This window comes from Ixodes scapularis, unplaced genomic scaffold, assembly GCF_016920785.2.
Source record: "Ixodes scapularis isolate PalLabHiFi unplaced genomic scaffold, ASM1692078v2 PGA_scaffold6__148_contigs__length_123643588, whole genome shotgun sequence".
In the NCBI taxonomy this organism is placed as follows: Eukaryota; Metazoa; Arthropoda; class Arachnida; order Ixodida; family Ixodidae; genus Ixodes; species Ixodes scapularis.
In genome coordinates, this window is record NW_024609881.1 from 110,560,579 (window position 1) to 110,703,238 (window position 142,660).

The 142,660-nt window shown below is 46.5% G+C and overlaps 7 protein-coding genes across 9 annotated transcripts; 2 read left to right on the plus strand and 5 right to left on the minus strand.

Annotated features, from left to right (window-relative positions):
* Window positions 1–9,902: 9,902 nt before the first annotated feature.
* LOC115318286 lies at window positions 9,903–11,194 on the minus strand. The gene is made up of 3 exons (XM_040216856.3): window positions 10,738–11,194; window positions 10,324–10,460; window positions 9,903–10,213 (listed from the first exon to the last, which is right to left on the minus strand). Exons 1-3 carry the CDS (start codon window positions 10,928–10,930, stop codon window positions 9,935–9,937), a joined length of 609 nt encoding a protein of 202 aa, XP_040072790.1. The 5' UTR covers window positions 10,931–11,194; the 3' UTR covers window positions 9,903–9,934.
* Window positions 11,195–11,802: 608 nt separating this feature from the next.
* On the minus strand, window positions 11,803–24,651 carry LOC8031778 (mitochondrial import receptor subunit TOM22 homolog). The gene is made up of 3 exons (XM_029981207.4): window positions 24,046–24,651; window positions 21,719–21,958; window positions 11,803–14,048 (listed from the first exon to the last, which is right to left on the minus strand). The coding sequence occupies exons 1-3, from the start codon at window positions 24,211–24,213 to the stop codon at window positions 13,953–13,955; spliced, it is 504 nt and encodes a 167-aa protein (XP_029837067.1). The 5' UTR covers window positions 24,214–24,651; the 3' UTR covers window positions 11,803–13,952.
* A 142-nt stretch (window positions 24,652–24,793) lies between these two features.
* Window positions 24,794–25,257, plus strand: LOC8031779 (partner of xrn-2 protein 1). The gene has a single exon (XM_002407159.5). It carries the CDS (start codon window positions 24,794–24,796, stop codon window positions 25,217–25,219), a length of 426 nt encoding a protein of 141 aa, XP_002407203.1. The 3' UTR covers window positions 25,220–25,257.
* A 667-nt stretch (window positions 25,258–25,924) lies between these two features.
* LOC8050694 lies at window positions 25,925–69,457 on the minus strand. Its single transcript, XM_029981206.4, has 4 exons — window positions 68,783–69,457; window positions 50,525–50,562; window positions 32,243–32,470; window positions 25,925–29,325 (listed from the first exon to the last, which is right to left on the minus strand). Exons 1-4 carry the CDS (start codon window positions 69,086–69,088, stop codon window positions 29,292–29,294), a joined length of 606 nt encoding a protein of 201 aa, XP_029837066.1. The 5' UTR covers window positions 69,089–69,457; the 3' UTR covers window positions 25,925–29,291.
* A 15,161-nt stretch (window positions 69,458–84,618) lies between these two features.
* On the minus strand, window positions 84,619–90,226 carry LOC8037019 (centromere protein X). Its single transcript, XM_029981205.2, has 6 exons — window positions 90,069–90,226; window positions 89,876–89,927; window positions 89,663–89,716; window positions 89,440–89,471; window positions 89,323–89,379; window positions 84,619–84,765 (listed from the first exon to the last, which is right to left on the minus strand). Exons 1-6 carry the CDS (start codon window positions 90,195–90,197, stop codon window positions 84,748–84,750), a joined length of 342 nt encoding a protein of 113 aa, XP_029837065.2. The 5' UTR covers window positions 90,198–90,226; the 3' UTR covers window positions 84,619–84,747.
* Window positions 90,227–90,450: 224 nt separating this feature from the next.
* On the plus strand, window positions 90,451–119,985 carry LOC8037020 (PRKCA-binding protein). 3 transcript variants are annotated; one of them, XM_029981202.4, is made up of 14 exons: window positions 90,514–90,630; window positions 91,947–92,067; window positions 94,839–94,950; window positions 96,262–96,390; window positions 100,113–100,179; window positions 100,853–100,942; window positions 102,255–102,371; window positions 104,385–104,518; window positions 107,836–107,928; window positions 108,873–108,973; window positions 109,062–109,156; window positions 111,588–111,733; window positions 113,617–113,787; window positions 117,716–119,985. In XM_029981202.4, exons 2-13 carry the CDS (start codon window positions 91,976–91,978, stop codon window positions 113,776–113,778), a joined length of 1,338 nt encoding a protein of 445 aa, XP_029837062.1. In that variant the 5' UTR covers window positions 90,514–90,630; window positions 91,947–91,975; the 3' UTR covers window positions 113,779–113,787; window positions 117,716–119,985. The 3 variants fall into 3 exon arrangements, with proteins under 3 accessions (XP_029837064.1, XP_029837062.1, XP_029837063.1); XM_029981203.4 differs by lacking the exon at window positions 90,514–90,630 and adding an exon at window positions 90,939–91,002; XM_029981204.4 differs by lacking the exon at window positions 91,947–92,067 and having other exon boundaries at window positions 90,451–90,630.
* A 10,876-nt stretch (window positions 119,986–130,861) lies between these two features.
* Window positions 130,862–142,282, minus strand: LOC8037273 (protein argonaute-2-like). Its single transcript, XM_042286049.1, has 3 exons — window positions 142,252–142,282; window positions 131,774–134,337; window positions 130,862–131,173 (listed from the first exon to the last, which is right to left on the minus strand). Exons 1-3 carry the CDS (start codon window positions 142,280–142,282, stop codon window positions 130,862–130,864), a joined length of 2,907 nt encoding a protein of 968 aa, XP_042141983.1.
* Between the last annotated feature and the right edge of the window lie 378 nt (window positions 142,283–142,660).

Consider the following 142,660-nt stretch of genomic DNA (forward strand, 5'->3'; position numbering starts at 1 on the left):
ACCGGTGCGACTGGAAGTCGCTTGGCACGCAAGCGGCAGTTCATTTTTGTAAACAGCAAAAGAGTCTATACCAAATAATGGAAAAAAAAAGTAAATGCACTGTACCAAAAGTTTTTTTTTTTATGAAAGACTTTGTACGCTGCCGTGGCTGTGGAAGCTTATGCAACCGCAATCTTTATCAAAGAACGCATGCGGGGAGCGCTACGTGCTTATCGTCCTTCGCGCGCGCCTTATCATCTTTCATGTGGTTTTGACACTTGGGTTGTGGTTTGCTTATTGAAACAAGTGTCAAAACGACGTGATAGATGATGAGACGCGCTCCAACGATGATAAGGCGCGCGCGATGGTTTTCTGTCGACTATTTTGTCGACGGACACGAAAACACCCAACCAACGAGTCATATTGTCACAAATAGAAAAGAGCTCGACAAATGTAAACTGAAAATAAAGGTTTAATCAGCGCACTTGTGCCAAACAAAATAAAGAACGAGCGTCGAGACCGCAGAAAAGAGGGCGGCGATTTGGCGGCGTAAAGGGCCGCCCACACTAGCGAGAAAACGCGCGTGGCACGCCGATCGCGGCAAGTAACAAAATGTCGCCGAAGCACAGTCAGCGCCACGAGCGCGTGCAGAGACACGCCCTTTATCTTCCCGCTTAACCGATTTATCGGCGCGCCGGGCGCGTTTTCTCGCTAGTGTGGGCGGCCCTTAACAGCAAGCGAGAGCAAGGCTGACCCAACAAGGTTCCGCGCAGCTCCTTATCTAGTGTGCGTGACTATCTCGAAAATTTGGCACAGAAGCTTCGAGCGTCGCGCGCTCGGGGCGAGAATGAAGAGTCACTTTCGAGATTAAGAAACTAGGATGAAATGATAAAAGTTACGCCCCGAGTAAAAATAAATGCGAATAATTTTGTGACCGGCGCTGCTTGCTCAGCCCTGCGCGCGGCAATATACAGCTTCGCTGTAAAACACTCTTGGCAGAAAGCGCGTCTTCATAGTGACAAACGCTTGCGTCGTTCTTCGACGCTGCACCAAGCAAGAATAATTTGTCTCTGGAATACATGGCTTGCACTAAGCGCGAACCTTCCGCAGCGTGCATTTTGCATCACCGGACTTGATCTTCTCAGCAAGCACAACTCGTGACGACCACCAGCATATAGTGCGATGACATCACACGCAAGCCATGCTAAACAGTTCCGTTTTTAGGTGAGATGCGATGTTCATCACACTAGCAAAAGTTACTGTCCGAATTGTGAAGTTGTGCAGTATATATAGCAGTCTCGCGATTATATATGGCATCTTAATAAAATATTAGAGCGCATGACTTATAATTTATAAAGTACCGTTGTAAAGTGAAGGCCCAATATAAGTACTTGTAAAACCGAACATAACATTAGCCTCCCGAGACGGTATTTTGCGAAGTTTTGAGTTCGTACAATCTAATGCCCAGATATGATTGATGTTAGAAATATAAGAATCTTCATCTCTCCTTCACGCTATTTATGCATGTGTAATTAAAAATATAATTCCACCTCTATGCATTTTTGTTTTGTTTAATGAGGCATTGTGTATCGGGTTCCTTCGAAGAATACGACTAATTATATCTCCCTTGATGCACATTTCTTTTATTTGCCTTCGGATCTATCATGTGCTCACAAAGTCCTTTTTGGCATACCCTGCGACCCGGTGTTTCACATTGCCAAACAGCAAACAAAAAGCACGTTTCCGCAAATCGGCTCAAAAACTGACGTATTTTCAAGTATCGTCCTCCCGTGTCAGTGTCAAGCAGCATTCTGAACTTCATAAAGTCAAATGTATCGATGATAATAAAATATATTCAGCTACTGACTGAAGATTTGACAACATAAATGAAGGGCCCATCACGATAAAGAAATACGTCATAAGTAATTGCTCCCCAAATTATCTAATCGATGCCCTGCAAATCTTTTCCGGCGTGTTTATCCTCGACGGGTACGTGTACAAGTGATTTGGGAGAGCAATAAACAAACTTTGATTTTGAAGCCGATTTAAATAATTATATGTTCCTGACATATATATATAGCTTTTTAAACCTATAGAGCAGTCGATTATTGCCTCTTTTGTGTTATGAATAGCACTCTTGTGTCTGTGGGCTGGACAAAACAGTACACAGGGGCGCGTGGTGGCACTATGACGACTACGCAAGCAAACCGTCAGAAAGTGACCAGTTAAGTAGCTGCCATGTCGAAATACTGATTTGTTTAAAATACTACTCTGCTTAACAAACAAAAAATCATCCATTAGCAAGGGTGATGCTTGTTTGCAAATCTAACTGACCGGCATCTTGTCAAGAACAAACCTCAATAGCCAGGCTATGTCAGTTTATCCCGTATAAGAATATGTTTACTCTGGCACGCACTAGTTTAGGCCAGATTCGATCTGAGTACGAAGACGCATATAGATTAGAGTGGACAAAAATTATTTTGATTACTCCTACGATTCTTCGCCTGTATCGCGGGGCTCAGAGTAAACAATGTTGGTTAGAAAAGCAAGCGTTGTGATCCCGCTCAGTATTTCTATAAAAGGTAGACTGAAAGAGCTTGTCCTAAAACTTTCGTGACATTTTGGAAATATCGCTTTTAGCTCAGTTGCGTCGTCATCAGATATATTGCGAAACGTATTTCGTAAACTATATTTCGCGATATATGTGACGACCAAGGTTAATTGATTGCTTAGTTAAGAGCACAACTACGATTCAACTTTTAATACTGCGACGCGAAGTTGTACCAAGCACGGGTATTTTAGGCGACCTACCACACTTCGTGACAACCTTTCGATTCGGGTCAAATATATGAAACTGAGGTAAACAAATGGATGTTGAGTCGTCTAAACACGACGTTTTGTCTGTTAATTTAGATTTTCTTTTAGTGTTGCGTCGAAATTAAATAAGGTAGTTTCTTATTCCTGGTACCTGAAAATAAAAATGAATTGTACGACCGATAAAAAAAAATATTTAGTAGAATTACTCGTTTCATAGAGGAAATAGCGTGTATTGCAAAACAAGGCGGAAAATATATTCTCAATTAGTTATTTTTACTCCCCGGAGCTCAACCGAAAGCCGTGAACCCAAGCTCGAACCGAACCGATAAAAATTTCGGTTCGACGATCTGGTTGCAGCTCTGCGTCCACCGCGACCTCTCTGTCTTCTATAGCCGTTCTGCTCACATGCAACCAAAACACAACGGAAGGCATGCTGGAGACGGAGCTTCTCTTCTAGATGTCATGTTTCAGCAGGAAGTAGGCCGCAGATATTCCGGCCTATTCGTAAACCAAAATCTGCATTTGTTTTTCGGTGTTTATTTGTATTCTTTTGAACATCCGTGTATTTTAGTGATCTGCAGCAGATGTATGTTAAAAAACGGTGATAATTGGTGAAACAATGCCATGAAAACGTAGAGCTTAAAACGTCTAAGAAGACTTCGACAACAACAAAAAAAAAAAAAATACAATCTTAGCTCGAGCACATTTTTTTTAGAAATCGGTGTTTTTCGGTTTAAATTAACCATTGCATTTGTGACAATGAATGCTTTGTGGTGTTTTCTAGATTTTAACCTGTTTGCAATTTTGACACCAACGTTGACGGGCAGAAGCTCCCCGATGCAAGGGACACGATTGCCGCTAGAGGCGCCCTGGTCGGGGCCTGAATTAGATGTGCAGTTGCAGTCGCTTGAGCGAATAAAAAACACTAAATTAATATTACTGATAGCGCCTTTGTTCCATTTGAGCGCTAATGGCTGGCACGTCAACTATCGCATGACACCCAGGGTATGAATCCTGTGAGTGCCGTCCTGATCATATGCGAGATCTCATTGAGTGTCTAAGCAAAGATAAGTTTCGTCTCGGAGTTTAAACATCATGATCTGTCTGTTCGGGGGCATATCAGCGCAAAGTAAGGCGGTGTCAATGAGGTCATTATACGAGATAGGAAGACAACAGGAAGTGGTCATTGTCCGTTGGCCCCCTGCCATCAGCAAACGGATGATTGCCAGAATCTTATCAGAAACAATACCGAAACGCGTCGACGTGATCAGGTTTATCTAATGGCAATGGATTCCGAGTCCATTTGAGTAGCAGACTCGCTGCGATGGAGCCGCAGCCCTCCATCGCAGCATAGAAAGGCTGCGATAGAAATGGCAAAACGGAAAACAAAAAGAGAACTCGAACCACCAGCCTTTCGTAGCACTGGATGCATCATCAGCACCTCTTAATCGAATACTTTACATGTAGAATAATACACTTTATTCCGCGAGAATGCAACAGTGGCGGATCCAAGGGGGGGGGGCGACCCCCAAACAAAGTCGACCCCCCCCCCCCCCCGGTGCACAAGAAAGAATGGGAGAATAGCATTCTTATACATTTTTCGCCCCCCCCCCCCCCCCCCCCCCAAAAAAAAAAAAATGGAGTTCTGGATCCGCCCCTGGAATGCAACGGCCCGGGCTCGGACAGGCCATGCGTAGTTACAACGGCTCGACGCGCCGCGCGCTCGGGGTTTTCCCGAGTGCGGCTTGGCTGCCGCCATCTATCGTCGCAAGCACTCGAATGCCAGTCATGACAGCCGTCTTTGCTGTCTCAGCGAATGATTATATTTTAATCTATTCATTTATTTATGTACCCTAATGCCCTCAGGGGCATTACATTAGGGAGAACCGTACAGTAATTTTAAAAACAAAACAGCAACAAAAAAAAATACAATACATGCATAAAAAAAATACATTCGCGAAGTTTTGATCTTGCATCAGTCAGCTTTTGCGTAGTTAAAGGGACCATGAAATGACCTTTTTACTTTTTCCAGATAACTTTTACATTAAACCGTCAATGTTCACTGAATGCCAAACAGGCATCCGTTTTCGTCTCGGTTTATTAACTTCTACACAAAAAATTATTGAAATATCGACTTTTTCATTCTCTCCAACTGACCGCAAAACAAGCCGTGACGTAGGCCGTTTCCGGAACCCGAAGTTCTCTCGGCAGTAGGAGAATGGGAGTGTTAGCGGCAACGAGTTGGGTGCGCCGGTAGGTTTTACTGCGCTGATGTCACCGACGTATTTCCTGAGTCGGCGCCTCTCATCGCCGCATCGCAGCTGAGCGAAATTCAATGAGATATGTTGCGCTACAGCGACAGCATGGGACTAGTCCCATACGCCGGTATGCCTGTTGGGAAGTGCAGCGAGTCTTCCGGTGAAGACTCCACCCTGTCATTGTTGGCAGAAGGGCCGGCCCGTGTCAGTCGTTTGCAAAGCGACGTAGATGGCGTTTTTCGCGGCCTCGGAGATGCAGGAGCGAGCCGACGTTAAAAAAGATACGTTTGAACTACGAGTGTCAGCAAGAGCCACGTAAATACCTGTTTACACTCGGAGCGGACGCGCGCGCTTGATGGAAGTGCTGTATTCGCGCTGTTTGTAAGCGCTTCGGGACCGTTCTTTTACGATTGCAACTCGATACTGACGCGACACTCGGCAAAGAAAGGTTGGACCGGGGTTGTACGTATACCTCCCACGAACTGTTATAGCTCGACAGTGACGTGCAGTCTGTCAGAATAAAAATGGCATACCAATAACAAAGTGTACATACCGTGTTACGAAGGTAATCCATACGGCGTTTATTTCAGCTCTATATCACACAAAACAAGATAGAATCGACGAGAGTCCCTTTTCGACGAGTGTTCGTCAACACTGCCTCGGAAAACAAGGGGAAGAGATTGACCTCACCTCTTAATCTAGAATTGAGGTCAGTGATCAAACTATAATACGAAAAGGGTCCACAAGGGTCGCGCGGGCATATTCCATTTAGCACGCCAGCCGGTCATAGGCAGACGGTCTTGCGACGAAGCAACGCAGCGCCGAGTCGGAATGCCTGCTAGGCCTATATTCTGAGCAGCTCGCTTCGTCGGAGTCGGTGGATCCAGCGTTCTTGTTCGTCATGGTCTGTTTTAAGTACTGTTTTCTTGCTGCTTGAAGTCGGCACGCGCGGGAAGAACACGTAGAAAAATAAACGTTCAGTCAGTCAGAGTTTTGAGAGGAAGGAAAACAAAGAAAATAAATGTTCGTCGGTCGCCGTCACCCAAGTAACTGTCGGCCCTGCCCTACTGCGCACGCGCAGTAGTTGCTTCGTTTACCACACGATAGATGGCGCTTGGCTCTCAGCATTATCAAATTTGGCAATTTTCGCCACACATCTCTAATTATGCTACAAAATGTGGATCTGAATATTATTTAACAAAACTTTTAGGAAACATTCGCCGGCTATTTATTGTTTACGATCGCGGTGCTGGTGAGGTAGGCTCTTACCCAATAGGCGACCTGGATTTGGCTGACGTGCTCCATTTCCGCGGATGCATCGTAGTGAACAGGCGAATGAAGGAAGGCGCAAAAGAGTCCAGTTTTCTTTTAAAAGTTCTATAGCAAATATTTTTTTTTGGCTCCCTATTTTTGTGTTTTTGTGTTTCTTTTCACACCTTTTACGACGTGCGGTGGATGAAACTCGATTTTAAAATCATTTCATGGTCCCTTTAAAAGGGATGGATGCGCGCAGTATCCGAGTTTTTCCATTTAAATTGGAAAGGGGGACTGCCGCCATTTATCGCCGTGGACAGCCTTCGAGACAGCGAAGACAGCCGTTTTTGCTGTCTTGACGAATCCGGTATCTCGGTACGCCGGCGGCAGCCCTCTCCCTCGGTGCCGCACCCCTGGCCGAACACGCATGCGTTCTCTCGGTTGCGTGCTGTCTGCACCGCTAGGGGAGGATTTGGTGCTAGAAGCGCTCTGTATATAAGGTCAATATCTATAATGCAAATAAACAGAGTGGAATGTATTCTCTCTAGTTAAGTATTTGACTTAATAATGTAATATCATTATGGAGGGAAAGAATATTATGTATTTAGTCTTTCATAGAGCGCTGGACGAATACCGTGTTTTAACACCAGTCGCGTCCATGTGCGATAGCGGAAGAACTTTGTGACCAGATCACGTGGCCGTCGTTTCCTAAAATTAGCGGGACGCAAGCCCGCTGAATTTAACATATAGCGTCACTGGATTTTTGTTTTTTCCTGTGGTCATTTACACGCAGTTTACATGTGGTAAAGCCAAGCTGAAAGGTAATAACCTAGCCTCCTCTATAGACCGACACGCTGTTTACAAACAAGCCCGCGTTTGCCTGCACCAGGTGTGGGCACTGCGCATGCGCAGAAACCGAATTCGAGTGAACTGGAGCTTCTGCGCATGCGCAGTGCCGTCGATAGCGCCACCGCGGCTGCGTGACGTCAGGGACGCGTGTTGGTCTATACTGACAAAGCCTGGCAGATCGTCACGTGACGCGGCCGCCGAAAGTGAAAAGGTAAAGCGGCGGACAAGTCATGTAACGTGCACCCCGCTGCGGCGAGACGCCGAAACACACTTTTCAAAAGCGATGGAATGCCCGCTCGTGCTTCTCGCGTTCCTCGGGCTACCGCTTCTTTTCTCGTCGGGTTTGAAAACCATGTTTCGGGTCCTGGCCGCTGCAAAAGCTGTGCGCTGAATACCAGACTCCCTGAGAAATGCTGTGCCACCAGATCCTCGCGCTCCAAATCTGCGACCGGGCACTCTATGACTCCATCATCGAACTGCCAGGCTTTGTGAGTACAGAGGAGGCTATGGTAATAACCTAAACCCTGAGACAAGGAGCCCACAGCTCGCTCTGTCATTCTCAGTTCGTTTCCGTTTTCGCTGGTTTGTAAATTGCCTTCAATAAGTATTGAATACACCGAAAGTGTGGCTAAATGTAAAAAGCTGCATTTAGTTACCTAACGGAGCTGTGTCTGCTTTTCGATTGCAGGTCACCGCTATTGTGTGCGGAGGCTTCCACTTGGCCCACGGTATTTACGCCACACTCAGGGCATGAGGGCATGGCACCGACTCGCTATTCTCCACCCGAAATTAATCAACAATTTATTACTCCTGCTATAATTGTACAGCAATCCAGGCCTCATAAAACCTCGGTATTAATGTTCCGTTTTTAATCATTCCTGACTTCACTACCGAACCACGCTGGTTATCATGATAGCTAAGGCCCCACATAAGACTGGAAAGAAAACACTGGGAGAATACTATGCATTAAAATGTGATCTCCAAAACAATAGTGAAAAGCAAAAGCTAATAGCTTTGGTTGAACACAAGGTGATGGCTCAAACAAGCTCGTGTCACAGCTTGGTTTTCGCTTCCCACACAGGAGCAATTGCACAGTCAAGACATATTACAGAAGTACAAGCTCGAAAATTATGAAGTAACAAAATTTAACTGAGAGGCGAAGAAACTGTTACACATCTTATTTCAAAAATAGCAAGAAGCATTTTTTTTGTTCCTATTAAAATTTAGATTGATTTGGAAAAACTATACTCCGTTTCACCTTATGTTGTACCGCAGCGAAGGCTAGAAGCGCGAGCTCATAGCGTTGGCAGCTGTCCTTGGTGCACGAGAGCCTGTGCCGCCGAGGTGTGCCCTAGAGCAAGGAGCTCGCGCTTGTAGCCTTTCCTGCGGTACAACACAAGGTGAAACAGAGTATAGACCGACACGCTGTTTACAAACAAGCCCGCGTTTGCCCACACCAGGTGTAGGCACTGCGCATGCGCAGAAACCGAATTCGAGTGAACTGAAGCTTCTGCGCATGCGCAGTGCCGTCGACAGCGCCACCGCAGCTGCACTTTGAAAAATGGAAGAAAAGCACGATATGGGTGTGGGGGGGGGGGGGGGGGGGGGGGACAAAGTGTCTAGGCTATTCCAACTTTCTAAGGAAAGCCAATATGTAACCCTATATTACAAAAAGAATAAATGAAAACAAGCGTTGATTCCACTGAAAAGTACAGCTGCAACGGAAAAAGAGTAGCACAAGTGACCGATGACCAAAGCGGCAAAATGGCGACACCCGGCGCCATCGTTCCCGAGCGCGCCAATAGCGACAGTGCCAGTCACATTCAAAGTTTCAACGTGGAGTTGGCCGGCAGAAATTTGAGGGATAAGATAGCTTTCGAAATGTGGGCGTTAGGACGGCCTGCTTTCTGTTAGCCACCCCCGCGCTGAGACATGGAACGTGACTGGCACTCTCGCTATCGGCGCGCGGGAACAATAGCGCCGCGTGTCGCCATTTTGCCGCTCCGGTTGTCGGTCACTTGTGCCACTCTTTTTCCGTTGCAGCTGTACATTGTCATTAGCTGCTCTGTCTTGACCACAACAATCAAACTGAGAGAAATCTGCAATCGCCACATTTTAGCAGCTCTCCTAATTTCCGGTACACTCACCGTCGAATTCAGAAACCTCACTCGAACTACACTCAAACTGAAGGGGTTGTAGCACGATTCCCCCGGTGGCAGTTCCCCCTTCCCAAATGCCCCGTGCCATTTCCCCCGTGTGTCAAAATCCCCGTTGTCAAATTCCCCGTCTTGCCTCCCCCGAGCGCCAGCACCCCCGTATCCAATTCCCCCATTTTGTAACTTTTGTGTGCCTCTCTATCCAGTGGCAATCAGTTGATCGAACGACGTTTCATCGACATATCGTTTCATCAAAAGTTTGTTACACCGACAGCTCGGATTAGCTTCCTTTTGTAATAAGTCGCCTGTGTCTGTCGCCGCGAGGCGGCGTGACGGGTGGTCCGCCTGGATTAACATGGGTCCCTGTGACGCACGTGCGGCGAAGCTAGTTTTTTCACGAAACATGGTGTCGATGAAACGAGTGTCGACGAAACGATACGGACGCCCGTTGATCACCTCCGATGTTCTTTGAAACCAACGCACACTGTTATTCCGTGATCCTGTGTCAGTTCAGTGCTTGACAATATTGCAAATTAGGGGAGATTTATTAACATGTTAATGTATACAGTTTTGTTGAAGCAATGTCCACTACTTAGATACCGCAATATCGCTGCACCTGCCTCAGGAACCCTTGAACGTTGAGCCATCGATGAACACTTCAACCATTTCCGAAAAATGAAAAAGCAGCTCCTGCGTGCAAAAGCAAAGAACACGGCCTGCACTTATGCTGACGTCGAACAGCAGGAAGTCTCGCTTGTCGAGTGTCTCCGTATGTAGTCTTCCAAGGTTAATCTCGGCCATGTCCCTTGGTAGGCTCGGTTGCTGCTTTCTCTTCTCCCTGTACATGGTGCTCCTCACGCTCTCAAAAGTCGGCAGCTCAGCCATCACCGTGTCGTCAACCTAGAACAAACTGGTCCCGTCACAAACAAGGTTCAATCGCGGACACCATGAACACGTATACGCGTGTAATAAAACATAGTATGTAAAGACGAGACAATGTTTTTGCTTACTTGACCCACGAGGCTCAAGATCTCTCTGCTGTACACTTGCGGTGCTGGCAAATGCGGCTCCGGCCTAACCTTTTGCTTCAATGCATTCTTTAGTCGCGCTTCCCGAAGTTGGCTGCTATCAGGTGGGTGGTTGTGCTCTGAAACACATCGACGTGATGATAATGAAAGGCCGCAGCAGATTTTAGCCTCATTCATTCAGTGCCCTTCAAGCTGAACAGCAATCCGAGAGTTTGCGAAAGTAAAAAAAGAAATGTATCTTGTTAACGTAGCAGCTTGGGCGAGTTGGTTGCACATGATTACACACACCACAGCGCACTATAGCAAACAACACTCACACCTTCATGTGTAAGCTGTGAGTGTTTTTTTGCTATAGTGCGCTGCGGTGTGTGTAAAAGAAGAAAGTCATTAGCTCACCTTGTGTTGTCTTGACGACTTTTCCGTGCTTGCTGAGAACTGCTGCTTTGCAGTTATTTGTCCAGTATTTAGCACATCTCCAGGCAGTTTTCTCATCTTGGTCCTTCCGCTGAAAGCAATACTTAAATCCGTCTAGTATTAAAGCCTCCTTCCCTTTTTCCGTTTTTGAAAATTCGACCTCCATCTCCTGCATCTCAACCTCGTCTGGGAAGCATCCAATGTTTAAAGTTCCTTAAATAGAACTCACCTGGTCGCGTTCGAGGTTTCTTTGTTCTTGTTGACCTTCGGTATGCACTTTTTCTTTCGTCCCGTAACGAGAATTGGGGGCAGAGGACGGGGGGAACTGATAAGGGGTGGGGGGCACGGGGTTTTTGGAACCCGGGGGAAATGAGGTCGGGGAAGATAACGCGGGGAATTTGGTGCGGGGATATCGACACGGGGGAATCGGGATTGGGTTATTTCGTGCACCACCCACTGAAGGGCCCCTCCACTTCCTCGAGGAACGCTGGCCAATCGCGACGGCGGACCCGTCCTCGCGATTGGCCAGCGCCGGCCCTCGCGCCTTCCTCGAGGAAGTGGAGGGGCCCTTCAGTTTGAGTGTAGTTTGAGTGAGGTTTCTGAATTCGGCGGTCAGACGTGCCGCACCTGACCAGACTTTATACATAGGAGTAGACTACCCACTGCCTGACACGTGTGCTGAACATTTTCAATACAAATCGATTTACGCCAAACTCTTTCCAACATCAATTTCCATTGTCTACTGTGCTAAAGCAACTACACCAAACTTTTATTGTGTGAAAAAAAAAAAAATACAGCCGCATTAACACAACAGTTTGCCTGAAGATTCTTGCAAAGACTCAAAACGACAGCAAGATCTTTCCACTACCCTTCCTTCAGCACAGTCAATTTTAATTGTGTCTTGGCACTCCATGAGCTTTGAGCATGTGGCACTGAGACCATACAGAAGGGCAGCAGGATGGTGCTGAAGACTGCACAGTTCAAGACTAGCCTGTCATTGCGAAGTTGTCTTGGACTACCGAGCCTATGACAAATTCAAGGTTGAACTGCAGAGGTGATGAAAGATCCGTGACCGCTTTTATTTCCGATATCCATGGAGGAAAAGCATGATGTGTGCGAACAACATGCCACAGCTCTTTTCTATTAATCTATCGTAAGTGCCCTCTCACCACCGTCCCCTGCAACATTCAGCTACAACTTCGAACACTCCAACTGCATTTTGAAGCATATACTATGTACATAGGAAAATTTGCACGATTCCTTAGAGCCTCTCCTACAGTTCTGCTTTAAGTTCCAGAATTGTCTTCAATGTCCGTGCAACATGTCAGTTCGTCCCAATACGGCCTTGAATTCCCTTGCTGCACAGGCATAGACACTGCACTAGTAACACTAGCTATCTTCTTCACACTTTTCGATGACCACCGTAAAGTCCCGAAAGGACCTCCACCCAAAATGGAGATCAATGGTGAAAAATATGGGGCAGGCAATGTTTGGGGTGCACCAGCAACATATCAAAAATTGGTGACAGCACAGGAAGGGGGGGCACAGTAAAATATGTGAAACCGGAACCGATACCAAAGATTGCGGACACGGCAAATTAGTGTTCCATGGTGAGAAAAGTATGCTGGAATTCGCTACCAACTCCCTTATCAAGGGAATGAATGCCGCAGAACGCGGACAAAGCACATTCGCACTTCACAGCGCAAGAACCCGCTACAAACTCTGGTGTCCCGGGAACCGGTACAGCTTACGCAGAACGCAGACAAAGCCGCAGGAACACGCTACGAACTCGCAAGTCACGAGAACATGCACTGCAGATTGCAGCCGCAGCAGATTCATGCATCACGGTGCAATAAACATTACAGAACCCACGGCGAACACGCTCGCCACACGTACTGGCACCGCAAATAGTGCGGTTCATGCGATTCTGGTTGGACATCGCAAGATCGATATTCAGCAGGAGATATTTCGAGATATGCACGTTATGGATATTTAGCCCCCCAAAAAATGGGATGGGCAATCTCTAGGGTGTGGGCATTCATGCGGACTTTACCAGTGCCGGCACACCCGACTCAATCAGTGCAGGTTGGTACGAGGCATGGTATTACATGCATAACTTGGTATATTTTGATCTCATTCCTACCCATCCTTCCTTCATAAGCAGAACAAAAAGTCTTAAAAACAAAAAAACCTTCCTGGAAATGAAAACATCTATTAAATGAAGTGCAGTATTCTTGAAAGGGTACTGTGATGGCCAGGTCAGAGGTTCAACAGGTTGCTATAACATTCATATTTTAAAGACCACTAAGGAATTGTAGAACAATGTCATACAACTAAACAAAACAACATATTTAACTACAGGCCTTACCCATCCATAAAATTGCACACATTCACCTAAGAGATGCACCGAGAATACACGGCGGGCCGATAAAACAAAAGCCAACAAAATCAAATAGAACAATTAACAGCCCATTAAAGCAACCAAATTTTTTTATCGAGTCTGCACAGAGAAGAATCTGCAGTAGAGCGAAGGCTGTCATAACTATGGCTATGTTCTTCATCTATGAAGTACAGGATTACAGGCTGGTAAGTTTCCAAGGTCCAACCAGGCAATCTTGAGCAGAATAAGTCTCTTACAAAGGTGACTCTGTACTCAGCTTGGTATGCGTAAACCGACAAGTCAGAACCGTCCTCACAAATAAAGGAAGCTGCCGAGATTGAAGGAAAAAAAGCTTGATTTCATTCATTTGTGCTTTACAGCAAAACTTACACGAGTGACAGCGAAATTACATCAGCCCATGTATACTACTGTAAATCATGCTTGCATTCCAAAAACAATCATGAAAAACAATTTGTGCCAACAGGTCCAGGTTCAACTTCTTCACAAACCTGTTTACCCTTATCTTGCCATTTCATTCCCGCAACGTATAAAGAATTCGAAAAGTAGTAAGTCGAATTCGCAAAAGTAGTGTACCGTAAAAATGTGTTCGTGCAAAGAGGACACATTAGAAGAAAATTCCCTTTTATTTCCCCCTAAATATACTTGATGACTACAGAACATCACAAAACGTAATCGACACGAGCGGTGGAGAAAGGCACCTCGGGACACGTAAAACGCAAACGTTGCAGTGCTACAAATACGACCGGAACCAGGGACCAGATGAGAAGGTATCGCCGCCACCGAGAACGGCCAATAACTACCGCGAGGGCTGCGGTTGTGGACCACCAAGCATGTTGAGCCCTGGCATCGCGCCGGCTCCCCCAGAAACAGCAGCACTGGGGCCCAACAAAATCTGAAAAGAAAAAAATAAACCACAGTATTCCTTTAGCAGAAGTGACACCATAATAGCTCAAGAATGTGAACAGGAGCTTGTTGCAAGGAAGAATTTGTTGTGGGACAGTAGAAACACGCTTGGATATGATGACTGCAATAGGCGATGAAAAATGCACCGACAAAACCTCTCGAGAAAGAAGAGCGAGGCGTGATAAAATTAAAGCAATCTTCCACGGCCGGGACGGACACCCAGCAGTGGAAGACTGTCTGCCACCTCTCGAAGCAGAAGGGTACACGTCCTAGTGCATACAGTGTTCTTTCTAAGAAACACTGATTTACCCATACTTCTTTATAGAGAGTGGCTTTTATTTAGGCTTTACAGACGGTTTCTAAAAGCACCTGCTAAAGCTGCACATAAAGCGCGGCTCACACACTTGCAACCCAGTAGGACCAAGAGATAAGACTGGATTTTGAGCCGCTCGCGACGGTGTAGGACCACCTCCGCCGTCGCAAGTCTTAAAAACCAGTTTTGTCTCTCTCGGTCCTACTCAGTTGCAAGCGTGTGAACGGCACTTAATGCAGTCTGTGTATGTCGGTTATACGGCCAGGGGGGCAGGATAGAGACCTTTCCAGTGGTAGTCTTGAACGAAGCGATTTACAGCGCACGTCCATGGTTTTGAGAGAGCATGTCAGTGTGGTCCTACTGCGCCAGGCTGTGTTTTTTTGTTAGTGGGCTGTGGCGGGTTTACTACGGTTGATAGAATGCCATTTCGTCGAAGCACGTCTTAGAGAATGGGCACATTTTATCGAAGCACAGTTTAGAGAAAGCAGAGCCTCAGTTTAGAGAAATGCCGTTTATCGAAAAGGGGACGCTATTTAAGAAAGGGTTTTCTACTTTTCGCGTGTATCACTGGTGCGCGTGTTAACCCCAGCCCACCGCTGCGCTCCCGCCGCTGCACGGCGGCAGTCTGCGGCGGCTCGTTACAAAAATATTAACTCGACTGACTTATCCGCACACGCCGCTTCGCGGCGGCCGAATTCGCTAAAAGGAGGCTCATCGCCATTTTCTCTAAAGTGGGTTCCTCTATAAAGGCACTAGATAAACTGGGGTCGGTAAAACGGCGTTCGCTAAAATGAGCTTCTCTAAACCACATGACTCCGGGCTGTGGCAGCCTGTGTAGGTGCAATTACGGACCCTGGGGCCGCTAAATTGCTGCATTTTATTGGTTTTTTTTTTGTTTTATGGCGAATAGAATTTCTCGAGGTTTTTGAGAAAGAACGGTGCTATTTCTGGACACAAAAACAGACCAATGAAAGCTATTTTTGATGAGTCCGTGCGCGACCAAAAAAAATCAAATTCAACCAAAACGCCTCTTTCATTTTACGCAGATTTTTTTACAATACCATACACTGCGCTGCGTATATCGACAAAGGCCTTGATTGTAAAAGATATATAACCCAAGAGATAACCAAAAGGCCCGGGTACTCACAGCTTGCAACATAATATTAAACAGCTCTCCTCAATCGAACACCACATTGTATGCATCGTACGGTACCCCGTGATCCGAACAGGGTTTATTCGAGAAAGATCTCAAAGAATGCCCAGCACATTCAATCTTCAGAATCAACGATAGTCACCTGATGACAATCGGATGAATTCCCGACTTGTTTTAAAGCACGTTGTGAGGAGAACTTGTTCTTTTACACAGCAGTGAAGCAAAGGAACGAACGAGTCTGTTCCGGCTCCATACAAGACCTAATCGGCTATTTTTCGAGAAGACCACAAAGGCTTTTTGGAGATTATCTCAATGGAGATAATCCTCGTTGCGGACCACTCAATGCTTGCTTTTTTCATCCGTTTCCCGCAAAAGATACGAGCCCTGGTATTCTCTGGTTCTTGCAGAGGAAGGTAACACAAAAACGGCAAGCATCCAGAATAGCCAAATCAAGTAAAATCTTTCAAAACCTGCAAACTTCGAATATAGGTGGATTGTCGCACGGGCCGGGTTTCCACAGCACAGGTGGATGGCACAAATTTCTGTCAGATAGAGGTCGCAACAATCACAAAATGGTGGCTGATGTCAGATGAAGATGTCAGATGTTCTGTTGCAACAGACCATTGCACTACATGAGGCACAAAACTGGTTTCGGACACGTATCCAGTCGTGTAGCTGGCACACGCTTGGCCTAAAACCATCTGGAATGAGGTGAAGCTTATCAAGGGTTTCACACGGGTAAGCGCTTCAGTCACACAGATAGCTTCGGTAACCACTAAAACACAAACTAATTGAGGAAGAGCTGTGTGGCAAGGAACACACTACTGTCTGCCGATGACTTACGAAAGCCGCAGTGCCCGATGCAACATTGTACATTCTTATAACCACCGGTGGCGGCATGCGCGACCAAAAGTGTCACTGTGGTCGACCTTTCACGATTGGCTGAACGCTCACTGTGGCGTTTAGGGTACAATTCATTCCGCTATCGTTACTGGCAAAAAAAGAAATGTCCGACCGACCACACAGGTGATGTTGGTTTAAAGATCCAATTGCCACAAGCTCCCACCGTGCTTTATAATCGAACTGTTGTGTCTACAAGCAGATCCTGGCTGCTAGTAGACGACGACGAAAAGAGAGTGGATCACGAGATGGAGCAGTTGGTTTTTCCGTCCTGTCTTACATAGGCACTCGTATTAAAAACACAACAATTGGCACAGTCGACAAAGCCTCAACTCCAGCATGAAAGTCGATCCACCACCACCTTTCCTACCGTCCCCAGGCAAGCCTTCGATTCCATGGAACGAATGGTACAACATTTTCAAGACGTACATGATCGCTTCCGGTGGGTCGACGGTGGCAGACGCCAGAAGAACGACCATCCTACTAAGCTCACTTGGAGTTGCGGGTCAATGGACCTATTGCAAGCTACCTGACCTTCCAGATATGTTCGCAACGAACCGCGCTACATCACCAAGTACCTCAACTGCTACTTCGGAATCGGGCACTCCTGCAACGCCCGCTACCACAGCCTACGAAACAGCGATCAGGAAGTTGCAAAATTCTTCCTGCCGGCCATCAACAAAATGGCCGAGAGATTTGTTTTTCGGTCCCGTGCTCAGATGCCCGGCCAGACAGCGCAAGAGCATGTTACGGTCCTCCATGGCCTTGCCACCAATTGCCAATTCGGAGTAATGACAGATGAGATGATCTGTGATCAGCTCGTTGAAAAAACGGTCCATTCTGAAGTTAGGAACCGCCTCCTACTAGAGTCCGAGCTTTCCCTGGAATCTGCTATTGCCATCGCCTCTCAAGTTGAGCAAGCGATGAAGAAGGCCAAGCTCTTCACAAAAGAGGGATCCAGTTTACAAGTGGCAAAAATAAAAGCCCAAAATCCAAGTGCACGTCCCAGCAAGTCATCCGGCACTTGTTACAGACGTGGGTCGCCGCACCACATGGCGGATCATCCTAAGTGCCCGGCAAAGAACGAAGCTTGCCGAAAATGCAACGAGGAGGGACACTTCGCCTCCATTTGCAAACAGGGAGTTTCACAAGCAAAATCCCCTGTACGAAGCGTGGAACACGTGCAGGACCAAGTCCAGGTGCTAACTACCAGCTTTGACAAACAATCGGTCACGTGCGACATACATCCGGCCCATGTTCTTACCAAACTTTTAGTCGACAAGGGTTCATCCGTTTCAATCCTGCCGGAAGACGTCTACCGAAGACACTTCCACTCTTACAAGTTGGAATGTTCAAGTACAACACATCTGGACTACTCCGGAAAAGACATTCCCGTTCTGGGGAAATTTGACGCACCCGTGCAGTTCGCGCAAAGACTCGGCATCTGCACGTTTTACGTCGTACGAACAGGCGTGGCTGTCACGAGCCTAAACGCCTTACGTGCGTTGGACATCCAACTAAACTTTGCTCCTCCCACTGGTGGACAGGTGGCAACAGTCTCTGCGAGAAACCTTCCAGAGATCACACAAGACTTCCCCCATCTGTTCTCCGAGGGATTAGGTCATGCGAAAGGATTCATACATAAGGTAAAGACAAAAGATTCCGTCGCTCCTTTCCAACAAAAGCTACGAAGACTACCTTCCGCAGTGCGCGAGAGTGTGTCCGAGAAACTGGCGAGGCTGAAACGCTCCGGGGTTATCGAGCGCATCGATGCTTCGGAGTGGGTGTCTCCCATCGTGGTGGCCCACAAGAAGAATTGGGAGATCCGGCTCTGTGTAGACTTACGCAAGCCGAACACTGCAATAGTTTTGGCCTAACGGCATTTGTGACGCATGAGGGTCTCTTCAGGTTCACCAGAGTATGTTTCGGGCTAGCATCCGGCGCCCCCGCCTTTCAAAAGATGATGGATTGCATACTCCCAAGGTACTCCAGGTACCATCGTCTACCTGTATGATGTACTGATTTTCGGACGCACAAGAGATGATGCCCGCCTGAGGCAAGTTCTTTCACGCCTTCAAGATGCAGGCTTGAAACTAAACCAGCAGAAATGTTTTTTTGCAGTCCAGCAGCCTCAATTCCTAGGACATGAGCTGATACCGCAGGGAATCAAGCCATGCCAAGATAATATTGATGCTATCATGCAGGCTTCACCTCCCACAGACATAACATCACTACGATCGTTACTTGGCCTGCTCACCTATTACCTCAAGTTTGCACCGAACTTTGTGACCATAGTGGAGCCTCTGCATGCGCTCCTGCGGTAGGATGTTCCCTTTCAATGGAAAAAGGTAAGAAAAGAGGCATTCACTGCTGTCAAGGATCTGATATGAAACAGCATTCCACTGACTGTTTTCGACGTGGCGCTGCCCACCGTCGTCACAACGAATGCATCTAATTACGGATTAGGTGCGGTTCTACAGCAAGTACATCCGGGAGGAATCCGAACGGTGTCGTTCGCATCGCGAACATTTTCAAGCTCCAAGCAACTACTCTGCAGGGGAGAAAGAGGCATTGGCGTGCCTTTGGGCCTGCGAGAAATGGCACGTTTTTTTCTTCGGGCGCCATTTCACGTTTAAGACGGATCATCAGGCTCTCGTTACTTTGCTTTCTACACAATGAACCAGTCGACAACTAATGAGGATAGCCAGATGGGCTATGCGACTCCTCAGGTATGACTACAAGGTACATTACCAGAAAAGGAATGAGAATGTTGTAGTAGACGCACCGTCACGCCTGCCTACTCCGAATCCTTCAGATGGCAGCGAGTTTAGTGACAACGAGGAAGAATTCACTTGCCTGGTATGCAATTTATGCACTATCGATTAAGACGAAATCAAGAAAGAAACCAGGCAAGACCCTGATTTGGTTCGAGTAATTCAGTGTATCTGCACCGGATGGGGTCATGAGGAACAACGTGATAAAGTACTATATACATACTACAAGTTGCGAGAAGAGCTTTCCTCCGTGGATGGCTTACGTGGTGAAGTGTTGGTACCACCCATTTCGCTACGGCGTTGAATCATCGATCTAGCTCACGAGTCACACCCTGGAATTATGCGGACGAAGCAGCATCTACGCCAGCGCTTCTGGTGGCCCAGAATGGACGTCGAAGTCGACACCTACATTCGAGACTGCCACACCTGTCAGTCGAACGACAAGACAGCTGTGATGGCAGCGGCACCTCTACAACCAGTTCCCTTCCCATCAGGTGCACGGAAACAACTAGGAATAGACATTGTCGGACCTTTTTACAAACTTCCATCGCAATACAGATTCGCAGTCACACTAATGGATTACTTCAGTAAGTGGCCAGAGGTAGCTTTTTGTAACCAAGTTACGGCTGAAGCTGTATGGGAATTCCTCATTAGAATCTTCAGCCGGCAAGGGTATCCAGAGGTAATTGTGTCTGACCATGGCCCACAGTTTCAATCCCGCATATTCCAGGAGTTCCTAAGTCCAGAAGGATTTCCAATCATCGGTCTGCGATATACCATCTACGAGCCAATGGTCAGGTTGAGCGCTTCAACCGAGAGCTTAAGCAGTACATCCAAACTATCCTACAGGAACAAAGCAATATTCGCACAGGCCTTGGAGTTTCTGGGTGTCCACAGAAGCATACCACATGCAGCAATGAAGCTCTCCCCCGCTGTGCTCATCCACGGACGTAAAATGCGGGCCCATATGGGCATTGTGGGCTTCCCATGTTTTGACAAGCCCATTCACATCGAGATGCAGCAACTCCGCCAACACATTGCTGATTACCAGAAACACAGCAAGCAATACACAGATGATAGGTGGAGGGCCAAACCATTTACAGCGGGTGTAGGAGATTATGTGCAAGTAAAGATTCCTACACACCGACCAAAGGAAACACCATTCTTTGGTCCCCCTGAAAGAATTCATGAAGCAGTGGGACCAAGCACCTTCGTCACGTCAGAAGAGGATGCTGGAATTCGTCGAGGTTGTCTCGAACACGCATTCCAGCAAGACACGAAGTGCAGGTGGACTAGGCAAATCCAGAAGCTGGAGCAGATACACAGCAGACACTTCCAGCTCCACGAAAGCCCACAAGGAATAAGAAACCTCCAGACAGGTTCTTCCCCTGTTGAACTCTGCTTTGAGGGGGGATTGGGTTGTGTCTGCAAGCAGATCCTGGCTGCTAGTAGACAAGGACGAAGAGGAAGAAGGGGCCGGGATACGAAGGGAGCACAAGATGGAGCAGTTGGTTTTTCCATCCTGTTTTACATAGGCGCTCATATTAAAAACACAACACAAACCATCAGGAAGCTCGCACTAGGGGAGGTACAACTGAAGGACCTCTATTGCCATTCTCACGTTGTGTCACTATGAATCTTTATCAATCACCCTTGTCTCCAGCTATGTAGTTGACAAATATGGTGCGCGGGATAATAAAAAAAAAACAAGGCACTATGACCTGGATTAATTAAAATATAGAAAAGGCAAAAGAAAACAAGAGCTTCTCCGAGTGGTGTAGTGAGCAAAAACAATGTTTTCCCGCACACCGCAAGTACCACGATTCAAGATGGCGGCGCCCACATAGAAAAGCTCTATAACAGCGGTGGCCAACCTGCAGCTCCTTGCAGGTACAAGCGCGGCTTGCAGCTCCCTAGTAAGCGTGCCCCCTCCCCCCTACCCCAAGACCAAAAGTGTTCTAGAATTTAAATAAAGCTCTTAGTCTTGGCAACCTTGTACTACACTATGCACATACAACTGGAGTGCCTTCTGACACATCCTCTGTCCAGTAACCCCGTCTCTTTTATTGTTCAAGAAAGAATTTCAAACCGTGTACACATAACGGGCATCAGGGGCCGTGGCTGTCTAGCGAACCGTGCATTCGCTTTTGCTTAGCATGAATGGATGGATGAATGCGGCTGAGCCCTTTGGATCGGGCGGTAGCTTATGCCACTAGACCAGCAGTTGAAGAAACGTTCTGCCGCCTGGTATTACCTGTTGAAATCAACAATTATACTTGTCCCCTTTGGAAAGGATTGTCCCCTCCATATTGTTTCTTGTTAAAAAATAGCCCCCCTCCCCCCCCTTTTCTTTTCCCCACAGCTCTCTAAACTTTTGTAGCTTTGTCTGCGATTCTAACCCCATGTCACTCTGGCCACCCCTGGCCTATAGCATGCGACAAGCTAGACTGTTACTCGAGCCCCCAAATGGCGCCGGAGTTCTGAACGTGGCAAATTGGCAGAGCGCGCGACCTCCGCACCTGTCTCTGCTGCTGCCGGCTGATCTCCTCCATCTGCAGGCGCTCCACCTCGAAGACGACGGGGGCAAAGAGGATGGCCGTCGAGGAGAAGAGCACCCACAGGGCGGCCCGGCCAAAGCCGTAGAAGCGCCGCACCCCGGACAGGGAGCCCCAGACCAGCGAGTGGGTGCCCTTGCGCACAGACTCCGGGAACATCTCCGTCAGGCCCCACAGACGCTCCGCAATGGTCTCGTCCAGCTCCTTCGAAAGATCGGCATTTGTTGACGCAGGACGTGTGTAGGACCCGAGGAAAGTGTGACGAAGCTCGTAACCCGTACGTCAGAAAACATTCTGTACAAAAGAACCCGTAGCCGAGAAGAAATGGCAATTAATCGAGGGGAAACAATGAGATCCTAAACGCGCCACAACGGGTGTTGAGCTTACGATTATGAGCCAGACACTGTGCCGCATCGGCAAAAGGGGCTGTCTTCTCGTTTTATTTTTAATTTTTACATGTTGGTTCCCCCACTATGGCGATTCGGTCGGGCCGAACCTCCAACTCTCGAGGGGCACCCCGCCACCGGAGAACGAAGCCGGCGTTGCCAAGACGGCAAGCGCGAGCAAAGTCGAGACCGGCGCGATAATTTTCCACGAGCGTAACCCTGGACCCCCACCATCAGGAGTGCCCAGGTGACTGACATCGTGGTACCACTGGGCCAAAGGGGCAGTGGCAAATGCGTTCGAACGGTGAGTGCAGGCAGAGGCAGCTAGCTCCATGCCTCCCAAAGAAAAAGACAACTGCAAAATTCAACACAAGCCCCGAAAAATGCCGCAAAAATACATTCTGCATATACCTACTTCATCCGCAGGATCAAAATTTTATCTGTAATTTTGTTTTGCAAAAGAGATCCAAGGTGCTCTCGTGGGCCATATTGCGTGACAATACTGACAGAGTGACGCTGGACGCCAGTAGATTTTGAAATGGCAAGGTACATAACTGTCACTCTGGAGCGAAATTGAGTAAATTTTGGAACGCGGCCTAGGTATTGCACGAGGTTCCGCCCAGACTGAGCAAACAGACCGTAATTGCATTCACGGATGAAATACGCAGTGCAGCACTGTAAGCACAAACAAGCGACTGCTGGTTCTTCCTGCTTTTCCCTTAGTATCGAAAGGCAATCGTGAAAACTAGTGTGGTGTTAAGGGCTTGTTCGGAGGCCCTAACCCAAGGGATATAATTTGAAAAAGCTCCAAAGTCGCGTTAGCGCTAGCAATGTCGTGTCTCCATCTGGTGTGTTTACGGCTTCCTCGTCTACGTTGCTCCTCAGTATCTGCCCGACAATGTCAGGCTTGTGTCGTGCTGAAGTAACGGTGATTGCTGTTTTGTTGTAGGTCATCCACCAGCTTGGCAGTCCACGAAAGGTCCGGCAGCAGAGAGTTGGGACGCCACAATGACAGGGGCGCTCGGATTCACTCGTCTTGTTCTCTATGCCCTGTTGCAGGTTAAGAAAAGCAGGACACACACCTTCTTTAGCAGAGGGAACACTGGGGCAAAGGCGAGTGGATTCTCCTCTTTCACTTCATCTCCAGTGTTTACTCTGCTAAAGTTAAAGGAGTAAAAGACTTAGCGGGAAGAGTTTGTGTCCTGCTTTTCTTTACCTGCCACAGGGTGTAGCTGAGACGAGTTAATGAGACAAAGTGCGCACCGCAGGGAAACATTTGCGTAATCATGACCGATACATGCAAAGTCGGATTTTCGCTTCCTTGTTCGCACACTCCAAAGAGGACTCGGCGAGGGCTCAGTGTGCATCTCACCTCCACCTAAAGAGAACTACAAAATGTCCGCAAAAAGGTAGTAGGCCTTTCCAGGAGCTAAAAATACAACACACTGGCACTCTCCCGAGGATTTTGTCGAGAAAAGCTTTCAAGTTTGCTCTAGCTGCTCAGGAGCTCTGGGACCGAAACCTCAAACGACCATTCAACTTTGGGAGTTGCAAGAACACTGTCGAGAAACTGTGGCACCCAAGTAGCGTTCATTACCCCAGTGGAGTGACCGAAACAGCGAAGGTGTGCAAGTCCACCCGGCGTATCAGTCATAAGCCTGCATGTTGCCTAGACAACGCTTGGAAATTTAAAACAAAGATTTCGAGTAAAAAGTAAATTGAAACTTGACGCTAAATGTTTAGACAGTGTGAGTTTAGTCTGTCAGAATTTTTGGCGTCGTTGTTACACGCTGAAGATGAGAAATTTAGCCTGCGCAGTACGATTGCTAAACTGGGGTATTTAATGGCATTACGCCGTAGTGACACACGAGATTTCAAAGTCATCGGGCAGGAGCGAAAACTTACAAAGTCGTCGTCTTCTTCATCCTCCACTTCCCGCCTTCGGGCGAACGGGTTCTCAATGTTCGGGACCGGAACATCGAGGTCGGCCTTCTGCACCTTGGCGGGCGAGCTGTCTCGACTCTCGGGCAAACTCATGGCGTCCACTCCGCTGTCCCCTTCATCGGCTGGCATACTTTGGTGGAAGAACAGCTCGATCCTTTGCGCCGCAGGGCTCGTTCCTTAGAGAATACAACCTTTGAGCGTAGTTACGGTATCCTTCCACGAAAAGGACCTCGCCGACCGGCTGCTAGGACTACCGAGCAGCACGAGAACACAAATCGGGAAGGATCCAGCCAGATCGCCGGACCGTGAGCCAGATTCGAGTCAACTCAAGCCACCTTAGGATGAACAAATGAATGGATAATGACATTTTTCACCTCTTGACGTCAAAGCTTATTGTGTAAAAACTCGCGCCATCTATATTTAATACTACTAAGTCGCATTAAAAGCCAAGGGGCAGTAGTTAAAGTTATGAATAGATGGCGCTACCCGCCGCCCAAAGCGAGGAGTTAACTTTATTTAGGTATCCACACATCAATTTATGTAGTCATAGCCGTAGCCAAACTTAATAGCCCAAAGAAGTCGAAGCTAGAACAATGTTTGCCTTGGTTTGCCGGAGTTGCTACTGACGGGTGCTGTGTAGCGAACGCTAGAGAGTACGGAAAGTTCTGAAGATAGCGATTTTTCGTACTTCTTCGACAGATCGTAAGCCATGGAGAAGGACATCGAAGAGTACCGTCAGCCGTGGGAAAGCAACGAGCACTGGGAACTACGCAAGGAGTTTCTACTCGCTCATGCCGGCAAGTACGACGAGAACAGACTGCTGTGCCTGGCTCAAGCCTTCGCTAACGTGGAGTTGCTCGGCTGCGCGTACCCCAAGGATGTGATGATGCAGATCAGCGAGCTGGCCAAAGACGTCACCTCCCTGACCGGCGTCCAGGAGAAGCGGAAGGAAAACTGCAAGGTGCTGTTTGTCAAGGGCGAGGACGACAAGAGCAAGAGCAGGAGCCACAACGAACTGGGCACTTACACCCGCCACTCGAACGCGCCCCCGCACTTCCGTGGAGGTTACAGGGGCCGGAATCAGCACTACCAAGGGGACGGACGGATGAGCGCCGCATCTTTTTTCCAACGCTGAGATTCGCATAAACGGGGTACGCTCCACGTCTTCGTGCACACGGACTGCTCTTTCCTAAGTTGCAATGCGCCTCCAGTGTTAACCAGGTAGCGCCGCCATTCCTTGCATGCCAATGCCACCTACTGCCACTTTTTTGCACTCTTGGGGTGGGGATACATTAGGTTTAATGACCACCTCACGGCCCCACCATCATGAATCTTTACACCTGGAGACAGTAGGCACTGCCGTTGTTCGTTGCACGCCAGCTGGGGCCATTTTTCAACGTATTTTTGCCCCTTTTGGGTTGTTGCTACCTGGTGGTAGAGCAGTGCAACCTGTGTCCTGCAACTTTATTGCTGCGAGCTTGTGGTGGCACCTGCTTTGCATACTTACCCCTTTACAAAAAGTAGAGTCCAGCGGCACATGCTTACCACTTTGGCGAGCACAGCATACATGCACAGACATCTGGAATGACGGCCGTCAAAGGCCGTTTGTGAATTGGTGTATCGGCGGTATTCACTGGCTGCCAGAGCAGTTGGTGAGCATGTGCCGACAGCAAGCAATCTCAAGACCTGTGGAACGTTATTTAGTTTGCTTTCTTTCTTACCCAGGATGTCAGGTTCACACGGCCCAAGACGAGAAAGCTAAAATCAATTCCATAACCATCCCAAACAGTTTCCTACAGATGCTCACATCCACCAAAGCATATTTCAAATTATGACAGAATACAGTAAATAATACATTTATTCAAAAATACATACAGCTCTGTGCTCTAAAGGATTTTCTTGGCGTTTTTTCAACAAAAAAACATGGAATGAAGGTAGCATCAGTTTTCTGGGAGACTTCAATGCTAGGTACCCCCACAATAAACGTACAAGATCACTGAGAATGTTACTGATGGCTGAGGTCATTACTATGACTTGTAATACCCGCAGAAAATTCAGCAGTGCCACTCGTGATAAGCTGTTAACATTATCAGCTCATGCCCTCTATCCACGCACTTTTCACTCCGACCGTTAACTAGACCATGGATGGCGTCTTCTTCACTCCGACCATTTACTAGACCGTAGATGGTGTCTTCGGGCAATGCCACCAATGTTTCTAGATTTAAGAAGTTCTACGCTACCATCCTGGTAACCGACCGATTAATTAATGGGCAGGAGCTTCAATTCCACAACATGCAAAGAAAGCTGAAGCTCATTGTAAAGCTAAAAATGTTCAATCAGGGACTGCCCTGGTTGGTCAACAACAGATCTAAGTGAGGGTTTTTCTCTGTCAGCGGTACAACCACGAAAACCAGTTGCACAGTTACGTGGAGGCGCTATTCGTTAAAAAAACATTGATCAACAGTACCAAACCCGGACACATTCGAAACTGCAGATGGCAAAGTCTCGGCATCGAAAATCTTCCAAGACGCAGTCGTACAATCGCACATTGGGCGACTCCACAAGTTAAAAATGCATCCAGGACACTCGCTCGAGTCGTCACTAAGAGCAACTTTCAATCAACTCGGTAGTTAGCATCCCTAGTCTAAATGCAAAAAACTTTGGCCTTCATTACTGTCCCCCGTGCACCGCTTGGCGTTCGTGCATAGTTCCTTTTTTTTTGTGTTTTTCCTTTATAGACTGCCTCCGCTTGACACGGAGTGCAGTAAAGACTACAAGTAAGTGTGGCTCCGAAAGGTGCTCCTGCTGTACTCTGCTGTGCAGGCAGCAGAGCACAAACTGGAATTTCACTTGCTTGTAGAGCGTCAGTCTAACTGTGCGGCACCAACAAAGAAAGAGGAACGGGTGAAAGGTTTGAGCTTGGGGGAATGTTGTCCAAATCTTTCTACCCTCGAAGTCGCAAAAGAATGTACATGTTGCGTATCGGACCAGGTGTGCGAAAAAAGCTGCATGGGGTCATTCCATGTCGTCGCCAGTTGAACTGTTACACCGCTACAATGAGAGTCGGAGGAAAGAAGTTAATTAGCTTTTCTAGCTGCCCTACAAGCATTCAGTCGTCCTAGATCCCACTACAGACAAAACAATTTCTGACCGAAAATTCCTGCCCGTTCCATTTTATGGCCCAGTCTGTCGTGGAATGCATAGAAGGGTCAACCATTTGGGAAGTATGCAGTTTCGAATTCAAGTGGCTGAAACTGGGAAGAAAGAGTATCTTCCATGGGCCCCACAACAACTGCTCGCATTTTGTGGATGCCCGTACATGTTTTAGACAACAACCCATTAAGATACTGTGCATCTTTTCCTGCTTGTTTGAGCAGTAATAATGATTTTCTCGGCTGCCTATTAGTCTGAGCTTATACCCACTACCAGTGTAGCCCAACCAAGTCAAATGAATGTCACGATGGCAGCACACACAAGTGAGCAGTTGGGTGTGTAATGCCCCTATTTTTTCATTTAAAGCATCTAAACAACACAGAGAGTTACCTCAAGTTGTCACTGAAAACCCCCAAAATATTGAAGGGCTGGCTTACAAAAATGAGTGCACCAATTGAGTAATTACATCCAATAGGTGTTCAAAGGTCTCCAATGGAAATCCATCTTCCAGTTTGTCTACGCACCGAAATCAACATTTGCACCCAACTTCAACGAGGCAGGTTCTTGGAAGACGAAGCCTATAACGAAACAGGATGACTTGCACATCGGCTAGTCATTCCCAAGATATCCAGTATCTGCCCAAGCAGATTTACAAAATGCCTTTTTCAACGAGGCTGAAAATCTGTTTCCTTGGCAAAGTTACGACACTGTTCGCGCACATATCGCGGGCCGAAAAGAAGAGGTGGCAGTCTCGCTTGGGCATTGTAGCAGGAGTAAGCTTTGTAGTCTGAGCCGGGCCACACGACATCAGAGACCACTTGAAAACTAGATGCTCTGTTGAGGCACTTTCTATCCCAGTGCAACCAAGATCATTTTGTGCAGTTGGGAAAATTGTCAACAATGATAAGAGTAGGCCCCATATCACAAGTCAGCTGCAACCATATTAGCAGCACACTAGTGTGTGGTACCATGTTCCAGTGTGTGCACCACATACCAACACCATAGTCTTGGGTCTGCTGCCACCATTCAAGCATATGAGCACATACCAGTGTGCACACCACATAGTCGTACCAGACGACAAACAGCCTTACTGGCCAAGTTGCTGCAACGGATGAGCATGTTCTACTGCTCTGGTAGTTTTAATGGGAGTCGTTTATATGTGCAGGAGAAAAACAACAAAAAACAGCGATCGCTTCATGCCAACTGCGTTGCAACCTCTACACTGCACGACATGGCTAAATCAAGCACAAAAACGGTACTTTGTTGCAATTTACCTACACATATTGGCGTTGAATGTCAAACATGTTGCACAAAAAGAGGTTCCTCCAAGGAGGCAGTTTCAAGGGCAACTGCGTGTAAAAAATAACGGCAACAATGGGCATCAAGTGCCGACTATCCTACACCACCTGGTGATAGTTGCAAAAAGGTAGAGGGAGAGGCAAGGAGGAAAAATCATACTTTTGGTTTCTAGGCTAGGTGGCGCAAGCTACTGCCCATCATAAAGGGTACAGCCGTTAGCTTCGATCCCTCCGAAACAAACTGCATCACCTTACAATGGACCGCAGAGGGTGCTACAAGTTGCTGAACTACTAGTGTACCAGTGTACTCGAGTACACCTCTGCACGTTAAATGAGTCACACATACCAGCACACCATTTGAGAGAGCCCTTCCCTACTATCATCGTGACAGTTTGCTTTCGTGTGTAAAAGTCCACGGTGATACACCAATATGCTAGCAGCTACCACTCACCATTGCATGATACCACAGATTCTTAAAACTGCTGTCATCGTGCACGTGTCAAGACTCGTGACTGATGTCACGAGAGCTGTGGATCAGCAGCCTTTCCCTAGCAGCAGTCGAACCCCTGAGAATGGTTCTTGACGATCTTTCGATTCAATGCACATTGGCTGTGCACGCACGTTTTGGGGCTCAACAGACGGGCTACTCCTGTTTGGGGGAGTGTAGAGTGGGCGACGATCTCTCGTGCCTCGCAGGCGCACGTTGAACTTGAAGACTAATCCAGGCTTGAAACCCCGGTCCGTTCAGAGGGGGGGCTATCTGTCTGCTTGGATATGCGTTTCGGAGTCTCTGTAAGCAAAGAGTACAAGCAGGTTTGAGATGCTGTCGACGTGCGACTACGGAAAACTGCTGCTAGGCATATGGTGAAAACATGTGGAACGCCTGTGTAGGCTTTTACAGCCCAAGTTATAGACTTCAAGGTAAATTGAGGGACATCTCTCAACATGCATCATGCTCAGGTAGTGAATCTTTCTTGGTCAGTTCTGCCTTTGTCGAATGTTTGAGATGTGAATACCTTGAAAATAAGAGACCAATCTTGCCAAGTGTTCCACCCATGCGTGGCACTGCCATAACCTAAGTTCACACCAGGCAGCTTTTTCGATTGTATGAATACCCAGATTCATTCATTGAATGCACAATTAAGAGTTCCGTTGAAGGCTTTAAAGGTCTTGCAGGGGATCAAGTACCCTCTGTGTACCGTATACATCACAGAAAAGTCTGGATTATGTCCAGAGCGGGAGATATCCAATTATTTTTGTGGCTGCTTTATTAATGACTTCTAAATTTTGGTTTATGTGAACTGTCTTAAAAGGTTCATGAAACAATGTCCTGCTTGATTTTTTTTATGCACTCTGCACAAACATACTGATACGGGTCTGACGTAAGCATACTCGCAGGCAGTGCCACAAAGCCAGAAGCTTGGTTGTGGAATAATTTCAAGGACGGTGCATAGAGGGGGACCTAATGTGCGTTTCCTAGATTATGAATATCCAGGACTAATTCAGAGCAACATTTAGTGAAACAAATTGAAAATAAACCTTGTGCTTTGCCCTCGTCCCACCTGCAAAATCTACTGACGGCTGCCAACACTAATATGACAACAGTACAGCCATGAAAAATTAAAAGGTGATGGAGAACCAACTGATCCTTCTCTCCTAAATGTGATTATCTCTGAGATGTTACGAGGACCTTTGTTTGTGTGATCAGTCGGAAGTGGCCATTGGCTGCGGCACTTCTGTTTTATTCTTTTTTTTTTTGTCTCTCTTGTCTTCCTACGGCTCCATTGCATTTTACCTCTGACGTTTTTCAACCAAGCATCAATCTGTCTGGGTGTTTCAATAAGGAAATGTAAACAGGACTCATAACTGTTTCACTGTATCAATATGCATGTTAAAGGGACACTGACAGGGTATTTATGCTCGCCGAGGTTTTGAGTTGTCCTGACATATGAGAGCTCAACTACCCAGAACAGAATTTGCGGCTCGAAATTCGGTTTCTTTCCGCCCGAAAACCGCCGATCAAGAACTGGCCGGTTCGAGTCTCGCTCACTCTTTTTCGCGGTCACGGGCCGTTTTCTAAGGTATCGATGCGACCACCAAATTTAATCAAAGTCGTGGGTCACTGAAGGCACACACTCAATATTAAAAATAGAAAAAAATATGAAACCCATTTTTTGTGGCTTCTAAAAAGCGTTGATTGAAAAAAAAAAAAAAAAGTTCCACAGACAACCGGAAGCATTCTGTGCGTTCGTCGTTTCGCGTATCATAGGACTCGCGGGTACGGCGATGGCAGCGGACGACGGGCGTGGGACCCAAGGAGGTGGGACCTCTATTTCAGAACTGTCGTTGGCGGTACCGGCGAATTCTGTCTACCGTTAAATGAGAAATTTGGGACTGATCAAAAGAATTGATATTCATCCCGTACGACACGCCCGGCCACCAAGCCGATTTGCACGAAGACGTCGCCGAGCCATCGCTCCCTTCTCGTGGCTGAAGACATCGCTCGCGCGAACGTCAAGCACGATGTGTCTACTTCGAGTTGAATATGCACGCATACGATTTCTTTACTAGGTGCGAATGTCCCCAAAGCGTGGTGCTTCCCGACTTCGCCCCGGGAGTGCTTTTGCTAGAGAAAAATCGGCAGCAAACTTTCCAACTTACCGGCTGAATTATTACTAAGGAAAGACACCAGACGAGAGATACCCCAGTAGCTCGGTGGGAAACACGTCCAGTTCACACGCGGTAGGACTGGGTTCGATCCCCCGTGAAACTTCATTTTTTTTTTTTTTTTTCAAACATTTTCTGATGTTTACATATCTTTCTTTTTTTTACAATCATCACTGAAGAAACAAGCAAAAAAAAATAACAAACAAATGTTGTGGACGATACTTCGCTGAATTAAATGGTATGGGATTTCCGTTTTGACACCTGCGAACTCAATGTAATCACTTTCCACAAAATGCAAGGAGCATATAAATCAGGTAGCATCCGCTTTCCGAGGTGCCTGTATATGTTCTACAGGAATTGCAGCCAGCCATTGGTCCCGATCCCGTTGATCTTTTGGAAACTCTGTCGCACAATGCCACTTTTTTCGGATGGAGGACATGTGAGCCAGCTCTTCACGCAACATCTTGGGTGTATTCTTTTCGGAGCCGATCATGGAAATTCACCACGGGCACTCACTACTCATCTCCAACTCCTCAATGTACAAAACAACTCATCTTGGAGTACAGAACAGCGAGCGGAACAAACATAACTGCAAAAGAATCGCACGGCGAGCAGTTTTCGCACGCCGCATGTCGTGTCGTCTGCTACGGAGAGGAAAAAAAAAAAAACGCACGGTGGGGTGTAGCCACGTGACTTCCGCCACTCACTCTCTTCTCTCCACTTCTCCGACCTCCGTCGGGTTTCGGTTTCGAGCAGTTGCGTCTTTTGGCTTTATTAAAACAATACGCTACTCTGTTGCAAAATATTAATTGGGTAGTCCTCCGACATCATAATGAAGCGCCTGGCAAAAAAATAAAAAAAATAAAAAAAAAAATTTTGGGGCGGTGTCAGTGTCCCTTTAAGTGTTTGCTCTCAGTACTATAGTTAGCTAGAATGAAGAAAACATTCCATGGTCCCTTTAAACACAAAACATTGCTTTTTGGTAACTTTATTTACAATAACTGGATCATCTGCGCAAACTCCAAACTGCAAGAACTTACTTGAATGTTGAATCCTGTAATCTTACAACAGCAGGCAGCTGCCCTCTGCAGAGAAGAATGGCCTCCTCGTATGAGGGCGGTCCCTGCTCGGCCAATGGCAGCGTAGGAGCCGGTGCCAGACTCCGCCCCCGACTGCTTTCCTCCAATAGGGGACAGGCAGGAGACTGACCAACGACCGTTTCGTAGGCTGGCGGCAGCGATGCGGCACTCATGTTCCGTCCGACCCCACTGGAAAAGAAGAAGAGTACGTGAGAGTTTACCCATATGGCAAAACAAGGTTAAAACACTTGCCATCTAGCCATCTTGTACAAAGCAACAAGAACCGTAGACAAATTTTATATACGTTTCCTAAGTAATAACTATGATTTCTTGTTTTCCGAGTTTACTTTTAGTGAAATTCGGAGGGTGCATTTCGGAGTTTATTTTTCGCTGAAAATTCCGGGTTCGTGTTTATTTTCATTAAATTCCCAATTCTCCGCAATTCTGAGTTTAATTCTACTCCGTTCCTATGTTTTCTTTTCATCAAAGTAAATAATGTTTTCAATAAATTATACACTGAATTCATAAAGCGAATAACCGGTAACGAAATCTATTTCTGCAGCTGCATGTGGCATTGGTTCCCTTGCAATTGGCACTACTAACTGTCCCACGACAAATCTTGAAAACAAGTACTACTTCAATAAACGTCGGTATTTCGGAATAGCCAAACTCCTAGTCGCATAAAACCTTCAGCTGCCCTCCCTGTCCTATGAAATCTACAAGTTCATGTCTTTCACTGTCACAAAAGCACAGCCCCTCCTCCCTCTAAGAAGCTCAAATAGTATGGTTCAAACTGGAATTTGAAACAGTGGCTTTTTGTGATGGACCAAGGTCCAAAAGTACATTGGCCCATGACGTACCAAACGAACTTCGACTTTTTGTCAATACCGTAATATCCCCAGAAATAGCCCACCTAAAATCAAGAGCAAATCGGATGAAAATATTTGAGTGGGCTAACTTGCGGCACACAATTAAAAAAGGTTGGAAAAAATTTAGGTCATGCGTCCCATCCAATCTGGATGTCGTGGTAAGGGGCAACTACCTAAGTAAAGATGACTGTTTTTCCCAGTCAGCAATGTTCGTTTATATGCCGCCATAGCTAACTAGCAGCATTTACGCTGAGGCCATCATTGATTCCAACACTACTATATTACTAGAAGAGGGTTATCTTTTATTGTTCAAAAAATATCGCAAATCAAGCCAAAAAATAGGGGTGGGCTATCTTTCAGGGGTGGAGCGCGTCTCCCAGGATTTTACAATAGTTTTAAAAAAAATTACTTTTTTGGGGGGGAGGGGGAGTTAGCTTTGTGCCCTGAGAATCTTTATTTGTATAATACCGTCTTTTCGGTTTTTTGTTTTGCCCGCGTGACATTGAAATTCTGAGTTTTTTGGATGAATCCGAATTGTCGAAATTTTTACCGGCGGGTGTTTTTTGGAGTTCATCGGAATTATCCAAAAACACACAACCCTAGTTATAATGTACTATGATCAGTGTTGAAGAGTCCTTAGAAAACCCCTAAAAAAAATTTTTTTTTTCAACGGTTTGGACACGTTTTAAAAAAATTAATTTTACGTAAAAAACATTTTTTTTTTTTTTTTTTTTTTTAGCAATACTGACGGCGCGAGACGCGATTTAGTCGGTAGTCACCTCCTTTCCGTTTGTTTTCTCTCGGCATTTCGGGCGTGTGGAGGAGAGGTAAATTGGCTTACACGGCACACTTACACAGCACGAGTGCTGCGTAAAGCGCGAAACACATGTACGACGAAACCTTCCGATCCGACGTGCGGACTGCCGGAATGACCTTGGGGGGAGAGGGTTTTCGTAGCATCGGAGAGCGTTGAAAACCCTCGCCTCCGACCGTCGTATTGCGCGGTCGGACGTGGGATCGGACGGTTTCGTCGTACATGTGTTTCGCGCTTAAGTGTTCGGCTGGGGCTCGGGCCCAATAGCCGAGTTCGTGCGATCAGACTCTGATGACACGTCATGAAGGGAGAGGAGGCGAGGCGGAGGCTTGTGTTGATCGGCCGAGCATGGCACGTCACCTGTAGCAAGTGTTCCAAGGCTTCCGACTCGCTTCAGCTCAGATCTAAATAAAGCAGCTGCTCGCAGAGTATGCTCGCCTGTATACGTCTCAGTTTCGGCATAGTTGAAGGCCTAAACCTTCGGAGACAGTCGCTGCACACGAACTTCCAAACACAAAGAAAGAGCGCCATACTGGCCATACTAGAGTACTACAGATTGGATTGTTTTGGCTGAAAAGAGCTATAACAAAGACCGCAACGGATTGCATTGTTTTGACTAAAAACAGCTAACAGTATTCATACTGATTTCGATTGTATTTTGTTTTACCTTGACTAATATTTGCAAACAAAAAGTACCTGCTAGGCGCATATGCTTTTCGTTTTTAATATTTCCTCTTTTTTTTTAAACATTACGCATGTCAGCCGCACTGGCTCTGCAAGTGGGAAACGCAAGCGCGCCGCGCTGCGTCGCGAAAACCATATTCAATAAGCCGGTGGCGCCAACCTTGTTTACGTTTGGGTCCGCCAATTTCTTAGGGGCACCCAAAGGTCGGGGCCCCCTATTCTAAATCCCGCACTAAGCTCATCTAAAGTGAAAAACATCCCGACTGAACTAGAGGGGCTTTAGACTAAACAACATTGCAGTTGAAACCAACTGCATACCAGCCACGCATCTAATAAAATAGAATAGCACATGCGTGGCCTTGAACAGCTGCTTTCAGTCGCACAGACGCCCGCGCAAAACGAAAGTCCCTCAGAGCACACACGCACGTGTCAGCACTTTGCGTCGCCCCCGCAGTCCTAAGCTCACAGTGCAGCGAAAGCTACGCGCTCGTGGTCACGTGACCTGACATCACGTAACGTCACGTAACCTGCCATCACGCGACGTCATTTAACGAAATAACATATTTTGTTTCATTCCCCTAAACGATTGTTTACCGCCTTCTCGACGAACTGAAACGATCGTTCCCCGTTATAAATACAGTATTCCGTGCATCATAGAACTATCTAGGTAAATTTCTCCGAGACTATTCACCGAGACCGATTTACTGGTGGACTAGGATATCGAGCGTAATAACAGTTATCCATTTTCATACTTTCGCAGGTTCTTCCCGACCATACTACAGATTGCTCGATGATGCTGAAAGACAAAAAAAAAAAAAAAAAACTCTCGCAGACCATGACATTCTGGGAGCTCAAAAATAATACCGTGTTTTGGAGATTTCACTTGCGCGGGCGTAATAATTTACTTATTATTAATAGAACTACCGAAAGAGCACGAAGCACAATAGTCGGTGCAAGCTACCAATAAATCATTCCTTCACCAATGTTCCTCACTCGCACCACCTTCCGCCCAAATCCACGATGTTCAGAAGACATCGGTTCAGGGGGTTCTGGTTCGAAAAGAAGGAAACAGACTCGCAGCGCTGACTACAACTCGGAGATATATTTCTAAATCGTCTTCTCCTTGGTCGTTAAAGATAACATTTTAAATTTTTAAACACCAGGAACCAAATAGCCAAAAACCTAAATAAATAAATAAATAGATGACACCTAAGAATAATATTAAAAATAAATGAAATGTTTTTTTTTTATTTTTATTTTTTTTATTTAATTTTTAAAATTAATCAACAAATTAAAAATTAAAATTAAAAATTTTAAACAGTTAAAAAATTTTAAAAAATACTAAATTAGTTTCCACCACTACTGGTGCTTTGATGTTATCTCGAGATAATCCAATTCTTTCTTTGATAAAGCTAAGTATGGGACACTGACGCATTGCTTGTCCAGCCTGGCTATTTTTTCAGCTTCGATAACCTCTCGTGACAGTGAAGCTAGATGCAGAGCTCCACGAACGTTCCCTTTGTATCTACAGACGCTTTGCACACGCGCCAGATTGCAGCCGCCATTGCTGACCTTCTTTTGTCTTATGGAGAAAGCGAGCAACTGAAACGGGCGTTGACGAGCCTCCAGAAAGGCCAATGCTGTGTAGAAGGACGCAATAGAATTTAAGATGGCAATAACCTGGCCTGCTATGGTAATAATGAAGTTTAAAAAAATCAATAAAGCGCGAAACACATGTACGACGAAACCGTCCGATCCGACGTGCGGACTGCCGGAATGACCTTGGGAGGACGGTTTTCGTAGCATCGGAGAGCGTTGAAAACCCTCGCCTCCGACCGTCGTATTGCGCGGTCGGACGTCGGATCGGACGGTTTCGTCGTACATGTGTTTCGCGCTTAAGAGGAAAGAAAAACTGAAGGTCAGTTATGGCGGCGCCCATGCACAGCTGCTGCAAAGCGTCTATACTCTGTTTCACCTTATGATGTACCGCGAGAAAGGCTACAAGCGCGAGCTCCTTGCTCTGGGGCACATCTCGACGGCACAAGCTCTCGTGAATTAAGAGCAGCTGCCAACGCTATGAGCTCGCGCTTCCAGCCTTCGCTGCGGCACAACATAAGGTGAAACGAAGTATATAGTGTGCGTGCATACGCCTAACGGCGCAGCGGATATTTGCATAAATAAATAAATATGTTGCCCCCAAGTTTGCTTCTTTTTTTTTTCCAGACATTTAGTTTTTTTGCATATATTTTCTAATGGTGTAGATTGCTTCATCCTGGAAATCCTTCAACCCATTCTTCCGCCAGGTGGAGTAAGTGATATTGAAAATGGTAAATAAATTGTCTATGTTTCCCTGCTGTTTTTTTTTTTTTTTTTTCCTAATTTTTTAGACTTGTCATATTTGCCCAGTTTTCTGGAATCCAGACTTTTGCTATTGCTCACCGGAGCTTTATGTTACTCTCTGGCCCTGGATGAACCAAGTCGAAGAAAAAAAAAAAAACCAAGGCTCGCCGCTATCTCAAAGTAGCCGTAACGTTGTGGACGTATAGCTCGTAATGTCTCCTTGACGCCTTTATCACTATCATTGCATACTACCAGACACGCGAAAAAAATGCCACTCCTAGACCTAGGCTATAAAGCAAGACTGCTCGTCGAAGCTCACAAGTCTCCCTGAAGCCACGCAGCTACGCCGGAGGCGTCGCAACTGTTTGAGAGACCGGGGAAGGGGGATATTTGTCTTTCCCTCCCTCGTATTGATTACATTAAATTTTGAAATTTCAGGGAGAAGGTAGAAAACAATCCCCCCCGCCCCCCTTCCCAAATATCCCGCTTTTTTTTTCTATCTTTTTTCTTTTTTTAACAACATTGGCAGCGGCACAATTTGCCCAAGGATGGAAGCTGTATGTCCGTATAGAATCGAAAACAATGCACTTGCATCCTTGTACGTTTCAATGTCCGCTGTCTGAAAGACTGAAAGGCCATTTCATGACTTTTGTTGTTGCGGCATTAGTCGTGTAACAAAACTGTCGACTCGGTGAATTCTTCAAGTGTTCGAGAAATGTACTTGAAAAACAAAAAATACCCAGTAAGTCGCACAAAAACAACCAACATTCCCCACTTTTTTCTTTCTTTCTTTCTTTCTTATTGGGAAATTTGTATTTCGTGAACTTAAAGGGGCTGCGCAACGGTATTGGCGAACGTTTCTCGCTTTACTCCAGCTTACTGGCAGTAATGGGACCCGAGGATACTCGAACGCCACACCACTGAACAAGAAGCGTCTTCGTCGCGGTGGAATTCCGAGGCTAAAGGCGGACCTTTTCCTTCAGTTTCTCCTTCGCAAAACTTGATGACGGAGCTGTGGGGACAACGCCAACAATGCAATCCCCAGGGCCGGTTTGCTCATCTTGCGGCTGCGGACGCGGCCGCGGCCAGGAGGGATTTTTACGTCACGTGACCAGCTCCATGGGGACAAGGAAGTACCTAGCGTCCCTGCCTAATGGCGGAGAGATCCGCATCGCTTCAAGCACACAAGCCTAATTTCGCTCGCAGAAACTGATTGCAGGGACTTTCAACTGGAATCTAATTGACCGCCCCTTTATACTGTAGGAGCGGCAGGTAAAGTTACGGCCAGGGAGGGCAAATAGGAGCCAAAATAAAGAAAAATCCACACGAGATAAAAGCGGTAGCAGTATTTTATATACCTCCGCCGGCGCCGCGCCTCGCGCCTTCTGTTGTGGTCGAGAGGTTAAAGCGCCGGTACTTGTCGTCGCGGCGTGAAAGTTTCGGGTTCAAATCGCGCTAGGGGCTTTTTTTTTTTTTTGTATTTTGCGCGTATTTTAATTTTGAACTGTGATCCTTTTTTGGAAATCATCCACTTGCACTACTGCGCCTTACACGCTTTTACTGTTAGTCCCACCTGTTCAATCGAAACACCGGGAAGAAGAAAAAAAAAAGATCAACGCAAGTTAACGGGCTAATGCAATCATTTCCTAATGTTCATTAAAAGGAAACCAAGCTAACAGCATCAGTATGGCTTTCACACAAGCGGAGCCGAAACAAGCATCCTTTCCCCAGCGTTTACAATTTTATCTGTTTTCAAATAACGCTCTTGCTACGATTCCTTTCAATAACAAGAGACGCCTATTTAGGACTAATAAAAGCTGCAGTTGTAGCCATTAAAAAAAATAAAATAAAACAAGCAAAAAAAAAAACTAGCAGCTGTGGATACATTGATTGAGCGAAATCCTACAAGCAAGGCAGCAGGTCAAACGTCTGGGAAAGTAGTAAAACTGAACTAAAAGAGATCATACTTTTGCTTGCATGGAATGAGATAAAAAGTATATTTATACTCTTTACATTTTGTTGTGGCAATCGTTTTGTATTATTAACACATTACTTGTTGAATTTTAGTAGAATGGCACACGATCACGACCAAATGCAAAAATGAATCAGGCATCGACCATCGCAAACCCTCTCTCTCATGGAAACACCTAAACTGGCTTTGGATCAACAAATGGAATTAATTTTAATTAATTCCATTTCTTGATCCAAAGTCATTTTAGGTGTTTGCATTAGAGAGAGGGTTTGCGATGGTCGATGCCTGATTCAATTTTGCATTTGGTCGTGATCGTGTGCTATTCTACTAAAATTCAACAAGTAATGTGTTAATATTACAAAACGATTGCCACAACAAAATGTAAAGAGTATAAATATACTTTTTATCTCATTCCATGCAAGTAAAAGTATGATCTCTTTGAGTTCAGTTTTACTACTTTCTCAGACGTTTGACCTGCTGCCTTGCTTGTAGGATTTCGCTCAATCAATGTATCCACAGCTGCTAGTTCTTTGTTTTTTTGTTTTTTTTTTTGCTTGTTTTTTTTTTTTTTTTTAATTGCTACAACTGCAGTTTTTATTAGTCCTAAATAGGCGTCTCTTGTTATTGAAAGGAATCGTAGCAAGAGCGTTATTTGAAAACAGATAAAATTGTAAACGCTGGGGAAAGGATGCTTGTTTCGGCTCCGCTTGTGTGAAAGCCATACTGATGCTGTTAGCTTGGTTTCCTTTTAATGAACATTAGGAAATGATTGCATTAGCGCGTTAACTTGCGTTGATCTTTTTTTCCTCTTCCCGGTGTTTCGATTGAACAGGTGGGACTAACAGTAAAAGCGTGTAAGGTGCAGTAGTGCAAGTGGATGATTTCCAAAGAAGGATCACAGTTCAAAAGTAAGACACGCGCAAAATACAAAAACAAAAAAAAATAAGTCCCTAGCGCGATTTGAACCCGGAACTTTCACGCCGCGACGACAAGTACCGGCGCTTTAACCTCTCGACCACAACAGAAGGCGCGAGGCGCGGCGCCGGCGGAGGTATATAAAATACTGCTACCGCTTTTATCTCGTGTGGATTTTTCTTTATTTTGGCTCCTATTTGCCCTCCCTGGCCGTAACTTTACCTGCCGCTCCTACAGTATAAAGGGGCGGTCAATTAGGTTCCAGTTGAAAGTCCCTCCAATTAGTTTCTGCGAGCGAAATTAGGCTTTTGTGCTTGAAGCGATGCGGATCTCTCCGCCATTAGGCAGGGACGCTAGGTACTTCCTTGTCCCCATGGAGCTGGTCACGTGACGTAAAAATCCCTCCTGGCCGCGGCCGCGTCCGCAGCCGCAAGATGAGCAAACCGGCCCAGGAGTGCGTCATCGAGCTTTGCGATCCCCGCTGTGACGATATTCAAATGCTGCACATACATTGCACACGAAGACGGCATAGGCATTCGATTTTGGCTCGTGACAATCAATGCCTCGACGTGCATTCGGGTAGTGGTCCGCGCCCCATCGCGGCGACCGCCCTGTGCTCTGCCAACTGCCACGCGGAACTATGCTAAAAAAAAAAATAATAAACATTGGCGGTAAGTGAAACCCGTTTAGAACGAACCCACATACAGCGAATTATTGTCGATATCGAACTCACTGAAAATTTAAATAAAAATAGCATGTAAAAAGTACTTTTTATAACGAACAACCATATTGGCTATATCGAACTTTTTCCCCCGGGAAGGCTTTCAGAAACACGCAAACAATCGTCTTCTAGTTTGTCCCTTCCCCCCAAAAAGAAGTAGGAAAGAAATCAAATTCCAAAAGCTCAAGTTGCGAACAAAATTGAGCTAAGAGAAGCGATTCAGAATGGTAGAAAGCTAAAAAATACACTCTGCACGCACGCACTCACACACACACAAAAAGCTTTTCATCCCAAAGCGTTTGCTCACGAAGCGAAGCAATTCAAAAAAGGAGATAAGCTAAAAAAAACTAAAAAAAACTGCATGCATGCAAAAAAATAAAATCTTTACAGCGCGTTGTTACAAGGCCGAGGTGAAGAGATGAGAAAGAAGGAGAAGCTCTCGCCTCACAACGAACGCATCGTGACAGTTCGCTGTAGATGTTTTTTCTATATCGAACTGGTCGTAGCGTTTCCTGCTGTTCGTTATAAACGGGTTTTACGTATAATCGGCTTTATATCACGAGACTGCTTTTTCTGACTGTAGTTGAGGAGGTAAACGGTGTTCGTTTTTCTCGTTTATGTTTCTTTTCTGCGACTACTATTGCCTAGAAAGAGAAATAAAAAAAAAACTTCCAGCCTTTCCACTCTGGTGAAAAAGGAAGACCAGCGAAGCTCTACTATGGTCAGATGACCTCAAGGAAGCCTTCTTGGACGGTGTCTAGGACAACCTCAAGGACGACTTCTGAGACGACCTCAGAGACGACATCTAGGGCGACGTTTAGAGAAATTTAGCCTCTCCACTCTGATGAAAATCAGAGTGGAAACGCTGGAAAGGTTGTCGCCATCTATGAGCAAGGCCGGCAAGCAGATTGTCTGATTGCCGCCGTCGCTCATAGATGGCGGTAGCTGTCCAGAGTTTTGTGTCAACATTTCTTTGCGGGAGACACGCTCCTGTGGAAACTAGCCCTTAACAGCTCCGCTGTAAAACCTTTGTTTCATTAGGTCATAAACGTCAGGGAATGATTCTAAGCTGTACGTATTGAATGTAGAAAAATTGTTCCATTGTCCCTTCGACGCGAAATCCCTGCATACGGGAGAATAGTACCCTACAGAAATAGTCCGGATGTTAAATTAATTAAGTGCGAGGGCTTGTTATTTTCCTTTTTTTTACCTCCGACAAAAAACAAGACTCATAAAAAATGATTTAATATACACAAAATTTAAATACATATGGATAGCAACCTCCCAGCGTCATTGCCGCATAGATTTGGTCAGTTATCAAGACGGGTAACTAGGTTTTGGAAGCCTTCCGCAAAAAAGGTTGCTGCCTGATTTGTTGATCAATCCATCGTGAGTCGACAAGACTGTCAGACACTACAGACGTGAAATATGTGCACAGAGGAAAATGCATGAAGTTTTGGGGAGGAAAAACGTCCACGATGATAGGGGGGGGGGGGGGGGGGAATCAGGGAGGGATTTACGTTTGTGGCGACGGACGGTCTTGCTGAACAAGCAATATATTCGCTGAGAATCCAGGCGGTAACATTACCATTATTTTTAACATTATTATTATTATTATTAGTTTATTCCTATTACCGGTATAATGGTATAGGGACCGAGGGAAGAAAAAAAGGTCGCGCTATATGGCATGACAAACTCTCATTACCCGTGCATACCGCAGAAGAAGCAATGCAATTAACATACCGTAATATCCCGAGAGATGGCCCACCCCCGAAAGATAGCCCACCCTTTTTTTTAAGGGATGCTGAACCGAAATCTGGATTCCACAAAGCACGGCGGCAAAAGCGTGTAACGGGGATGCTACAAACATCAAAACATCACTCATACAACGATATATCGAACGGATTACCTATTTTTTTTAAAAGGAGCCGCGTTTGACAAATATGTTTACGTCTTGTTTTACCGAGAAGAGTCGAGAAGGAGAGGGAACGGCCTCGCGTCTTCTCCGCCTCGCCGCCTTGAGGGGGCGAAACGAAGAGAGGAGGAAACTGGGTATCTTGACGGTCACGCGCCTCGTCGGCCTCGTTCAATTTCGACCTTTTTTTTTTCAAAAATACGGCCGTCGATTTGAGATATCGCCTTACGAGTAGTGTTGCAGGGATTGTAGCGTCCCGCCTACAGCTGCTGCAATGTTTTCTGAAATCCAAATTTCGGTTCACCATCCCTTTAACCCACAGGGAAAGTTTTAAGTAACTGCAGGGCTCTGGCCACCCCGGCAGAAATGGCGTTACTTGGCCAAGACGGGAGCGAACATTGCTGATTGGGAAGGACAGTCGTCCTTGGTTCATCACCCCTTCCTGCAATCACAAGTTCCACAGGTCACAAAACCTAAAACTAGCATTTTTTAAACTTTTTTTTTTTTTGATCGCACACCGAGAGTGTGCTCACTCCTTATTTTCATTCGATTTGCTTTCGATTTTAGGTGGGCTATCTCTCGGGTAATTACGGTAGATCGCGCGCAGTAAAATAAGTCGTAATAGAAGTCAATAAACAAACAATAGATAGGCAGTAAAAAAACAAAGAGCCCATTCTAGCATATTTGCTCAGAATAAATGTACAGTGATCATAAAGTCATCCTTCTAAGAGGGGGCCTTCCAAATGGTTGTGACAGGTCATAACATAAATTATACGGTGATTATGCGGAGAAGTAGCAGCAGTATGCATCTAAATTTTAAAATAGTAAAACATCTGTCTCGCATTTTTCGCCCAGTTCATTAGATGTTGAAAAGGAAAAGAGCACTCGTATATTTGTTGCAGTGTTCCCGAGATACAAAGAGACCACAGCAGAATATATGTTTGTACACAGGTGCACGAGTGGAGGCACATAATACGTGTAAGAAATGTACGAACATGCACATACTATATGCAATGAAATGCGCGTTCCTAATGGGTATTTTATCTCTCCCCGAGACTTCTCATATATGTACAGTACTTACATACAATGTGGGATCCTATTTAAAAGCATCTTGCTGCAGCAGCTGTTACAGAGGCGTTAGAAGAATTGGGTGAAAGTGCTCATGAACATACACCGGGTCTTTGGGAGAAAAGAAAACCATGTTTTATTTTCTTGCCGCAAAGATAAACCAAGCTGCGCCGACCGCTCAGACTCCTTTCAAATGCAGCACAAGTGCGGTGGAAACCAGGTGCGAAAGAAATTTAGAACATCCTCATCTCGTTTACGAAGTTACAAAAGCGATTTTCAGATTAATTCAATGAGAAAATAAGGTTCGTTACGACTATACGCCATTCATCGCCCTGAGTACGGGGCCTTCGTTGAACCACTATTTGTTCACTGAAAGTGAACAAAATCGTGGTTAACAAGGCTTAAATTATAGCCTGTAAAGGCCCCTTCACACGCTTGCAACAGAGTACGACCGAGAGAGACGAGACTTGTTGAAGCCTCTTAAAATTTCTTAGGACGAGAGAACACACTGGTTGCGCTGGCGCCATCTATGCGGTGACCCTGGAACTCCATTGCACAAGAGCGAATGTCTTGCGGGATTTCCGAGGTCAAATGTCCGTAATACCTATGAGAAAGGCTCGTTTATAACGTCGACAAAAGTTTTTCGAGCCACGAAAGGAGAGATAATGCGCGAGAGAAATAGAAAATATGCCGGACCGCCAAGTTTCCACTGCTACCCAATAGATGGCGCTAGTGTGTCCTCTCGACCAAGCAAAGATTAAGTGAATGGTGGCAGAAATCGAGAGAAAACTAGGTATTTTCTTATTCACTGATGGCAAGGGGGTTTCATAGCCTCACTTTCTTTGCACTGCGGAGTGAATATAGATTTCACATTTAAATATTCTAAGCATAAATGGTAAAGCAAAATGGCTAGGTGGCGTAAGCTACCGCCCGATCCAAAGGGCTCAGCCGTATTCATCCATCCATCCATCGTCGTAAGAGATATTAAGAGGTTTCAAGGCACTCGGTTCGATGTGGAAAGTGTGTGAACTTACCGTTAAATAGATAACGATAAGTTCTGAAACTTTGACTTCTGGTCCCAAGCCGCTAGCGATACATTGGGATGACTTCTGACTAGGTACTCGGCGATGCATATAGTGCATTTTTGCGGTGACAAAAACACGGTAGTCTTCTCGCTCAAACATCCGCTGGTTTCAGTATTTTCCGGCTCGCTGGTAATTAATTTTCCCAACCTGTTTTTTCTTTTCTTTTTTTTTTATGTTGGCACATTTTATACTGATGCCAAGTGCACAAAGGGTACTTTTTGCAGAATCGTAACCGCACTCCTGCTTGCAAGAAAATAATCCCGTTTTATACCGACCTGGAACGCGGACAGTGTAAAGAATACCATGAGGACTGTACTGCTGCAGGAAAAACACAATTGGTTTAATATATTTATATATACATACATATATTTATTTATATATATAATATACACATACCGGGTGTTTTTGCGAAGACTTTCGAAAATCCTAAAAATTATTGCGTATGAAAGGAAAAAAAACTGCCTCCGGGAACAAACTATCAACTACGGCGGACGTCAGGAATTGCAAAAAACATACTAATTAGCCAGCTAATTAATTAAACTTTGTTAATTAACTTTTTAATTAGTCGAAATAGACATATGGTTCCAATTGGAAAGTTGCTCAGCGTTATTGAAAACCACTAAATCAGTCATTTTCAGACAGACTTTGAGCGCGTGAGAAGAATAGTAGCGCAGTAAAGTTACCACTCGTGGAGCAGGTACAAGGCTGGGGCTAGATAAGAGGCGAAAAAATCGCGCGGGCACCTTACCACAACCGCTAGCCTTGTACCAGCTCCACGAGTGGTAACTTTAGCGCGCTACTACTTTTCTCACGTGCTCAAAGTCTTTCTGAAAATGACTGTTTTAGTGGTTTTCGATAACGCCCAGCAACTTTCTAATTGAAACCATATGCCTATTTCCCCTAATTAAAAAGTTAATTAACCAAGTTTAGTTAATTAGCTGGCTACTTAGTAGGTTTTTGGCAATTTCTGACGTCCGCCGTGGCTGGTAGTATGTTCCCGAAGACAGTTTATTTTTTTCTCAAACGCCTTAATTTTTAGGATTTTTGAAAGTCTTTGCAAAAACACCCGACCGGACATTGGGAGGCCCAGAGTTCAAATCCTGGCTCCGCCGTTTTTTGGCTTTCGGCGGGTTCCTGAAAACTTGGATTCTTTGATTCATTGGATTAAGTATGGTTCATTCACCTGCACATATTCGTTTATATCCTCCTCGGAGACCACGTACGATGACGTGAAGTGCCCGTGTTGTATATTCAATAACGTGGCTCTTGAGTCTCGCAGATGATGACGATACCGTGTCTCTAAAAGCTCATAAACAAAGAATACTACATGTACACGGGGCGAGACAAACAGTGGGAGGATTTCTGGAGCACAAACGAGCACGTACCACGTGACACTAAGCGTCGTACCGCGTTCCACGCGGCGGCGTGTGTTTCCAGAACACCTCCGATTGGACACATTTCGTTTCTTATGCATTAATAAGACAGGTAGGAAACGCCAGAAAGCCAAGGTGGAGTGGTGTAGAGGTTAGCACACCCGACCGGACATTGGGAGGCCCAGAGTTCAAATCCTGGCTCCGCCGTTTTTTGGCTTTCGGCGGGTTCCTGAAAACTTGGATTCTTTGATTCATTGGATTAAGTATGGTTCATTCACCTGCACATATTCGTTTATATCCTCCTCGGAGACCACGTGCGATGACGTGAAGTGCCCGTGTTGTATATTCAATAACGTGGCTCTTGATTCTCGCAGATGATGATGATACCGTGTCTCTAAAAGCTCATAAACAAAGAATACTACATGTACACGGGGCGAGACAAACAGTGGGAGGATTTCTGGAGCACAAACGAGCACGTACCACGTGACACTAAGCGTCGTACCGCGTTCCACGCGGCGGCGTGTGTTTCCAGAACACCTCCGATTGGACACATTTCGTTTCTTATGCATTAATAAGACAGGTAGGAAACGCCAGAAAGCCAAGGTGGAGTGGTGTAGAGGTTAGCACACCCGACCGGACATTGGGAGGCCCAGAGTTCAAATCCTGGCTCCGCCGTTTTTTGGCTTTCGGCGGGTTCCTGAAAACTTGGATTCTTTGATTCATTGGATTAAGTATGGTTCATTCACCTGCACATATTCGTTTATATCCTCCTCGGAGACCACGTGCGATGACGTGAAGTGCCCGTGTTGTATATTCAATAACGTGGCTCTTGATTCTCGCAGATGGTGACGATACAGTGTCTCTAAAAGCTCATAAACAAAGAATACTACATGTACACGGGGCGAGACAAACAGTGGGAGGATTTCTGGAGCACAAACGAGCACGTACCACGTGACACTAAGCGTCGTACCGCGTTCCACGCGGCGGCGTGTGTTTCCAGAACACCTCCGATTGGACACATTTCGTTTCTTATGCATTAATAAGACAGGTAGGAAACGCCAGAAAGCCAAGGTGGAGTGGTGTAGAGGTTAGCACACCCGACCGGACATTGGGAGGCCCAGAGTTCAAATCCTGGCTCCGCCGTTTTTTGGCTTTCGGCGGGTTCCTGAAAACTTGGATTCTTTGATTCATTGGATTAAGTATGGTTCATTCACCTGCACATATTCGTTTATATCCTCCTCGGAGACCACGTGCGATGACGTGAAGTGCCCGTGTTGTATATTCAATAACGTGGCTCTTGATTCTCGCAGATGATGATGATACCGTGTCTCTAAAAGCTCATAAACAAAGAATACTACATGTACACGGGGCGAGACAAACAGTGGGAGGATTTCTGGAGCACAAACGAGCACGTACCACGTGACACTAAGCGTCGTACCGCGTTCCACGCGGCGGCGTGTGTTTCCAGAACACCTCCGATTGGACACATTTCGTTTCTTATGCATTAATAAGACAGGTAGGAAACGCCAGAAAGCCAAGGTGGAGTGGTGTAGAGGTTAGCACACCCGACCGGACATTGGGAGGCCCAGAGTTCAAATCCTGGCTCCGCCGTTTTTTGGCTTTCGGCGGGTTCCTGAAAACTTGGATTCTTTGATTCATTGGATTAAGTATGGTTCATTCACCTGCACATATTCGTTTATATCCTCCTCGGAGACCACGTGCGATGACGTGAAGTGCCCGTGTTGTATATTCAATAACGTGGCTCTTGATTCTCGCAGATGGTGACGATACAGTGTCTCTAAAAGCTCATAAACAAAGAATACTACATGTACACGGGGCGAGACAAACAGTGGGAGGATTTCTGGAGCACAAACGAGCACGTACCACGTGACACTAAGCGTCGTACCGCGTTCCACGCGGCGGCGTGTGTTTCCAGAACACCTCCGATTGGACACATTTCGTTTCTTATGCATTAATAAGACAGGTAGGAAACGCCAGAAAGCCAAGGTGGAGTGGTGTAGAGGTTAGCACACCCGACCGGACATTGGGAGGCCCAGAGTTCAAATCCTGGCTCCGCCGTTTTTTGGCTTTCGGCGGGTTCCTGAAAACTTGGATTCTTTGATTCATTGGATTAAGTATGGTTCATTCACCTGCACATATTCGTTTATATCCTCCTCGGAGACCACGTGCGATGACGTGAAGTGCCCGTGTTGTATATTCAATAACGTGGCTCTTGATTCTCGCAGATGATGATGATACCGTGTCTCTAAAAGCTCATAAACAAAGAATACTACATGTACACGGGGCGAGACAAACAGTGGGAGGATTTCTGGAGCACAAACGAGCACGTACCACGTGACACTAAGCGTCGTACCGCGTTCCACGCGGCGGCGTGTGTTTCCAGAACACCTCCGATTGGACACATTTCGTTTCTTATGCATTAATAAGACAGGTAGGAAACGCCAGAAAGCCAAGGTGGAGTGGTGTAGAGGTTAGCACACCCGACCGGACATTGGGAGGCCCAGAGTTCAAATCCTGGCTCCGCCGTTTTTTGGCTTTCGGCGGGTTCCTGAAAACTTGGATTCTTTGATTCATTGGATTAAGTATGGTTCATTCACCTGCACATATTCGTTTATATCCTCCTCGGAGACCACGTGCGATGACGTGAAGTGCCCGTGTTGTATATTCAATAACGTGGCTCTTGATTCTCGCAGATGATGACGATACAGTGTCTCTAAAAGCTCATAAACAAAGAATACTACATGTACACGGGGCGAGACAAACAGTGGGAGGATTTCTGGAGCACAAACGAGCACGTACCACGTGACACTAAGCGTCGTACCGCGTTCCACGCGGCGGCGTGTGTTTCCAGAACACCTCCGATTGGACACATTTCGTTTCTTATGCATTAATAAGACAGGTAGGAAACGCCAGAAAGCCAAGGTGGAGTGGTGTAGAGGTTAGCACACCCGACCGGACATTGGGAGGCCCAGAGTTCAAATCCTGGCTCCGCCGTTTTTTGGCTTTCGGCGGGTTCCTGAAAACTTGGATTCTTTGATTCATTGGATTAAGTATGGTTCATTCACCTGCACATATTCGTTTATATCCTCCTCGGAGACCACGTGCGATGACGTGAAGTGCCCGTGTTGTATATTCAATAACGTGGCTCTTGATTCTCGCAGATGATGATGATACCGTGTCTCTAAAAGCTCATAAACAAAGAATACTACATGTACACGGGGCGAGACAAACAGTGGGAGGATTTCTGGAGCACAAACGAGCACGTACCACGTGACACTAAGCGTCGTACCGCGTTCCACGCGGCGGCGTGTGTTTCCAGAACACCTCCGATTGGACACATTTCGTTTCTTATGCATTAATAAGACAGGTAGGAAACGCCAGAAAGCCAAGGTGGAGTGGTGTAGAGGTTAGCACACCCGACCGGACATTGGGAGGCCCAGAGTTCAAATCCTGGCTCCGCCGTTTTTTGGCTTTCGGCGGGTTCCTGAAAACTTGGATTCTTTGATTCATTGGATTAAGTATGGTTCATTCACCTGCACATATTCGTTTATATCCTCCTCGGAGACCACGTGCGATGACGTGAAGTGCCCGTGTTGTATATTCAATAACGTGGCTCTTGATTCTCGCAGATGATGACGATACAGTGTCTCTAAAAGCTCATAAACAAAGAATACTACATGTACACGGGGCGAGACAAACAGTGGGAGGATTTCTGGAGCACAAACGAGCACGTACCACGTGACACTAAGCGTCGTACCGCGTTCCACGCGGCGGCGTGTGTTTCCAGAACACCTCCGATTGGACACATTTCGTTTCTTATGCATTAATAAGACAGGTAGGAAACGCCAGAAAGCCAAGGTGGAGTGGTGTAGAGGTTAGCACACCCGACCGGACATTGGGAGGCCCAGAGTTCAAATCCTGGCTCCGCCGTTTTTTGGCTTTCGGCGGGTTCCTGAAAACTTGGATTCTATATCTTGGATATATATATATATATATATATATATATATATATATATATATATATATATATATATATATATATATATATATATATATATATATATATATATATATATATATATATATATCATTCTAGCACTTACGTGGACCCTTTTCAAAATTCACAGCCACCTGGTGGATTTAATGTCAGTCTAACTCTTGCCGTACGGTCACGAAATTGTAATTCATCGGGCAAGGTCGCTTTCGAACGTCAATGGCAAACAATTAAATGGGTCTTTCATAATTATAACTCATAATTATAAGTCAGCGACTTATAAACTTTTTGATACAACGCCGTTCATCTAAGGGTTTTAGAGCCTATCTTGTACCAAGAGATGGACTAGATCAAAGTCCGTAATAAACGCTCACGCGGCCCTGGTATCTAATTCGCGTGTCGCGTGCACTGCTAACGTCTCGAATGCACCAAAGACATCGATCCTCGTCCAGGAAAAATGAATGGGACTCACCTGAGAAATGTTGGTTCCACAGCCACCAAATGAAGCTCCTGGATAAAAACAATACAAGAAATACGAGTATTAGTCATCACGATTACAAAGGAGAGAAAAAACGAGAGTACAGCTAGAGCACAAGGTGCGACTCAAATTAAAATGTTCGAAAGCAAAATTTGTATGCCTCTCGGCTTCTTATGGGTAACATATCAATAGCCTGGATACACATAAAATTCTGGCTCTCATGTTCCTATAAAAAAAGAAAATATGTTTTTCCTTTCTTTTTTAACCGGTAAAAGAGAAAAATAAAACATTCCATCCCAAGTATTGTAGCATTTTTCTAGGGGTGCGCAAATATTGGTTCCAGTGGAATAGCGCTGTACGTATAGGGAGTATTCACTGTCGGCCATATCCGTGTGCGCTGCTGCTCAGCGCATGCTGCCTGCGAGCTTCCGCAGTCCTTTTGGAGCGTGCATTTAGCACCATCAAGGTTGCCGGTCTTAGCAGGCTATTAATGAGAGCTCGTTCTGAGCATGCGCTCTAAACATCGCCCTCAAATATGGCGTCCAGTGAATACCTCCTAATCGTAGTTTTCACAGCGCTGAAGAGACCGCAACATACAAGCTCTCCTTGCAGTGTTCGAGCTAGAGATGGTACTGAGCTATTCAATTCAAATTAGTATTCACGCATTTTCTTCTTTTTTTTTTAATTAGAAATTTAAAATGTCGACTATCCTTCACGAATAACTGTCTACGAGACGAGTTGAGCATCTCACAGTCACAGATACGAGTAGCAGATTAGATCGGGGAAAGATCATCAGGAACAGATCAAAATGAGAGGAGCATTGATTGTGATGGAGTATTGGTCAAAGCCCGGCAAAATCAAGCTTCGTATTCCCTTTTTTTTTTTTTTTTTTTCAGTAAATTTACAAGCACGCAGACCAGTGTTGAGGAGGGTACTGTCCCGCACGACAAACATCGTCAGCACCTGTTTTGGACAAATTTCGCCCTTTTTGTTTGGTATCCGTGTAGTACGGGGCATAAAACGCTATAAAACCGGCACGACGGCACGGGAGGCACGTTGGGCTGCCGTTCCTTTGTAGTTCGCAGACAAACCGCCAGACAGAACTCGCGTTTACTCAAAAATGTTCCATTGGAGATATCGCAAACCTGCCGAGGTTCGACCCTTTCTAACTTCTTTGACGAAAAGTTCGACGACGAAAATTAGACTATTATGCGCATGCGCGAAAACTGAGAACGATCAGACACGCCACCCATCAGAGAATTGGGACAAACGAACTAAATCGTTAAAATATTATATGTTTGCCTTCGTATTGCGTATAGTTTAAAAGTCGAACTTCGCCGAATTCGCCCCAAAAAAAAAATCGAAAAACGATAAAAAAAAAAAAAAAGTTTGCAACAACCCTAGATGGATTCCGCAGCGTTTACTGAAAAGCAGAGACGTCCGTTCACATATGGCGCCGGAAAATTTCGAGGCTAAATTAAACAAAACTAAGAATTAAGGCCAAAATTATGTCCTTTCATTTTTGATGTCAGCCTCGCTACACTGTGCTCGACAACGGGCACCCACTACACAATACGTCACTCGTACTCTGTACCATTATGGCACCAAAACAGTTCAACAAATTTCCCAAACCGGCGAAACAGTCCGCAGCTGCAACAACGCGAGCTGCGTCATCTATTTTTCTGGCTTCGGCACAACCGCACTTGTATAGGCACAGAGTCATTCCTACCTGTCTCCACCACGTCATTCAAAGAGTGCACAGCTGCTGCGTTCGTTTTATTATTTTAGATGAAGCGCGTACCAGAGTCGGATACTTAAATTGTTGCTTGAGAGCTTTCTGCAAATAGAACGCTAATAACACATCTCTAAAACGAGGAAGCGAGACCAAAAACAGCGTGCAACCGACTTTCGTACTACGGAAATACATCCTCACAACAAAAAGGAACCAACGGCCTTGGCGCGGACAGGGCTTGCGTAGTTGGAACTAGTGGATGCTTCCCTTTGAATAAACCCTTTTGAAAACTGCGTCAGCACACGCAAAATATAGAGCTCGGCGAATCAACGCCGCCCATTGCGATACTTTCATAGGGCCTTACGTTTGTTCTGCCATTCCTTACGAACTTGTTATAAAATGTATTCGTATACATACGGGAAGTTCGGCCGCGCTCGGCGACCAAGGTTTTGTCGACCGAAGCGAGCGTCAGTCAGCGTACACCCCGATTTAGCTACGCAAACAAAAGATTAATCGGGATCATGGTCTCGTGAGTGTCCAACTGGCCACGAATGTCGCGTTCATACCCTGCCTTGCTCTGTTCAACGCGGACAGGACTATCGTCGATATCCACCGAGTTTCCGTGCAACGGCGATCAAGACATGGCGTTAAATGAACGTTTACGTTGTTTATTGGCATATTCAAACGAAACAATGAACGGTCCAATGCATTTTCCGAAAAGAGCCTTACCTGGAAAAGAAATTCGAACGCGCTATTCGTCTTACCTTGAGCACTTTTCATCAACAAAAGCGAGCAAACCGCGCACCCGCGACAGAACCGACGCAGCTAATCCCGAAATTTCGTTTGTTTCTCTCTTTTAGCGCCGGGACTTCGTCGCGATCCGAGATTACGTCATGCCTCGCTCCTGGAGCCGCTACTGAACGCGCCCAATGGTTCGAGTTTCCGTTTCTTATAAACTCGTCACAGGAAGTTTTCTCGAAGGACAACCATCTAATTTCCATGGGAAGCTCACACTAACAGATGTCGCCGTAACACATTTCTTCTCTTTTAATGCAGGAAATGCTTTTTTGACAGAGAGCCCCAACCCCAAAATGGTATCCGTTCGTCCGTCCGTCCGTCCGTCCCCATATTTTCCGCTAAATTTAGCGGGGAAAGTTACGTCACGTGGCCTATGCGCCCTGGGGAAATTGACGGCACGTGACCAATACGTAATTTCAGTTTCCCCGCTAAAACTAGCGGTAAAATGTACATCACGTGACACGAATTTCCACACCCAAGACCTCCCCGCCTCCTACCAACACCTCTAGATAACCCTAAGTGATGCTGCACCCATCCGTCCTCCTCCATCCCCAACTACCTCCAATTCCTTACGTATATCTCCCTCCCCTTCCCTCCCTCCCTCTGCTTGGTAGCATGACACACCAATTCAGTTTCCCCGCTAAATTCAGCGGAGAAATACTTTGCCACAACAATTTCCTCTCCCCAGTTCTCTCCTCTCTCCACACCCTCCGACAGTGCCCTCACCCTTTGCCTCACCCCTCCCCGTCTGCCTCCCTCTTCCTCCTTTCTTTTCTCCCACCCTCTTCCCTCTCCCTATTCCTTCCTCCCCCTACTGTGCCCAATTCCCTCCCCTCCCTCCCCCTTGCAGTTCTTTCACCACTCCCTAGTCACGTGACACATCTATTCAGTTTCCTCAAAATCTGTCCGTAACGACTGTTTACTTATCTTTCAAACGATTGCAACAATCGATCCCTAAAAACTGCATTTCAGGCATTAGGGAACTTCAAAGGTAAAGCTCGCTGCCGTTTCGTTTGTTTTTTTTTTAATTGGAGTTTACAACTTAAAAGATGTGCAAGTTCACTTTCCTGCACTGCACGGAAACAGCCAATCAAGACGAAGAATATAAGGATACCAGCGAATGACGAAGCACAGAATACGATAAGACACGGAGCTAGTGAAGCATCAGACTTGGTGTCCCTGTGCACATCCCATTTACTTTTTTTTCTTTTTTAATCGTATCTTGAGTTTTGTTATTTGCTGAGATTCTTCTATCGTTCGCCCTGATTGCCTGTCTCCGTGTTCTGCAAAACAAACAAAAAATGTTTATGCTGTACGTGATACCCAAAAGAAACTCATGCCTCGCAAATTTGTCGCGGTCGCGCAGCTAACAAAAACTATACAAGATAGAAAAAAAGAAGCGCGTCACCGATGCTAACCTCATCTGTTATCTGGGCCCAGACGACCATTTGACACAACGGAATCTCGGTAGCTGCGACCAGACTCGTAAATGTAGAGAGTTTGGCCATTCGTTCGGAAATATAGGAGACAAATGAGGAGGCGCCATTGGCCGAAAGCGGGCTGGGCGTGTTCCAGGGCGTCTTCAGAAATTCGAATGTGGCCAACCAGGAGTCGGAAATGATACCCTGGCGGTGGTCGCGAGAAACAAACCTGCTAACTGCATCGGAGTAACTCTTAATGGCTGAAAATATGGTACACGTGATATTTCAATCACGTTAATCCAAAATGATGGTGGAAGAGTGCGACTAGCGGAACGATCGGCATGATCCGTACGCCAAGCGCCCAGGGCCGGGAATCTGCCGTCCGAGCGGTCGCACTCTGTCCGCGCAAAACAGAGTTGCGCGGCGCATTCGTTTCTTACATCTTTCCTGCGTGATCATGATCAAAACAACACGTGCACCCTATTTTCAACCACAAAGAGTTACTACACTTCACTCGTACGCGTTTATTAAAACCACATACGAACATAGACTTTTGATCAGAACTGTTTCTCGCTACCACCGCTAGGGGATTCTTTCCGGCTTCTGGTTGGTCAAGAGAGCATGCCAGCCCTCTTTCCGAGTCTGCCGCACGCCCTGACCCTGCCCGCGCCTCCCATTGACCAAACTATCTCTATACACGGCTCTGGCTGTGACTGCGTCATCGAGAAAGCATCACATAAAAGTGTTGGCGCAGCTGCGTTTGATGTGCTTCAAGGTGACTCAATGCCTATGCATGTCCTCGCAGTAGTGTCGATACGCGTTTGGCGCTGGCATGATTCGAGTGAATCATATACGAACGCCAAACCCATTACAACACTACCTGTTTCACTGCAGGTTTGGGGATGATTTACGAGTAAATCATCACCAAGCCTGCAATGAAGCAAGTGACTGGCTTGGTTGGGTGATGATGCACAAGTGATTCGTCACTAAACCTGCAGTAAAACAAGTGATAGGCTGTCCTCGTTTCAGCAAAACAATAAACTCACTTTTTTTTTTTTTTTTTTTTTTTTGTAGAGCGCAGTTTTTAGACGTTTGTTTCTGGCTTCAAGGGCATCGCCTTTACCGTCTGGCTTCAGCGGCGTTACATTATGGAGCGTTTCCCATAATGACGTCACACATGACGTCACGAGTGACGTCACGGGGGTCACGAGGAAGGAGGAGGAAATTTTTCCGCTAAGTATAGCGGAAAATATTTCCCGCTAAATTTAGCTGAAAAATTCACCGCTAAATTTAGCGGGAAAATAAAACAAGCGTCATAAAGACGCTTGTTTTATTACCTGCCCACTCGCCTCGCTCAGCACGACGATATGCTTCGATGGGAGACGCATTGCTGTCACGCTCTTCACCCATCCAGCGACACGTGGTTCGTCGACAAAACCAGGTAGTTAATTATGTACACGTGCGTCGCGGCTGGCTGCACGTCCGCATCTGGAGTGGTGTCCGCGCCGACGCTTAGCGTGCAAGGATCGACGCCGTCGCACATCTTCACTTTAGACTCGTACCGAGCCCCGTCTGGGGCCCACAAGCTCTTCGAAATAGGAAGGGCAGAACTCGTGCCGAGTGGCTTTCGCCATCCCGCCGTGCGGGCGATACAGATTCCGTAGCCAAGTAGCAATCGAGTGGCCCACATGCAGCGGCGGGGACAACGTCCGCATCTGCTTCTCAGTACCTGGCAATGGCGGCCGGCGGGCGGGGGTAGAGGAAGTGACGTCACGTGAGAGCTATGTATAGGCTGATTTCGGAGTAGCCATAAATATTTTAAGAACGCGAACCACTTCACAACGGCAGTCACGAGCGAGAGTTCGATGTTCGGTACAGCCCGCCAAGAGTGAACTCTGTAGCCCGCAGGTACAGCCCAAGGATGGAGAACGGCAACCTCCTGGTTTGTCGTCTGCTAGCGGAATCGGACGCGTGCCCTCTCTCTCGTTTTACCCCGCCGAACCTAGTGAACTTCCCGGATGTGTAGAGAGGGCGCTGCGGTCGAACAAAATGGCGCTGCCCTGAGAGCGCTAAATGGAATGGTCTATAGGGGGCGCAGTTTCATTATCATCATCATCACCATAAACAATCGCTGTGTGGCAAACAACTCAAACGCCAGCACCCGCCTAGCGTGCGCCGCATCGTTTCCGCGCTCGCTGCATATTTGTTTGTAGCGATATGGTGCGCACTTGCTGCATGCGTACCGCAGTGCTCGAAGTATACTTTCTAAAGCGTGGAGGACTGCAGCACGTACGCGACAATGCGGAGCACGTACTGTCCCGCCGTCGGCTCTGGTGCAACGCTGCACTCGATGACATGGTCGCAGTTGAGCACGTCCTCTCCTTCAACGAGACACCGCTTGCTTTCGCCGATGTCGTCCCTGGTTGTCGCGAAAGAGAGGGTAACTTAAAAGTAAACTGCGCGTTTTGTGAATCATTCAGATAAACACGGACGCTGCGCCGGCCATGCACGATCCAGCGCGCGTGGCCGACACGACGCCGCGGGCCGCGGCAAGCCCGCGGCAGGGGCGGACGCGGGTATTTCTAGAAGGGGGTCAGCGTAATCATATGATTGAAAACCTTCCCTCCCTTCCCCCCCCCCCCCCCCCCCCCCCTGTTTCCCCGCCCTAAATTTTGACACATGCAGTATTCAACAGGGGGGTCAGGACAGCCGGACGCCCCCTCTGAATCCGCTACTACCACACATGCGCTCGTTTTCCCTGCCAAGAAGACTTCGATGACGATGAACGCAACAGGGGACTATAGGTGACTTGTATCTAGATGCGTTCAGGAGAAAAGAATAGGGTTACATATCTTTCACGAGACCTGCGTCGTCGTTTTCTATGGCAGCGAATGCACTATTGACTGCGCTCGAAGGGTTTGCTTGCCACGCAGCGTTAGTTCCCCAGGTGGCCGCTAGGGAGCGCCACTCCTCGATCTCCTTCCCATAATTAGTGCCCTACGCTGGTCTGCTGTAACTCCCAGGTTATGTAGAAAATGCAGTCTACGGCCTTGCTAGTTATGTTAGCCAACCGAGCGCTTCACACGTGACTCCACGCGGCGCGCGGCGCTCCAAAGTCAGCTAACACGCACCGATCGCTATGGATCGGCACCGATGGCTCGTAGCGTCCGTTGCTGCAGGGTATCCATCACCCCTTGCCCTTACCCTTACCCTCCCCCCCCCCCCCCCCCCCCCCCCCGAAAAAAAAAAAAGTTTGTTTGTTTATGAAAAGACGGTGAGAGTGCAGGCGAGCTGGTGGTAGCTAATCATGTCGTATTACACCTGAGACTGCGGTGGAAGAAATCGGAAGAACTTTCAGTAGAAGGAACAGACACAGAGAACGTCTCAAAATTAGTGAAAAGACGGTGAGAGTGCAGGCGAGCTGGTGGTAGCTAATCATGTCGTATTACACCTGAGACTGCGGTGGAAGAAATCGGAAGAACTTTCAGTAGAAGGAACAGACACAGAGAACGTCTCAACGAGAACGTTGAGACGTTCTCTGTGTCTGTTCCTTCTACTGAAAGTTCTTCTGATTTCTTCCACCGCAGTCTCAGGTGTAATACGACATGATTTGTTGGTTTTTTTTTTTTTTTTTTTTTTTTGCTGAACTGAAACTGAACTAAGTCATACCCGAACGCTCATTCTCCGCCCACGTGTAGCCCTAGGGTTCGAACCAGATGCCAAAGATTCAGGACTAACCGTTATCGTATTCAAAAGTTCTGAGCGATTTTCTGAAATGTCCAATGGGAAAATTGCGGACGACGGAGCTCTCGAGTTCATGTAGGAGCTGAACGGCGCCATCTTTTTTACATTTAAATTTTCAACAAAAAAAAATCACTTATAACGTTTGAATTACCCAACGGTTAGTTCTGAAACTTAGGCATCTGGTGCAGACCGATAGCGCTAAATTTGGGCGGAGAATGAGCGAGCGTTCGGCGATGCCTAGATTTATTATTGCAATAATCAAAAAAAAAACTTAATTGGGGGGGGGGGGGGGGGGGGGGGGGGAGGCGGACATTTTATGTGAAAGTAAAAACGGTGTATAGCAGTCGTACAGCACCGTCTGAATTTGTCATCTACAGTGTGAATCAGCGTCCACCGTGCAATCTTCCCTGTACATATGCGCGACAGTGTATGCAAGCACGAATAATGAATTTAAAGGGGTCATGAAACGCTTTTCCAACTTTTTCCTGTTTCGCTTTCCTCCTCAACTCATAAATCGCGCATTCCACCAAACAGTTCAAGAAGACGAAAAGAAGGGAGGCCCCTCTCGCTCGGAACCTGGTTTGTGTAATCCCCGGACACATCCATTCTCCCCCTAGAAGATTAGCCCGTCGCTCAAAACTCAGACAAAAGTTTCTTTCCCTAGCCCGTTCACCCCTAAGCTGACAGTGCTGTGGAAGCTACGTGCTCCTTGGGCTAGCCACACTTTTGCCACATAAGCGTGGCAAATGTGGCTGTAGAGAATGAGGTCAGGTGATGAAACGGAGGTGGCTGATTGGTCCGGCAAGCGCGTAGCTTCCACCACAATGTCAGCTTAGGGGTGAAGGTACTGAATGAGGTCCGGTTTTGTGTGACGTCAGTTTGGACCCGATGACACGCTTTTGGGACCGCGGATGTATCCCCGTCAAAAGGCAGAGCGGTTACGAAGGGGAGAAGGAACGAAATAGTCCGCTGTGTTTTCAAATTTTCGCACTGAATGTCAGGCTTTTGACTTTTAACCTTTTTTCTTTTGGCCCACTGAACGATGTTCTATTAGTAAAATCCCAATCTAAAATGATTTATCCCAACCCAAAAATCGTTTCATGGGCCCTTTAAAGAAAGATTCGCTGCATGTAGCACAACCCCTTATAGAGGTCTCCTCCCGTTGCATACTGCCTCACTGAACGGATTAGGGATGTCGCAAACACGATGATGCTGAATCAGGTTCTGATTTTTTTTTAAGTGCTCAGAGCTCAACGAAAGTTTGACTAGAGTGCGATTTTTGCGCGCATGCGCAAAAATCGACAACAAGCTTACGCCATTTGGCGTAGGAAATACAGCGATCTTTATCGGCGAGATTATTGCATTGTTTCACATAGATACACAAACCAAAGCATTAAAAGTACATAGGTTTGCTTTTATGTATACTGCTAATCATTTCATAAAATATAAAATATAATAAACTACTATACTCTGTTTCACCTTATGTTGAACCGCAGGAAAGGCTACAAGCGCGAGCTCCTTGCTCTACGGCACACCTCGGCGGCACAAGCTCTCGTGTACCAAGGCTATGACCAAGGGCAGCTGCCAATGCTATGAGCTCGCGCTTCTAGCCTTCGCTGCGGTACAACATGAAGTGAAACGGAGTATATATAAATCATCTGCTTCCCACAATTTTGTTCACAAGTAGGGCAACGCTGTTTATAAGTCGGACTTGGTCAAATTCTGCAAAAAGTCGAAGGTTCGTCGAAACTAGTCAAAACTCGGGTTCGACCGGTTTCACTTTGCGTATGAGGAGCGCGATATTTATTGGGTATATAGTGTCATCGTTTCACATGAATGAACCAACCAAAAGCGTTAAAAGCTCATAGGTTTGCTTTCATGTAGTGTTAAAATATCAAATAAACTACTTTATAAATTAGCATTTGTTTCCCAAAATCTTGTTTGAGAGATTAAAAGTAGCGCTAAAGACGAGGACAAGCAGAAGACGTCCTCGTCTTTAGCGCTACTTTTAATTTCGTAATGTATAACCAACTAGCCCGTCACATGATCCTTGTTTGAGAGGTCGGGCGTAACTGTTCATAAGCCGAACTTGTTCAATTTTCGGTAAAAGGTCGAAGGTCCGCCTCAGTTGCAACAAAAGTTTCTGAGATAGACCGCGAAACAAGTCCTGACTTCTACCTCGATCTGCCGCCGCTCAACAACAACAGACAAGGCCACCCAAGCGCCAAGGTCATATGTTCCCTCATTTTAGGCCTAACAAGCCGTCCTATATCTATCTCCCTCCCTCTCTTTCGCCATGCTTTCCACGTCACAAAGAACAAACGAGTCGTGCAAATTGGGCTCTCACCAGATAGTTTCATTGTTCGAATGCTCCGCAGCTGTTAACTGTTTTGGAGAGTTGTTTTTTCAACACCGCAACCGTGGCAGGGTTCGAGAGAGCGCATTCTCTGAGGATAAATCCGGCACTTAACGTCGCTTCGTCGATTGTTAGTATTTTTTTTTTTTTTTATATTAAACTGTGCCCTGCGCTCTATTGTAAAAGATGACATGCCCATAAGGCCTGTCGGCATGCGCACAGGCCTTGTGTTGAGTAAACACCGAGCGTGGGGAAAACAAACGGGTCAGAGCGCCCCCTATAGTTCGATCTCCTGGTAACCTGCGCCCGCTCGCGTATGTCACGTGGTAGCGGGAGGAGACACGATGGGGGAAGCGTACGCCGAAGAGTCCCAGAATTCGTCCTACGGCGCAGGATTTTCGCAAATGATCTATTGCAACGTGGGCGTTTTGGATAGGACGAATTCGCTGACCATACGCAAGTGCTGACCAATTTCAAATAACCACTTTTTGTTTACGGCATTTTGTTTTACGGCGATTTCTTCCGCATCCTCCAATTTCCCAAAGGTTTGCTTGCAGCATTATGGAAGGCACGACAAAGCTCAGTATACTGCGTAAACTCATAGTATTCCAGACACGTGTTCTTTAATCGGATTTTCCCATTTTGTCTCGTTCTTCCTGGATATTCGTTTGAGGCCCATTCCTGATGACGTGATCAGCGGTCGATTATTCTCGACTTTCTCGTTACAGTTATTTTTCCTCTACTGTTACTGAAATAAAAAAAAAAAATCTACAAACTTTGTCTCTCTCTCTCTCTTTTTTTTTTCTCCAAAGATTAAAAATGGAGGCAAGTGCGCTCAAACTGAGCAACCTCCACCTAAAACACAAATGGCTGTCGAACAAAAGGATATTTGTCTTTTTTGTTGTTGTTAAGTGTATTTTCCGGTCTCTAGCCCGCGGACTACCAAAGGTTATGTTATGGACTTTACATGTTTAAAAAGTTAAATTTCTGCGCGGTGCAGATTACACTATCGTTCATTATGACCATGCATGACGAATGTTGTGGATGACAGGTTATAGCATCTCTGAGCGATAATAAAGCATGCATTTCTCGAAAATTGCAAAAACAAATTTCCATAAATTTGTTCGACGTGACGTCAAGGGATCGGCAAGCCGCCGAGCGGGCTGTTTATCGGCACCTCGTGCGAAAATACGTCTTTCTCGCCAACGTATGCCAGTCGCGTTCGCAGCTGCCCGTCGCTTTCGGAAAACAAGGCACTTGCGACACCGTCTCCGCTGGACTGGAGCGCTGAGGCGGAAATTTGAACGCCGCCGCCGAGTGGCCAACGAGAGCTGACCTCCACGACAAAACAAGGCGTAGAACCACACGAGCTGCTCCGGGCGCCGCGGCTGGCGAAATTCCAGTGACCGACGGACACTTGGGTCACACTTTCTGTTTTCTCCGAGACGCGAACCGTCATCTGCATAGCAGGATTAAGAGCTCTGCCGAGAGAAGAGTACCTCCGACCAGAGTCAACACTGGATATAGGTTATCGGTAGGCCGGGCACTTAATCGGTTTTAACCGAAAAACAGCGGGAAAAAAAATTGTCGGTGTCAGAAATACAAATCGGCTTAAAGCAAAAAAGACATCGAGAAACGTTCGTAGGTGTCAAAAAATGCGAGGTCGGATACAAGTTATAAAACCGGAAAAGACCGATTTCTGGAACGTGTCGCTTTGTGTTGGGACTATTTTTGTCAATGCCCTTGCCTCTGAGACTTGAACACAGTTTTTCATATTTTATTTTTTTTCCCCCGATAATCACTGTTTTTGACGTCCGTCCGAATCACTAAAGTACACCGGTAAAAGAAAGAATAATTATAAAGACCGAAAAACGTTCGCCGATTTTCCTTATAAATAAACGCGGGAAAATCTAAGGATAAGACTTATCGGCAAAGAAATCTGGACCGACTACTTTCAGTAAGGCATTTTTTTCAAAAGTCCGCGCCGACGCCACTACACCGTTACTGGATTACATCCTCTGAGCATATATTGGACACCCGTCCCAAACTATCTTCCATGGTCATCAACGCCTCGGCGCATCCACTAAAATGACAATTTCAACTCAACAACACCAAACACCGCAATGTTCCCCAGGAATATTTTAGACAACATTCATAAAACAGCAGTGATTAAACTTTTCGGAAGCGTGTAGTTTTTTCTCCTCAACCCTACAAATGGCTCTTCTTTCTTTTTGCATTGAATTTTACGAGCTACGTTTACAAAAATTGGCAGTTTCTGCTTTTCTTAACAAAATCGTAACGTTCCCGAGGGCTGCATAATTAATTGACTATGGGTATATATATATATCATAAAACGCAAATCAATTAGAATGTCGGCATTTTCTTGAAATTCTTTTTATTCCAGCCTCGGCGTCCGGCGTGAACTCGGCTCGGCTCGAAACGAGTGTGACGTCGACGTTCGGCGAGGACTCGGATCTAATCACGCGCTTTGTGTCCAGGATGGATGGGTTGATGTTAAACTATACCCTTTGTAACGGGCCGTAGCTTGCGCCACCTAGCCTATAAGTCGAAAAAGACAACCATTGGATTCCTCCTGCCCTTCTAAGCCAATGTTCTCCCCCTTGGGGGGGTTCGGTGGCCGAGTGGGTTAGCGCACACCAGCTCGGCGGAGCACGTGGAGCGAAAGCTCGCGCTGCAGAACCCAGGGATCCTGGGTTCAATCCCCACCCCTGCCTGTTTCGATCTAGATGAGCATCGTACCGGCGTGAGGTCGTGTACCACTACTGCGTGGTGCACGTTAAAGACCCCAGGCTAGCGGTTGTACTGTACTGGCTTAATTGCTCATCTACAGCTGGGAGACTCGTCGCCCGCTGAGGCAAACCACGTTCTAGGTTGTATAAACATACACACAACCCAATTTTTTTTCTCCCCCTATCACCACGCAATGGCGACTGCCAATGTTGCTCGACGGACTTTTGAAAAGGGTCTATTGGCAGAGTGCCAACCGTAGCGGGACTGAGCTCGACCAATGTTCAGATGCGGAGCCTTCATGTGAAGGCACCCTACGTTCAGACATGTGGCAAAAAGACTGCGCTGCGGCAATAAGCACGGCGAAGCGTCGTGCTCGGTGACGGCGCAGGCAGTTTCGCTAGGCCTAAACGTATTACCAGCCCCGTCATTCGTCGAGCTCCCTGGCAGATTGCAACGATTGGTACTCCCGAGTGCCTTGCGTGCGAGTATAATCGCTGCATTCCTCAGAGTGTACGCGTCAATGACAGCCTCACAAACGGGGCTTCTCGAAGAGCTAACGGGTGCGGCGTTCATCTAAGAGAACACACAATTCACGGTTCGTCGAATAAAGAACAGATGATAAATTTGAGGCCTCTTAAAGGCCCGTTCACACTCTTGCGACCTCTTAGAACTGGGTGCCTTGAAACCTCTGGACACACTGGCACCATCTATCGGGTAGCAGTGTAAACTTGGCGGTCCGGCATATTTTCTATTTCTCTCGCGCACTATTCTTTCTTTCTTGGCTCGAAAAACTTTTGACACGCGGGCTTGACGTCACGGAGCTGCGGCGGCGCTGCGATCGCTCTGGAGCCGGGGGCGCCGGGGGTGTGGGCAAAAGCGCGCACGTTTCGCATGGGCGTCATAGCATTTCAGCATGTTGCGAAGCTGTGTTGCCGTTAATTGCACCGAAATGTACAAGAAAAGCAGCGGAGTGAGTTTCCACAAGTTCCCGGCAGACTCTGAAAGGCATATAAGGTGGATAATATCCGTGCATCGAAAAGAATGGTCGCCTCGCGCGAACGACCGTTTGTGCGACAAACACTTTCTTGGAGGCAAGTGCGGCTTCCATTTTAATCTCCGTCCCGAGGCTTGCTTATGTGCAGGGAAACCGTTGTCTGATCGAGATCACCCGGATTTTGTTCCCACGGTGTTCGCGCACAACGCACCGGCCAAGCGCTCGTCGGAGGCTCCCTATGCCCGTGCTACCGAGCAGAAGGGGATCGGCGACTGGACGACAGTAGGGAGTTTTCGTAGACCGCGCTGCCCCCTCCGCTAAGCGTCCCGCAACGAAGAAGTTGCTACTGCGCCTGCGCGCCGATAGCCTTGACTGTGGAGTTCCCGCTATCGTAGCGGGTTGCGGAGGGCCTTGCGGGACGGCGAAAACGATCTACGAAAACTCCCTAGTGTTGTAGGCGTCACCGAAAAAAGTATCGAAATACGTTACTCGTTACTTGCAAATAAAAGGTACGCGTTACTGAGCTACGTTATCTAAAAATAAAAGGAACGCGTTACCGCTACCGATAAAAAGTAAGGCACGTTACTTCTGCATTACTTTTTTAAATTATGATTTAACAAATTTTACGGTTTTGACGATACAGGTCATATATCAAGCAGAAGCTGAACATAAATACTTTATCTCTTTTTACGGTTTCACCTAAATACTTACGAGAAAAAACGCAAAAAAAACATGGCTTGACGCCTAAAACACGGAAACAATTGAAGTGTAATTTCTTTAAGACTTGGGAAGTAGTAACGACTAACGTAACTACGTTACTTGAAATAGTAACATAAGTACGTTACCCGTCACTGTGTCAAAAACGTAACGAGTAGGTTACTACGTTACTGAAAAAAGAAACGCGTTCCTGGTAACGCCGTTACTTGTAACCTGTTACCGCCAAGACTGCAGAACGGACAAACCTTTACTGGTTGTAATGCCTTGTGGTCACGAGGGTATGAAAAATATACCTTGACTTGAAGACGCTGTGTGTATTTAATCAATTAATGAATACACACACTTCCGCAGACCCACAGTCTGCTGATCCCGCCGGCAGTGCGGAAACCGACTCGATGTAATCGTAGGCCTTGAGAGACTTGTAGGCCTGCACCGTGTCGGGTGTGAACTGACTTGGCGAAAACTAAATAAACGACGACCTGAGCCGTCGACTTCCGCGGCAGCAACTTTACGTCGGAAGTCCAGCACCTAGGCCTTGTTTACGGCGTACGGATCCTCGTAGGCAACGCCGTCCACGCACAGTTTGTTTCGGTACCGCTACCGTTCAGGCTCGGGCAACAAGCTCAAATAGTCGGGCATAGCATACGACATACGTTATGCGGAAATACGACGCACAAAAAAAGATACAAGCGTCCCTACAACGTCAACAACGAGCGCACGCCATAGAGCGCAATGGCGAAAACACGGAGAGCCGGGAGGCCGGGATCAGCCGGGATGCTTTTGCCCACATAGCTACCGCGCATGCGCGGCCTTCCGGCCGTGTTGGTAAACAGAGCAGCTCCGCGATTTGACCTCGGAAATCCCGCAAAACCTTCGCTCTTGTGGAATGCAGTCCCAGGGTCACCGCATAGATGGCGCCAGCGTGCTCTCGTCCTAAGAAATTTTAAGAGGTTTCAGCAAGTCTCGCCTTTCTCGGTCGTACTCGGTTGCAAGAGTGTGAACGGGCCTTAATGCGTTGTTAGCATTAGAAAGCTCGTTTTGACGAAAACCCGGCGGTGTTTCGTTTGTCAGCGCCGGGGAAAAACGAAGGAGGAAGAGAAAGTTAGAGTGCGACGTTCCCATTGGTCCGAGGCGTTGACGTCGGCACGCGTCAACCTCTCCCGTTCTTCCCGGCTATGACAAACTGACAGACACCGCCGGGTTTTCGTCAAAACTAGCCCTTTCGTCCGCGGCAAGTCACGCGCACAGCTGGCGCGGAGCCAGAGAGGAGGAATCTCCGCGCAACACCTCCAACACCATCACGGGATGTGTTCATGCGATCACAGTGACCAGCTGTGGTCGTCCAGAGCTGTGTCCTACCGTGGTTGTGTCTTCGTCTGCATCCACTGAGTTGCTCATCCCCGTCGTGCACAACGTTTACCAACGCGTGCCCAATTTGCTACCTTAGATCAGATCCCTGTCGTTGTTGTTGTCTTCTTGATCCCGTTTGAAATTATCGGATACGTTAAAATATGCGAACCTCGAGCGAGAGCATCATTCTCTCGCGTGGATTCATACGCGTGCGACCGGAAACAGAGTAATTGAGCGTTCACTGACATCAGGGATGGGCAGTATTTCAAATACATGTATTTGAAATACGTATTGCAAATACTTTGTGTATTTTGCATTTGTATTTAATTACAAATTGGGTAATGTATTTGACGCGTGTATTTAAATACTAACACGTGGGTATTTCAAATACAATTGTAATTAAATACAATTTTGTGGGCGAAAATACATCCCTCAAATTTATTGTCACTGTCCAGAGCAGGAAGAAAACTATGTTCTGCACCGAATCTCTCCTCTCAATCAAGCAGAAGTGTTTAGTGACTTTGTGATTACGGTGCTAGTCCAGGGCAAGAATTGTGAAGAAATCGACGTTCACAGGTAGACTGGCTAAATAAGTGCCTGTGACAACTTGTGATGCTTTCCAGCCTGATTTCCATCCATATTTTTGCCTGAAACATTCTAAATGCGCGGGTCGTCCAGATTTTCGTAACTGGTGCGAGTTGCAACAATAAAAAAATTCTCTAGCTAGTGCTGCGCGTCTTGGTCGTTTCGGTTCTTTGTTGGTCTATACCAAAATGTAATCGACAAAAAAAGCTGCTTGAAGCTCTGTACTTTTTTCACTTATTACGTCCAAGCTGATTACATTTTTTTTTCGTGATTATATTTCTTTTACGTTACTAGAGCCTCGCACACTAACTCCCGAGTGTGCGATGCAAAATTAGAATGAGTTACCCAGAAACCCGTTGCCGGTGCCTTGAAGTCGCTGACGCAAATTTTGAGAAATGTGTTTGGAAAAGTATTTAGAGGAGACCAAATACATTTGGTTGTATATGTATCTTGTACTTAAATGCTTTTTTGGAAATGTAATTAGATTTGTAATTAAATACATTGTTGACGAAGTATTTTGTATTTGTATTTCGATACATATTTGCATGTATTTTGCCCATCCCTGACTGACATGAACCCGTCAGGGTCGCTATTTCGGCGTTGTTGTAAACCATTTATAAACGTACCACATACAAAGGCGTTCTCGGAAAAAAGCGAAAGACGGGTGCGATTTATTCTACGCACCAGCCGCATGCACAACCGGGGACGCGACGTGATTATGGTTCCACAAACCACCTGCCATGCGACTATCATCGCTCCGCTTGTTTACCGAAGTGCGATACACTGAACGCGTGCAGTAATTATGCTTACGAACCCAAACATGGACACTAGACTTGTCCATGCTCCAGCCTCTTGAGGCGAAAAACATGATGTAGCGATATCACTTTTTCGATTATATAAAATTTGCCCCGAGCAACGTGCATCGGTGATGTATTACCCTAATTTAAACCCTTTATAGGTCTGTGTCTCGTGGTTAGAACGGTGTTATTATAACACCTTTGGAAAGGTATATTCTAACAACTCATCAACGCTTATCTTCTAGTCTAAAAGATGTCAAGTCATTGGGATATTGCATGCACTGCGCCTGATACTCTGCAGGCAAGAGCTAATGCGCAAGCTCAGAACGCGTTTCCGCAGCAAGAGCTAATGCGCAGAATGCGATTATTGGAATGGTCCGTACTGTTCTTGCAACGTATCATTTCTCGCGTGGACGTTTCGTTGTGAGGGTTGACGCAATCTCATGCGGACCACCTTGGCGTGACACAACTTCATTTCCTGTGTGTCGTCAGAGTAGCAGTTCCTTGCGCGCCGGCAACGCCAGCTGCCCTATAGCGTTCCAGAATAATAAAAAAAATAAAAGAAATATCGTTCGCCAAAAAAAAGGACGCAAAAAGAGCGAATGTGGGGCATGTTGCGTCACCTCGAAAAAACGAATCACCTCAATTTGGAGCACAATCTCAATTTCCCTGTCCCTTTCTCGATACGGTGCCTATCCAAAACACCCGGTTATCAGTCAAACAAAGTTGGCAGAACCGTAGGGAAAGATGTAACGTAGGAAAACAAAGAGAGAAAGGCTGTAAATGCACGACGGCTCCAGTGAAAACGGGCAGTTGACAGCGACACATATAGGAAACTTCTCAAACGTATTTTTTTGTTTGTTTATTTGTTTGAAGCAGGAAGGTGCATGTTTACCTCGTGGAATGAAAACTTGAATAACGTATTCACTGAGCCGGCCCGCTGTCAACGCGGACACGCGAACGAATAAACGAGCAAACAAAAAGAGGAGCATCACGCGGGCACTCACCCGTAGCAGAGAATGTTGCCTGGAGATGTAGGCGAGCATGGTTTCTCTGCGCAGGTACATGATGGTTTTGACGGCAAACATGAGACCCGAGCTGATGAAGATGGGTCCGATGAGCCACATGTGCGTCAGGTTGGGGAACACTTTCTCGCTGTCGTCTAGCACCAGTATCGTGAGCACGGTGCCCAGGGAAAAAAGCACGATGGCCAGGGAGAAGTAACAGTACGACGCGCAGTTGCACACCACCACCCTCCGCTCGTAGGGTCTCCTGCTCAGTCCCGACGCGAGATCCCCGGCCCTATCCATCATTCCAGCTGTCTTCGCTAGAGCCCCAAAGAACCAGTCGATGATCTGACTGTTGTCATCGCCGTCGCATGTGGGGCGCACTTCGTCACCGCTGCGGTGCTGCGCTGGCAGCCGTGCTCACGGGGACCGCCCATCGTTCGCTGTCGCCGTCGAAGCCCGTGCGATGCTCGCTGCTACAATGCTCGCATAGCTCGCTCGAGCTGTTGTGGCTGCTTGCCTGGCGCTTGTAGTGTCGGTCTGATGGGGTCTGGCGCAGTTGCTCGTCGAACCAGCAGTTGGTGGGAGAGGCGTGGAGATCGCGGGCAGTTGGTAGCAGAAGATCGGCTACACACGAGCGTGGAATGCGGAATTGGGTTCGGCGATGATTCAAAACGTTGACGATGGGTGGCGCCACAACATGGCGGCGTAGTGTGTAGTTTTGAGGACAGAGGGCGCTAGCTAACCAACCATCGACTTGTTTAATTTTGGCGGGAACTTTTGTCAACGGAAGAAGGAATTCGTCATTGCATGCGTGAAGTTCCATTGCAACATAAATTGGTGGTTGATCTCACCGTTCGTTAATACCGGAGAATCGTAATGTGAAATTTGTGTGCATTAATAATTCGTCTCCCAGGACTGTTAAAAATCTATCTAATATTGATCGAGACACTTCCACCAATCAATCTCCTTCTTGCACTAGAAATTAAGAAGCTGCCCACGCGTTTATGGGAATCATTTGCCGCTGGGTTGCTGGTTTGTAGATATTGTCTTTCTAGGATCTATGAAATATTAAACGAATTTAATCTGTAATGCTTCACTGCTACAGTGCCGTCAAAACGGGGGCGGGGTAAACATTTATGACATTTTTTAATGCGGGTGAGGGGCAGGACTATCTCCCCCCCCCCCCCCCCTCTCCCCCTTTAGCTCCCAAATAGTTCCGACGTCCCTGTTTCGTTGGGATTCTTAGCAGAGTACAGTTAAGTGGCATAACGTAAGCAAGTACTTGGAACTTAATAACATGTAAGCTCAAATAATAAGATATCTTGATTTACTTTACAGCAGAGACTTCGATAAAGGTGAGGTTTCAACCAGCACGTTTCGGGACTTCGTCGTTTGACCGTAAGAGTAATTCCGAAATAAACCCAGAATAAATACACAAAAGGTTCTCTTTATTATACACAACCTAAAAGAACCGCAAAGATTCCTTCGTGCGATAGTTAACCCAGTAAACCCATTACATCAGGGCGCTCATGCAGTACTCCCTGGAAGAGCATATGAACCAGGGCTCTGTAATACCGAGCTCCGGAGTGAGGCAAGTGTTTCGCGAAATCGTAGTGTCTTGTGCAGGAAATTCGGGAGGGTGTTGGATTTAGCCTGGTTGTGTGTTGAGGTGTGTGTGTGTGTGTGTAAAAGGGGGGGGGGGGGTGGTACATAAATAACTGCTGGCAAAACAACAAGACGGGTTGAAGGGTGTCCTTTGGTCGCCATTTTGGTCCATGGAATGAACAGTTTCTTCTTCACCTCTCCATTCTTGGTGAGCCGATATAAATTCGCGGTGACAGGTTACTTTATAAAGACACTTCTTGTATACAGAGATTATGCTATCCGCAGACGGGCGCACCAAGCGCACATCCTTGCACCACCACCACAAGCGGCGTTCGTGTATGCTTATGCTATATTTACAAGCAACAGAAGCAAAAGAAACAGCATCACCAGCGCTCTTGTATGCCCTCCCAGTACAATTAGTAGTATGATAGTATCAAACTAACGAATGTTACAAAGAAAGAAAAAAATCACACCTTGTGGATTGTATTGTGTGCATCTTGCACGCGTTGTTTTAAGCGCCGCAGTCGATATATATCCGCAGTTCACATTGAACAAATACGTAAGTAGATTACCCGAACTGAACTCCAAAAGAGAAAGGCACAAGGGGACCTCGTTCACATGGTTGCGTATAACTCTTTGTTTGCACTTTGGCGGCTCACCGTGCTCCTATCTTGTCTTCGGGATATCCCCGTTTCCCCCACGGCCCACGGTGTTCCTGAAAGTGCAAGACTGATGCAAGAATCTTACATTCTTGCCGTAACGAAAAAAAAAAAAAACACATTTTGTGCGTGTGTGTGTGTGTTTTTTTTTTTTCTTTGCTTTTCATTTTCCTCTTTTTTCCTTCTCTTGTTGGCGCTTTCAGCCTGCCGCTTTGTTTCTTAATTGTTTCCTGTTTTATGTTCGGTCGCTTCCGCTTCAAGTTTCCATACGCTCATCCGAATACTTTACTAGGGAGAATACATCCTACTCCTCTCATTTGCATTAGACGGCGCGCCTGCTGCGCTTATTTCTCCCGTGGCAGCTCGCACGTCCCGCCGCGTCAGAGAAATACACCTTTTTTTTTTTGTTCTAAAATTGTTTAGAGAACAAGCTACGACACATATTGAACAAACGCTTACATCGACCGAACCAACGTTGAACCCGGAACGGCCCGCGGCGCGCCTTTTGCCATCGGCCTGATAACCGCGAAATTCCATGCCATTAGCTGGCTCCTCCTACAAGATGTCTACCAGTCACAATTCAGATGAATGAATGATATTGGCTATGCCTTCTGTAACGGTCGGTAGCTTGCGCCACCTAGCCTGGGTTAAATGGATACTTCAACGAAATTTGAAATATTCCCGTCGTGTTCAAAAATAGGTTGAATATGATTCACAATATCCGTAAATCCCAATCGCACATTTGTATTTTGAGCCATGGTGGTTGCATTTTTCGTTATAAACGGCCCACTCTGGCAAGCGCTCGGAGAAGGCCCAGCGGAGACCACGTCACATCCAACGCAATCGTGACGTAGGTCGTCTCAAGACGAGCAAAGCTACGGCGAGGCTGACGTCGAGAGGCCTAGTCGTTCCAGCCACCGAAGCGGCTGCTTTTGTACGAATTTTGAGTGACGGGTTAATCTTCTGTAATCTTGTAGGGGGACAATAGCGACTTCTGCGACACACAAAAGGCATTCTCGGGAAGAGGGGAGTTCCTCCTGTCCCTCTTCTCTCGTCGCGGCCGGAGACGAGACAACCTCCGTCACTAGCTGCCAAGGTTCCTAGACGGGCATTACAAGCGAGGCGTTAGCGACATCCAGCAGGTGCTCTTTGCTAATCGTTTAATTCGTTTTAAAATTCCTTTCCGGGACTTTTTTAACCAGATATTGGTATGTTCGATGTGATGCTGCTTTTTTGAACACTTGTAGACCAAAAAATGAGCGCCGAAATTTCGTTGTAGTATCCCTTTAAGGTTGCTGGTCAGCACACTGGGTCAGCCAGCCATTCAGACTGCGCCACACCTGTCCGGCCCGAAACCATTATATTATTGGGGAGTAGGATGTATCCCCGTAGTAAAGTATTGGCTCAACCTTGCGCTGGAACGTGCTAATTCATTTTCCCGTAAAAAAATTGCACCATTTTAGAAAGTTATTGGTGCAGGATGTTTGGGTATGAAAATCTGTCAACACGTGGCATGCTCAAGCGAGTATGGGCACAACGTCGGCACACTCTCTACCTAGGAAGCAAGAGACCTAGATTGGGCTCTTCCAAAGTCTCTTCTGTTCCTGTTGTGGGATCATCTTTTCGCCCCTTCCGTTTCCTAATCTGAGCATTACTTCATTCTCAAAACCTTCAAACCTTGTTTTCTGCTAGATGGCGCCAGTTATTTCCAAAAACAATAAATTCCAGCGACTCTTTTTGTTTCGAGCAATAGAAAATGTATTTGAGATAATGAGTACAAAATACTGAGAAATATAACTAAGATAGAGTAGCAAATACTTTCGATCAAATGTATTTGCAAGATACCGAATTACCACAAAAATTATTTCAAATACAGTATCTTGAGTAGAGTATTTGAGATAATGACGAATCCGGATGAAACTACTGGAAACTACATAGCGATCTTGGCGCGGCTGGTTCAGGACGACGACCCATTCGAAGATTTGAAGAAAAAAAATGGCGATTCCCATGGCAACAAAGATAGATCAGCCAATCGCCTTGCGAGCCTTTGGTCGTCTGTTTGTTAGTATAAGGTTGTGCTCAGCCAGCCTAGCTATACTCCGTTTCATCTTATGTTGTACCGCAGACAAGGCTAGAAGCGTGAGCTCATAGCTTTGGGAGCTACTCTGAACGCACGAGAGCTTGTGCCGCCTTGATGTGCCCTATCACTGTTAGCAAAAATAACACGCCCAGACGTGTAAACCGTTGTCCCATAGCGGACACGTCAAAACGTGTTCGTTTTACACGCAGCTATCTGTGTTTTTCGTCTACACATGAGGTGCTGTGTAAACTTCACACGCTACACCGTGTCTGCCTTCAGCAAAACACGTTTCGAGCGTGTTCCTTATGAAACATGGCGGCCAGCGGCCGAGAACAGGCGAGAGACGAGCCCAGCGAGCCGCGCGCCTTTCACCCGAATTGAAAGCACACAGGGCGCGTTAGTTCTCGTTCGATGTCTTTTATAGACGCTTTGCAGCAACTGTGCATGGGCGCCGCCATAACTGACCTTCAGTTTTTGTTTCCCCTTATTTCGTTTATTTCACTTCACCATTACCATAGCAGGCCAGGTTATTGCCACATTAGATTCAACCGTGTCCTTTTCTAAAGCATCAGCTTTTGTAGAGGATCGTCAACTACCGTTTCAGTTGCTCGGCATCTCGGTAAGACAAGAGAAGGTCAGCAATGGCGGCTGTAATTTGGCGCGTGTGTAAAGCGTCTATACACAGTAAAGTCTCCAAGCGGCGGACGTGGCTACTTGCAAAGGTACGTACGTGCGTTGTCGGCGGTCGGCGGCAACCGGCGGACACATCGAGCGCCTTCCGGTTTGCTATTTCAGCGCCATCTCTTATCCGTTGGTATTCTATTAAGTCTTTCCGGTTTACGCCGGAAAGTTTATTTAATAGGATGAGATACATATTATTGTTGCTACTTACAAATTTCAAAAATTATCCTGGTAAGATGAAACAAATATCTTGGTCAGCTAAAGTTTCGCCCTCATACTTTGCTCTCATTGGCCGGTTGTTTTTTGTATTTTGACCGTTGAGAACAGTTGCGCGTCGGCTGCCGCGCTCGCGGATGCGTCGGCTGCTCGGCGGCGCCTGTGCCAGCGGTGCGGTGGTGGTTTTCGTTTGCGGCAGCGGGCAGTAGCGTTGACCTATTGGTTATCGGTCTCTTTCTGCTACCAGTACACAGAGCAAACGAAACCTTGTTCATTGCTCGACTCAGTGGTGCTCTAATTCCAGTGGCAACAGCTCTGCCAAGTTCTTTGGGTTGCCGATCGAGTGACGAAAGGTAAAGACGGGCTGCTATACTTTTGGTTATACAGTTTCGGATTGCCGAAAACTTGCTGGTGCATGTTTCTTTATGGAAGAGTTATTGTAAAAGCAAAAGGTCACAAGGGACAGTGCATGTATCTTAAAATGGGCGGTATCGGTGTTAGAGCACCGCAGCTCGGTAGCTCGTGCGTGGAGCAGCTCGCTGCAGAAGGAACCTGCGAGAAACCCCGGCGATCGAATCACTGTCGCTAACTACCGCAAAGTTAAATGTGTGATTGCAGGTCTGTGAATACTTGAATAGTAGTTTCGTGTAGATTTTGTTACTTTGCTGTGCTGTGCAGTGAACGTTTTTTTTTTTTTGTTTTTTTTTTCTTTGTATAACGAGCGTGCCTAATAAAAAGAGAACTTGCAAAAGAAGTTTGGACTTGTGCTCAGACTGGCGATGTGCGCCCATCTTAAGCCGCTAAACAGCAGCGGCTGGGCGTGCTTTGCATTCATTCATTCACGATTTTATGAGAACTGGCTGTCACTGAACATGCACTGTTGCTAAGCCGATCTCAATCGAGCGAGGCAAAGTCAAGTGCAATTGTTTCGGAAGCGTCGGACATTCGCAAAAAAAGGTAAACACTTTTTTTGTTGTAAAAAAGATTACATTGTATTGTAGAAGAACGAGACGGCGGCAATGGGAGCAGTTCCCTCTTCTCTCAACATCAGCGACATTAAGATGCAAATTCGTTCGGAGTTCGGAGGCTGCTCCAAACTCCGAACGAACTCGCATCTTTTTGTCGCCGAGGGTGAGAGAGAGGGAGAGGAGGGAACACACTTCTCTCACCCTCTTCCATAACCAAGCGGTTGCCATGACGACGGTGCGCGTATTGTTTTGTCTATTTCTTATTTCTTTTGGAGAAACCCAACGCCCGTTAGGGGAGATTTGGCGCTGCCGTGAGTCCACCGGTTGGTCGGCGGTAAGGTACTAGAACGCATCATACAAACAAGGATTCAAGAGTACATGGAAGAACACAACCTATTCACGGAGCACATGTTTGGATTTAGAAAACAGCTATCCACGCAAGATGTGCTCCTCCAACTCAAGGAAGGTGTACACAAGCAGAAATGGACAGCACTAGCTGCACTCGACCTTAGAAAGGCCTTTGATCGAGTCTCTCACGTCGCAATCCTACGACAAGTGTCTGCACACAACCTGGGCGAGAGAACATTCAACTACATCAAGGATTTTTTACAGAACAGGACGGCCAAAATACAACTAGAAGGAGAGCTAACCGACGAACTAGAAGTCAACAAAGGAAGAGGAACACCCCAGGGATCGGTAATATCGCCGTTACTCTTTAATTTGATAATGATCCCCTTGTCAAGGAAGCTTCAAGAAGTTGAAGGACTCAAACATGCAGTGTACGCCGATGATATAACACTCTGGACTGCTCTGCCGTCACCGTCTAGAAACAACGTTATAAACGCTGGCATAAAGATTGTACGACAAGAAGCGAAAGAGGCTGGACTCGAATGTGCCACCGATAAATCAGCGCTACTAGTCCGCACATCAAAGAATCGCAAGTTAAGGGAGAACGAAGAATTCTACATCGAACTACAGAGGATGGACATCCCACGAGCGGATCAAGTAAAGATTTTGGGGATGATAGTATCCATCGAGGATCGAAACAGAGAAGCGCTCACTAAATTAAGGAAGCAGGCGGATAATGTCGCGCGACTCATAAGGCGCACATCCAAAAGAAGTTACGGACTCAAAGAAAGTGGAACGTGTAGGCTGGTGCACGCCTTCACATTAAGTAGAATAATGTACGCTGCACCCTACATGAACTTAAAGAAGGCAGAGGAAGGCTCCCTAGATGTCATTATAAGAAGATCTTTCAAGGCTGCGTTGGGGATTAGTCAGAAAACATCCAACGACGGCCTCGATCAAATGGGGATACACAACACTTTCGATGAAATGAGAAAGGCACAAAGACAGGTGCAAATCCAGCGATTATCACAAACCCGAACTGGAAGGCGGGTCCTACAGGACATAGGTGTTTTGCTAATGGACCAGGAAATGCAGGAGAAACACTCTATACGACAAGAATGGACTGACACAGTACGGAGTATTCCCCTTCCGAAGAATATGAGTTCGGCGCACAACTCAGGACGAAGGCTAGCTAGAGCCAAAGCTCTGAACAAGCTGCACGAAGGAAAGGTGCACATCTTCCACGCCGATGCTGGACCCTATCCAGGCAGGCCAGGAAAATTTGTAATAGCAGTACACAATGCGAGACAAGATTCAATGGCCACAATCAGCGCCAAGTCGATAGAGGAAGCCGAGGAAGCAGCCATCGCCCTTGCGAGAGTACAAGCAGCAAGAAGAGGAGAAATGTACGCCATCGTCACAAGCGACTCCAAGAAAGCCATCACCAATACAAGTTTGGGAAGAGTTGGACTAGCAGCATACAAGCTCTACGCCAGAACCCAGATCAGCAAAGAAGCAAACCATACGTTAACCTGGGTGCCCGGACACTCCGGGCACACAGGAAACGAAACGGCCCACATGCTGGTGGTGCGCGGTCTTCATCTCCGTACCACTGGCAGAATGGGCCTCCCCACGACACATGGGGACCATAACTACAGCGGCTCGACAAACACAATAGGGCCTGCAGGTTATGGTGAAATCCTCGAGAGACTCCGGCTACGAAGACAGACGTTGGCAGCTCCACACAAGAAGCTCAGCCGACTCCAAGAAAGTGCCTGGAGAAGACTCCAACTTCGAAACAACACCACTCCCCACATACTAAAGAGGTCCTGGCCAGACCTCTTTAGTGGCAAGTGTGAAGACTGCGGCAACCAGGAAGAAGGAACCTGGCGGCACGTGTACTGGGAATGCCCTACAAACCCGCTACCTGCCACCCTCCGGGTAGAAGATGGCCTACCGGTATGGGAAACCTTACTGGTTGCCGAAGACATCGGCACGCAACTGGAAGTCATCTCCAGGGCGCAGAAGATCGAAGACAAGTGGAAGAAACGCCTATGCATGAGACAGTCCCATACCCCCAACCCTTCGAACCCGTAAACTAGACTTCGGTCTATTGTTTGGTTCAATAAAGTTTTCAACAACAACAACATCGGCGGCGTCGGTAGCTTCAACGAGCCGCTGGACAAAAAAACGAATGCCGAACTCACATGGATAAATAACTTGAGCAAACTATTTAAAATCGGGCGGTAACTTGCGCCACCTATCGAGATTTCTAGCAGCCTGTATTTAAAAAAAAAAGACGAGTCCGTTAACACTGCGAACGACCACGACTAGAGAGCAACCCTGCATACAACGCAGGCAAACCAGTACCACATCCTACACAGCACCGACATGTACACAAACACAACAACGACACTACGCCCGACAGTTTCTACTCAATATCCATTTCTCCCCGCGGCGGATATAAGCTTGACATGTGCGGGTGAGCTCTTTGGTCGCTGACCATTACAGATTTATAGAAGAATACACAAAACACGGCGCAATGGACAGCCGTGTGTTAGAACTGTTTGCATTTAAGAAGTATGGAGGCAAAGTCTATAATGTTAGTCCGTTGCAATAAATAACGATACGTTAACAATAAATCTTAAACCGGTCATGAAAAAGTTCCAATTTTTGTTATTTTCTTGCTTGACCAGTGTTATGAGCATTCCGACTAGCTCGAATCAAATAGGAAAACAAATTATTGGGATTTTGTCATTATGTATACAATAATAAATGAAAATGATCCGTCCGCAAAGCATTTTTTTATATATTTTTGTGAAGGACATCCGCCCAACACTTCACTTCCGCTAGTTGCAGTACGGGAGCAGACGCCTTCACTTTAGGGGCGTTTTGATGCAGTTTGTTGTCGTATGTTGTGTCGGTGTCGAGTGGAGCGGTGGGGCTCGGGAGTTTGTGACCGGTGTTATTCGTAAACACTAGTGTGAGGCGCTGATGCGTCTTCTTTTTCATACTGAAACCACCCCGAACTTTGAAGATACACGGGCCCGTAGCACTGCATTATGCTGAATCGCGAGCTCCTTCTCTGTTGACGTCGCTTTCCTGGTACCACTCGTGGATACTGCAAGTGTTTAAACATTGTGCGCCGTCTCGCCTACATCCCCGGTGACGTACTCGACCTGTTGAAACTTATTGCTTCCGTCATTTTGGAGTACGTAAGGCAGTTATCTCGTTGGTGTGGTTTCGGTTATAAAAGCAAGGCAAAACGCTCGTAGTTCCCGCCCTCAGTACACGTTGGACATCTTCCACACTTTGACACCGGATAACTGAATGAACGAGGATTTACATTCACTTCCGAGGTTACTCTCGCCCTTCCTCACCGTTGAGCAGTAGGATGAGCTGGCGACAAGCCGCGGATGAAAGGCTTGAGCATCGACAGCCCAAGCGCACTCGGTGCCGATGCGGGCGACGCGGGTTTCTGTCAACCGGGAGGCCAGCACAAACCGTTACCGTTCCAGCTCTTCGTCATGACACGGTGTTGCAGAGAGCAGGATAAAATACAGCTGCAGGGATCACCGAAGCAAACGCACTGCTATCGTAAATCTTGGCTTGTGATTGCGCCTTTGTAGTAGATCCTTTTATTCGTTTTGCTGGAGAGACGCAAACGACGGGCATAACAAAATCGCTTACATATTCGGCATACCTCACAAAAGCATTTACCCCGTCACCTTGGGAAAAGCGCGAAACACGGAGTCCGCATCGTCCTAAGCTTCCCGTTTTTTAACTGCTTTAGAACAGTTTGTACCTGCTAGTAGATATGCCTACTGAAACTGAAACAGGGCAGTAAAAGAGAGAAAGAGACAAAGTTGGGAAAGCTTGCTCGCTCTCCAATTTCTCAACTCTCAAGTGATTGTACCATAATAAATGCACCAACGCCTCTTCCCAAAATAAAGAAAAAACACTACGTTCAGTACGTAAAAAATGGTCTCAGTACATGCATCTGTGGGCAGGTAGGAAACCTTGCCCTAATTTATTCACGCCGCATGATTGGCGCAACAAACTCGTTGCAGGACCGAATCATCTACTCGAGCGGTGTACGTCGCAGTGCAAACGCAGTCCAACACGAAGCATAAAAACGGCAGATTTAAGACAACAATCCGGAGTCCATCATTCAATTAAAACGACGTAATTTTGTTGAAAACGCCCGCTGCTTCTTACTCACGGTATGTGTCGGGATATCTTCACAGTTTGAAACGGAACGATGGAAGATTTACTTTTAAAACCGCTCGCTGCGTCCTCCCGGACCAGCTGGACCGGACCAGCTGACGACGACGGGACTGTACCCGTTGAACCTCCACCCCGCAACAAACAATTTGCGCTCCGTGTTAAAAGCGCGGTTCAAACAGACCCGGAATACAAAACACCGCACCACACACGACGAACGTTTCAGCTCTTTTTCGCATCGCCCTGTTGCACCAAACCAGAACGAGATCGCCGAAGTCAACGCCGCGCTGTCGTGAACCTTGGCTTGTGGTTGCGCAATCGTGGACCCTGTGACTCCCTTCGCTTTCAAAGCACACACGATGATTACGAATGGTACTTTCCGTCTTCCGGGAACATCACAGGGGCACTTCTCCGGTCACGTCTTCACTATGTGCTCGCAAACTGCAAAGCTCTATGCGAAGCTTCTCGCGTCCCGTCAAACCAAAACAATAGCGGCGCCATGCGTACTTGCCATACTTGCCAGATTTTCTCCGGTCTAACAAAAACAACGAAAGCCAACCGGCTCTTGCTTCCACCGTACATCGGCGTTGCGCTTGCGCCGTGGCCAGATCGCTTGCAGTTGAAGCAAAAACGAAACCAAGTGCAATGTCACGCGTTCACATCGAGGACACGCTTTTTATATTCATTTTAACTGTTTGGAACGAATAATTAGACCCATGACTTTATTTGTGGTGTGTAAGAAACTATTATCAAGACCAGTAAGCTAAATACCTCGTTTTTAAATACAAACATAGGCGACATGAGGGAAGCCGCATTGCCATCGACCAGAAAATGGCGGCGAGCACGGTAAGAAGCGCGGGTTACGCCAACGTCCTGCGACGTGGCGCAATTGCTTTTGGTGCATATTTGTCTCCGAGACATGTTTCTTTCCGCGGCATTTGTCTCGACGGTCCTTTCTAGGTGTGTCCCCAAGCATTCCGGTGCTTCGACAGCCGGCAATGCCGCGGTCGTCGCCGGGGGCGATGCGTGTTATCGAGGTCGGCTACACGGTTATGCGTGTATGACCGAACCAAAACACGTTTTTTACAACCTCGCATGATTTCTGAACGAATTATCCGTTACTGATCGTGTAAAATTATGGTAATTTGTGTAAATGGCGTGTTTTTCACCCCAAATACTCGCCAAATACACGGGACTTGCTAACAGTGTAGAGCAAGAAGCTCGCGCTTGTAGCCTTTTCTGCGGTACATCATAAGGTGAAACAGAGTATAGCAGGCGGTGAAGGCAATGGCGGCGCTACTTTCGCAGGATCCTGCGTAGAAGAAGAGGCCGAGGATGTCCGGTAGCGGTAGCGTGGCGCGGGCGTCGACTCGCGGCTAGGCCCCAGGCCCGGGGCCGGTGCCGGCGGCACCAGCTTCGGCCCACGGGCACCGCGATCCCCACAGGGCCCACATGAAGCGAGCCCCGGCTCCCTCGGGCACCACCACACGCCAGCTGACTCCGGAGGAGCAGCGGCAGCAAGCGGCCCTCAAACTCACCAAGAAGGACAGGCGGGCTGTCTCGGGGTATGCCATCTGAATGGACAGCGTCTGCCGTTCACCGTTTTTACATTAGAGAGCTTTAAGGAACCGTTTTTGCGCATCCGATACGGTACGAGAGGCCCTCCGGTAGCCTTCTGTGAAACGGTGTATGTATTTGCAAAAACGATTCCCTAAAACTCTCTCTTATGGAGTTCTAGGGACTCTCTCTTAGGGAGTTTTAGGGAACCGTGCACAGCTGTGGCCGCTGCAGTGAATACTCCCCATAGGGTCGTCCGCGGTTAATCGTAAGGTGAAAAGAAGTATGGCTCTCGCACCGTTTTCCAATACAAGTCTCGCACCTGACGTCTTCGCGTCATGCTGGTGGCCTTTCTTGGGCTGTGTTCCAAATCTTACCCAAATGGATCCAAGTTTCTCTGCCGAATCGTATCACGTGATAGCATACATTGAGAAACGCTGGACGCGGGTAGGTTTAAGAACGCCAACGGTACAAAACCCTTACCCTGGAGTAAGATCGAGTAAATTTTGGAACACGGCCTTCGTGTTCTTAATTGTCGAGCTTACTGAGCACCATAATTGAGTGCGGTGTTCAGAGCGCGGCCTCGGAACGAAGCCCCCTCTTATCTTCTGAGAAGAACAATAATCTTTGTGGCGTGCAATGCACGTTGCGGAAGCGTTGTGGAAGCCCGTTCTAAGCCCGCGCTAAGCAGCAACGGACGCAACTATGGCCGCCAGCGGATACCACTAGCTTTAGATATCTACTGCACAAGGTATACGCGCTCAGCAGCAAGACCACCACAATGTCCGCCGATATGAGGTCAATGAAAGCTATTAAGAAGCCTTCTAACGGGCTAGGGGCCCGTTAGAAGGGTTCAAGAGCAACAATGGCTGTCTGGGCGATAACCCCTATTTTGGACAGGTAAACGCTTGCCGTATACCTTCAATTCAGGATGTCGACAGTTCGCATTTGTGATTACCGAGTGAAGTTCAGAGTTCACCGATGTGTCATGTGTCACATAAAAACACATCGTGTACTGCACGTCATGGAGCTAGGCCCGTTCACACAGTACCGGTCGTTTGCTCAGGTTGCGTTATGTTACAGGAGCTTGCTTACGCCGTGAGCTACCGGAATGTCTCTGCATCGTACGCAGTAGTGGCAACCAGTTTAAGGTGTAGCTTCGCAAGAAACATACAAAGCACGGATGTCCTGATGACTCAAAACGTGACGTAAAAAGAACCTAAGCAAACGCTCCTGCGTGCTTTGGGCCTTCCGTGGTGCAGCTGGAACGCGTTTTCGACTGTTCCTTTAGCCGCGTCCTTAAACGCGGTCCTTCAATTTCTGCCTGATGACGTCGGAGAAGTGTCATGTTGTTGCCGGTCGCGATCCTGGCGGTGTCGTATAGCAGCGGTGGTGGTTGTGACAGACGCTTGTAATTCCTCTGCATGTCGCTCTTCACCTTCCATGGAAATTTTGGCAGCCAGGGGGTTGGAACGCCCGGCGCGATGAAATCGCACACTCGCGTTCTCTCGTGTCTTTTTTCCCAGAACGTCTACGCCCAACCGCTAGGATCGCGACATCCGACATGACGCCCCGTCTTAGCGTGACGTCATCTGTTGGCACTTATGAACCACTTTCAAATTCCCAAACACACCAGTCGCAGAAGTCCCGAAGGCAGCGCAAATGGAATCTGTAGCTGTTCTGCACGCTGCAGACTTTTTTTTATTATCATTGATTGTTGTTTGCAGGCAGGTTTCCTTTTCTTCCAACACGGTGGACAACGAGGGTTTGAACAAGAAAAAATCCAAGTGCTGCTGCGTCTACGTCAAGCCCACTAAATTTGGAGAGTCCGAGGAAGAAGACGACGATGAGTGCGCCAACTGTCGGGGTCACACCAAAGTGCGTCGCAAAGACGGGAGTCTCCGCAGTCCGCCGCCAGAAGGAGCCCATGGCGGCGCCGGCCCCAGCAAAGGGAAGTGAGGGCAAACAAGGACTGAGCACAGAAACCGCGAAAAGTTCCTCGCAACTCCGGATTAGCTACTGCGCCGGTGATGTACTGGACAGTTCCAATGCTACAAGTGTGAAGATTCCCTTCAAAGACCGTTGGCCTACAGCTGCTATACGATGTGCGATTTCTGGTACGGTGCAGCCCCAACACGGGAAAGCGACGGCAAAGAAGTTGTCAGAGTACAGACACGTCGATAAAGTACTGAACATTTCCAACGCAACAAGCGCGAATTAAGATACCCTTTAAAGACCGCGGCCTGTCTGCTAGGATGCGTAACTTATGGTATGGTGGAGTATCCAGCACGGGAAAGCAACGGCAAACGAAGTCGGCTGAGTACAGAAGCGAGAAGGTTCCTAACCGCTCCGGATTTGTAACAACGGCTCTAAGTGCAAATATATCCTTCAAAGACCGTTCGCCTAGTTGCTGCGATGTGCGACTTCTTGGTATGGTGCACCTCGCAAATGATAAAAGCCTCAATTTCTCCATGACCCACACATATTGTTTTTGAACCTAATATTGACTGTTAAACCGGTCCGACTCAACAAAATAACAATCTCCTTACGATGCACAAATTTCAGCCAAATAACAACAATCCGACGATTAAAACCGATGGTTCGGGACTAAAGCGAATGCCCGCCCCTTGTAGCCTACGGTTAAGAAAATCATCCAAGATGCACGATCGGAGATTTACAGCAATTGTCATTGCAGTTGTCGCAGAAAACTCTTGGTCCATAGGCGTCAATCCGTGCTCCGAGCTGAACACCGTGACAGCCGGACACAACGGCTTGTGAGAGTTTCAACAAGCTTTTGACCTAAGCCAGCACGTTCTACGGTACTCCACTTCGGCATATGTTCCTTTCTTTTTTTAGTATTGCTCACGTACCACTGTTAATGCACTAGGACAGCTATAATACTTGTTAATGGATACCTTGTGGACATGGAAATGTGCATCTTGAACGATTTCACAAATTAGAAGACAGATACTTGTTTGGCACAAGTGATATTTATCAGTGGTGCGCTTTATCGTGATCTTGTATGTGCAAAACCAATTCACATGATAAGATAGTTTTGAGCAGAAATTTCGTCATCTAATAAAATTCTGCACCATAGCTTTTCCTAAATGGAAGTAAAACAAATTTAGTTTCACACGTGCCTTATGTTCGTCTCTATATTCTGTTTCATACTTAGCGTGCAACGCTGTCAAAGCTACTGGCGCGAGAGTGGGGCTTGATCTCGCTGATCATTTGCACGCGTTCCCGCGCAAACAACACCATAGATGAAGCCACGCGCTCGCGCCAGTAGCTTTGACAGCGCTGCACGCTAAGTATGAAACAGAGTGTAAGTACCATTTGTCCTTTCATTCGTTGAATAAATTTAAAAACATTAAAGTGTTTTTCTTTTCTTTTCTTTCACCTGGGGACACGGGTGAATGATTCAACGAAAACCTCCATAGAACTGCTTCCACCAGGTATAAATACACTGATTGCAATAATACAGAAAACGTGCAATTATGCGCCTGCAAAAATATTGCATCGTTTATTCGACTAAAAGAAAACTTGTTTTACTTAAAACTATGCATACATGAACTCCTAGATATCTCATTCATCAGGCCCTCGGCATGATTCGGGTGGACCTGTTCAAGGAAAGTCCAGCATCTGAAACGGAATTCAAAGAAGAAAACGAATGTTGCACTTAGACTCACTAAATGAGCTGCGCTTAGAGTATCGGCACTCCGTTCCCCAACATTGTTGTGGGCGCCGCCATTTTGGCTTGTATGCAGTGCAGGCGCAACTGCCGATCGTCATGATTCAAAAGTGCGACTTCCTCAGCATTAGGTTCGGTGTTAGGAAGGTCATGTAATATTGCTTTGCTCTGTCGCGAACTGTTTAAACATTTGTGGAGGGCAGAAAAGAGTTTCCTGTGATTTCAGATAAAGCTTCAGATAACTGGCAACTAGAGCCACTAAATAAGCTGCGCTTAGAGTATCGGCACTCCGTTCCCCGACATTGTTGTGGGCGCCGCCATTTTGGCTCGTATGCAGAACAGACGCAACGGCCGATCGTCATGATTCAAAAGTGCGACTTCCTCAGCATTAGATTCGGTGTTAGGAAGGTCATGTAATATTGCTTTGCTCTGTCGCGAACGGTTTAAACATTTGTGGAGGGCGGAAAAGCATTTCCTGTGATTTCAGATAAAGCTTCAGATAACTGGCAACCATGCTTTTAAGCCACAATATGGCCAAGTGTCGTTACTCTGAAGCGTAGCTTATTTAGTGGCACTAAGCTGCGCTTAGAGTACCGGTACTCCGTTCCCCAACATTGTTGTGGGCGCCGCCATTTTGGCTTGTATGCAGTGCAGACGCAACTGCCGATCGTCATGATTCAAAAGTGCGACTTCCTCAGCACTAGATTCGGTTTTTAGGAAGGTCATGTAATATTGCTTTGCTCTGTCGCGGACTGTTTAAACACTTGTGGAGGGCAGAAAAGCGTTTCCTGTGATTTCAGATAAAGCTTCAAATAACTGGCAACCATGATTTTAAAGGGATACTTCAACGAAATTTGAAATATTCCCGTCGTGTTCAAAAATAGGTTGAATATGATCCACAATATCTGTAAATGATAATCGCACGTTTGTATTTTGAGCCTCCCCCATGGCTGTATTTTTCGTTATAAACGGCCCACTCTGGCAAGCGCTCGGAGAAGGCCCAGCGGAGACCACGTGACATCCAACGCAATCGTGACGTAGGTCGCCTCAGGATGAGCAAAGCTACGGCGAGGCTGACGTCGAGAGGATGGCCTAGTCGTTCCAGCCACCGAAGCGGCTGCTTTTGTACGAATTTTGAGTGACGGGTTAATCTTCTGTAATCTTGTAGGGGGACAATAGCGACTTCTGCGACACACAAAAGGCATTCTCAGGAAGAGGGGAGTTCCTCCTGCCCCTCTTCTCTCGTCGTGGCCAGAGGCGAGAAAACCTCCGTCACTATCTGTCAAGGTTCCTAGACGGGCATTACAAGCGAGGCGTTGGCGACATCCACCAGGTGCTCTTTGCCAATCGTTTAATTCGTTTTAAAATTCTTTTTCGTGACTTTTTTAACAAGAAATTGGTATGTTCGATGTGATGCTGCTCCTTTGAACACATATAGACAAAAAAAAAAATGAGCGCCGCAATTTCGTTGCAGTATCCCTTTAAGACACAATATGGCCAGGTGTCGTTACTCTGGACCGTAGCTTATTTAGAGGCATTAGTTGCACTATCACTGCCAAAACACAACACACGCCGCGCACGCGTCATCTGCGCCAACATGTCTGTGCACTCGTTCGCCAATTCTTCAATAGTAAAGAGGCCCGGTCCGTAGCCTCTATACAAATGAATGTTAGTTAGCGGGCTTCCCCATTTATGCTGAAGAACAAAACATTCAGGGGTTTTCCACGAAGAGGTGAGACGTTTGTAATCTGCCAGAAATCTTACGCACGGCCAGAATAAGGAGGGTTCAATTTTTCTGATGTGGCATTGCAAGGACGCTCGAGGCAGCTCCTGTTGCTTCTAATATCCCCACAGCGTGAACAGAGGTAGTTAACTGTACAAGTAGCGGCGTGGTGTTTTGGTGGCGCCCCTTTATGGTTTCCTCTCGTGACGTTATTACCTTGCGAACAAGAAGTTCGATGGTGTTTGTAATGAGCATGGTGGAAGCTTGCAATCATTGCGCTCTCAAAGGAACACTGCCAACACCGTCAAAATTGAAGCTCTTCCCTTACTCTTATTTCCGTCGATAAGAAATCCTTCGCTGACGTCATAGTCAGCATTCGGCCAATAGTGGAAGGAGCACGGAGCACGTGGAGCGAAAGCTCGCGCTGCACAACCCATGAATCCTGGGTTCAACCCCCCCCCCCCCCCCCCCCCCCCCCCCTCCCTGCCCGTTTCGATCTGGATGAGCATCGTACCGGCGTGCGGTCGTGTATCACTACTGCGTGATGCACGTTAAAGACCCCAGGCTACCGGTTGTACTGCAATGGCTAAATTTCTCATCTACAGCTCATCTACGGAAGTTAGTCAGCTCATTAAGGCTGACTAATTTCCGGCTGTATAAACATACGTACAACACGACTATTATTTTACGATGCCATTTGGCATTAGGATGTAACTTGTAGGGTTCCGTATTTCGGGAGTTTATTTCACTTCGATTTCAGGGGTGTTTCTATCGGGACTTTTTTTATCTCGCAGGTTCAGGGTTCAGTGTTTTTGGGGGCAGTTTTCGGTGTCCGACGAGAAATCGGGGCTTATATTGATGAAAATAGGACAAGGGTGTGAGATTTCCAAACCACACAGGGACATGCACGTGAGCTAAATACTTGGAAAACGTCCATGGTACTGATAAGAAAAGCGAACGAAATAAGAGACGCGATTCTCCCTTTGCCCCCCCCCCCCCCCCCAAAAAAAAAAAAGACACTATAAAAATTAGAACAGTTTAAGGAGGCTTGTAATGTGGGCCAAAAGAAAATAAATCTTAAAATTTCTTCCCGTAGAGCTTGGTGTTTTCTTAATCAGCTTCAATTCAGGGGTTTTCGGTTTTGCCCTGATTTTGATAAAAACAGGCTCGGGGTTATTTTTCGGTGCTTATCGGTATTTACCAAAAACACGGAACCCTTGTTTTTATTTTTGGTGTTTATTTTTCTAGCATTTCATTTTTTTTTATTATTTTTTTTTTCGGGGTTTACTTTTTTACATATTTGGTGGTTTTCCGTATAATGTTTTGGTGTCGGAGGAAAAAAAAAATCAAGCTTTACCGGGGCTTAATATGACGCGGAAATAGGATTCCCCCATCCTCGAGCTATTTGCACTTTACCCGAATACTTCGAAAACGTCCCGGTAGCGATAAGAGAAGAAAACGAAATAAGGGGTGTGGCTCGAAGGACTTCCAGCCTCACGGAAAGTTTAGTGAGGCTCTGTTCGAAGTTATCACGAAATAAAACAGCACGTACAATTTTCTTCTCGTAAAACTTGTTTTTTTTTTTTCTCCTGAACAGCTTCGATTCTAGGTTTATCGGTTCTCCCAGATTTTGATAAAACCACCTCCGGGGTTAATTTTCGCGGTTTATCGGTATTTGAGGGAAACACAAAACCCCATACTCATTTTCATCCCAAAAAACCGATAAAAAAATTAAATAAACCTACAAAAAGTCCGGCTTTTTGCGGAGCATTAGTGATTTCCTCCGTCATGCAGAAAATTAGAATATATGTAGGTGCGTTTTAGATTAGATACGTGTTTATCTTATCAAAATATACACGCTTCAAACGCTAAGAACATCGCTTCTTCTTCCGACAACCAAATCTTGTAAGGACTATACTTTTCACGGCATATGACCAATGTGCGAAACTTCCCTCTTTCTTGAAGTGAAAGTGAGTATAGATATAAATAACAGCTTGAGTTTTTTTTTGTTTTTACTTTATATTGAAGTGTTTTAGGGGATCGGCGGGAACCTCGTATAAAATCTCGGTTGAGGTAAAAACTTTCATAAATGCAACTATCAGTGCAAAGTGACGTCACAATAGCTCTATCTACAGCCTATCTAAGGCGTATCCCTGGCGGTTCCGTACATATGTAAGTTGTACCTACACTAACGCAAAGCGTCGTTAAAATAATTTCTTCCAGATAACATATTCTATCTACAGCCTACCATGCTGCATATTCACTGGCGGCCAAACATGAGTGCGTAGCTGCTCAGGCTATGGATCAGCGCGTACTGACGGCGAGCTTCCAGTGTTTCTGCAACGTGCATTTCATATACCAACAAGGCTCATGCCCAGTGAACAACGCTTTCGAATACGGCATCCAGTGAGTACTCTTTTATCGGCTGTGTAGATTGGTATCATAGTTGTGTTAGTATTTTCACTGAGCAACTCACGTAACCAGCCCTTCTAATTAATTACTTGCAAATCCCATGCATAAAAAGTTTATATATATTTATTTCATCATATCGACTGGAATCTAACAAAATGCCGCCCCTTTCCAGCCTATGCTCATACATTCAGTAAATTAAAAAGCAATAGGGAAATCTGATTTTCAATCAATGTATCGTGCTCCACAGACCAGAAAGAGCAACTAGCGAAGTAGTCTTTCATTAATGAGTAATACTTCATTTACGCTCACGCCAAATCAAATGATCAATTGCTCTCTCGATAGTGCATCTTTATCACAGTCATACAGATCTTACCAACTGTGGCAAAATTTTCTCCAGGTGCTCCAGGGTAACCTCACGGTCCCCCTGCAGCTGTAAAGAGTGACATTACTTGAAGCCTTGCTGCACGTCGGTTTGTTTCCAACTCCTTACCTTTGCTTGCATGGCTGCCCTTGCGGCACCCTCTAAACACGTAAAAAAAAATTAAAAAAAGAATAGGGAGCATTGAATTAGAGACAGGCTAAATACCAAGCTATTCAGCTGCCAACTTCACAGCGTAATTGGTGCATTCGAGAAATGTAGCTTCTTTGTGCCAACTCCCGACAAAAAAAGAGGTGATGTAGTGATTAACGATTTGCCACTTATATCAACTTACCATGAGCCAGAAGCCTAAGGATTTCGCATGTGAGTTTGAGGGCTTGTGCATTCACTAAAACAAAGACACACAAGTATTTAAATGACACAAATCATCATATGTTTTATTTCTACACATGGTGTACGTGGGAATGGTGGAATATTTACATCATTATAAATTAGTTGTGAAACATTGCTACCGTTATAAGCCAAAACATCGGAGAAAGGGACTCACTTTTTGTCTTCTCGTCTTGGAAACCCATCAACATCAACTCCTGAATCGTTTTCTGAAAGAGAACGACGTGCAATTTGTGAGCAACTGAATTTAATCCAGCAAATAGGTGGCTGCAAGACCGAAGATCTCTTGCGGATTTCACGGTTGTGCGGAATAAGAGATTAAAAACGGGCTCAACACCAGGATCTTTTACCGTTTTGAAAGTTGGAGTATCGTAGAGGGGCTCTATATCTTTGACGGCCTCTTCTTCTGTCATTTTTACGCCGATTTCCTTGTGTCTATCCATCGATGATCCCGCCTTCGCGTCGGCGTCGTCGGCCATGTTTCCAGTTGCCACAGCAACGGCACATAGTGGCCAGCTGAAATTTTCTGTTGCTCTCCTTAAAGTAAGAATTCGAGACTCACTTTTCAAAACCTGGCCGTCACAAATAATTAATAATTTTATAATTTTTCCTTCTTATGAGCAATTACTATAGATGTTTTTTGCTAGCTTTTCAGTAATTTGAAGGAAAAAAAATTGTGACGCGTAGGGTTTGTCAGGTGGCCGAAGACAGCAAGATTGGCAAGATCCCAATGGCCGGCGCGCAGCCGGTGCTTCAATCCTTTCAGCAGTAGCATCAGTGTTCGAAAGCAGTGCGGAGTTCCTAATCGCGCTTCGTTTGAGGCGCCTTCTTTTCTCTTATTTATTCCGACAAATCGCCGCAGTTCAAAATGTTGGACCTCGAAGAAAACTGCTATTTCGAGGAGGACAAAATGTACGTACTACTACCGCTTCCCCACCCCTTGTATATTTTCTTCAAACTCGCGCGATGCTCTGTTTCCAAACGGAAACGACTTATCGCTTTTTCGCTGACGCATTTGTTCGGCCCAACCCTCGAAAGCGTCTTAATTGCGGAAGCCCCTTTTCCTCCAATCGCTCGCCTTTCTTTGGCGTGATCGGTTCTGCCAGGATCGCCTCTGCGTGGCACGAAACGCGACAGCTGGCATCGTGACGTGCCGTCAGCTCACCTGCGGTACTCTCACGAAAGCTACGCTTTATATTTTTTCGTCGCCTGCTTTGGTGAAAAAGAAAAAAAAAAGTGTTCTTTATTGTGCGTAGCTGTAGCGCAAGCGGCTCACCGCGCGAGGCAAGTTGATTGTTTTTTCTTGTGTCGTTCTGAAACTGCATTCAACGCGTTCGACTTTCCCGCACTGCACCCCTGCTTTGCATCTAGTCGTGCTTCTAACTCGCGACGTGTTTGTTTCTTCGCGTGCCGAAACTTGCTCGTGCCATATGGATGAGTGAACGAGTGTGTTGAAAACAGATGGGATAGCGCTACATTAAAAACAAAGAGTGATGAAGCGTCAGGATAAGCACTTCCTTTCTTTCTCTTCTTCTTTTTTTGGTTAGCTTGAAAAAGAAGTCAGTTGTGTGTAGGAAGGAACCATGGTTTGTTTAATACTTGACGTGCGAGGCGAGCGAAGCTACAAGCATGAGCCCTGTTGCTTGGTAGGAATGCTGGTAGCCCGGATGTCACGACATGCAGAGGGTTGTTATGCACACACTGCTGAAGACACGCTTTACATACCCGTTGTGTGGCGAAAGCAAAGCTCTCCTTTGGGACAGCTCTACCCCTTCACAGCTTCTACGTCTTGCACTACTTAATGGGAACGAAGGCTAAAGCTAGAGACCGTTACATTCTAATGTTTACACATCTGGTCGCATGATGCACTGGAACAATTCTAATTCTTCTTATTGAATATCCCTTTACACATTTAAAATGAACTACCAGGGTGCGGTGACGCTCTGGTCTTCATCTATTTGCTCGCTTGTTCGCCGATTGTATAACTATTGCATGACCGTGCAAAAGCATCCATGCTGCATTGAGGTGCCGTGCAGCGGTGGACGCTTGCTCCACGGTTTATTTAAACGAGACATGGCTGTGCTTCTTTGCTCGTTTGGTTGCTCGACTTCGTCTTTTTGTTTGTCTTTCTTTTCTGTTGCTCTTGTGCAAACGCGCGTATACGATGGTAGCATGTTTCCCTGCGTTATCGCATGTTTTGTGTTGACGCCATTGTTCTGCCCCCTCAGCGGTGTTGTGAGCGCTTCGGGCGCTAACGATGTCTGAAGAGTGCGCCTATCGACGAATACCCACCGAGGATCCAGACGACTCGTCGGATCTTTACCGTATCTTTATGATGGAGGATCGCATGTATGTTGTCCCTTTGTTTTCCTCGTGTGTTTTGCATTTTTGCCTCTGCATCTTCAATTCTTAGGCTTAAACCGGAAGCTCTTGCCGTACGGCTCTCTCGAGTCACCCAACTATATTACAAATGCATTATTTGTTTTGTAATGGTGTGTTCTACAAAAAGGAACATGAACAGGGGTTCGATTAAACTATGTCACATTCACTCGGTTAACTTCCGCACTGTTTATAAGCAAGCCTCATGCAACTGTTTTCTTGTGGTGCGTGCATATAAGTAATCAACGCCGTTTATGCAGTGAGAATGGCAGACGGTGAGGCTCAGAAAGTGTTTGTTTCAAAGAGTGAAATCTGCACTGGATTTTAGGCATCTAGAAGTAGTACAAGCTCTGCATTGCTGCACAGTTGTTTGCGTGAGAAAGTTGTCTGCCTCGTTATTTTCTGGGCTTTCCCTAAATTTCTGTACTTGGCTAGATTCCTACTTTGTGGAGAGGAAAGTGTGTGAGTCTTGTCTATAGACAGTGTGATGATTCTTAAGTTGATTGCTGTACTTTAGCACTGTCTAACACTAGACGAGCATCGCATGGCAGCCTCGCTTTTGTGATCAGGATGGTTGTAAAGTACAGTCATGTCTCGTTTTTGCTCGTCAATCAAATATCTCCCTCATTCAGCAAACTTGCTTTGTTGGCCACTTCTAAATTTAAGACATCTAAAATTCGAAGACATTAAGAATGTCTGTGACCAAAGTACGCTCCTTTTCATCATTCACTTTATAGATATCACTCTCGCTTGATTCCTTTCAAAATATAACCATAAAATCTCCCTTCTTTTACAGAAAATAAAGCTGTTTATGACGTTCAGGGACAAAGGATAATTTTTTGTTTAAATGGAAACAGCTAGGTAGGAACATTAACAGCTGTGCCAGCTTGCAGGAGTGGTTCTAGATATGAATGTCACATGTGCAATCATGACACGACTGTGCTCTTACATCTGCACTGTCATGCAGCCAGGCTGCCATGCCATTGCAGTGGCTGCAAAGTGCGTAATCAAATGCTTGCACTGTTAGTGCTGTAACATCCAAGATGAACGAAATGAACTATCAACTCTAGAAGTTCTTGAGTGAACAGTCAATTTAGTTGTAAGCAATCAATTACCGTATCTAGTAAAAAAAAAAAAATTAGGCAACCTTTTTCGGGTAAAAAGCCTGCACGTGTGTCTACCTTTCCACACGGTATGGGAGAGGGGCAATCACAGCAACTGATGAAGGAAGGCAAATGAATATTGAATAACTGATAACACTTGTACCCAGGAACAGTGACTTGAACCTAAGTTCCAGAAGATTGACATTATAAAGTGCGATTTGAGCTTTACCGTTCATTCGCCTGAATTCGTCACTTGGATGACAGCTCCACGTGCCTTGTGGGAAAGTGGACATGTGGAAGTGAACATTGCAAATACTTGATTGGAATGCGAGATTATTTTAATATTAAAGTAGTTCATAAAAGTTTTATGGTTGACAAGCTCATTGTTCCAGGAAAACCTCTTATAAGTTTAACAGAAAAAAAAAACAAAAAAAACTGAATGAGTAGTAGTATTACTGGCATTTCATATTACTAGCATGGACAGTATGAGCTACAAGAACCCTTCATGCCTCTTTAGCATACCTGTCATGCCTGCCCTTTCTTTGAAGAAGCTTTGGTTCAAACTAGTTTAATCTAAAGCAGGAACTCGAAGTTCAGGTCCGATTATTTAGATTCTTTGACGAATTGAAAGACAATAAAGCGTGTGGGGAATGCAGGCAGACAAGAGGCCCTGTCGAGTGTTTTAGCAAATATCTTTTGTGGGGTTGGGATACCGGTATTACAAGCTCACCACAACTTGGCTTCAATGTGTGGAAAAGTTTCTGGTGAGTTAAATGCTGGCACAGGTGCCCGCACAACTGAGAAATTGAAGATACTGGTGTGACAAGGATTAATGAGAAAAAGAAACAGATTACCATAAAAGGGACTGAAGGTCACCTGGATTTCCCTAATCCAAGCGAAGTGGTGAGGTAGTCAGAAAACGTATCCCAGCTAAAAATTCCCATTAAATCCAATTGGAATTCTAACTGGTTTTAATTGGAACCAATTGGTTTTAATGGGTTCCAACTGGAAGCACACTGGCCAATGGGTCTAACCCATTGGAATTATTTTTCCAGTTGAACCTGAATGGGTTTTAAATGGTTCCCATTGGTTCTCGTTGGCAGTGACCAATTGGTTGTCTAAAAATCCAAGTGGTACCAATAAGAAATTTCCTATGGAAACCTAATGGGAATTTTCAACTGGGCATACTATTGGACTAGTTTATGCCGCTAGCTTCATAGAAATATGACTATGATAAGGAAAAGTGTTATTGCTTTTGTTGGTTCATTTCATGTTATGTAACATCAGTCTTAATATGGTTCACTGCTTGTTGTAGCATAAAGCATGCAGTGGAAGCTCCACCTCCAGCACAAGCCAAAGCATGATGAAGTAGCCAAAGCATGACAAGGCAACGAGCATGTGCTGAAGGCAGGGCTTTTCCTGAAAATCGTATGTTGCAAAAGACTGCAGTAAGCAAACATTGTGGCAGGCTTGTTGCAGGGATGCAGGCATTTGAGGTATACTCATTTAGTGAAATCACTGATGTAGTAATGATTTAATTCATAAACCAGCTGTATCGGAAGCGAGCTATTCAGCATCTTTTAAGCCACACATTGATCCGACAATCCATTGAGTAATGTTTGGTGACAATGCTGCCAGGGGCATGACGGTGACCTCTGGAAGTGTGGTGATCCAGAAAGATGACAGCAACCTCATCGGCATCAGCATCGGGGGAGGAGCACCGCTCTGTCCGTGCCTCTACGTGGTGCAGGTGCGTGAGGGGGGGGGGGGGGGAGGAGAGGAGCGGTCTTTTTCCAGTCATCATCATCATTATATTTATTATTATATTTGAGTGCCCCAAAACGACCAGACGGTCTTCTGTTTGGTACACCACCACAAAAACACAGAAAGCCGGAAGCAAAATTCAGAAAGCCGCACACGTGTTCTCAACACACCTGATCAACAGTCTGTGTTCAAGTGGTAACACTGGTCTGAGATCTTTGCTTCTTGTTGCTTTAGATATGATTAGAAGTTGCATTTGCAATCGCTTCCAGTGCATTCAAATAAATAAGAAACCGATAGGATCTTGGGCCAGAAACTGATGGCATGTCGCGAGGAATTATACTGGGACCACTTCTCTTTAATTTCAACATCAATGACACTGTTAATATTGGTAACAATGTAAGTTTCATAATCTATGCCAGAGTTTCCCAACTTTTTGGCCAAAAGGCCGGACCACTCATCAATGGAATTGTTTAAAACGAGTCACTGGTCATATTATCGTCGAACACTGTGTTTATTTTGAGATTTAATGACGGATGCTTGAATCTGGTCACCTGATTGTGTCAACTGTGTTAATCTATGTATAATGATTGTTCATTTTAATTTTCCTTCCACTTGCAAATTTTCATCATTGACCTAGATTTTGTTTATTGTTTTCTTCTCACTTTATCGCACCCCCCCCCCCCCCCCCCCCCCCCCCTTTCTGTAATGCCTTTGGGCACTGAAAGGTATACTGAATAAATAATAAATAATTAGGGAATCTGTTATTGTCTCGAGGACCGGAAAATGAATAATTACGAATGAAAAATAAACCTAATAAAAAATCCTAAATCGGTATCTCAACACATAATAGAAAGTTGGAGTGGAAAAACAAACATGAAAGACGTTTGGAAATCTCTGTAATACGAAATTAGAATGCCGCTTTGAGGAGAAAGAGGGGAGGGTGTGCCCCTCCTCCTCCATGCCCTCCCCTCCTCCTCCCATCTTCTCTTTCCCTCCTCATTCTCTCCCCTCCCCCTCTTCTCCTCCTTTATACTTTCCCCTCCCCCTCCTGCATACCCACCCATCCTCGTCCATTTGCCCGAATGGCTGTCCTCCTCCAACCCGCTGCCATCTCCACGTATCGAAATAGAGACCTTTCCTCTCGGGATGCTTTTGCCGCCCTCTGCGTGTAACCGATTCTTGTTTGCGACTGCCCGATTCACGAATGCAAGAATTCCCTTTATCCCGTTCTCTTACGCCGAAATGCACCGTGACAGAAAAAGGTGCAGGGCTATAACTGACGCGGGACGTCGTGCAGGTGTTCGACAACACCCCCGCCGCACGTGATGGCACGTTGCAGTCGGGCGACGAGATTGTGGGTGTGAACGGCACGCCCGTCAAGAGCAAGACCAAGGTGGAGGTGGCCAAGATGATACAGAACGTCAAGGTGCGTGATCCGCCGTTGTCTTGCCGAGCGCCGTGTCAAGAGACGCGTTTCTGGCCGCATGTGTCGGCGCCAAAAACAGCAAGGGTGGCTATTTGAGCTCCCCGTGAAGGCTCTCATTCCAGTACAAGGTTTCAGACAGGATAGTCAAAAGCATGCAGAAAGATTTCGCTTGGTTCTTGTTTTATAATCCGTTTCATCTTACAATTGGGTTGTAATGGACACTATGAACCATTTCAACTCGCTTGTCGGTGTAGCACGTGACTACATGCTACGCGTGTCGCTGCGTCCTTCCCGGAGGTTGCGTGACACGCACGTGGCAAGGGATCGGATTCGGTGGCTTGTGGCATCTTCTCTGGTTCGTCGTAAGGCTGAAACAGAGTAGAGTGCCAGTTAAATGAGTGTTGGACCGATAGTCATTGACCGTATTCTGTGCAAAAAAATGTATGGGTGGTTTCTTAGTCTCATTTGGGCAATGTGGGAGAGGCCTGGAGTTTTCATTTTTTACTATGGAACTCTCGTAAACAGGGAACCATTGACTTAGAAAATGTCTCATCCGAGCTGGGTGCGTTGCAAAACAACAAACTGGAACTACTTCTTTTTTTTTAGGGGCGAAGCTACTTAGGGGCTAGCCATGTCCGTATGTCCGTCCGATGCCCGGCGTCGGGTGCTCGTGCTCGTGAGGTCGCATGCTCACGTGCTCATGAGCACGTGAGCCCGTGCTCCAGGGACGGCGCCAGGATCTTCATAATGGGGGGGCAGTGGGGAGGCGAACCAAAATGGGGAGGGGGGAGGGGGGGGGAGGGGGAGGGGCGGTTGCTTTGAGGTGCTGTCGCCCACGGGCTTATGCAAGATAGCTTATGCGGTGTGCTCATTGAAAAGGGAAATCCGGAGACAAGAGGAGGAAGACGGGGGGGGGGGGGGGGGGGGGGGGGGGGTATCACAGCAGGGACCTCTGCCCCCTGTGCTCAGCCTCAGAACCAGGTTTTGCTTCCCTTTCTGAGACAGTCCGGAATTCCCCATGACCTCGACTTTAAGTAAGCTCCCCTTCGTTCACGTTTCCGGTCTCCGCTGAACATAAGCACCACAGAGCGGAATACGGAGGAAAGCCAGCAGGCGTCACAAAGGGAAGCTGCTTTTTCTAAAGCGCTTGATAGCTTACTCGCCCGCGGTTAGGGAGACATGAAGGCATGCTACCCGCGGTACGACTTCCAGTGGCTGGAAGTTAATAGAAAAACAAATAAAACGCATGAACGGCTCTAAAGTCTGGACACTCGTTGCACTGGGTCTTCAAGCCGACGTCGTAGGCAATTATTTGTGCACAAAGCTGCTTCATCTTGGGGTGGCAGAAGAAATTTTAGGGGAGGCGCCCGCCACCCCTCGCATCCCTTTGGCGCCGTCCCTGCCGTGCTCATGTAGGGCATAAAAAAACAAAAAACAACCGCATCTCCACGTGGTGAATGATGTTGATTGGGGCAAAGCTCTGGTGGTGCTTGTCTGCGTAGACGCTGAGCCGCAGCATGCCGAGCCTTTCGTTCGTTTTCATCTGTGTCAGAAAGAGAATGTGTGGTATGGAACGTGGTTATATACGCATTTGAGCATTTGACCGCAGCGTGACATCGATGAAAACGAACGAAAGGCTCGGCATGCTGCGGCTCAGCGTCTACGCAGACAAGCACCACCAGAGCTTCGCCCCAATCAACATCATTCACCACGTGGAGATGCGGTTGTTTTTTCCTCGCAGCAGGAAATTTATTTTTCAATATCTTACGGGTTTTAATGCTACATTATTATAGCTGCATCTAATGAAACAGACATTTTTGGGTCAAAAACGTAATGTGGTTGTTTTAAAGGAGCCCTCTAACGATATTTGAGCTTTCGTGCTTTTTATAGTATTGCCTTATTAGTTATTATTATTATTATTTGCTACAAAATATAAGTGCGTTGTATCTTAATTTGATCAGGCAAAAACAGTGCAACGTCTGATGGTGCTCCAGTGTGTTAAAAACGAGCGGTTGGTGACGTTTCATGGGTCGACTTTGCGATTGGCAGCGTTGGAAAGAGATGTCAGAATTCCTTTTATGCAGGCTAAAAAAAGCGTATCACTCCGTGAAATATCGTTATTCTTTGAAAAGGTAGCTTTATTAACGAGAAAAGCTAAAGAAAAAGAAAGGAAAAATGTTTCATATGTTTAGAAACAAAAAGATTGAGGTACACCTAAGCACTTCTTATGAGTTGTGAATGCGAAAGCATGCAAGCCGCTCGTCCTCTCCCTTTCTTGTCTGCTGCGTACTTTCCGTTGGCGGTCAGCGCGTGTGCTCCCCTGGGCACAGTGACCTTGGACGCTCCGTGTTAACGCCGCGTTGATGGAGACTCAGCACCATGGGGTGAGCGGTTGTGGAAACTGATGAGCGTAGCGGCCAATAGGAGCCCTGTCGACGCGCGCCAGCTAATGGGACCGAAGGAAACTAGGAGCCGTTTTCGCGCTTCAAACTGATGACGTCAGCCCTCTCCATAAAGCAATCAATGCATTCGCACTAAAAAAAAAAAAAAAAAAAAATTATGAAGACGCCCCCCCCCCTCCCCCCCCCCCCCCTTCACAGGACCGGCTTGCGTAAGCGCCCCCCCTCAGCCACATTCAGGAATCGCCATTCGGTATGTCGAAACAACAGACCCAGTGGGACACTCATTTCTGCGAAGGAATCCGCTGCTCCAGCCGTGTGTCGTGCGCCAGCTGTTCTCATCGGTCGGTTTGGCGTCCTCGTGTTTCTTGTGTTGGTTTCCACATCAGCGTGCTCCATTGAACGAATTTGCGCATGCTTCAGTCGTTATCCCTAGAAGCTTCATAGGCCTAACGAGCCGGACTCGCTTGCGCCGAATGCCAGCAAAAGCTCGAAGCTGGATGACATGCCAAAGGTAGAGAGTTAGTTAGAATTCGGGACGACTTCGTATATAAGCTACGTACGATCACGTGCTTGTCGTTGCCACTCAAAACAACAAATGCCAAGTGTCGATTCGTCCGAACAAAAGCCGGCCGGCGGATTCGTGCCGAGCGACTTCGACTGGCGTCGACCTTTGTGCGATATTCGTGAGAAAATAAATGCTTCTTTAAACTCGTGATCTCCATTATTCTATTTCTTTTTTTAGCCTATCACGGTGCGGCTAACCCCTGACCTTAATCGCTGCTTCGATTGCACCAATTTCACCGATACCAAACGGGGGAAGCGAAAGAAATGAGCAGAGCGCACGAGACCGCACGGACACAGTTTCGTCGGGCTCTCCTTGGCCGCGGCATAGCAGACGACGCCCGCATGATCGTGATCGGGCCTGCACAATCGTGATCGGAGCCTGAATCTCGGACGATGCATGGGGCGCTACGGCGACGATGCATACTCGTCCTCGGCGCAGCAGCCACGAACCTAACCCGCAGCCGATTGGCCAGCCGCCTCGCCCCAAGCCTCCAATCGATCAATTGTCCATAACATGTCACAGAGCTTAAATGTTTTGATTGTTTTTCGTGATCTTTAATTTTCTCGAAACACCCAAAATAAATTGCATTTCTCAAAAAAGAAAAAAAATTTTTTTTCCTCCCTGTTTTTACGTTTTATGAGCTTTGTCTCGGAGCAAATTCCAAACCAGCCCAAAAATCGTTAGAGGGCCCCTTGAACTGCTTACAGAACTGTTCCCTTCTGTGAGCGAGAATACATAGAACTCTTTTGTTGCAGAAAGAAGTGGTCATCAACTACAACAAGTTGCACGCCGATCCAAAGCAGGGCAAGAGTCTGGACATTGGTCAGATTCTTCTACTCATTATGGAAGTCTTCTAGAGCTAGCGCTACAAACTAATTTGGTGCAGCCTCAATTACACAGTTGATGTTTCCCGGTATATTCACTTTTTGTTTGGGTCACTCCAGCCGGAGGTTGCTTTTCAAGTTTCTCAGTAGGCAGATATGTATTGTTTACACCCATAAAAGTGTCGCTACATCATCTAGTCGTTGATGTTCAAACGAAAGTTTAGAAAAAAAAAATTATTGTTAGTCACAGTCATATTTGTAATTTTTTGTCACAGTCACAGTCATATTTGTACTTTTTACTTCCCGCCACTTTTGTGCAGTGCTTGTCAGTGCATAGGTTCAAGCCCTCCTTCCAGGCAGGGGAGTGTACGAATATATATCTGAGATCAATCACAGTCATGCCGCATACACAGCCCGTTTTCTAACTTCGTTGATGTAATATAAAGAAAAAAGAAGAGAAAAGGTCTTGCTTGTGTTATAAGCATGGTACAGTTCTATAATTTTATTAGGGTCGCAATATCTTGGTTCGATGCAAATTCAAACCTACAACTGGAGCTGTTTTGTGTACTGTGTATCGATATTGGCTAGAACAAGCTTTCAGACTTCAGAGCTCTTCTGAGGTGCCTTTGGAGCCGTGGCAGTGATGCACTGCCTTTTCTGCTACGGTGCAGTGCTGAAGAAGGCCAAGCACCGCATTGTGGAGAATATGAGCTCGACCACGGCAGATGCATTGGGTCTCAGCAGAGCCATTCTCTGCAACGGTGAGCTTGCTTTGTCCGTACAGCATTTTTTTCCTAACAGAATAGACATTTTAAAAAACTTCGAGCCATAAGAATGTCTGCTGCGATAGCTTCGACATGAAAACAAATTTCCCGAATCACTTGCTCCGAACTTCGTGAATCGAAGGCAACGTACCGTAAAATTGCGTCAGGACATCCTCCCCTGGGAGGTTTTCCATCCCTTTTTTCTGGCTAAATATCTATAACACGAAAATTCAGAAACGTCGCCCACCCTCCCGATTCCTGCGGGACAGGAATCGCATCAACCGTGCGATCTGCCGTACCGGTACATGGGACGAGCGAGTTCGTGGTGGGTTCACACGTTTTTGTCCCCTATCTGCGCACGCGATATCGGTTCCTGTGACGTGCGAGTTTATCCCGCGCGTTTATTGCATTGGAAAACGCGAGTCCGTTGCGTTCGCGACCTGCAATGTCCGCTCCCGTGTGTGTGCGAGTTCGTAGCGAGTCCCCGCATTTCTTTGTCCGCAATCTGCGCATGCAATATTGGTTCCCGTGGCATGCGAGTTATCCCCGCGTGTTTTTGCACCGTGAAACACAAATCTGCCGCTTCCGTGGTGTACGATATCGGTTCTCACGACGTGTGAGTTCGCGGCGGGTTCCCGCATGTCCTTAGCACTGTGAAAAGCAAATATATCTGCTGCGTTTGCAATCCGCAATATCTTTTAGCGTGTCGCAGAAGTTTGTAGCAAGTTGCCGCACGTTCATCGCATCGTGACATGCGAATTCGCAGTGTCTGCAATGGGTGGCATCAGTTCCCGTTTCACAAGGTCTGTAGCGGAGGCCCAGGTGTTTTATCACTTTTCTTTTATAAAGTTTTGCCGTCCCATCCTTATGTTTTTCACCATTTATCTTCGTCTTGGGTGGGCGCCCTTACGGGATTTCAGCGTATACGGATCAACTTGTGAGAACCAGTTCTCGTCTGCCTTTTTCGTGCTCTCAGAGACCTTCAATTTTGCTGGTGTGGAAAAATCAGCATGATGCCACCATTATGCCTGGTTGACATAGCCGTGTTGTTTGCATTTAGCACAACTGCAGTGACAGAAATGGCAGAGTCACCAGGAGAACCGTTTGCTGTAAAAAATGTTTCAAACAATACAAAAAGTATTCCGTCAAGCAATCTTGAGTCACAGTTGTCCTGGTATCTTGAACGTTGCTGTTGATGCAGGCATCTGAGCCAGCCCTTAAACATCCGGTTCAACTGTGAAAATTCCGCATAGGGTAACCTTTGACAACGGTCTTCCTTGCGAGCATGGTGCTCACTTGTATACTGCAGACAGCCTGGTGAAGAAGCTGGAAGAACTGTCGAGGAACGAACAGATCTACAAGGGCCTGATGGAGCACACGCACCACATGCTCAAGGCCTTCTTCGACATCTGCCATGTGTACAGAGGTAAGCACACACCAAAATATGATGCCACGCGTCGCGTTTCGATTAACTGAACATTTCATTGGCAAATCGACCAACGTTTGGCGTCAAACCAGGCCTCATGGCTCGAGGGAACTCCTCTGCTCTGCGGGCGGACTTGGGCACGGCAGTTGCGGGGTGGATTGGTGGGCGCCGTTTCGTAGACGCACCTAGAGTCGACATGCAGCCTCGAGATTGTTCGAGGTAACTGTCGAGAAATTTAAGTGTCCTAGGAAAAGATAAGCGGTCGTCGGTGCGTTTGCTTGTAAAATAACGAGGGTTGGGAATATTTTCACCTCTTCTCTGCCAACTTTTATCCACATGCAAACGTACAGTCACAATTGATCGTTGACTGATCTTTACTGGCGGCACTGCAGGGCAACAACTAGTGGGGCTGGCACACCTTATTGCACGCTTTTCTGTGCTTGGTTTGCATGGCGCACAAACCACTGCAGTTGCTGCTTCGTGGGAGAGGTAGACAATTGCGTGATCATCTTTATATCGCAACTATCTTAGGTGATTGGAGCTGTTACGAGCAGGTTTTACAGCATTGTAATCACTACTTCAAAAAACCATCCCAGTTCCTCTTTACATTGGACTTTAATTTGCCTCCAAAGACAGGTTGTCTTTAGCATTGGCCTCTCATAATGTACAAGTGGTAGAGATCTGATGTAGTGCACCTTATAGGTGGAGACTATTTCGACGTCTACAGTCAAAATATCAAAAATAATTATTTTGGCATCTGTAACGTCACTTCCATAATATGTCAAAATAGTGGCTTTATTATTTTGACGTTTCCTGTAATGCAGCCGTTTTTTTGTTTAGTTTCTGATGGTGTTGTCGGTGTTGTATCAATGGAGTTATGCATCGCATGCCTACAAAGTTTCGGTCCCATCCTAGTTGGCACTGAAATTGTCTTACATGGCGTCTGTGTGCTCGACTGATAAAAAGGAAACTTGGGCGAGCTGGTGATTCATATTCTAAGGTTAACATTGTAAGATCAATCACACACACCGACACACAAAAGGACAAACGCAGGCGCCTGTCAACTGTCAAGCCTCACGACTGGCTTGACAGTTGATCCTTTCGAACACACTCAGCAGCGATGTTCTCAGCTCTTGTACGCGTCTCACCGAAAATATTGAATTCACAACAAAGGCGTGCCGGATATCTCTCTGTCTTGCCTGGTCATAACAAGTATAAGTGTGTACACTAGGTAGCACAGAAGTTGACACGCGTTTTGTACCTCTACGCCTCCAGCACCGTACGAGCGCATTTTCGGATGGTTGCAGTCTTGCTTTTGTATCTGGCTTCTGCCCTGTTTTTAACAGGGTTTCGTGGGTTCGTTGTTTAGTCTTAGATTTTCTTTTCGGTTTGAGTGTATAACGAGTGGGTTGGCTACGAGACGATTGGGATGTTAGAAAAAAAGTTGTGCATGCAAACATTGTCTCCTTCATGTTTCTTGACAGATGTGAACAAACAACAAAGGTTTAGACGCACCGAGGAAAAATTTTTATATTTGCAGTCTGCGCTGTGCTTACACGAGGTACACGCATTTTCCGACACCAAACGTTGTCCACTAAGCTGCAAATTTCCTGACACAAGATTCAGCTCCTTTCTCTATATAAAACACGAGAAATAAACCAAGCAAATGTTACGTGTCAATTGGACGACATTTGTTTTCGGAAAATGCGTGTTGAACCAGGCCACCGACTGCGAGCAAGGCAATATTCTTTGATCACCACTTGCGATCGCTTTCCAGTGCAGAACTCCAAAGCTCCGAACCAAGTTTGAGATGTCAAAATAAAGATAAAAATATTTTAGATGGGGAACGTCAAAATAATTGTAAAACTAGGTACTTCCACGTCTTCAGGAAGTGGCGTCACGAACGTTAAAGTAATGCTAAAAATTATTTTAAAGGCAGGCGTCGAATTAGTCACTGCCTGCTTTATACCACCGTGCCTCACGCGCGGTTCTCCCGACACCTTTTCAACGCAGCGTTCGGGGACGTGTTTGCGGAGATCGGGGTGCGTGAGCCACAGCCCCGTGCGAGCGAGGCGTTCACGCAGTTTGGCGAGGCTCACCGCAGCATAGAAAAGTATGGCATCAAGCTCCTCAAGACCATCCGACCGGTGAGTCCGTCATCACGTCTACGCGTAGACATGTACGTAACGCGTTACTAATAACAAGGTATTTCTACCTATTTACTTTTCTCGGTTATGAGTAACATACTAAGTTACTTTTAAGGCCAAGTAACGAGTAACGGTATTTCGTTACTTTTCAGGAGTAACGTGTACAGCAACGTTTAAATAGCCTCGTTTGAGTTCTAACCTGAGTATGTGTCTGTTGCGACAAAGGCAGATGGGCAACCCGAAAAACAACTATACAGTATGACGCTATAGCAGCGTTTATTGCTGAGCATGTCAGTCAAACTCTATAGCTGGAAATGTCCCTCACCCAAAGAACACAACGAGGCTCGTTGGTTGAACCTTCTAGAATCATGTACAGACCGAATATAAACCTGGAGGTTGCCAACGCGGGAAGGCACCGAGCCCATTTTCAACTTCAAACTTTAGGAGCAGAGAGAAAAAAGAGAAACGGGAATCCCAGCTGCACCAGCCCTTCCCGAAGCACAACACTGCCGTTCATTCAAGAGCGTCAGTAGAACGACTCTTTAGCATCGCCGGAGATGTATTCTCAATGAAGCGGGGAAACACAACCAATGAAAACTGAGAGGCAGCTACTGCTTAAGTGCAATGACTACTGAAAAGAAAAGAACCATGAAAAAGGAGCAATTTAGTTATCAAAGTAACGAGAAAAGTCGCTTTTTACGTTTGAGGTAAAGTAACACATTTCTTTTGAGAATCGGTAATGAGTAACGTATTTAGTTACTCTTTGAGCGAGTAACGAGTAATGGTATTTAGTTACTTTTTTTGGGTAATGTGTACATGTCGGTCTTTGTGTGATGCTCACCTCTTTTTGTTGCAGGTAAAACTTCTCTTTGGAGGTGCACCATTCTTTGCAATGTTAGCATAGCTACCCTTAATCACGAAAACCAATACAGTAATCCCTCGTTATAACGAAGCCAACAGGACGGCAAAAAAAATTTGATATACCGTATTTACTCGCATAATCCTCACACTTTTTTTGCGGAAAATCGATGGAAAGTTGGGGCGTGCAAGAATTACGCGGGCGAAATTTAAAAAGAAAAAAAAAGAAGCTGTTGCAAATTGGGTTTTTGCGCCCGCAGCTACCTACAAGGTTTGAGAACTACCAATACAGGACCTACCTTAACAATAAAACCACAGGTTCAACACAAAGCAAGATTTATTTACAAACACAGTCCGAGTTAAGACTTACCTACGTCGCTGATAACGACCTCAGTCCGAATCAGTCCTAGCCACAGCATCGCTGGCCGTTGCCCCTTATCGTCACCTCCCAATTTCTCGACGACTGCGGTAAACCGCGGGCTGCGCGAACGCCGTCTAGTTGCGCGCATGCGAAACCGGCTCAACGACAGTGTGACTAGCGTCTGAGAGATAGCGATAGGCTGCCTAGAGCGCCTTGGGCGCTTAGAGCATTAAACGGCACGGCGCCGCAAAATGCGGGCGGTGGAGAGCGTGTGCATCATGCAGGTTTCGCGAGCAGGCGACTTTCACCGCTGAAGTTTTGGGGGTGCGAGGATTACGCCAGGAAAAAGAAAATCCAGTTTTTGGTGGCTCATATTAGGGGTGCGAGGATTACCCGAGTAAATACGGTAAGCGTTTCAACAAAAGCGATAGAGCCAAAAAAACAGCGCCAGCAGCCTTGAAGGTGGACGGGAACACTGCAGAACACTCTGACCGTATATTTAGTCAAACAAACCTTGACAACTTTACCGTGTCAAAAAATAATTAAGTGGAGGTTGCCGATAATTTCATCCGGGCATCAGTTCTCCCTGAAGTGCTCCAGGCATTGCAAGAACACTGTCACCACCGCTGCACTCCACTTTGTTTTGAAGCAGCCGTAGGATGTTTCGCGTCTCCGCAGTCGTCGGCGTTTCCCGAGGTGCCTGCCCGACGTCGCTTCGTGTTTATTCTGGCTGCATTTCAGGTCTACGATCGCAGCATCCATGGCAGGGACAACAACGGGAACATCCACATTGACAAGTGTGAACGAGTCAAAATTATCCTCGATGGATTTGACAATATGTTTTTACACACTCCTGTAAAGATTGTTGCAGCTATGGAAATCGTGAGCCGGCTTGGCAGGCCTGCTCACGAGAGAAAACCTGACGTGCGTGAAGCAGGTGGTGATCTTTCATCTTCTGGTCGCGGGCGCACTTTCTCCGGCATGAGAAATTCGTCGAACTTGCCCAGTATGCCTCACTTGTTCTGCAAAATGGTGGACAGTGTCAAGGAGCCGATGTCGGAATTTCAAATTCTTAGGCGATTTCGGACTTTCGATAAACATTTCAGGCGACTTTTGGTAAACACTCCCAATCTCTCATACGATGCACTTGTGCATGTAGTATGCTACAGGCACGCGCTTTGGGGGCTTTCAAAGGGATGATCTCTTAGGGCTCCATCGCTACCTTGACCCGATTCCAACGGAAGTCGGCCAGCGTTGGCCGCGGGTGCCGAAAGTGGCGTCGGAAAGTTGACGCCGCTTCCTGCCCACGTTGGCGCATCGGTATCAGAAGCGGCGCTCTGCCAGCTCTGCGCACTCTGCCCTCAATCACCCGTTTACTCCGTTTTCCCAGTTTGCTGTTTGCCTCGGTAGAGAAGGGGGAGGGAACGCAAGTGTCTCCTGTGCGTCTCCCTGTAGGCTTGTGTGCTTATGGTGCCGCGGCCTTCGTAATAAGCGTTGCCGGCCGCCGATACACTTCGAATAATCCAATTACAAATGCATGTGTTTCGGTCGGGACCACGTTGAACTTCAATAAAAGCGATAATTCTAAAAAAGCTATTTCGTTACAACGAGGGATTACTGTTAGCTTAACATATAATTATTGCATAATCACCTGTTTTGTCTTGCCCTTTTGGCCTTGAAGGTATTCCAAGAAAAAAAAATTATTTCTACTTATACCACTAAGAAATAGGTCATGACTAAGCGATATAATATCACACAATTTTTTTAATAGGAAATATGGTAAAATGAGAGCTGCAAAGTTGTCCACAACACCTTCAGCAGCATCTATTACAAGTCTAAATACACACTCTTCTGGCTGGGTTGGACTCTATTTGTAATATACTAGAATTTCCTCATTCAACCACCTAGTAAAGCTCTTTCGAAGACATTATTTGAGGGTGTGTGCACACAATGGATGCGTTCCTGGACAACGTAGTCGGACTCCGTAGTTCTAGTTTACAGGTCTACCAGCTTTCCTTTTAGCCGTAGCAGCCCCTAGTGGCAGCATTGTTATCCCCGAGCAGCGGAGAAGTGCCACTGTTTCCCTTATCACCCCCAGATGCTGAGCGACTTGAACACATACCTGAACAAGGCCGTGCCAGACACCAAACTGACCATCAAGAAGTATGCAGATGCCAAGTTTGAGTACCTCGTGAGTATGCACATACATTGCTCGTTCGGGCTGGGGCACAGAGCTGACAAGACTCCACGAATAGCACACAGGTTACGTCTGTCCAGTTCAGGTGTGCCTACACCGTATGGATGTGCAAACCTCGAAGTCGCTCTTGACATTATCCCGAGTTGGATCATACTGTTTCTCGTCTTCTCTTCCAACTATTTGTTGTGCGAGATTACGGGGAGGAAAAAGGTACGCGCAGAATCTATCTCAACGTAGGCAGCAAGAAAATTTTTAATATTTTACGGTGTTAGTCAAAATCTTTATTGCTATTTTGCTTTTCTGAAAATAACCACTGATTTTAAATTAAACTGTACTATTGAAGTGAAACGTAAGAACATTTCAATCTCCCTTGTTAGTTAGTTATACTGCTCTCACATATTTTCTTATTGTCCAACTATGTTCTATACTTGGTGCTCAGAGTTCGCTCTCGTGCAATGCGTCATACAGTGCATGTACTTGGCTGGTGCCTCCTAGATAATGAGGCTGTAGCGCAGGATCTTCTATGTCACCTACTGGATTCTAGTGCAGGGCAGAGGCTGGACACGATTGCTGTGTCAGCGTTCGTCTGGTACTCGTGTTCAGTCGGCGAAACGTCCAATCTCTGCCCTGCGGTAGAATCCAGTGGGTGACATTGAAGATCCAGCACTATGACCTTGTTATTCATAGTCACTGACTAGGTGGAAAGGATGGGGTGCTATTTCGATTGCCCGGCCTCCAGCACACCCTCGTTGCCTTCCACCATGCTTCGGCTGCGGGTGCGCACTTGAGGATCACAAGACGCCGAAACGTCATTGAAAGTAGAAGGCTCATGCTGGAGGCGGGACAACTGCAGCTCCTTCCTGACATTCCCATTTTGTCAGCAACTGAATGTGTGTGACTTCGCTGCTGTGCTCTGAGGTGCCTTTCTCTTTGTCCAGTCATACTGCTTGAGGGTGAAAGAGATGGACGACGAAGAGTACGCCTACCAAGCTCTGCAAGAGCCTCTCTATCGCGTCGAGACGGGAAACTACGAGTACAGGTATTTTCCTTACTGCAGCCTTTGTCGAGGGTCGTCCGTTCTAGCGCTGCATCTGGGATGGATCCTGGTCAACCTTGCCCGTATGCAGGTTGATCCTGCGCTGCCGACAGGACGCCCGCGTGAGGTTTGCAAAGCTGCGGTCGGACGTGCTGGTCAAGCTGGAGCTCTTGGACCAGAAGCACGGTGAGTTTTCTTCTCCCACCCTGCGGTCAGCTGTTGTCGCCATCGTTGTCGCCATCACCGTGTCTTTACTACCATCATTATTGTCATCATCACCGTGTCTTAATATCATATTGTTGTCGTCATGCCTTTATAGTCGTCATTGTCGGCATGTCTTTACTATCATCATTATCTTGTCTTTTTCTCATCACCATTGTCGTCGTGCCTTTGCTATCGTCATCGCCCTCATGTCTTTACTCTCATTATTATCATAGGCTTCTTGCACGTGACGTCATTTCCGGTTAAACTCGAAATGGAAACCAACATTGTCATCTGCTACTAGTGCCTTGGCGCCATATTGGAGGCATTCGGCATCTTATGGCGGCAGCAGGGGAGCATGGAGTCATAGTGCAGTCTTTGTATGACCTCATTTCAGAATATTTTTGTTTCCTAGTCAATCGCAAATAGGTTCCTCGCCTGACACAAAATGCAGTCCACAAACCCCTGGTTGGGGTAGGAAGCTTTTCTGTTGAGATCACAGAGCTACAATATAATAACCTAGAGTGAAAGGTCCCATGCATTTGGCAGTGTCAGAATGGCGGGGCATAGATGCGGAAATCGGCGGTCCAACTTGGCGGTCCTGATGAACCCGTAGCACTGGCAATGCCTTAATATGCATAAAAAAAGCAGCAAAACATCACCTGTAAGGTCTCTACCTTGTTATTTTCTCTTTTACTTTGCAGAAAAACGCTGGAATAGCATATTCACAAAATTAAATAAAGCTGACAAGCGCTCGAGCAACTTCAACTTGTCTCGGCAAAACAAACACGCCTAACCCTTCGTCTGCCTTTTTCCTCTGCTTCTTTGTTGCTTTCTTACTCATGTTTTCTCTCGGGACCGGAGATGTTAGCACCCAGGATTTGCCGCGTTCTTCTCTCGTCTTTATATGCTTGGTCGAGATTGTGCTGGCCAATCGTCGGAGCCATTTATGACGCTGGCGAACCGATTGCTTGAGCGTCGCCTTGTCCTGGTTTTTATGATTGCCGGGATTCTAGAAAAACCACTATGGCTGGCTGTAGCTCCGTCTCATCCCTGACTTCTACGGCTAAAACATTTAATTACAGCAGAACTGACCATTTTAAACCTCGAGTGAGCGGACAAACTACAGTGCCAGCACGGCCCCCAAGCACACGAAACATAGCATAACAGCGACGAATGCCGACAACATGGATTCCTGTGGGTACCAGTGAGATTTACGAACTACAGTTCGTAAATCTCTGCGGAACCCATGGTTGTCATCACGTCTTTACTATCTTATCGTTGTACCTCTGCTGTCATCATGTCTTTACTACCGTTGTCATTATGACTACCGTCATTCTCATCATGTCTACTGTCATTAGCATCATGTCTTTACTATCATCATCATCGCATCTTTATCATCATCATATGCCTCTACTATCATCATTGTCATTGTGTCTTTATTGTAATCACTGTACTAATGACTACCACCATTGTCATGATGCCTACTGTCATCTCCGTGTTCTTACCGTCATCATTGTCGTGGCCTTTACGATCACCATGGTTGTCTTCTCTCGGCTAAAGAGTGAAATGCTCTGGTCGGATGTAGTCACCCGATTTGATGACGTCACAGAGTTTTCCGCCCAGCATGCCACCGCCGCAAATGCGGCGCTGTGATGTCGTGTGACAGCCAAGGCCGTCAATGCTGGTTCGCACTCTCGACACTGCTTACGACCGAGTGTGCTGTGCAGCCTTACGACCTCTTAAGACGACAGAACACACTGGCACGCTGGCGCTATCTACCTGGAACTGCACTTCGCTAGGGTGAAGGCTTTGCAGCATTTTCGGGATTAAATGTATGTGCTATCTGTGGAAGATGGTTGTTTATAACATTAGTTGAAAGCTTTTCAAGCAAACGACGGAAGGACGGCACGTGAAACTAATAGGAAATGTATGGAAATTGCAAGCGTTTTACGTCTGCCTGATGAATGGCGCCAGCATATTCTCTTTGTCGCGAGAGATGACAAAAGGTTGTCACAAACTCAGTCGTAATCAGTTGGAAGTGTGCGAACCAGTTTTAACCCTTTAACTGGGCGGTGCGTCTGTAGATGCACCACTCCTCACTTGGTCTTGGGGAGCACGTCTTTAAATTCTCTCTTTTATCGCGCGGGAGGAAGTGCCATTTATTCTAAAAGATGGGAAATAATTTTGCTTTAGAAATCAATGCATAAATAGCAGCACAAAGAAAGTTTGACGAGATACTTGCAGTACCATACAAAAAATGTTGGCGAAATAAGGACAGTAGGTCCCCATTTTGCAGATATTTTTTGGTCATGGAAGTTTCCAGCTAAGGGGTTAATTCTAAGCGTGCTAGGGTTCAGAGCACTATAGACGCTCTTGGCTCGTGTCCCGACAACGTGCACGTCTTGATGCGCAGTGCAAGACATAGTGTTCCAGCTCCAGCGCCTGGTGTCTGCACTGTCCCAGTACCACAACGACTGCCATGCGGTCATGAAGACCACTTCCATCTTCCCCATCGAGGTGGATCTCTCGAGGTCCACCTTCCACTATGCAGACCCCTCGGTGAGTCGGCGCTTTCGAGACCAGACCGAACGCCCGAGGGTCAGTCTGCCGACCCTACTGGCCGCATCTATGCTTAGTTTCACCGTAAGTGTGAGCGCTGTCAAAGGCTAGGAATATACAAACACGGACAGGAGCGCCGGCGTCCTCGAGGGTACAGGTGGTATGCCGCCACGTTTCTTTGTTTCAACTTCTCGGGACAATAAGGTAGGCTGGCTCAGTTGCACGTGCCTTCCCGCGTTTTAACACAGCCTCCCCGGGGGCTTTGTTTTTCTGTTAAGGGCTGTCTTGTCGTCGAGAACGACGCACAAAAAGTCACGTCTGTCTGTTGCCTTTCAAATAGGCCTGTCGCAGCCCCGGATTTTCTTTGTTGTCCTGCTCCGTGAATGATTCCCGATATGCCACGTTCGAGGCATCGTAACTCCTCCAGTAACCCTTTCCCAACGATGGACGAGCTGCGTTCATCCACAGTTTTCGTGCCGCTCCTCTTGAAGACAAGCTGGGCTCGTCCACGCTGAATGAAACGCATGTCCCTTACCAAAGATGAAAAATGGACTAGTCGATATGTGTTTAGTGTTGCGTGCTGTGAAAAGATGGCGCAAAGCGTACAATAAGTTTTAAGATTTGGCCGAAAAACCGGTTCAACACTGGCAACAAGCGCTTTCAAAATGGCAGCATCCACTTCCGGAAGCGGTGCCCCTCGTGACAAGTGTGCAGCGAAAATGCGGGAAAAACGGAAGATTTCACGACACATCTTCCGATTCGGATGATGAGGACATAAACCTTTCATTTGACAGCGACAGTGAGGCCACTGAGCTGTTTGACTTTAGCTCTGACAACTCTGGTTCTGACGACAAGATTGTGCCGACGTGACGGCATTGGATGAGAATCAATCGGGGGGGCCTCCCCCTGCGCCTCTGCGTTTTCGCTTCAGTGCTGCGCCGGTCATGAACGTTGACGTAGCAGGTGATGCAAACTGTTTGCACTACATTAAAACTTCTTTTTACATTGGACGTCATTAATATTTGATCTAAAAATGTAAAAATCAATACATTTGGATTGTTTCTTTTCAAAATTATTGCAGTAGGCAAAGGGCTAATAGGTCTATCACAGCCCGACATTCTTTTTTTTTTTTGTGGTTCTACTCCTTGAGCAATTTTCTACATGTCACGTTCGAGGCATTGTAGCTCCTCTACTCTGTGAACATACAAGGTGCTTCTAAGCATTATTTGGGTGTAAAAATATTTATACAAATAAACCATTGAACGGAGTGCATTAAAACTTTTCACAAAGGTTTGATTTTGTATTGCATTTATCATACTCAAAAATCATGAGTGAAGGTTTCAGGAAAAAATATTTGAGCCTGAAAAGGAGTTTTTTTCCCTGCGCATGAGGAGGAAAATGGCAAAACCTTCTGGTCGGCGCAAAACCTTTTAATCTAACACATGTTCGAATCTGCTGGATCTTCTTTCAAGTGTTTGTCTCAAAGAAACTTTCACGTTTTTGCTTTATGTTGCGCCATCTGCGAGTGGCAGTGCCAAACAGATGATTTTTTGTCGTTTTCCTTCTGGTGCGTAGGAAAAACAGGCTTCTCAAACTTATATTTTCATTTTTCCCGAAACCTTCACTCGCAAAACTTGAACATGATCAATGCATGACCTAAAGGCACCTTTGTGAGAAGTTTCGATGCACTCTGTGCATCGGCTTATTTATAGAAATTTTTTTCGCCCAAACTGCACTCTGAAATATCCTGTACAAATGATTCTGGGCCTAGCGTAGCCTCAATCCAAGACGAGACAGCAGGACCGATTTATTGTTTAGGTCGTAGACATCATCCCACACAGTGTGTTTTGCAGTATGCCGTAATCGAGGGCCGTATTCTTCAGGTTAGCCCGTATCAGGACGAAGAGGAGGAGGATCGCGGGGACGACGACGACGACGAGCTCCTGGAGGCACAAGAGATGCCGCCAGGTGCCGCTGGCGACTCCCTGCTGTCCTGCGGTCCCAGCACCAGCGAGGAGGGTGCCGCTCTCCTATTGGCCGACTGAAGACAACGGGTGAGTGCGCGATCGGCGGTGCACATTGCAAGGACCGGGCCAACCTGTTTGCCTCCCCTAGAATACCATGCAGTCGCCTGCCTAGAAATGAGAAACATGCCGGAATCGGAGACCGGTGTTTTTTTTTATGCCGGCAGGATTGCTTCTATGACAACAGCCTCGTACACGTCACTCTAATTACGTCACTCCGATTACAATTACTCTTGGTTAAAAAGTATTAAATTATGGGTTACTTGATTACTTGAGAAGAAAAGTCATTGGCTGTTACTCGAAAATTCGCAGGGTTTCTTATGTTATCCCGAAGACGACTTGAAGGCGAAAGCTTAAGCGCCGACGCCGATGCATTAAAGACAGACAGATGATTTACTCATTGAGTCATCTGTCTCAGTGTGCCGAGTCATCATCTTAATTTGCTTAGTCATCCACTGAGTGGTCACGTAAACATTTTGGTACCCTTCGTGCCGCCGCCGGCATGCCGACATGTCTTCGACGTGTCTTTGCTCAAGGACTTTGAAGGTCGACTGAATAATGAGACCATATAAGGTTTTCGCCTTAAAAAGTAACCATTAGTTTTTCGATTACTTTGGATCATCAAAACTGCAGGTTCGGTTTGATAATGTTTTTTTTTTGTACTGTCCATTATTGGATTAGGACCACCGAACTATAAACTGCTCATCTTAATCCACCAATTTTGGTAGACCATCTTCATCTGGAGTAATTGGTCGAGGATTCCTTGTTAGAAAACTCGTACAAACAGAAGGTGCCATTAGGAACGGGAGGAAACGCTAGCCCCGGTTAAGAAATAATATGAGTACTTCCAAAACTAGTCAGTTACCCTTCCAATTACTTCATAATAAATGTATTCAAACGATTAAAAAAAAAAAAACTTAAAAAAGTAATTGATTATGAGTAATTTGATTGCTCGTAATGAGTGCCATAGAAGTCAGTAATAATAATAATAATCATAATTGTAATGCTTGTAGTATTACTAACAAAAAGTACACTCAATGAATAAGGCCTCTGCTGCTGCTCGCAAATTTTTTTCTACGTCCATTTTACGTGTCAGGAAGAGTAGACTATCAATTCAAAGCACTGCAAGCAACTATTAACTTTTTTTTTTTAGATTTTGTTTTTGTTTTTTATTGATCGTTAGACAGAAAAGTAATTACTGTGGAGACCGGTTATAACGAAGTCGGTTATAACGAAATAGCGGATAAAGCGAAGTGATTTCCGATTCCTGTTGACTTTGTTATAACCGGTCTCGATCCTAATGCTTTTTTCCTATATTATTCATTTTTTCTCTCGATAGTGAAGTCTTTTAATGCCTGTCTATTGTGAGAGGGAGCATGTGTGCTTCCGCTAGCCGATTTCGTCCTTGCCATTGGTCGGTGTGCAACGCCATGAACATCATCGGCTAACCATTCAGGCGTTTGTTCTCTTGCTTGTGCTAGAGATATGACTGTAACTGTGATCTCTTGGCCAACCTATTCTCTGCTTCACACATTAGTTTTGTTGTTCATTGCACTCACTGGTTTAAAAGGAGCAACTTAGCTGACCTTACTAGGCCGTTTTAAGTGCGTTGCCATGGCCCAGTAAGGCACAGCATGGTTCTATATTTATTTTATTTTTTTTGTGTGCATTGCATCTAGCATAAAAAACAAGTTGCACCAAAACTATCACCAGATTATAATATAAAAACAAAGATCAAGCATAATTTGTGCAGATTTCATTGAAATACTGTAAATGAATAAAAAAAATGTTTCCCCCTAGCACATGTATAGAGCCCTGCACGGACAACAGTTTGATTATCCGCATCCGATCCGTATCCGCAGATTTCGTATCCACATCTGAACCGCATTCGCGCATCCATTTTACATAATGAAATGAAGCATAAATAAAAATTTAAAAAGAAAAAGCATCTGGATGGTATTACATTAGCCGTCTGCTTACCTTTGTACAAAGAACACTTCGTATCAGAATATGATGAAAGTTATTTCATCGTATCCGTATAATAAGCGATCATCCTTCCAGACACATTTCGCATCGCTGGAAAAACAATCGTAGTTTTGAGATAGTCTTGGGAGATTGTGACATAGACATCTGTCCAGAAGATGCAATGGAAATTTTAATATTTATTTTCCTTTTTGCTTTATATAAAAAAAACAAGAAAACTCATATTTCATAAACATGAACATTAGCTGAGGGGAGACTAATAACATTTTGACATTTTATTCAGGCCGAAAAAGAAAAATGTGGGAGAGAAAAAGCGCACACTCACCGTAGCAATGTACTCGTGTATATAAAAGCGCGAGTACACCACTGGGGAAATATCACACTATTCAATAATGTAAACACCTCCTTTCAGTTTCAGTGTTACACACAAACCCTTAACTGCATGCTCGAAATCATATACGTAAAAACAATTCAATGCCAACTGCAGAGGAAAAAAAAAAAAAATATATATATGCGCAAACGCGCAACCTTTTATTTCTCGAGGTTGCTGTGTAGAAGAAACAAAATACCGTCAACATGGACGGATTCAGACTGGTTCGCCTCTCTTAAATTAATGCCCGCCAATGAGAAGTCTCTCTCCGTTGGTGTACTTGACGCTGGGATGGCATGCGCGAACTGCGCTACAAGAGTGAGGTACGGAAACTCGTGCTGGCACAACTTCCACCACTCCAGAGGATCGAATTCAGTATTCCCTATCTACAATTGTAGGTGAAGAAGCCACTTGCAGGCTCCTACTTTCTTGTGGCTTGTACGTTTTGGATTTTCCTTGCCCAAAGAATGTTTTCTGCTCTTTCCCAGACAAATAAGAATGTGCTTTCCCAGGACGACTGATGCTCCATGCATTCTCTACCTTTTCAAAAGAGAGCATTTTTGGCAGGGTAGAATGTTCTAAAGCAATTTTTGGTGAGAATCGGATCTTTTTTGACGTAAAGAACAATTTTCTCCCCGGTCAGCACCTTTTATCTGGGAGAGTAGTATGCTTTTGCAATACATTTGACGATGCACTTCATAGTATTACTCAGTTATTCACTCTACACTGAGCGGTCATGCATGTTTATATAACATGTTCAAAAATGTAGATCCATACCCACAGATATCCGCATCCGCAGCCCGATATCCACATCCGATCCGCAATCTGCCAAATCTGATTCATTTATATCCACATCCACTAGTTTGCTGTGGATATCTGGGTATTATCCGCGGTAATTCGTGGATTTGCAGGGCCCTATGCATGTCCTCTCTCTTTATCAACATCAATAAATAAATTAATGAAGTAAAAAAATAATCATCAATAAATAAATAAATAGCTTAAACTGCATGTGCCCACTTTATGAAATCTGGCTAATTTCGAAATCTGACAGTACTACTTTATAGAACCAGCTTGTTATAAGTTTTGCTTTTGTGCAACAAGTGTTTGCAATAGCATGCTCGATGTAGTTGTATATAAACAAATGTTTTTTGCGCAGAAATGTTAACAGTGTTATGTGTTTGCTCACTTCCATATTCTGCAGTTAGCACTTGTTTGTTTCAAATGATGCAGCTATAAATGAATTTTGGTGTAAAGCGCTTCTCTCTCATGATGCACAAAGCCTTGCCACAATATTCTACAGGAACGCTGCAGAGAAATTCTAGTTAATATGTTTGTTTCTTTTGCATCCACCCAAACATACTAAGTGTGGCACTGATCTGTGTGCCCTCTGACTCTGACAGCTGACTGACCCTAGCGTTGGTAACATTGTTCCACATAAAAAAAAAAGACGAGCGAAATCTGTCAGAAGGGCACCGAAACTTAATTTTTGTTCTACTCCGTTCACTTTGGCAATAAGAGTTTTTGCATGACTCCGAATTGGGATAAGCTTTGGCATTTCATAATATGATTTTAAAATATGTTCTGCATTGTTTTTTTCCTTTCCAGACCCCGGAATGTGATATTGGGGTCTTCTTGCTATTGGAGCGCAGTCTGGTGCATATCTCCTGGTCCGTGCCTAATCAAGAAGGGCAGCATCTAGTCTCAGCAACCTGCTTCCACCTCGTTGGACGCACAAAGGCCAATCGATCTGCCGCCATGCCGATCGCGAAATCTGTGTTCTACTAAATTTCCTAGTCATTTTGGATTTCCTTCCGAGTTCTTGCTTTTTATCAAAGCGTGTTTGTTTGTGTTACGAGTTAAACAATGCTGACTTGGAACAAAGTTCTTTGTTGTTGTGAGTGTGAAAGAGCGAGTGTGTCTTTTACAGATTCCGTCGGTTGTTCCTCATGCAATTTGTACAATAACGATTTGTTCTAAGTAAAGTCAATTCTGGGTTAGTTCTGCGGATGCATGTTGTTGCCTTCCTATGATGCCATCTATTCAAGTAAGCAAATGATATTTTTCGGAGGGTTCCTTTAAAGTAAATGTATGATAGCTACAGTAAAACCTCGTTATAACAAAACGGGATATAACAAACTAATGGATATAACAAAGCAATCATAATTCCCCTTGCTTGCTAATAGTAGGAAGAAATGGACATCGGCTATAACAAACTAATGGTTATAACGAAATAATTACGACCGCTCCTTCAACTTTGTTATAACGAGGTTTTACTGTATATATTTTGTTTCCCGTATGGATCTGCATGATGACAAAAAAAATGGGTATTGTTTACCTGTGTTTTGTTCAAAGTGATTGTGTGACCAAGGTATTTTGCTTATTTGAGCTGCCATTTGAGCTGCCACTCCTCGAAGTGACTGGCTCACAGTAAGGAGCGTTGTTACTTGTTCGTTGTACTGTCATCGCCTCCTTTTTTATTGAATATCCTGCACTCATAAGCTGTTGTGGACAGAGGAAACAGCCATTTTACTGCAGTTGGTCGCATCCATTCATGCACCCAAATGGCAATACCCGAAATGTCTCTGCATGCAAGTCTTGGGGCATATTAAAGGGACCGTGAAATGATTTCTCAACTTCTTCCTCCTTAGCCTTAGTTCTCAACTCAATTCTCATTTCGGTCGTGACGTGCTTGGGCACCGGGTGCAAAGACTCCAAGCTTCAACCGTGCTATTTAAGCAAACCAAGGAACTCATTCACAAGTGATTATACAGGGTGTCTTAAATAGCAGCCAGGCTCTTTAAATCGACCACAACAATTGGTTTCTTAACTTATTGCGCTACGATTTTGCGCATTATTGCCCAATGGTGATGCATTTTTTTCTATAAAATTTGCAAAGAGCGAACTTGCCTGAGGAAAAAGTAAAAAAAAGAAAAAGGCTTAACTCCTATGGAAGCATAGTGAAGCCACCGGTCTTCAAGATTTCTGGGTTTGCTGCATTTATTTCAAATTTTCTTACAGAAAAGCAGGCTTTTGGCTCTCTGCCCTCGCGTACAAGGTTTCTTTTGGCGCACTAAATGATACGCGATTAGTAAAGTCCCAATTTATCCCTTCCCAAAATTCATTCCATGGTCCCTTTAAAAAGATCCCTCGGAACACGAGGGTTGGCATAAGATGGAGGGAGTGAGCTTGAAAACTGGCATCAGGATATCTGGGCAACAGTAGGGGAAGTAGGAACATATGGCAGGCAGATATGCAGTCTAACCTTGTAGATGTACGGATTGCGCAAGACGGGTATTTCGATGGAATACAGTAGCTCCGCCTTCAGCGGGAGCTTTCTGCTTTCAGTATACACTTTAGGGTTTTGTGAGCACGTCCTGACAAAGCGCTACCGAAGACGTACGAGCCTCTGCTGGAGGCAGAGCTTCTAGCACATTCTTCGTTTGTGTCTTCATGCGGTGGAGCAGCTATCGGCACATGCTCACTGCCCACAATGTGTGTGGGCAATCGCGGACCTTTCTTGTTTGGGGCCACGACGTGTTATGGACAAAGACATTCAGAGCTGTAGTTGGTGAGGTAAAGAGTTCAGTGGAAACTCCTCCCACCCCTTTCCACTTCAGCAGAAGGATTTCTGGAGAGGAGATAACCTCCTCTCCAGCCTTCGTTCTGCTAAAGTGGGAAAGAGGTGCGAGTAGGCTCTTGACCTGTCACCGACTGTAGATATGCGGACATAGTGGTGCGTGCAGAGATAGGGAGACGAAGTACAACTCCTACATTTCTGAAACCGTCAACGTTCAACTTGTACTTTTTTTTTTATCGCGAAGAGTTTATGTATACAATGTTCCCTCCGGTGACAAAAATAAACATATGTAAAATCATTCCAGCCGATTTGTGAATGCAACGTTCACATAGCTCGTGGACAATTTGCTGTGGCTATGGCCTTTACACGCGCACTCCTCTCCTAGAAAATGCCACGGACCGTTGCGTTGTGCACAAGCATAGATGGAATGTTATTTTTTTTGTTCTTTTTTTTTCGGGTGGGGCTTGTAAAAAAAAAAAACATTTGCAATATTTTGTTTTGGGGAGGAGGGGGGGGGGGGGGGGGGACAGCGTTTGACGAAGTGTAGTTTCTTGCAGTGAAAAAAGAAAGACTGGTAAAACGGGGGATCTGATGATATCCTTTTTTCATTTATTAAAAGCTTAATTATATTTCAGGTAATTATTTTCCTAATTAGTATGCTTCCTTGCAATCCCTTGCAGTATGTTCCCGAAAGGATTTCCTTTTTTCTCGAACACCCTATTTTTAAGGATGCTTGAAATTAATTAATAAATTATGTAATTATCAGCGGTCATGTTGCTGTCGCAGTTTTGACGGCAATTACTATTGGACGCCAGACCAATAGGCCACTTTAAAAATCCCTCCAAGCAACACTGCGCGCGTTGCACGTTGGCAATCAGTTGGCCAAAAAGCGCATTGACGTGGTTTCGGTTTCGATCAGACAGCCGTTGTGGCCGCTGTCTGTACTCCTGCAGCCAAGCTCGCGAACTACCAAGCCTGCATAACTTTTCTTCACGCGCATGCGAACGTACTTGCACAACCTTGCACGACAGGGACACCAGCAAGGACGTTGCAATCTATCTACATTTGCCTACCTTTGCCCAAAATCCGGCACATCGGGAACCACAAAAACAGTGCCATGTGTTTTTTTTTCGGTATTTCTCTGCAACGCCAACAGTATTGTACACTTGTGGGAAGTCGCAGCAATGAAAATGCAAGCAGCGTATGCAGTCACGACACGATGATCATGACGAAATCTGAAACTGCAACCAAAACTAAGTGGCCAACTGGTATCATGCCATCGCACCACCAGGGGCTAGTTATGTGGCTAGTTATGTGGAAATGTATCAATACCTCAAAAACCATTACATTTTTGCAAATTCTTTCAACTGGTCTGACCCCTAATTGTAATTCTCGTCTATACTGAAATTGCAGCATGGCCCTTAAAACCAATAATTAAAAATTTTAATTAATATATTTTATTTAATTGGTCAATTCATCGTGATCCTCATCCTCATGTAATGCCCCCCCGAGCCCAAAGTTCAGACTGATAAATACACATTGAAGATGACGGCACTAACTCTCACCACCATTTTTCTAAAAATCTGCTCGAATTAAAAACAAACCCCCTGTATATGTTTGTTTTCACCTCAATTCAGACATGGTTTTTAGATCGAACTTTTAGTTTTGACAAAAAGAAAAATGTATTTTGGAGAAATTCTCGATTTTAAAGACGGCGCAAACGGCAAACTTGGCGGATATTTTTGTTTTTGTTTTCTAGTTGTTGACAATTGAAGAGGCCGTGGCGAAAACTGACGCGTTGGTCTGTTCCACCTGTCAGGGACCACATATTTGACTGCTCGCTATTTTGTCACTTCTCGCACTACTATACAGGTACTCTTCTGTGACACTGCATAATACAGTTCGTTACACCTAACGAATTAGAAAAAAAAAAAAAAAAAGTCTTGCATTTTATAAGAAGTTAGAAAAAAGAAAAATGTTGAGCTATCTGCCTTTGATGATTTTCGGGAAAGTTTGGCAAGTTCTTACGTGTGACCTTTTTACTATACAGGGTGTCCCCCAAAAACATTTACCAGTTTTTTGTTGTTGTTTTTCATCGCAAAGATGAACTACACATCGTGTAGCGCTCAGTTATTGGTGATTTTCTAAAAAAAACTTATGGAAAATTGGCGGCCGGCGGAGCTATCGAATACATGGAGCTCTATGGCGTCAGAAACCGAAAACGGGCAAAAATAAGCCCCGTTTCCCAATGAATTTTTTTTTTTTTTTTTTTTTTCAGAAAATCACTTATAACGTTTGAATAAAATATATGCTTGTGCTGAAACTTTGGCATATGTTTCGGACCTTGGGCGGAGAATGACCATTCGGCGATGTGATATAGTTTACTTTTGCAGTGAAAACGAAAAAAAAAAAAAATCCCTGTAAACTTTTTGGGGGATACCCGGCATTTTAATGACCTTGATGTCAGCGGAAAGATTAAGCTTGGCTTTTTTTATAACATACCAATTCAATATTATGTGTACTCTATAACATTTGTTATATACGTTTGAATATGCGAATGTTTAAAAAAAAAACTAGAAAATCTAAAACCAATTTTTTCCAAAAGAAACAATATTTTATTTGCTTTACTTTTATGACACTTCTTTATTTGCAAGGTATACAATGATGTATCATAAAATATAAATATAATATATTGTACTTTGTTTATATGACCGGGATCAAATGAATCGTGTAAATGTGCATTGTAAGCAAGCTTTGCTGCGGAGTAAACTAACTTTCACTCCCGGATTACGAACAATTTCAATTCTTTTTAAACTTACACGTTAAGTTGTATTAATTTTTGGGCAATTAACCATATCCATACCAAAAAAGTAACCAGAATACGTGTGCGAGGAGGATGCAGTCACAACGCACAACCAAATACTTTACTAGGGGGAATACATTCCACTCCTCTCAAATACAATAGGGTGTTTTCACTGACGTAATTTTGTCCCCCATTTTGTTGTTGTGAGCTGTTTGTCGTGTGCCGAAGACAAACATTCCACGGATTTACATGACTCTTTAAATGCGTAGAGCACAGAAGCTTATAAGTCTTACCAAACTGACATCTCCTTAACAGGTTGCGATGTAATCGTAAATATGAGTAAATTTGTTTGAAAAAAGAAACTAACAACAAAATGGCGGATTCGCGTCATATGAAGACACACTATAGCCTCGGCGCGGACAGGTTTTCTGGGCTTGGCGAGAGTCGTCTATCGTAGGGGAGGTCTCGGCTATCGGGCGCTAAATGATGATGATGATGTTGGTTGTTCTACATACCAAATTAATTGTTGTGGAAATGCTCGAGACACGTGCCGCACGCCACTTTTAGGGAGAACATGGCGTCTAAAATCTAGCTCAGTGCTGCGCCAAATACTTTGCTGCGCTGTGCCGCCATGATCTTCCCAAGGGTTGCACGTTGCACGTGCCTCGTGCATCGACGCACCTTGCGCTACTTTTGAAACATGGAGGGGCTTTAGGTGGAATCGGAGACGACACCGCCGCGGTTGCCGCGAACATCCACGTGCACATGCGCGTGGATTGACACGGATCCCCCCTCCGTCAGGTCTGGATTCGGCGCCGTAGGCGTTCTGTCTAATGCAAATGAGCGGAGTGGAATGTATTACCCCTAGCAAAGTATTTGGCACGACTGACAAGATTCAAGGTTTAGTTGGGTCATACAAACAAAATGCAATATTTTCTATTTATATTTTTGATAAATTGCAATGATACCTTGCTGCTAATAAAACACAAGCAAACCACGAAAGAACTTGCAAAACTTCGACAAATATAATCAAAGGGACACAGCGACATTTCTTCTTCCTCCTCTGTCCTTCTCAACACAAAAGCGAAATCAGAAATCACGTGGTCATGATGTAGTATTTCATCGGAGCCGGAAGTTCTCCCAGCCGTCTTACCCCCCATTCACACTGGAAGCGGATCCGCGTTCGCGAAGCGGTTGCGAACGCGGTTGTATAAAGATCCAGTGCAATTGCACGCGCATTTGATGTCATCAAATGCGCGTGCAATTGTACTGAATCCTTATACAACCGCGTTCGCAACCGCTTTGCGAACGCGGATCCGCTTCCAGTGTGAATGAGCCCTGAGGGTCGGCGAGGTCTGCCTATAGGGAGTATTCACTGGCGGCCATAGCTGTGTGCGTGAATGCTGAGCGCGTGCTGACGGCGAGCTTCTGCAGTTCTTTTGCAACGTGCATTCCGCACCATCAAGAGTGCCGTTCTTAGCAGCCTATTGATGAGAGCTCGTTCTGAGCATGCGCTCTAAACAGCACCCACAAATATGGCGTCCAGTGAATACTCCCTATAGTTACTAAATGAGCTACGCTTAGCGTATCGGCACTCTGTTCCCCGATATTGTTGTGGGCGCGCCGCCGTCTTGGTGCTTAGTACAGAGCAGGCGCAATTGCCGATCGTCATGATTCGAAAGTGCGACTTCCTCAGAATTAGATTGGCTGTTAAGAAGTTCATGTGATATTGCTTTGCTCTGTCGCTAACTGTTCAAACATTTCGTAAAGGTCGGAAAATATTACTTGAAGTAACACAAAGTAAATGAAAGGTTAGGCACTTCAAGTAAAGTAGCACGTCCACTTGACGCAATGCGCTTGAAGTAAATTACCATAAATTCAATGTACTTTTAAAGTACCAATACTTTTTGACTGGTACTGGCTCAGGGGTAGTCGGACGTGAATCAGATATTTTCGGAAATTGCGGCGAATATTTAATGAAGTCAAGTTGCCACAGAGCAAATTGTTTTACTCTCGCTGGCAAACTTATAAGGAGCTTATTTGTATTGGTCTTATAGCCACCATTACTTTACTCATAGAAATTACCAGATGATGTCTCGAAAGACGATAGCGCGTTTTCACGTAACGATACGTCATTTTCTTTTTCTCCGAGTCAGGGGAATGTATTTTTAAATCGGGAGTTGTACTTTCCTCGGAAAGTACCACAAAAGAATACTTCTGAAGTGCAAGTACACACTCAGAGAATGTTCTTCAAAGTACACGATTTCCAAACATACTTGAACTGGTAGTTTAAGTACAATGCACTTAAAGAATTTCCCAACACTGGTCTGATGCAATCGTCAATAAATGCTGAGCAGCGACAACCCTCCAACCCTCTTGCCGAAGCGGTCGGCCTTCCATGACTGACCAATCTGACTAATTTTGCTTTCATCCACGTAAATAAGAGTAATATAAGATTGTCAACTTTGACGGTGTTGGTTTCGGAATGCGTTGACACTTAAACTTTCACTGTGTCTTTTAGGCACACCTTGGAACTTGTCATTCGCAAGTAATGATAAGTGCCGTCATTCATTAACCGTGAACGCGAGGTCAGATATTCGTCGACGCATTAATTGTTGTCGAGCGTGTATGTTCGAGTGACGCAGTGGTCGAATCCAGGCCGTGAACTGGGTTCGAGGTTCGGCGGACGTACTTCGGCACTTCGGCACCGCATATGTATAACATTGAAAAGGCGGGGAGCTTTTCAAGAAAAGGAGGTCAGAAATAATTCGCTATAATTGAAAAATTTCGTACCGCGAACCAGGCTTTTTGCTTTTTACCCGCGTGTATTAGTTTCCTTTTGAACCCACTAAACGATATGCGATTAGTAAAATCCGAATCCAAAATCATTTATTCCAGCTCAAGGTTCATTTCATGTTCCTTAAGGTATTTAAGGGACCATGAAATGGAATTCTGCCACAGTATTCAGTGGCACTAGCCCAACCTGAATCCGCCGAATGTTTTCTTAGCTCGAGCACCCGCTCGAGCGAAAAAAAAAAAAGCTTCCGAAACTCACGCGCCATCGTCGAAAACACACGCAGATATCAGAAAAAGAAAAAGAAAGAAAACAACACAAAACGTAACCAAGGTTTCTTTTTTTAATCAACTCAAAAACACACTACATCCTTCGCACGCAAAAAAAGAAAAAGCGACTTGCTTTTGCATTTTCGGTTACTCTGGGCCATCCATGACACCTGAAAAACAAAATGATTATTGTGTACTTATTACTTATCGAGCAACATTGTGCCCATGTAGATCTGCAAGGATTGCTTAGGAATGCTTGCACATATAAAACTAAGCAATCTTATAAAACTTGCATAAAACGGTTATCACACGAGGAAATCATTGGTAATTTTTCGTAGATCGTACGCAAGAACCTTGCGTGTTGTTGGCGGAAGCTCCTGCTATCACTTTGAGCACAGACTAACCACGTGCCCGCAAGATCCACAATCCGCAGCGTACTATTCACAAAAAGTCCCCAATACGTCAAACGGCGCCTTGTCATGGCTAGATATTAATCACCCTCTGGGATTCCTGAAGAACCCGATAAAGCCCAGGCCAGTGGCATGCCGTCTTGAGGTCTACTGGAAACCCTCAACAGGAAGATTTCGTAGATCGTTTCCGCTTTCCCGCAACGCTCTCCGCAAGCCGCTACGATACTCGGAACTCTACACCCAAGGCCATCGCCGCGCAGGCGCAGTAGTGGCTTCTTCGTTGCGCAGGGCTTAGCGGAGAGGAAAACGCGGTCTACGAAAACTTTCTATTAGGGAGTTAAGATCGTTTTTGCGCATCAATAACGATACGATGCATGCGCAAAAGCGCCGGTGGAGTGTCGGGTATCATTATCGAAATGTAAAAAGGACCTTCCTAAAAATACCTATTAGCGAGATCTGGGCGCAAAGTGACTAATGGCGAACTCAGGTGGTCAGTTTCCGGCAAAATATTTTGCCACATATATCTTCGGCAGGGGCGTTTGCGTGGTCAGCGGCTTGCGAGTGATAGCTGTTTGGCTGGCGCTTTTAAGGTGCGAGACGGCAATTTTGCGGCACCAGTGATCTCTGGGCCGTACAATTTTTTCCCGAGCTGCCAGACGTTGGGCAGCTTGTCTGCCAGACTGTATCCGGTGTTGGCACATCCGAATCGGGAAAGGGAACTAAGCGAAAAAAGGATCGCCGATAGCGGCAAATAGAGGGTTCGAGTCGCAAACGATGCCATTGAGACAGACACCATTTTCTGCTCCGAGACAAGGCAAACAACGAAGATAGAGATAATGAATATTTTAAAGAAAGCCAACATTTTTTGGAAGACTTCGTTTAGCTTGCGCGAGGCCAGCTTGTTTTTGGGGCATGGGGTGCTAATTACACCGCTGTAAAAAAAGAAAAAAAAAACTTTTATGGATAGTGATGTAGGAGGTTGGCCCCATTAAAAAACTATAAATCCCCCGCCCCCCCCCCCCCCCAAAAAAAAAAAAAAAAGAAGGTGAGAACCATAAATAAAATATGAAAAGTGATGTTGGCAAGCCTCCTCGGGATCCTGGTAAAATGGCAACAGTTCTTCGGTCATCCAGACTCAACTCCGATTTATGAATCTGCCCTCCCATTAATATTATAATTTAAGATCCTGTAAGCTGTGCGGACTGTGGTAATGTTACTATTTCGAAAACTATTGTGAAGCCACCTGTGTTCACGCACATCTCAGGGAGTCGGAATTCGTGTTGTGGTCGCGTACAGCGTGCTCATTGTACCATATATTAATCGAGGAAGAAGTAGCCAAACCTCACCCGCGACCCAGGCAAACAAAAGCACCATTTGCCGGCGCTCGGTGACACCAGGCGCCGGCAAATGGTGCTTTTGTTTAATGTTCAGGTGGAGAAAATCACGTGGTGCGCCGCTGGCGCGTTTTTAGTAGCTGGTGTCACTGGCAAGGGCTCGCTGGTGTTTGACCACCTGAATTCGCCATCATTGTCACTCGTCAAGTAGAGCTACGATTGTGCGAAGGAAAAAAACTTGAATAATCCTCGTTACAAATAATCAAATTACGTATAAGCGATCAATTTTCGACACTATTTCTGTAATTATTTGAATATTTTTGTTTGATACAAAATCACAAGAGTGATCTGACTACTTTTGGAAGTAACGCAATTACGTCCAACATTTTGCCCTGCCCCTTCCCTTCTTTAATAGCGCCGTCCACCTACACTTTTCCAACAACGCAAAAAAAGAGGCGCATCGAAGCACTAATGAGACCGGTATACGTCTCCGGAACATCTTGAGTGCCTAGCACTCTACAGGTATACTAGTTTCACCGGTGACCGTATCACCAATAGACCCCTTTCGAGGTCCAGTGCCATCTGATGGCCCCAGTAGCAGTCTACCTTTTACCGTACTAAGGGCGGTAATCGACCTGCGGTCTGTAGTATTTTGCCGGGCACCAGCCATTTTGCTAGACAACAGCAGTCGGGAATTGTTTTTACCTTTCTGTATCTCCGAGCTTTGATGATGGCAAATGTACAACCGGTAAGGACGAAGCAGCGACCCACATTGAAGCCGAGATAAAGTTTTATACTTCAAGGGACTGCAAAGCCGATCTTGTGCCGCCGACAGATTGACTTGACCCGAGTTAGAAATGAACGCTTAGGCAGCTCTCGTATTCGATTCCTGCGTCGCATCATCCGCTTCGGAGCATCTTCAATCTCTTCAGCCATCAGTAACCAAATAACCAAATAACCAAAAGGCCGCCATCAGTATGGCACATATGCCATTCCTCGGATGATGATAGTGATCAAAGTGGTTAGACAAAATTTCTGAGATGATATATATTAAGAAGACTAAAATAGATCCTTTCCGAAATTCAGTGTGACAACTTCATCACCTCAGTGTATGGCATTTGTGCCGAAACTAATGGCGTCCTTCTTGATGCTGATGAAGGAAGAAGATGCCACCAAGCGGAAGATGTACGAGGCCCGTACCACGGCCGCTTGATCCCCTGTACGCTTGAGACGTCAGTGCAACACGACGCATGAATTAGATACAACGACTGCGTAAGCATTTCTTTCAGAGTGCGATTCAATCAACATATTGGCACAAGTCTGGCGGTAACGCCATTGATGGCGGAAATTTAATCGAGGCACTCATGGGTAGCCGCTTTGTCCTCGTCAGTTCTTATGTTCATGTTGGTTTTTGTCAAGTACGCAGGGTGACCACAATACTGGGGACGCGGATTGAGTGGATTGGCGTGAGCCAAGAAACGACGCGCAGCTTTCAAGCTGCCATCTTGTTTATTATGTAAAAAGGGAGAAATACGAAAAAAAAAAAAAAGGAACGATTGCGCGACTTTATTGCTGGGGACGTGGCGCCATCTTGTGACGGTCCATTACAGTGTACCAACAGTTCCCACCATCTAAACGGAAACATATCAAGAAAGAATTATGAGGTGATCGAAGAACCAATTCCCATCTGCCATTGACATGCGAAACTGTCGGTGCCCAGTCCGATGAAATAGTTTCATGACCGCCATTAGTTTGTCAAAGGGGAAGCTGCTCTTTAAGCCAACGGATGGCACTGCATTATAAAACGGATCTGTCATGTTTTTTTGTCTATATTTTGCATGAGGTAATTTATCGAGGTTCAATGAATGTCCCCATTAGTAAAAAATCATTAGTGCACGCATTAGTTCTTCGACCACCTTTCTGCCGGCGAAATGCGGGGCACCCTGACCGGGGGGGGGGGAGTAAGGGGAGGACGGTATTTTCACGACTCAAAAAAAAGGTGTTACAGGAAATTCACCAACACGCACACCCCGAAATCCTGTGCTGTCCGAAAGCATTTTATACACCTGGAAATTGTGTGCGGCAATTAATCTAAAATAATTTTCACTAACAGTGATATCTTTTTGTTTAATTGTAATGGTAAATATTTTATTAGAAGTGTGTGAGTTAAAAACATAAAAATCCACTGCACCAGATTTCAATGCATCAAACGGAAATAAGAAACAGTAAATATTGTTCGGCTTATTGTTTTCTGTACATTCTTACTGTTATACCAACATGCTCCTACACAAAATTAGAACCTTATGTTGTTTTTTCGACCTTTGTGAGTTGCAGGCTTTTTGCCCTGTGTGGCCGCCTTCACTAAAACCAATATTTCCACAACAACCCTTTCGCATGATACAGTATGATTTGCAAATAATTGCAATAGTTTATTTTTTCAACTTTTGGCGAGCAATTTTCGCTCGCAATATTTTGCCATCAAGGGGAGAGGCACAACGGCGCATTTCGTTGTACCTTTCCCCTTCTCCCCGTCGTCTCCTGCAAGAACGACGGTCGCTTCCCGCAGTGCGTGGACAGAAAATGGCACACCATCAAGATTCAAACGTTTATCAGCGACCTCCGCGCTTCCCCGTGGCCCGTTGTTCGGTAGCGCCATAATTTGCGTAGTGAATGTTGCGACAATGCGAAATGCGGGACATTTGGAAGATTTTGGTATTTCTTGCGGGACGCGGGGCACGAGCACTCAATACGGGACAGTCCCGCGAGTCACGGGACGGGTGGTCACCCTGACGTATGTTGATCAAATCTCCTCCGCTAGAGCTTTTTTGAACCAGGCATATTGTGGGTTGGCCGGAGTGCACCGCAGCGTCTTTCTCAATACCCTTCCAACAAAATAAGAGAGCTTCATACAACAGCGGCGCAACAGCGGGTGTATTATTCGAAACAAGGGTCGAAAGGGGCGTATAGCCATGGGCGCCAGGGTACGTCCGGTTCTGCTTCCCGTTGCAGCTACCGAGTCACTCTCCCCAAGTTCTCGCACCGCTGCGATAACGGCGCTGCGATAGGCACGGCGCATGCGTAGACGCTTCGTTTCACGAGAATCTCCTTTTTGCGTGTGCGCAAACGTCCACATTTGGTGGGTGCAAATGCGGGATGGTTTGCCAACAGCGTGTTGGCTCATAAACCAAAACACTGTTCATAGACAAATCCACATTTGCCCCCACCGGGTGCGGGCACGGCGCTTGCGCAAAACCTAATTTGAGTGGAAAAAAGAAAACGCGTCTGCGCAAGTGCCATGATAGCAGCGCCACGGCATTATGGCAGTGTCCCGCGCAGGCATATGACATTGCTTTTACTGGCTTCACACTAGGGGCCATTGTTGTGACGTTTTTCTGCTAAGTGCGTGTACTCCCTGCAGCGTTCGTTTCGCACCACCGAGCCTGTTTCTCGGCAAGAACATGTTCCAATGACCACCAGCATGGTGCGACTACGTCACATGCGTGGTGCACTCTACAGCTACTCGTCTTTATTGGTAAGGTAAAGCATAGAGCCGGTTACCTGGGGTCACACAAAGTACATGGCGGTCTGCAGGGAGTCGAGCACCCTCACGGCGTCCACGTACTGGCTGGTGGGCACCATGTCTCCGCTGCCCCCCGACGAGTCGCTGCTCGAGCTGGACACGTCCACCTTGGAGATGACGTGGTTCTTGGCGCGATAGGCCGCCAGGTGAGCGTAGTACACGGGCGCCGGAATGCTCACGCTGCGCGCGCAGCGGGCATACGTGTGGCACAGGTAGTACGACAGCTTCTGCAGGTCATCCGCGGTGAAGTTCGAGTCGTCCCACACAACGTAATAGTGCGACGGCTTGCTGGTGCCCTGCGCCGGAAAGAGCGTACCTTTTTACCAGGGCGCGGTGGGCGGACCCCGGGGGTGCGTTGCCCCAAGTTTGCCACACGGTTCAATGAACTGACACGTAATCTGCTCATAATCTTTCAGCTGGAGTATCAATTCGTTTACTTTGTGGAAAGACGGCCCACTTGAAAATCATGGTCGGTCCTTATCTGTAAGAACGCCGGAGATCACAGCGTGTGGTGGTGTTTTCGTGACCGAATAATCACAAACACGGGCGCTCCGTCGTTCCCATCCGGTTGTCCCGCTAATGATTCGATGTAATAAACTATGGTTAAATAGCTAACTAATTTTATTAGCAAAATGGTTCCTCACATTTCATATCCTGCACTCAAAACGATGGATGGCAACCCTTGCGCAATGATCTATAACCTGCTGTCTCCTCCCTCATACCTCAATTTACAATCCAAAGCCGGGAGGTCTAAGTTACTGTTGGCCACCGGTGGCGAACAACTATGAAGCTGACATTTATTTCACAAATAGGTGACATATATGTTTCAAAACCATTGCTGCATCTACAACACGTTCAAGGGCCAGCGCTCAAATCACGAAGTGGCGCGTGCGTACCTGGATGCCGAAGTGGCTGCAAAGGAAGAAGTCGAAGTCGAGCGGGTGGGTGACCACGGAGTCCACGGTGGTGCCCGGGGGCACGTTGCGGCACTTGCCGACCCCTTCCCGGTCGCTGGAGGGCATGAAGCGCGTGTGGTGACGCTTTTGGACCACGATGAACGTGAGCGCCGGCTCGTACGTCTCGTTGGGCGACAGCTCCTGGCAGGCGAGCCGGATGGCGCTCACCTCGCGGTTCCGCACCTCCAGGAACTGGCCCTCGCTCACGCCGTCCCGGTAGAAGATGATGCGCTCGGGCTTGTGCTTGGTGGCACGGTAGAAGGCCTTCAGCATGTCCTTCATCATATCCTTCAAGTCCTTGATGATCTCCACGCGCGACATGGCCGCCGAGTCCTCCATCTGGATCCGGATGGACGCGTGGAACTTGGACGGGATCGAATCCAGGCTGCCCACGCAGGCCGCGATCGAGGGCCGCAGCTTGTCGCCCGGGGCAGGGTGCGTCACGTCGGCTCCGATAATGATGACGGGCTTCTGGAAGATGGCCGGCTTCTCCTGCGCCAGCAGGCTGTTGTTGGTGCCGCCCATCTTGGCGTTCAGCTTCTGGCACAGGTTGGTCACCAGCGCCGCATTGCACTTCTTGATCACGTTGTTGTCCATAATGCACTGCGTACGCAGTCCCAGGTCTGTTTCTGCCACCTGCTTGATCTCGGCGTAGTTGCTGTTCTTGGCGAGCACGATCACCATAATCTCCAGGTTGGTGTACTTCGCCATGAGCTCGGACAGGATAGCCCTGGTCGACTTACGGTTCGCATCCGCCACGGTCACGTCCAACGGCATTTCGATCCTCATTCCCAACTCCTGACCCACTCGAAGCAACAATTTAACGAAGTTGTCCAGGTCGTGCTTTTGGGGAAAGCGACTCAAGTTGAGGATGATCCAGCGTGTCATAGAAGCCGCCTTGTAGAAATGACGTCCTCGCAGTTCCCACGTTCCCTCGCGTGGCTTCGTCACCGCGTTGTTTTCAAACACCAGGGAAGGCGGATCGAGCACACGTCCCCTGAGCTGCGTCGGGTCAGTGCTGATCTTGATGCCAAACTCTCGCAGGTAAGGTTCGTTGCTGCTCACCAGATCCCGAACAGACTGACGGATCTCGTTGAACCTTTTCGCCGGAGGCTGCGCAGTGCGCTTAATCATCTCTGAAATTTGGTTTTCATCCAGCTTCTTTCTGCAGTGCTGGCCTTCAATGATCTCGCAGACCTCGAGTGGCAAGTAGACCGGGTGCGTCGAGCTGCCACTCTGCACGCAGGGCAGGTTCGGGTACGACAGGCGGCCGTACTTGCTTTGGAAGTAGTCAGCCACGCTGTTGCGCGAGCCGTCATCCATTGTGAAGTAGAGCTTCTTGGCAGACTCCTTGGTAATGCGCACCACCTTGTACCTGCGGGGGTACGGCAGGTGCGTCACTTTGATGCGAAGGCCCTTCAGCTCTTTGTTCAGGCGCACGCTCTGAAAGTCTCGCAGGTCCCTGAAGTCCGCAGGGGTCATCTCTCGGCGCCCCTCGCTGAAGATGCGGCACATAAAGGTCATGACCGGGATGGGCTCGTAGAAGGCGGTTGCTGACATGTCTATGTTGAGCATGGGCTTCCACTGGGCGGGCCGTACGCTGGTGTAATAGCCAAACCAGACCTCCCTTCCACCTCCCAGCGTGTTGTTCTCTTGAGGAGGGGGAGGCTTAAAGAAGGACCTGCCGACAGGAGTTAACTTGATGGACGGCCCGTGCCTCAGCACAATGTCCACTGCCTGGAGCACCTCTTGCGGAACAGTGTTCACGCGATTGTCGAAGACGGCGTGCAGCGCGTCTAGGTTCACGGTGGCGGCGTACTGGATCTTGACGATAAACTTCTGGATGCGCTGGTCTTCTTCGAAGTCGACCGTGAAGGTGCGCTCCCTAAACTTGAGTTCGCGCCTCGTGTACAGATTCTTTCTGCCATCGAAGGCGGGAATGCAGTTGCTCAGGTCCCCGCGGTACTTCTTCACCAGAAGTTCGATGATCATGCGGTTGATCTTGGTGCTGATACAGCGGTACTTGCGCTTGTCGGGCACCTTGGCCTCCTTTCGTCCCTCGGAGAAGATCTCGACGTCGTAGTGGTAGACGTTCCCGCTGGGGATCTCGATGCTAAAGTGGTTTGCAGTCAAGTGGATCGGTCTGCCCAGCTTCCCGTGGGCGGGTCGACGTGGGAAATGCGACGGAAGGGTGCGCTCCAGTTCCTGTATCTTGAGCTCGTCCGTGTGCGTCTTGACGGGGGTCGCCACGCCATTGGTGCGCGGCGATTCGACGCGGGGCGGCGAACCGTTGGCCACGTTCTGGTTGGGCGCCAGGCAACGCGGCCCGGTGGAGGCCCCGCTGACGGCGGCAGTGACGCTACCATTGGCCGACACCGAGCGGAGTTGCTGGACGGTCACACGCTGCTGGATGGCCTGGGCAAAGGAGCCCTGGGACGGAGCCGTGTACGGAACCTGCAGAGCCGACGGCCCCACCTGGCTCTGCGGACCGCTTCCTGGACCCCCTGCAAAAAGGCGTACTTGTACAGTGACTTGTCTACGTATAGAGGCATATAGTGTAGTACATGAACTGTCCAAGCAGAAAGATCGACTGCCAGGGAATAATCAGCCGTAAATTGGCAAACCGAGAAATACGCGGAGAGCTGGTGGGAATGCTTAAAGCCTCATATTTCGCAGACTATACTCCGCTCCAGTCTAGGTACGAAAGCAGCCGATGCTATTGTCCGATGGAGCCAATCAAGCAGCGTCAAAAGTGCTTCGTCACGGTCACCGTGGCGATGCACTTTTGGCGGTGCTTGGAGACATCCAGAGCAAAGACATACAGGGCAAGAGGGAGTTGTGACGGCACCTCTTCCACGGCCGCGAGCTCGGACCACCGGAACGCTCTCCATTGGGGGCAAGGAAGGCTTTGCCAGGGCCGTAAAGAGGTGTTGGCGGCCGGCCGGAAGGACCCGGCGCACGGCCACCAGCGAAGGCGATGGTTCCAGGCCGGGAGTCGAGCTGCCGCTGCTGCTGCGACTGGTTCCGCTGATCCTCCGTCGGTCAATGGGTGGCCGAGAACGCCGCGAGACGCGCGGGAGATCGCGAGGACCCTCCCACGCCACGCTTTCTCGTCTTCTTCAATCAGGCGAAGAAGAAGAAAATACTTGACAATTGCCCCCGATCGATTTAATAAAACATTACTTCCTTGGGACAGAGAGGACCGCTTGGTTGAGTAAGAAGATTGTAGTCCTTCCTTGGGACACAGCAAGAACCGCTCGGCGTGTATTGTCGCATGGAAGCACCAGACTCGACTATCACATGGTGCTGCTGTTAAGAGCGGAGTATACGCTGCCTTCTTACCGCCGAATTCAGAAACCTCACTCAAACTACACTCAAACTGAAGGGCCCCTCCACTTCCTCGAGGAAGGCGTGAGGGCCGGCGCTGGCCAATCGCGAGGACGGATCCGTCGTCGCGATTGGCCAGCGCCGGCCCTCGCGCCTTCCTCGAGGAAGTGGAGGGGCCCTTAAGTTTGAGTGTAGCTTGAGCGAGGTTTCTGAATTCGGCGGTTAAGGCCGGTTCAGACACTTGCGTTTGAGTGCGTTGCGTCGAGAACCGAAAGCGAGTCACCGGCACATTTGTGCTTCGTATGAAGCGTGGACTCCAATTCAATGAATCACCTTGGCACGCGATATAAGTAGGGTGTGCACTTTCCGGTGTTTATTTGTGAGAAAAATCGGCGGATGTTTTTCGGTGTTTATTTATTTTCAAAACACCGGTGTATTTCGGTGGAACGTCTCACGACGAGGCTAAAATCGGTGAATATCGGTGAAAAAAAGCGATTGATCACAGGGAGAGAGTTCCAATTTTATTCGCATAGTTCATACACTTCTTCTCTAGGAAGCAACTATTTCTCACACTTGCTTATTATAGTAGATGCAAGCGTACTTTCATGCTTGCACCTACACGCAACGAACGTGCTGCCGTCATGGCAGCACGTTCCTTGCGGCTCGCAACCTGCAATTATGAAAACGCACTCTCCTGTACGACACGGACGTTGGCAGTGTCTTCCAGGAACCACAGCAACCTCTGAATACATGGCTTGCACCGACATCACTTGGCCAGACACAATGAGGAAAAGGCACGTGAGAGCCTATTCTCCACTGTGTTAATTTTTCCACAAAAGGGGGGCAATGGGAGACACAATAGGGGAAAGGCGTATGAGAGCTTAGCTTCCACTGCGTTCACTAGACGCTTTTGACTCCCAGAGAGGAGGGCGGACTGACGCCACCTGCAAACCATGCATAAACACTGGAAAAATGCAGGATCCGCGAGATAACACGTTTGACGAACCTCTACGGGGAAAGGGTTTCGCTAGGTCGGAAACTAGCAACGACCGGTGTTTTTCGGTTTTAACCAGGGCGAAAATATCCAACCACCGGTGTTTTTCGGTTTTAACCGGTTTTATATTTTCGTCACCGACGGATGTTTATCGGTGTTTTTCGGTTAAAACCGGAAAGTGCACACCCTAGATATAAGTAGCAGGGATGTCCTGGTTTTTCGCTGCCACAACGCAGTCAAACGCAGTCAAACGCTAGTGTCTGAACCAGGCTTTACCCTTTTTGAAGCACAGCGAAGGCTACTGTGGTGAATTTAAAGGGTCAATAAAACAATATATGTTTATTCAGGGAGTTTTACAGGAACGACTCGTGTGGCACGTCCTTCTGACCGGCACCACTCATGGACACAAAGGGTGGCGTCAGGCTCTCCTGCGCGTCATCCGCGGCCTTCACAGTGGCCGACGTCAGTTTTATGCACTTCCAGTAACGCATGAGAGATAGGAGCCAGAAACCTGATTTCCCTTGTGTAATTCCGAAGGTAAAGGTAGTGCCACTAAATAAGCTACGCTAAATAAGCGCAGCTTATTTAGTGGCTCTAGGTAAAGGCTGACTATACCTTGTTTTCTTTCTCTCCTTCAAGAAGCTTACCGTATATATTGTGATATGTAAAAGTAATTGTGTTAACGAAATAAGAGTGAGTGCAGGTTAGCCAGTGATAATGAATCGTAATGCAACACCTAGATACTGTGGTGCGGATGTATTTATGAATGTTTAGATTGCCGGATGTTAGTCTAGCCTCAGAGGGAAATTTGTCTCTCAGCCCTAGATGATAAATCTAGTCAGTGCAAGTACACCCTTTCGGTATCTGCCCGGATTCTTATGGTTCCGGGCGCGTCCCGACGGAATGTGGATTGGAGACGAGCATTGCGTCACCGGTCAGATTGCGCGCGTTGACAATCAACAGCTTCGCTCGATTTACCTTCACCTTACACTTCACAGAGCGCAAGAACAGACACACTTCAAACGTTCACTCACACACTTCAGACAAAATCACACACTTGTGCGCTGCGAAGTGTAAGCATGAACCACCAACTCGTTCAAGCTGAAGTATTTAGTCGCACATCCTGCATTGTGTAGAAAAGTGTAGGGTGGTGCACTTCCGGTCGTCTCTCACTCAATACACATACACCGGAAGTACACTGCCCTACACTTTTCTGCACCGGTACAGGAGGGGCAGAAAAGTGCTTTGATGCTTTGCCGACAACAGCCCCACTCTAGCCGTGTATGTTCTGATTTCCTGCGGCGTCACTGGACGGCAGCAGTCACGTGAGACGTATGCCGTCACTATCATTATCACTTTTTGTTTTAATCGATGCCGTGAGCATTGAATCCCGCCAGCTTCTGCTGCAACGCTCCGGGTCGCTTCTGGAATCGCGTTTAGGGCCCGTTCACACTCTTGCGAGTTGTAAGAGTTGTAAGAGAAACCTCTTACAACGAGAGGACACACTGGTGCCATCTATTGGGTATCAGTGTAAACTTGGCGGTCCGGCATAATTTCTATTTCTCTCGCGCATTATCCTTTCTTTCTTGGCTAGAAAAATTTTGTCAACGTTGTAAACGAGCCTTTCTTATAGGTATTACGCACGTTTGACCTCAGAAATCCCGCAAAACCTTCGCTCTTGTGAAATGCAGTTCCAGGGTCACCGCATAAATGGCACCAGAATGCCGGTGTGTTCGCTCGTCCTAAGAAATTTTAAGAGGTTTCAACAGGTCTCGTCTCTCTCGGTCGTACTCGGTTGCAAGAATGTGAACGCGCCTTTAGCGTTTCGTATTTCGGGACTCCCATATGCCTGCTTGCTGTGCCTTCGGGTGCCGAAGCAGGGCAGAGAATGGCGAAAGACTCTTCCCCTCCCGGTCAGCAAGAACGCTAATGTGAAGTGGAGGATTGTTTGGCTTGCCGTTATAAAACGAAGCAATTACAAGTCCACTGCAGGAAGCAAGAGTTTCACTGGTTTTCTCTGATCAGGCTGTTTCGACTGAGTTTGGTTCGGCACGAACGATGCTTGGAAGAACGTCTGCTTCTGTATAAGAATTATACGGCAGTTCTTTTTATTTAAATTGGTTCGCATAGTACAAAGCGTAAAAAAAAAAAATGTAAGGAGTAGTTTTACATGTAAAATTCGAAGCACGAATGTCCGAGTGACTCATAATGCAATTTAACCAAACACTGTATTGTGTGAATGGGTACTCAGGCAATTGTCATTTGAGTTTTTTTCTTAATTATAACATTGCTGTTTTATTGTTTTGTGGTACAAAAATATGAATGAAGTCTTGACAGCACGGTCTTAGGTGACCTGATGCCCCTAATGAATGAGATGCATCTTGCTGCTCAGGTTGAATGAATGATGACACGAACATTCTTGGGTTGTTCGGTTTAGAGGGTCCTTGATTTCCTATCAAGCCATTATCGTAACTCACCGTCAGTTTCATTTGTCTGCATTAACTATTTACGGAGATTGCGCCGACGGGCAACTGCATTGAGAATCGTCACGGGGAAATCATAGCTGAACACGCTGCAAGCTTCAACTGTCAGGGAAAGCAATAGTCAAGCTATCACACGGGCATGATACAATGTTTCTATCTATCCTGTTCCTGTCAAGTCCTGAACAGCTTGTATGCAGTTGTAAATATACCGATGAAATGCTTCTGCATTGATATGACACTCTTTTGAATGCTCAAAAAAATGCCATTGGCTTAATCTTAGGACAGAAATGAGCGATTAATGTTTAAGCGATAAAGTTCACCACTGCGAGCATGGCACAGACAATCCTTGTCGAGTAAATTATTGGTATTTCTGGATATTTATACAATGATAGGTGACTCATCTCAAAATGAGACATTTTACCGGTGAGGTACGACTACTAACCTGGGGGTCTTTAACGTGAACCACGGACTAATGATTACTTGAGTGCAGCTAGACTGCATTGTATACGATGTTGCAAATGATTTAAAGCGGCTATCCACAGCGCCACACACATACCAGAAAGACCTTTTGACATCGCCATCAACGCGACATGCTTACACTTATTGCAAGGATCTAACATGGCGACACGGATATGGATGAATTTTAGCGCCACGGCGTGGAGCTTGGGAGTTTCGGTACTCTGGAAACCTATTCAGGGACCCTTGGTTCGCCCTCATGACCAATATTGCACACGCACTGACCATGCCGGCGAGACCTAAAGCCCCTTTATGTTTCAAAAGTAGCGCAAAGTGCGTCGATGCACGAGGCGCGTGCAACGTGCAGCCCTTGGGAAGATCATGACGGCACAGCACAGCACTGAGATAGATTTCAGACGTCATGTTCTTCCCAGAAGTGGCGCGCGGCACGTGCCTCGAGCATTTCTACAACAATGAATGGCGCCACTTTTCCCAGGATAGAGGGGCTTTAGGCCAGACCAAGAGCGCGGCTAACGTGTCTCTGCGATCAACACCGGCAGCACGAGCCGGTGAAAGAACCCAACCTTTTTCATGCAGTGCGATTCTGTGTGCTTGTAATTTTCGAGTACACCGTCGCTCATGCGGCAAACAAAAAAAAAAAAATATATATATATATATATATATATTAACAGGGTGTTAAAAGAATTTACGAGGTTTTTTTGTTTTTTTTTCATTACAAAAATAAAATACGTTTTACCGAACGTTTATGTTCCACCCAAATGCAGCGCTAGAGACTCGAACCAGATGCCAAATTTATGATAACGAAAGAGGGACATTGGAAATTTGAAACCCAACAGACAACAGACAAGCCTGTGTTGTCTGTTTGTCTTCAATGTCCCTCTTTCTTCATCATCAATCAGAAACCAACACGCTCAACCATCTACATATGCCAAAGTTTCGGCAGTAATCGTCATCGTATTCAAAAGTTATGATTTTTTTTTTTTAAATTCATCAGGTCTAGAAGAGGAGGTGTAACAATCACTATCACTCCGTCCAGAGAAAGAAAATGGCAAGGATGTTCAGCACGCAGCGTTATTATCGATATGCCCGCAGCAGCGCCACAACGGCACTCCGTCGCACTATGAACACTAAAGAAGGAGAAAATGTCTTCACCGTTGATCATAATGGTGAAGCGCCGCGCGGCACTTCACTACGTCGGCGCCTATAACGACCGTAACAACCAAAACACCGCAACAACCGTGACTCATGAATTGCTTCTTAGCGAAGCTACCCCTTGCGCATCGCTTGCCATACTGCTTACGTCGAACACGTGTCCCGGGGACTTTGTCGTTACGGTCGTTTAGGTTGCATGCGAACGCAACCAACGCAGATGTGTGAACCAGCCTTTAGAGTGAAGCGGAGTATTGACAATGAATTGCAATAGACTAGGCAGTTGGGCGAGTTGGTAGTTATTGAACATAGTTACAGTTGCGTACACAGGGACAAGGACAGAGAAGAGGAACACGTAGACGACAGACAAGCGCACACTCACAACTCATGTATTAACGAAAGAAAAGAAAGTGGTACAGAACGCGGAATCCGCTCGAGCGTTGGCCACACAGGCCAACGCTCGAGCGGATTCCGCCATTACGTACCACTTTCTTTTCTTCTTTCGTTAATACATGAGTAGTGAGTGTGCGCTTGTCTGTCGTCTACGTGTTCCTCTTCTCTGTCCTTGTCCCTGTGTACGCAACTGTAACTATGTTCAATGAATTTCAAGCTTAGCGCCCCGACTGGTGCGCCCCATGGGCGCTAGCACGCTAAGCGTGCGCGTGAACGTCAATGGCATGCACTTATTCGCACGTGCAGAGTATAGACGATTTCGAGCAAGGTCACTGGCCGCCGCAATGTCTCTGCTCGTGCGGACAAGCCCGTGCAATTTTACGCTTGCCACATCTCTGTTCACGCGCGAGGTGCAGATGGTTGCATTTAGAGCCACTAAATAAGCTGCGCTTAGAGTATCGGCACTCCGTTCCCCGACATTGTTGTGGGCGCCGCCATTTTGGCTCGTATGCAGAACAGACGCAACGGCCGATCGTCATGATTCAAAAGTGCGACTTCCTCAGCATTAGATTCGGTGTTAGGAAGGTAATGTAATATCGCTTTGCTCTGTCGCGAACGGTTTAAACATTTGTGGAGGGCGGAAAAGCATTTCCTGTGATTTCAGATAAAGCTTCAGATAACTGGCAACCATGATTTTAAGCCACAATATGGCCAAGTGTCGTTACTCTGAAGCGTAGCTTATTTAGTGGCACTAGTTGCATTCATGGGGCACCAGTCGGGACGCCATGCCTGCCTTCACGCGTGCAAGAACGCGCAGCGTGGTAGCTTTGAAAAGCCTGCAATTGCACGGGCGTGCCCGCACGAGTAGAATCACGGCGTCGGATAGTCGCCCTGCTCGCATCTGTTCACGCGCGGTGAATGTGTCCGAAAGAACTAAAAACAGTTTAAATAAACAAAAGAAAAATGCAGCTCGCGCTGTCCTATCAAGACGATTAGAATGCTTTTTTTTTGTATTGTATTTTTTTTCTTCTTCAAAATGTTTATCCACCAATAAAATTCTGCCAGCACAGCGTCCGCGAGCAACGTCAAAAAACACAATGCCGCGCCATTGAAACGCGCTCGTGAAATGTTCGATTTTGCTTGCCAGAGGAGCTACCGAAACTTGAGAGCTACAGCCCTATTGACCAATGACGCGAAACGAGATGTAAAAGCGTCTGTCTTCTTAAGTGACCGCAATCGCAGAAGACCTAATATCTCAAAATTCCTGTCCCAAAGAGGCAGAGTCAAAGTCGTTCTCTTGCCAGCATAAAATAATGCTACGACACCGAACGCCCTATCGAAGAACACTGCTACGCGAGTGTTTATGCGTGATTAGTAGAACCTGGGTCCATCTGGGTAGAACCTTCCAAACGATGTACCTGTTGGCCGACATCACTTCAAAGAAGACCATGCCTGCCTCCGCGCGTTACCAGAAACCCCCCTCACCGTGTTTAAAGCACGAAGATTCCAAGAGGAACTCTTCGAGAAGCAACACACGACCATCGACAAAGACGCGAAAGAGACGTGCGCCAAGAAGAAGTGGGTTCAATACTCACGCCTGACTCGAATCATGGCTACTTTGGACATGTTGCACGGGCCGTCAGACACTTGGGCGTTCTCCGTCGAATGTGCAGTGGGCGTTCGGGCTTCGTTCTCTTCTGGGGCGCGTGCTGGGAACGAACGCGTTCCACGAAGCCACCTGGACGCAGGAGCGCGCCGCGTGGCTCAACGGATCGAGCGTTGAAGTTCAGGAAGCGCTCGTGCTCTATCTTCACTTTATGCGATGGACTGCGGAAGACGCTAAGGGTTCTAGAAGCCACTCCAATACCCTGTCATTATGACGTGACCTTCGGGAGCGCCGTATAGTGATGCGCGGGGCGCGTAGTCACGTGGTAGATCCGCAGCGCTGGATTGGCGGGGATGACTGTGTACCTTTCGCTGCGGTTCATAAGGTGAAACGGGCTT

What these genes read in the sequence shown, in the direction of transcription:
- LOC8037273 (XM_042286049.1), bottom strand. Translation starts at nt 142,282, where the DNA reads ATGTCCAAAGTAGCCATGATTCGAGTCAGGC. An exon ending in AGCCATGATTCGAGTCAGGC is followed by an intron (nt 134,338 to 142,251) that starts GTGAGTATTGAA and finishes GCCTTTTTGCAG; the next exon opens with GGGGTCCAGGAAGCGGTCCG. An exon ending in GCAGCCACTTCGGCATCCAG is followed by an intron (nt 131,174 to 131,773) that starts GTACGCACGCGC and finishes TTTCCGGCGCAG; the next exon opens with GGCACCAGCAAGCCGTCGCA.
- LOC8031778 (XM_029981207.4), bottom strand. Translation starts at nt 24,213, where the DNA reads ATGCCAGCCGATGAAGGGGACAGCGGAGTGGACGCCATGAGTTTGCCC. An exon ending in ATGAAGAAGACGACGACTTT is followed by an intron (nt 21,959 to 24,045) that starts GTAAGTTTTCGC and finishes GATCTTTCGAAG; the next exon opens with GAGCTGGACGAGACCATTGC. An exon ending in GCCGGCAGCAGCAGAGACAG is followed by an intron (nt 14,049 to 21,718) that starts GTGCGGAGGTCG and finishes TTTTCTTTTCAG; the next exon opens with ATTTTGTTGGGCCCCAGTGC.
- LOC8037019 (XM_029981205.2), bottom strand. Translation starts at nt 90,197, where the DNA reads ATGGCCGACGACGCCGACGCGAAGGCGGGATCATCGATGGATAGACAC. An exon ending in ATACTCCAACTTTCAAAACG is followed by an intron (nt 89,928 to 90,068) that starts GTAAAAGATCCT and finishes GTTCTCTTTCAG; the next exon opens with AAAACGATTCAGGAGTTGAT. An exon ending in CCTTAGGCTTCTGGCTCATG is followed by an intron (nt 89,472 to 89,662) that starts GTAAGTTGATAT and finishes TTACGTGTTTAG; the next exon opens with AGGGTGCCGCAAGGGCAGCC.
- LOC8031779 (XM_002407159.5), top strand. Translation starts at nt 24,794, where the DNA reads ATGGAGAAGGACATCGAAGAGTACCGTCAGCCGTGGGAAAGCAACGAG.
- LOC8050694 (XM_029981206.4), bottom strand. Translation starts at nt 69,088, where the DNA reads ATGATGGATAGGGCCGGGGATCTCGCGTCGGGACTGAGCAGGAGACCC. An exon ending in GTGGAACCAACATTTCTCAG is followed by an intron (nt 32,471 to 50,524) that starts GTGAGTCCCATT and finishes CTTCTTTTCCAG; the next exon opens with TGGGGTCGGACGGAACATGA. An exon ending in TTACAGGATTCAACATTCAA is followed by an intron (nt 29,326 to 32,242) that starts GTAAGTTCTTGC and finishes CTTTGCTTACAG; the next exon opens with AGACTCCGAAACGCATATCC.
- LOC8037020 (XM_029981202.4), top strand. Translation starts at nt 91,976, where the DNA reads ATGTCTGAAGAGTGCGCCTATCGACGAATACCCACCGAGGATCCAGAC. An exon ending in AGATGATACAGAACGTCAAG is followed by an intron (nt 96,391 to 100,112) that starts GTGCGTGATCCG and finishes CTTTTGTTGCAG; the next exon opens with AAAGAAGTGGTCATCAACTA. An exon ending in TCCACTATGCAGACCCCTCG is followed by an intron (nt 111,734 to 113,616) that starts GTGAGTCGGCGC and finishes CGTATTCTTCAG; the next exon opens with GTTAGCCCGTATCAGGACGA.
- LOC115318286 (XM_040216856.3), bottom strand. Translation starts at nt 10,930, where the DNA reads ATGCAGGAGATGGAGGTCGAATTTTCAAAAACGGAAAAAGGGAAGGAG. An exon ending in AGTCGTCAAGACAACACAAG is followed by an intron (nt 10,461 to 10,737) that starts GTGAGCTAATGA and finishes GATGTGTTTCAG; the next exon opens with AGCACAACCACCCACCTGAT. An exon ending in TCTTGAGCCTCGTGGGTCAA is followed by an intron (nt 10,214 to 10,323) that starts GTAAGCAAAAAC and finishes AGTTTGTTCTAG; the next exon opens with GTTGACGACACGGTGATGGC.